Here is a 144,179-nt window from a genome sequence, read left to right as displayed (position 1 = left end):
CAACTATTTCAAGACTCCCAACTGGCTGACAGAGATTATAAAACACTACCGATAATGAGATAAAAATCAATTTTGTGTGTGCCTCTTGTGAGAGAATGTGCATCTTAAAATCAATGAAATACAGATCATATTTTTCTTCCAGCCCACTTCCATCTTCAGGATTTACTCCTTCCAGTTAGAAAAGTTAGTCCATAAAAAGAGAAAACACACAAACAAAAAAATAAATAAAAAGAAAATTGTGTTTTTGCTGTGCTTGGTCAGAGAATATATTTGAATAAATTACAGGAACATCAATTGCTAATAATGATGCTATCAAGATAGCAACATAAGTCATTCAGACTTCAGTCCCCCTCATAAGAAGACCAACTATCCTTAGACAAATAACCAGTGTGAAAATGCCAGAACCTGGGGGCTGAGGCTGAAGTATACCCCTGGACTATAGAGATCAAGAAGGGCCACATTAGAAGGGTAAAAGAGTGGCTACACACTGAGCACATCGCCCCTCCACTAGGTCAACACAGAGTGTCACAGAGAGGGACCCCTTGGTCTTATGGTTTCTCCAGGGGGAAAAGAGAGCCTAACTAAGACATACAGCTCCTCCAGTGTTGCAGGACGCTTCCTGGGAGACCCACTCAGGTCTTTCCTTATGGCAATCACTGGGGGAATCTGTGGGGCTTGACCACTGTGGATCAGCAAGAGACAGAGAGGGTGTGGGGCTTACAGCAACCAGTGCTCAGACATTGGTAGATAGTGTACCTGCTTGCAGTGTTACACAAGCAGAGATTCCAGCCAGCAGCTGGGCCCATTTCCAGAGCTGAACTGGTGGCCCTGTCTGGCCAGGGAGCTCTTTTGGCAGTTCTATCTGATTTGGGGCTCTAGTCAATGGACTATACCAGCTGGAGCCCATTCTACCTGGACAGGGCAGCAAATTTTCAGCCCTGGCAAACTGCTGAGCATAGCTTTTACTTCCACTCGTTCAGGAAGCTTGGCCAGAGGACCTGGGCCACTTCAGAGCCCCTCCTATAGCCTCACTCAGGCAGGGAGCCAAACCAGCAGACTTTCCCAACTGTAAAGCACTGGCTGTGGTCACACATAACCACTGAGCCTGAACAATGACTCTGGGCAGACTTGAAGCCCTCCCTATAGCTCTGCCCAGCCACACAGCCCAGCCTACTATGTTACCCAGCAGTGAAGCCCCATGTACAAACTTGGCTGATTGCTGAACACAGCCTGTGGCCTCATCCAAGAGGAATCCCAGCAAGTGACCTTAACTAATCATAGAGCAGTCTCTATACCCACCCAAATGCAGTATATAATTAGAGACCATTCCCAACCAGAGAGCCTGGCCAGCAACCTTGCATAATAACAGAGGAAAGCCAGCGACCTTTCTGATTACAAAGCCCTGCTTGCACTCCAACTTCCAACTTCAAGATAGAACTTCTAGCCCCATCTGAACATGGAGTCCAGGTAGTGACACCAGTTGGTAATGGAGCACCTGAGACCCATATAACCAGGAGCAATGTCAGAGCCAAGCTTTATCCCTCCCCAACAGTAGATTTGGCAACAACCACTGGCACCACCCTGCCAGGGAAGATAGGCCGCAGCCTTGACTGACCAGAGGTGATTGCACAGTCCAACTAGTGGCCCCACCAGAATGTGGAGTACAGACAGCAGCCCAGCCTGACCAGAGATCTCACTCAGTAATCCCATTTGAAAGTGGATTCCATCCACCGGGTCTACCTAGTAGTGTAGCCCAGCTACTGGCACATACCCTGAACTCAGAGCATGGGCCATGGCCTCAACCAGCTTGAGACCCCATTCCCAACCAGTTGGTAATGGGGCACCTGAGACCTTGAATGGCAAGCCACACTTGGCCACAGACACTACCAGCTGACCTGTTCAGTATCCCAAGCTGAACTGACTGGTGGGTGTCTTTCCCTGATGAAGCATACCTGTAAAGTTCAGAAGAAGAGACCACTTAAGCAAATGAAGCACTTAAGCAAATAAATCAATGCAAGGAATCAATGCAAGGAATCAAGGGTTATGAAAAACAAGATAAACATTACACAACCCAAGGAAACTAATAAAGGTCCAACAACTGACTCTAAACATATGGAGATCTGTGAACTGACTGCCAAAGAATTTAGAAGAATCCTCTTAAAGAAGTTCAGAATACACATAAAACTAAACAAAATTAAGAAAATAATGCATGAAAAAGTGAGAATTTCAACAAAGAAATAGAAACCTTCAAAAAAAAATAAAAGGCAAAATTTAAGGGCTTAAGAGTATGATGACTAAACTGAAGAATTCAGTAGAGAGCTTCAGTATCAGACTCCACAAGACAGAAGAAAGAATCAATGATCTAGGAGGTAGGATATTTGAAATTATTCAAACAGAGGAGCAAAAAGGAAAAAAATGAAAAAGAAGAAACCTATGGGACTATGGTGCACTAGCAAAAGAAACAATGTATTATTTTGAGATTCAAAGGAAGGAAACAGAAAAAGAAAGAAAGTCTATGTAACGTAATAATGGCTGAAAATGTTCCAACCTGGGAAGAGATATGGGCATCCAGATTCATGAGACCCAAAGAATCCCAAAGAGGTTGAGCAAAATGAAAGATTAAAAAGAACTGAGGATTTGTTCTTTGAAAAAATACACACAATTAAGCCTTTAGCTAGATTAGCCAGGGCAAAAAGAGAGAAGGCCAAAAAAATAAAATTACAAATGAAAAGGGAGACTATATAAGAAAGGAGACCACAGAAATACAAAGAATAATAAGAGACTACTATGAAAAAATATATGCCAACAAATTTGACAATCTGAAAAACAATCTGGAATAAATAGACCAATTTCCAGAAACATGTAATTTACCAACATTGACTCATGAAGAAATAGAAATCTGAGCAGATCAACAATGAATAAGGAGACTGAAACAGTAATTGCAAACCTGTCAACAAAGAAAAGCCCAGGACTAAATAGTTTCACTGGTGATTTCTATAAAAGAAAAAAATCTAAAGAAGAATGCTAATCCTTTTATATCTCTTCCAAATAATGGAAGAGGAGAAAACACTTCCAAAGTTGTTTTACAAGGCCATCATTACTCAGATATCAAAGCCAGAAAAGGACACGAGAAAAGAAAACTACAGGCCAATATCCCTGATGAATATAGAAGCAAAAATTGTCGGCAAAATACTAGAAAACCAAATTCAATAGAGCAAAACCAGTTTAAACAAATTAAAAGGATCATACACAATCATCAGGTATGATTTTTTTCTTCACATGCAAGGATGGTTCATCTAATACAATCAGTAATTGTGATAAACCTCATTCATAGAATGGAGGAAAAAATACATGATCATCTCAATGGATGCAGAAAAAAAAATTGACAAAATTCACCTTCCATTCATGGTAAAACTTTTAACAAATTGGGTATAAAAGGAGCATACCTCCTCATATAAAAGGCCATATATGACAAGCCCAGAGCTAAGATTATACTAAATGGTGAAAGGTTGAAAACTGTTTTTCTAAGATCAGAAACAAGATGAGTACTATTCTCACCACTCCTATTCAGGATGGTACTAGGAGTCCTAGCCAGAGCAATCAGGCAAGAAGAAGAATTAAAGGGCACCTAGACAGGGAAAGAAGAAATAAAATTGTCTCTGTTTGAGATTACATGATTTTATATATAGAAAATCCTACAGGTGCACCAAAAATTGGTTAGAACAAGAAAACAAATTAAGTAAAGTTTCAGGATACAAATGCAGTATGTAATAATCAGTTGCATTTCTATACACTAACAACAAATTGTCTGAAGAGGAAATATGGAAGATGATCTCATTTACAATAGCTTCAAAAACAATAAAATAATTAGCAATATATCTAACCAAAAAGGTGAAAAATCTGTACACTGAAAACTTTATGATATTGATGAAAGAAATTGAAGAAGACAAAAATAAATGGAAAGATATTCAATGCTCATGGATTGGAAGAATTAATATTAATATATAATTTCTATGCTACCCAAAGCCATCTGTAGATTCAGTGCAATCTCTATTAAGATACCAATGACATTTTTTATAGAAGTAGAAAAAAATCTTAAAATTTATATGGAATTGCAAAAGACCTTGAATAGCCAAAGCAATCCTGGGACAGAAGAACTAAACTGGAGGCATCACACTTCCTTACTTCAACCATTATTGCAAAGCTATAGTAATCAAAATAATATGGTACTACAATAACTACACACATAGTCATGGAACAGAACAGATAGCCTAGAAGTAAACCCATGCATATATGGTCAACTAATATTAGACAAGGGAACCAAGAGTAATCAGTGGCGAAAAGATAGTCTCTTCAATGAATGTTGCTGGAAAAGTTGAATATTCAATGCAACGGAATGAATCTAGACCCTTTATACCACTCACAAAGATTAACTCAAAATGGGTTAAAGACAAATATAAGACATGGAACCATAGAAGTTCTAGAAGAAAACAGAGTAAAGCCTCCTTGACACTGGTTTTGACAGTGATTTTTTTTTAATTGACACCAAAGGCACCAGCAACAAATTAAGCCGGCCTACGTCAAACTAAAAAGCTTCTACACAGCAAAAGGATGAATAAGCAATATGAAAAAGCAATATACGGAAATGGTTGTACTGGGAGAATATATTTGCAAATCACATATCCGACAATGGGTTAGCATCCAAAATATATATGGAAGTCATCCAATTCAATAGCAGTAAAACAATCCAGTTTAAAAAATAAGCAAAATAATTGAAAAGACATTTTTTCCAAAGTTGCCATTCAGATGGCCAACAGATACATGAAAATGTGCTCAACATCACACTTCATCAGGGAAGTGCAATTCAAAACCACAATGAATTGCAAAAGAGCCATTCTCTTGTCTTATCAGAAAGACAAGAGAATGGCTCTTTTCAGAAAGACAAGAGATAACAAGTGCTAAGGTTGTAGAGAAAAGGGAACTCATACACTATTGGTGGGAATATAAATGGGTACAGCCACTGTGGAAAACAGTGTGGAGATTCCTTAAAAAATTAAAAATAGAAGGACCACATGATAAAATAATCCCATTTCTGGATATATATCCAGTGGAAATTAAAACAGGATCTCAAAGATATATCTGCATATCTGCATTTCCATTTTCACTGCAGCATTATTCACAATAGTCAAGCCATGGAAACAACCTAAGTGTCTATCCACAGATGAATGGATAAATAGAAAGTGATATGTATATATATGTAATACATGTAAAAATGTGGTATGTAATGTTATACACATATATATATATATATATATATATATATATATATAATTCAGCCATTAAAAAAGGCAATCTCCCATTTATGATAACATAGATGTACCCTGAGGGCATTATGCTAATTGAACTAAGTCAGACAGAGAAAGACAAATACTGTATGATCTCACTTACATGTGGAATCTAAAAAAACAAATTCAGAAGGAGAGTAGTGGATTGGTAGTTGCCAGGGTGAGGATGGAGGTGGGGGGCTGTGGGGAGAATGGGTGAAGGGGTCAAAGGGTACAAATTTCCAGTTATAAGGTAAGTGATTTCTGGGTATGTAACATCCTGCATGGTTACTGTATTTAGCAATACTGTATTGTATATTTGAAAGTTGCTAAGAGAGTAGATTCAAAACATTCTCAACACACACACACACACACACACACACACACACAATTTTAACCATGTGAGGGGATGGACCTGTTAACTAACCTTATTGTGGTAATCTTTTTGCTATATATGTGTGTGTGTGTGTGTGTGTGTGTGTGTGTGTGTATATATATATATATATATATGTCTATTATATCACAATGAGTGATAAAAAAATAAAATACAGGAATGTCTAAATTCAACTATTTCTTGACATGTAATTGCAATTTATTTCCTATTTTTCCCATGGCTCCCAGGCCCTGGTTGTTGTCTTTACTATTTGTATTTGATAGATGGAAAATTTGGTCATGGATTGTCAAGCTGCAGTGCATTTCCCTCTACCTTTCTGTATAGTTGAAGAGCTATGAAGGGTTTTTACATGCTTACATTTTTTAACAGTTGAAAAAAGGCAAAATAAGAAATATATTTTTGATATATAAATTTTACAAAATTCAAATTTTAGTATCCATAAAAAGTTTTATCGGAACAAAGCCTCATACATTTGTTTACTTACTGTCTGTGAATGTTTTGGCATTGAGTTGAGTTGAGTTGAGTTGCTCTGATGCAGAGCATATGGCCTTGAAATCTTAAACTAATCCTTTTTAGAAAAATGTTTGTAGACATCTGCTGTCTGTTAATTTCTTATGACCTTTTAGATTTGGTCCAAATAATACTGTATCTGGATGATTGTTTGGATTTTTTTTAATTTACTGATTTCAAAGTAGAGAAAGTACCCCTTCCCCTTTAAATTTTTACTTGTATTCAAGTTATTCATTTCAGTATAGTGAAATATGCTAAAGTGCTTTTCCACCTCTTTCTTGGAACACATACTTGTACTTTTCTAAATAGACTAAAATTACCATAATCACTTCCTCTTTGACCCAAGAGATATTTAGAAGAGCTTTTATCTTTCTGGTTACTTCAGATGGTTTGATTTTTTTTTGTTTTGTTTTGGTTCTTTTGTTCTTTTGTTATTAATCTGACATATTTTGCACTGAATTCAGAAAATGTGTGGATAATTTGTAACCCTGCAAAAAAAAAATATGATCTTTTTTTGAAAACAACTGAGGAATTTGAAAAGAATTTTCATTTTCAGTATGAATTTTCAGTGATGTATAAAGTTAGATTTATATATTCATTATATGTATTATATTCCTTTTATCCTTACTTAAATTTTGCTTAATTCATCTCTCAAAGGTAGATGACATTGTCTTAATTTTCTGAGTAAACTTATTTTAATAACAGAGGTCTACATACATAAATCATTTTAAAAATCCATTCACCGTATGTTTCAGGAGGCCCTAAACTCTACCTGATAAAAAAAAGAGAGAGTCCCTGCTCTCATGAAACCCTCATGATGGGAAATATTTTATGGAAGCCTAAACAATGTAAAACAAAAGCAAAAAAATGATTTCAATTCCGCTGAATTAGTACTAAAAAGGATAATATACTACAGATATGCATTAAGGGAATTTTATTCTATCTGAAAAGCCAGGACCTCTTCCCCTTGCGTTTCTATTTTAGATGTTATTTAATATATGGTTTCCTAGTGAGTGTGTGTTCTGGGGAGGAAGTGGTAGCAGAATGAGAATTACAGGCAGGGGAAAAGCAAATGTGTGAAGGTGTTGAGTAAGCAAGGAGCAGGAAGCTGCAAGTGAAAGGAAATAACTAGGGTTGGAGTGAAGAGAAGAGAGAGACATGAGGAACACAAGGCTGGTCCTCTGTCTGGAGGACAGAGTACTGAAGATTCTGAGTTATTTCCTAAGAGCAAAGGAAGGATTTTAAGCAAGGAACACCATGATACTATTTAAATTATTTTCGATTTCAAATACATCTGTTTTCTTCAGCGGGAAGGATGGTTTGGAGAGGTTGGGCAAGATTGGATATAGGAAGAAAATTTAGGATACTAAACTCTACCACTATTTACAAATGGGAGGTTTTTACTATTTCTGTTTGTCAACTTGAAATCCACCCATTTTAAAGAAAATGTTATGATCACTTTTGTTTGTTTTTTCTGTGTATCCCTAGTGAGTTATCCCTGAATTTTCTGTGCATTTTGTCTGTATCTCCAGATTCACCATGATTTCTTTAAAAAGTGTATTGCTTGTGGGTGTACATTTTTATTTTATGTACATAGCATCATGTTACTTATTGCATTGTGTTTTGCTGCTTCTAACTGCTGCCTAACTCTACATGATGTACATCCAGCTCATTTTACATCTTCACTCTCCTAATCATGTACAACCAGGGTATTTAAAACTCCCCAAAATCACAAATAATGCCACAGTTATCATAGACATGTATTTCCTTTAATGGATATATGTGAGCTTTTCTTTTTGATATATAGCCAGGGTGAATTTCAGGGACATAGTATATATGCCCATCCCCAGATTGTCTGCCCTGACCTACCTTCCGTGAAATGTAAATGAGGATATTTATTTTGTCACAGCTCACCAACACTTCACATTATTCAGTTTCTATTTTTTTTAAATATTTGGTATAAATGATAACCAAAAAAATCATTATAAGAATTTCAAACATACCTAAAAATATAGAAGAGTAAAATGGACCCTCTTAAATTAATAGTTATTTACATTTGCTTTAATTGTTTTTTAATCATTTTGCTGATATATTGAATTCAAATCATAGTATGGTGATTTCCATTTGGTGCTGTAACAAATTACCAGAAATTTAGAGGCTTGAAATAGCACAGATTTATAACCTTATAGTTCTGGAGGTCAGAAGTCCAAACTGAGTCTCACTGAGATAAAATCAAGGTATTGGCAGAATGCTATACACTTCTGAATGCTCTAGAGAGATTTTATTTTATTGCTTTTTCCTGTTTCTATAAGCTGCTCCCATTCCTTGGCTTCTGGTCCCATTCCATTTTCAAAGCCAGATATGACTTCTGGATCTTTCTCACATCACATCACTGAAACTGAATGTTCTACTGCTATCTTTTACATTTAAAGCAACCTTGTGATTATGTTGGGCCCATCCAAACAATACAGGAAAAGTCCCTTATTTTAAGGTCACCTACTTATCAACTTTAATTTTATCTACTACCTTAATTCCTCTTTTGTAGTATAACATACTATATTACAGGTTCCAAGGTTTATGGTGTGGACATCTTTGAGGGGCCATTATTCTACCCACCACACTTAGAAATCATCCATCAATGATTCATTTCTAAAGACTAAGAACATTTTGTTATATAACCACAATACCAGAATCATGCCCAACAAGTGTTGCTGTTTCTTTCTTTCTTTTTTTACAATCAGGATCCAATCAAGGTCTGCTCACTGCATTTGGTTGTTCTAATGTCACTTAAGCATTCATTACACTGACTTTTTTTTTTCAAGAAATTGATTTGTTAAAAAGTTTTGAGTCCACCTTCCTGCAGAAAATCACACTTTATGGGTTTGTTCTAATGTTTCATGATTTTGAGGTAGTCATTGTAGTTCCTTTAAACCTCAAGCTAGATTTAAAGGCCAAAAGAGATTCAAGTTCAACATATTTGGTGAAAATATCTGTCAGTATTTTCTATATATTTCACATTGTATCATGTTAGAAGGCTCATAATAGCTCCCTGCTTTGTTGTACTAAAATGAGGTTTGAACATTCATTCTTAAGGTTGAAATTTGCTTATTGCCAACAGCTATGGAATTTCATCGCCTCCACTCTGACACTGTTGGAAATCTTGGTGGATTTTTAAAGCATTATCCACCTAGTTATTATCAATGGGGTACACAATTTTTCAACCACATTCAGTGTTGCCATGATTCAATTAGGCCATTCTGTCTTTCTTTTAATTTGGTCTCATTCGCACTATATTTTTATAAGGCTTGTCTACAGTTTTTGGTTGGTGGATGGTGCCCTTTCCTGTTTCTCAGTGCTGTTACAGAATCCTCTATTTATTTATATACTGCTTTTGACATTTCAATGGGAATTTTTGAGGGCGGAAGACTAGGTTGGATACCTATGTCATTTTTTTTTCAAAGATTTTATCTGTAGAGACACAGATGACATATTTCTGATAACAGTGTCTACTGATTAATAGAAAATATAGAAAAAAAATGACAGTATGCTTTTAGTAACTAAAATATGTGTGAAATATAATCAAAATAGAGAATTTATATGCATTTTAAAATAGCAATTCAAATATGTAATACATACATATTGTTAATGTTCTGATAATGTCTAATACATGCATGGATTCATGAATTCCTTGCAATTTATGACTCTCCCCAGGAGACTATGGACTTTAGAGTAGAAACCATGACTTAAGGAATATGATTTCCAATTTGGAATTTCAATGGGACTTATCATCTGAATTAATTCTTAATCCCTGGTCTATGGAAGTGCAATTGAAAACTAGCACTTTAATGCTTAAATGATTCATAGAATGAATTACCTTTTCAGCAGCTAAATGTTACCCTAGGGGTGTAAAATATGGACCATAGTTTCCTAAATTATCCATTTTTTTGGTCCATAAATCGCTTTGTATTCATTTCATTATTCAATAAGTATTTATTTTTTGTCTATATATCTTTTTGTTGTTATATGTTGGGGATATAGCAGTAAGAAAAATAGATACTATTATGTTTTTCTTGCATATAGAGTTTGTAGTCAGTTCTGAGAAGATGAATCTGATTTTCTTCCCATTAACCTGGATAAGATAGGGATAATTTTAGTATTGAGGGCAGTTCTATTCTTTAGGACAAGTGAAGAGAGAGACTGTATATTTGTTCTGATTAATTTATCTGTTAATAATAGAAAACACTAAATGAACAGTGGTTTAACTAAAAACAAAAAAAGTATTTTTTTTGTCACCTGGAGGTAAGGATTCCAATTGCTGGTATGACTCTTTTCCACTTTAGGGACTTTACTGATCAGGGTTCAATCAGGGAAGAGGAAACACTAGCAGTTTTTATCAAGGGATATATAATAGAAATTAGATATTGAATAATTTTGGAAAGAGCTGGGAAGCAAAAGTCCAGGAGAGTGTTGAGGGATGATAAAATTTATCTCTGACCAACCAATCTGAGAAGCCAGGCATGTTGAGTGGCTAAAATGGTACTGCAGAGAAACAGCTCATGGGGTGGTCTATGGAAAATCCCATTTCTGTGTGTTACTTTCTCTGTGGGTCCACTGCCAAGCTTCTTCTGGAAGGCCCGGAGCTGCTGTTGGCTGACAGGATCAGCATCTGGGAAGGTCTGGACACAGAGTAGAGGAGAGCTGGGGCTGGAACCTACTGGCACCTCTGCATCTGCCTGTCACAGTGTCTGACCTTGGTGCCCATCAGAGAATAATGGCTTCTGCCTGAGTGCCATCCTCCAAATGTCCTGCAAATTCTTCTTTTGGAAAACTCTATCCCAGAAACTTCCAGAGAATGTGATTCTGGGAAACTAAACTAAACCAAGTCAACATAGCTCAAATATCAAAGGTACAAAAGCCCAGCCAGGTACACAAAAACAAAGCAAGTAGGCAGAGGATTCACTTGGATGATAAGGAGTCACTTAAACAGGTGGTTCATGTGGGTACAATATTGTGAGAGAACTTTAAGAAGTAAGATTAAGAAGGTAAAGTGGTAAAAATTGTGTGAGATATTACCAAAAAGGAGGGGGTATCAAATATATTTTAAAGGTAAAGTGCAGATATAGAAAATATTAAGCATTAGGATAACATTGTAAATTATAATATTTAGTGATTTCTGGTTCGCTTTTCCCTTTTCATCTTTATTTTACATTATTGAAAAAAAAACAACGACCTGAATTCAGGACTATTTTGCCTTTTTTCAGACAAGTATGCTATCTCGATGAGCTTAGTGAATGAGCACTGAAGTACATATTGGACAGTGATGGAGTGTGTGTTCCTAATGTGTTTGGCAAATGCTCTGAGGGAAATTACTTTGTTCTTATTCAGACAGACACCATCCTGTTCTCCCTAAATAAAATGCCTATAGTTAGTCATTTCTGTGTGAGGACGAGGGATGGTGGGTATTGAATAAGAAGCAAACATTGCTGAGATTTATTAAGATGAGAGTTAAGCAGTGAAGAGACACACTTGGTACAGTTTTTTTTCCTGGTAGCTCAGCTGAATTTTGCACTCAGACACCCAATTGGCTGTATTCATATCTATCCAAGGATGCCACATCATTAGGAAAATGCCTACAGCTCCTAGGTAAGGAGGATGGGAGCTAGCAATCAAAGAACTAGGGTTCTAAAAAAAAAAAAAAAAAACTGTTCTCATAGGAAATTCCATTAAAGGAAAATACCCTCCAGTAAAGCTGCATTCCTTCCCACAACTATCTCGCAGTGTTCCACATTGTGCTTTCTGAAGAATATCCTACAGGGTAGGGAGGAATAAAGTAGACACAGCTCCTACCTGTGAATGTTAGGGAAAATATATAGTTGAAACACTAAACACTAAATTTTCCTCCAGAGACTTCTGGACCTCACAATATCTTCTCTCCTTCTGTGGAAAAAGAACCCCAGATTTGACAGCTGGGTACATGTCTGCCTGAAGATTACATTTTCCAGCCTCCCTTCGAGCTGGATGTGGTAATGAAACTAAGTTCTGCTAAGGAAATGAAAACAGAAGTAGTGAGAGTAATTTTCAGTATTTGCCTCCAAAGGGGGGTGGTTTATTCTTTTCCCTTTTCATTTCACCTTCTGGTTAAGTGCAAATGCAGGTTATCTTAGATCAAGAGATTATGTTAGGAATGGACACCAATCCTTCAGATAATCATAAGTTTAAAAGAATCTTGGTTCCTGTAATAAAGGCCTCAAATACATTTTCACTTCTCCCATCAATAGCTGGAGTCTATTTCTCATCTCCTAGAGTGTAGATGGGCCCTATAGCTGCCCATAAGCAAGACAGTATGCTAGAAGGGACTCTCTCATGTCTAATACCAAGGTCTAAAAGAATCACAAGTTTCAGCTTTTGCACTTTTTTGAAGCTCCCTTTTGGAAGCTAGTTGTCATATAAGAAATCTTATTACCCTGAAAACATCATTCTTTTAGACAGCTCCAAATAGCCATGTTAGAGGCTACTGGGTACAGAGAAATGCCCAGCCAACTCCTAGCTGTTTGAGTTACCCCAGGTGAGAAACAAAAGCATGTGAGTGAGGAAGAACACTAGGGACCTTCTATCCCTGACGTACACCACAAGAAACAGAAGAGCTACCCAGCTGAGTACAGTTCAGATTAAAGAATTATGAGGACTTATGAAAAATAATAAAATGGTTGTTGCTTTAAGTTAGTAGATGTTGGAATATTGGTGTAATTTGTTATGCAGCATAGATCACTGAAACCCCCTTTTTTTTTTTTTTTTTTTTTAGTGATCCCACCAACATCTCACTCAGGGGCCACCAGGGACTGATGCTATAAGGACAGACATTGTGGAGCAGGATGTTTACCTCCTCCCCAGCCTTATCCCCTCCATACAGGCTGGCAAAATCCATATTTTGAAACCTAATAGAAGCCCAATAAGAGGCTGGGCTCTAGAGCCTTAGCCTTGCTATTCTTTTTTTTTTTAATTGAAGTAACATTGGTTTATACTATTATATAAGATTCATGTGTACACCATTATATTTCTACTTCTGTGTACACTACAGCATCCTCACCACCAAAACTTTAGTTTTAATTTTACTCATCTGATACAATCACACTGCTTCCTCTTTGAAAATTGCTCAGAGAAGCTCTGCCTGAACCACAAAGTTTGAGTATCAGGGTTTAAGCTATGGAGTTGACAGGACCTGTTTCACCACAGCTGATGACTGGAAATCCTTTCTTTCTCCCTCCTGACCTCAGATCTCAGGTCTCTTATTCTCAACTAACTTTTATTGATTCAAGAATCTATATAAGAGCTTCCCTGGTGGCGCAGTGGTTGAGAGTCCGCCTGCCGATGCAGGGGACACAGGTTCGTGCCCTGGTATGGGAGGATCCCACATGCCCGGAGCGGCTGGGCCCGTGAGCCATGGTCGCTGGGCCTGCGCATCCGGAGCCTGTGCTCTGCAATGGGAGAGGCCACAGCAGTGAGAGGCTCGCATACTGCAAAAAAAAAAAACAAAAAAACTATATAAGTTATGTCCTAATTCAGATATATGACAACCAATGATTTTTTACAAAATCATAAATGATTTTACTGCTGAACTTTGCAGCTTATAATTTTTAAATTTAATTTGAACATATTTAAAAGATTGTACTGGGAATTTTAAACAGATGTTTTTACTGTTAATGACTTCACAGTTTTTATTGACTATATTCCAGTCTATTTAATTGCTGAGAAGCAAATATATTGAACTTGTTAAGCTTTCTGGTTCTGATATGTGCTATAGAAATGGCCAAAATATTACAATGTTATCTAGTATTTTATATATCTCAAAGCTTTAAAATTATCTGTTTTATCTTAACATATTGGATGACTGAAATTACCACAGTATTATTATTGCTATGGCAGTTGTTATTTTTGTCTTTGGTATTGCATTCTTTTTTTTCCATATTATAAATTTATTATTATGCTTCTTTGAATTTTCTGGTATCTGCCTCATTGTAAGTGCAATATCGCCATTCATGGAACTTTTCTATCCACCCTATAGAGAAGCAAGTATATTAAGGCATGGACAGTGATTTCCTCATTAGTGCTAAAGGAGGTATGAAATATCACATAAAGAGAAAAAAACATATATCAAGTTTATGCTCAACTTTCACATTGAAATGCAACCAGTATCTTCAAGGAAAGAATATCTACACTTTAAAAATGGAATTCATAATACAACATTTAATGGTCCCAAACTTTTGAAAAATCTATCCCTCTGATTCTAAATGCCCTCCTACTTCTTCATTGAAATTAAAAAAAAATCTTCCAAAACATTTATTCAAATGACATTTAAGATTCAGCTGCTATGTGAAATATTTACTGTATAACATTACTGAATAATTTTCCTTTGTGTAGTCATAAGAGTATAGCATTTAAAAGTTGCCAGGGACTGTACAGACACACTGTCTTATTCAAACCTCTCAATTTGTAAGCCAAAATACATGAGTAGCCTGCTACAAATGGTGGTCTTTCATATAAACACACACACACAGAAATCTACTCAACCACTACAGGAGCCCCGATTCTCATTACCTAATTTTTGAAATGTTCTATTGCAATGAATTGCCTTATAACTGCATCTCCTTAGTACCACATTTGTTATATCATATGTACATGCATAACTTCTCGAATATCCTCTCAAAACCCTCTTTCTGTTATATTACTCTCCATTCTCAAATGAATTCCCCAGTGCCAAGATGATCAAGGTCACAAGTTCTAGTCTAATATTAAAGATGATGCAATAACTGTTCCTGTTTTGAAACTGTTCCTGTTTTGAAACATTATGTTTCCACTAGTTTGAAAAGGAAGTTTCTAATCCAGAATGGTCAAAATGCCTTGCGTGGGCTTCTCTGGTGGTGCAGTGGTTGATAGTCCACCTGCCGATGCGGGGGATGCTGGTTCGTGCCCCAGTCCGGGAAGATCCCACGTGCCGCGGAGCGGCTGGGCTCGTGAGACATGACCGCTGAGCCTGCGTGTCTGGAGCCTGTGCTCCGCAACGGGAGAGGTCATAACAGTGAAAGGCCTGCATACCGCAAAAAAAAAAAAAAAAAGCCTTGTGTATTCACACCATTTTTAACTTTTTAAATACCTTGAAAAGCCTAGATTATCCTCATCTTCATTTATAAAAATGTCTAATATATGTATTGATTATAAAATACTGCTCTCTTTATACCAATGCAAATGCCCACCCTGTTTTGAGACTCAATTAATAATAGACCCTTCATCATAAAGCTCTCATTGCTCATAATAACTCCATTGATTTTCCCTTCTCTCAACATTTAGAGCTTTTGTTATTTGCTAGTCACTTGGAATTTACTCCATATTGCTTGGATCTGTTATTTTCTCTCATTTATTTAAGCTTATGTCCTCAACTAGACTTCAAACTTTTTGTTTTGGAGAGGTATTACTAACCCACATTTCTCTTTATTTTCCATCACAGGGTCTAGAAAAGTTTTCATAAGCACTCTCAAATAAATTAGTAAAAAAATAAAGAGTTCAAGTAAAAGAAAAAACAGCTTACCCTGTAGACAAAATGAGTTTGAATTAAAAACACTGATGTATTTATTGAGCACATACTATGAACTGAGTTTTTTGCATAGTACTACATGTGAACTTTCTCATTCAGCTAATTAAATAGAGTTTGGCTTGAAATAAAATGTTTGCATTTAAAATAGCTTGGAACATAGGTAAATTTAGAATTTATGAAACAGACTCTAAATGCTCAGAAGCTTTTGTCTTCTGGAAAGGAATTACTTGTTTATTTATCTGAAAATAATTTCTTAAAGAAGTGTTTCTTTGGGAGGATGTCAGAGAATGTACTGAAGCAAAAAAGGAAGACACAAGGAAAGGTAGATAGCCAAATGACACAATAATTATGCTTCTCAGATTATGATGTCAGACATGCCAACCTGCTCCTTGAATTCCATTTGCTGGTTGTGTTCTAACACCAAGTGATAATTGAATTTTTATTTAATTTGTTTCCCTCCCAGAGCCAACTTATCTCTGAATCTTGCCAAGAAGCACTTATTTGCAAGTAATGGTGCCCTCATCTTCCTTGTTTCTTGGCTTCCATGTCTCCTGGTTACATTCTTTTTTTTTTTTAACATCTTTATTGGAGTATAATTTCTTTACAATGGTGTGTTAGTTTCTGCTTTATAACAAAGTGAATCAGCTATACATATACATATATCCCCATATCCCCTCCCTCTTGCATCTCCCTCCCATCCTCCCTATCCCACCCCTCTAGGTGGTCACAAAGCACTGAGTTGAGCTCCCTGTGCTATGCAGCTGCTTCCTATTAGCTATCTATTTTACATTTGGTAGTATGTATATGTCAGTGTTACTCTCTCACTTCATCCCAGCTTAACCTTTCCCCTCCCCGAATCCTCAAGTCCCTTCTCTACGTCTACGTCTTTATACCTGTACTGCTCCTAGGTTCTTCAGAACCTTTTTTTTTTTTTTTAGATTCCATATATACGTGTTAGCATATGGCATTTGTTTTTTTCTTTCTGACTTACTTCACTCTGTATGACAGTCTCTAGGTCCATCCACCTCACTACAAATAACTAAATTTCATTTCTTTTTATGGCTGAGTAATATTCCATTGTATATATGTGCCACATCTTCTTTATCCATTCATCTGTCGATGGACACTTAGGTTGCTTCCATGTCCTGGCTATTGTAAATAGAGCTGCAATGAACATTGTGGTACATGATTCTTTTTGAATTATGGTTTTCTCAAGGTAACTTTACATCATGCTATGTGCTTCCTTTAAATCCACTTTGGTTCCTCAATAGTCAGCACTTCTGCATCCTCAGGCAATATATTTTCCTAAAAGAGCACAATAGCTAACATTTTCTAACCCTTTGTGAGTTCCGTAAGACTATAAATTCATTATAATGGAGTAAGCGAACTCCTGCAACTTGTGTCCATATATATCTCACCAAAACATAGATGTGCTGATTAACACATAATACAAATGCTTTATGTTCCAAATACCCTCCCAGAGGAAAGAATGTGTGTTTGAGATTATTTCTCAGCATTATGTAAGATGAAAGGGGCATGTGTGTATAATTAAAAAGCTGCAAATGTCACTGACTCTGTGGTCAGGAGGCTAGCTTAAAAAACTTCAGGCAATTGTGTATTTTGTGACCTTGTCTACTTGCCAAAGTAGAGAGGATTCAAAATAAAACTGCTGAGCTGAGAACAGAGAAACAAATTTCAGGCACAATGATTTCTCTCTGGCACAGAAAGATCAATGCAGGGCAATTTTAGGGTGTGGAATGGCCACTATTCCAATTTTGTCTATCTATCTGTTGATGTACTAGTTTCAGAGAGGACTTTCAGTTAAGAAGAGTGAAAATCTGAGGTCTGGCTCCTTTTGACAGTGATATGTTTTAGTGTAATAGCCCAGAGTACAGGCATAGGACACATTCTGTGTGGGTTCAAATCTCAGCTCCATCACTTTCTAGCTGTATAAAATTGGGAAGATATTTAAATTCTCTGTACCTCATTTTCCTCATGTTTAATCTAGAGTCGATAATGGCCCCCCCCAGGATTGTTGTCAGGATGAAATGAGTTAATATATGTAAAGGGCTTAGAAAGGTATCAGGCATATAGTAAACCCTTGTGTATTAGTTATTATTATTCAGTGTGGACCCAGCCCATCCTGGCAATTTCTGTCCCTCAGATATTCAGATTCATCTCTTGCTCTCTTCCTTTCCTCATGAAAACTTTCTCTAACGTCCTTCTGCACATCAAAGCGAGAAAACCAGGTGAAGAATTAGTACTTTTCAGCACCATAAGTGGCAGGCCCTTATAATAGGTCAATGATAATTACTTTCAAAAGTAATTACTATAATACTTTCATACATATGGATGATGTCATACCCTTCACAGGTGAGGAAACTGAGCTTTAGAGAGGGAAAGTTGCTTGGACAAGATTACACGACCAGCATGCAGCAGAATCCAGCATTTAGGGCAAGTCTGTTTAAATGCAAAGCCCCCAGTCTTTTCAAAATAGCAGGCTATGCTTTACTTTTCCCTCTAAAAGCATGTGTAATTCAACCTATAATTTATAAAATGTTTTTATAAAATTGTCTTAGTTGATTCCTGCAAGAAATCTAAGTGATCTATAGTACAATATGTCACTTTACAAATGACAAAAGTAAGGTTAATGGAGAATGCAAGTTTACTCACCTTATACAGACAGTACATGGCAGAAAAAATAGGTTATCTTAATATTTTTCCTGATGGTTTCCACCCAAGTGATTTATAGTGACAGGCAACATTCAAGTACAAATTTTTTCTGGAAGAATTGTGCATTTTTAGCAAGTAGCTAATGGTCATGGTATAAAAACCCAAAAGAGAAGTTTCAAGCAGCAGTCAGTGGGAGCTACTATGTGTGAAAGAGAATCCTGGAATCACACCTATTAGGTCACACAGCCTACTTCCTGCCTCACCTCTGTGCTCACTAGCCCTATGTGTCACATTTAGGATGGCTCACCTTTGACAAGAATAAAAACTGCTTCTGCTGATACTGGAATAGAGAAATTATAGAGTTAAAAAACTAGGAATTCCAAGTCAACTCTGAAATTCTAGATAGAGAACTACAGAACACTGGGACACAGGTGGTATTTTTACTTCTTTTTGTTTCAAGTTTTAATATTTTCCACTTAGATCTCTAAGTATGATGATAGAAATTGTTTTCCTCTATTACATGGATGAGGGACTCAGAAGTGCCATGAGTCTTTCTGTTCCAAAAGAAAGACCTTGTTTTGCCTATGTCTTTATGATATAATCCAACAAAGGCAGTATTTATGTGGAAGCATTTTAAAAGTCAGCTGGCATCCTAGGCACGCTTCTCTAAAATGGAATACAACATCCACATAGAAACTAGACTTGTGGTAGTGAAAGAACTCCACTATTTTGGAAATCCCATTTGTCAGAGCATCCCGGCTAACACTGTTGGCAAATTCATCTCTCAGAATAAGAGAATAGGGAGATTGCTAGTTTGGATCTAATTTATATTAATGAGAATAAATACCAGGAATGGTGAAAGATTATTATGCCAATGTTATGGACTTAATACGTGTGCCCCTCTCCCAAGTTGATATACTGAAGCCCAAATCCCTATCCCTAATGTAATGGTATTGGAGGGGGGGCCTTTTGGAGGAAATTGGCTCATGAAGGCAGAGCTCCCACGAATGGGATTAGTGCCCTTATGAGAAGAGACAGGAGAGAGTTGATTGCTCTCTGCTCTTTACCACATGAGGACACAAGAGAAGACAGTCATCTGCAAACCAGGAAACATGCTTTTACCAGACACTGGATTAGCTGGAACCTTGATCTTGGACTTTCCACCCTCTAGAACTGTGAGAAAAAGTTTCTGTTGTTTAAACCACTCAGTCTAGTTTGTTATAGCAGCCTGAACTGACTAAGATAGCCACTTTGAAGTTCTCAGCAGCAAAATACAGAATAACATAGTAATAAAAATAAACAGAGATAATTAAAACATAGTTCACATGTGCTTTATTATTAAAAATTAAAATCATAAAATATATAATCTCATGGATACATCATGTTGTTTATCGAACATCTAGTTTGTACAAGATATTTTTAAAATACTAGTGTAAACAAAAACACTAAAAATCACAGGATGTAAGTTTTTTTCATCATTTTGTAGTTCAAGAATATAAAATTCACAAAGATTGTGGGGAATGTCCAGGTTTACATACATCAGAGCTGGGAATTGGACACAGATCCATATTGAAAACCCTGATATTTGTATTGTGACAGTGAATGAGGCTCTCATGTGGAAGATTGACTAAGAGATATTAAAAACATTAAAGAAAGAAGTTTGAACCATATAGTAGCAAATTATCCCAGGAAAAAATTGGCCAAAGCACACATCAAACACCCAGCATCCCTGAAAATTATGAGATGGATTTTATTCATGGAAGGAGGTGTAGATAAAGAAAACCAGAGCCTGGATTAAAACCAGAGCCAGAATGAAAAGAAGTTTATAAAATATTACAAACATAATTCATAGAAGTTTTATTTGTTTGTCTGCTTTTGTTTGTTTTGTTTTGATTAATAAAAAGTGGGAGGGATAGGTCTGTTGTATGGAAAAAAATTCAGCAATACAGCATAAATAGAATAAAATGAGAAGATAGAATGAGTGAACTCAAACCCTGTTTTAATCTTCTCTTGCAAGAATATACTGAAAGTTCAAAATGGTAGAAAAATATGATAAATAGTACATTTAAATTCTAGGTAATTTGAATATTATAGGAAAATTCCAACTTGATTTTTGTACAGCGATTCAGGCAAAAGTTCACAGATTGCTAAATTAATTTAAAGATGGGAAGCTGAGAATACTATTTCTATTTAGAGGTGATGGAGAAAAAAAGTCAAATATGACAACATATTTTATTTCTAAGTTTATAGAAATAGAAAGCAGTCAAAAACAGGGTACTTATTTTGGAGAAGAGAAGATAAAGAGGTGACAAAAATAATTTCTTACAAATACCTGAAGGACAGTTATGTGGAAGACACGATGCCTTTAAAATTATTTTTCTCAGATAGGAGAAAAAAGGGGAATAGATGGAAATTTTAGGAAAGAATATTTTGCAAAGGCTTTACTCATGAGAAAACTTGGGAGCACTTACTCACTAATACAGTCATTCCTTATAAAAGGAAACTCTGTGTGTTTGGTGTAGACTTTTACTCTTTTTTACTTTCTGTACCTCCAAGTTGTTTCTACTTTTCCTCTATAAACAAAACTTGGGGATGTTGGCTTTTTGAAAAAAATAATCAGGAATGACCTGATTGATAAGTAGCACTTAATTAGTTATTTGATGCAGTGCAGCAGCATGAAAGGGGAGAACTAGAATTGTGGAGAAAGTTATTTCTAGGCAAAACAAAGAGCATGTGTAAAGACCTTCATATTGGAGGGGGTTTGCCTTGTTAAAGAATAAGGTGAAGACTAGAGTGTAGTGACTGAGGGAAAGTGTGAAACAATGGGGAGAGGCAGTAACAGAAGGCTATGCCATGATGGGAAGGCATTGGCTTTCACTTTGACTGGGGTCAGAAGCCATTTACAATACTTGAAAAGAGAAGTAGCTTGAACCAAGAGATTGTTTTCCCCCAGCTTTACTGAAGTATAACTGATAAATTAAAATTGTATATATTTAAGGTATATAACTTGATTTATATATATATATATATATATATATGTACATTGTGAAATAATAAACACAATCACTTCACTCAGGTTGCTATATTGAGAGTAGAAAGAAGTTAAAAACAAAGAATCCATTTAGTAGACTACCATGGTTGTCTGGGTGAGAGACTATGATTACTTGGACCAGGAAGAAAACACTGGATGTATGAAAAGTGGTACCAATTTGAATATTTCACTAATAACCAACAAGATTTACTAAACAAATGGATGAAGGTTGTAAGATAAAGAGAAGGATAAAAGGTGACTGCAAGATATTTGGTTTAAACAATGGGAAAGTTGGAGGGACAGAATAATTACAGGGCAAAAAGACTTGAGAAAGTCCAGCAATGCATCATAAGTCAAGGACATAATAACGAGGCTCAAATTGGAGAGGGCTATTAAAATACAGGTAATTTTGGCAATTGATAATTTAGTTCATGAATTCAAGAAGATCTAGGAAGGAAGGGTGTGCCATTTGGGAAGTACTGGAGAGTATATGACTTTTAAATCAATGGAGCTAGATGAAATCACATGGGAGTGAGCAGAGTTAGAGAAGAGGTTTAAAGGCAGAGTTCTGCACATGCCAAATTATAGAGATTGGGAGGTAAGGAAAGTAACAATTGAGGAAGTAGGAAAATCAGGAGAGTGTGATGTCCTTAAGAAGCTACCTGAAAACAGCGTTTCAGGATAGTGAGAATGATCACTGCTGATAAGTCAAACCAGATGAAAGACTTGAGAATTGACTAGTAGATGTGGAAACAGAGTTGTCAGCAGTGATCTTGGCAAAGTACACTTTAGTAGAGTGATTAAAGCAACAGTATTATCGGGGAGAGTTTAATAGAAGATAAGAATCTAACATCCAGGGTCAGTGAGGATAGACAAATCATGAGAAGCAAATCATTTTGCTACAGTGAAGAGAGATGGGATAGTAAATAGAAAGAGACAGGGAGTCCAAAGAGCTTTTATTTTAGTTGTTTGCTCTTTATTACTTAATTTATTTAATTAAATATTTATTTAGGATGGAGAAATTACACAAAGTTTGCCTGCTGATGGGTGTGATCCAGTGGAAAGGAAAATGAGGGTAATTGGGACAATGTCCTTGTTAGGTGAGTGGGGAGAGGGTGTCATGAACAGATGGAGAAGTTAACCCTTGAAAGTATCCATAGTTCAAGACTGGAAGATGTAGTTACAGGTAAAGAAGTCAGTGGATAAATGTGCTCATGGTAAGGAGGTAGCAGCCTTCTAAAGGTCCCTTTTTTGTCCATGAAACTCAAGGAGGATCATTTTAAATGATATTTTGTCTTCTCATTTCTGCTGCCAGATTCATCACATGCTCAAGTATTAACCAAGTCACCTTTCTAAACTACCCTAACTCCAAACCAGGGCAAGGGCCTTTGGCATTCATTTTATTTTACATGAGGATTTTCTGACCACTACAGCACAACAAATAAATGGGTATATCAAAAAGCAATATGTTCTTACAGTGATTCAAATAATGAGGGCTTATCATGGAATTATTCAAGAAGATAATTGGCACAGAATTCACAGTCTACAACAAGACCAAGAACATGTAAAAAAATTTAGTATGTGATGAAGGTAGGCCTTCAAATTGTTGGGAAAAGAATGTGATGGTTTTAAAATGGAGTTTATGTGACTAACATACTCTTTGGAACCGAAAAGACAAAGTTAGATCCTTAAGCTATTAATTTTATCCTAAAATAAAATCCAGATTGATTAAAAGTATAAATGAACAGCAAAGAGAGAGAAATTAATTCATTGAAAAAATAGCCTATTTATATGACAGTGTAGAAAATGCTTTAAACAATTTTATTTTATCAAATTAATATCATATATATTTAAAATATGATCTAAAATGAAAATTAGCAGACCACTATGTGTAGCTGTTTCTTCTGGTTTGTACCTGCATGTTTATAAATATTATAGTACACATATGTTGCTATTCCTTGTTTTATCAAATACGGACACTTACTTATTTGCTTTCTTTTATAGTAGAAGAGACTTATCTCTTATATCTACCTCTATAAACCACAGTTTCCCTCCCATCCACATAGTACATTTTGATTTTTTTCCTCTAACATGTGATATTTTGTCTTAAAAACAGTTTTGGGAGAGCCAAATGTTTAAGCAGACCTTATTGATTGTGGACATCCTGTGGAAAGCCCGTGTTAAAAATAGCTTGCATTAAAGAGCCCTTAAATACTTGTATTACAAAATCTCTTTCTGGAGCAATTTAATCTTCCACAGAAGAATCTCCCAGTCTCCTTTCTAAGGGTTTGTGTGGTTGCCTAATTCTAAAAGCAGACAATGGGAAGAAGCCTGGTCAGCTTTCAGACTCTCCTGTACCCACGACATGCTTCTAGCTTTCAGGCTCATCTTTGTTCATTGCTGGGCTGAGACACCTGAGTTCAGAGCATTTCCAGTTCGGATTCCCTTGAGAATAAACTTATTTTTTCCTCCTGCCTCATTTTTGGGAGTTAAGGCTCAGAGTATATTTTTGTTTGAGGCCATGTATATCAGGTCTGCAGTACCTAATTCTTTTGTCCTCAAGTCTTCAGGTTTTCTCCATCTCCTAGAATTTTAGTATGAAGTTTCCTCTACCGTACTAAGTCAATTGTTCTAATTTAGCTGATTTCAGTCTTCCAAAAATCACTTAAATGACTGTTTGCTGAAATTTCCCTTTTGGTTCTCTTTTTATTAATTCACGTAGAGCATTTTTAGTAGTGTTTGAGGAGAGGGAGAAGATAAAAGTTTGTGGAACATCCACAACTGTAAACCAAACTGATTACAAAAATTCTACAAACTAAAAGGAAAATTCTGTAAAGTAAAATTCTATACTAAAGGAAATTTCTATCAAGTAAAAGATTCATGTAATCTTTCCCCCATTCCAAACTCTGCAAATTTGTCACTTTTGATAGAACCCGCACTTGCATCAGCCCACTTCTCATGACTCAGAAAGTTAACTTCCCCCACCACTTCTTGAAATACAAATGTGCATTTCAAATGTTTGTTGGCATGTACATTTTTTTCTAGAAAAGTATAATTTTCTTGAAATTAGAGTCTATGTTTATTCATCATTATATTAAAAAAAATTAACACAATATCAGGTAAAAAGCAGGTCTTTGGAAATGTTAGCACATTTAATAGAATATAATTAAATGATTATTTAGTGTCCCATATGAATAGAGCCATTAGCTCAAATTTATATCTTTATTTCCACAGATATACATTGTACTTTTTTCCAGCTTATTAGCTTATGTTTTCATTTTCTTCCCTGCAAATAAAAGAATCTCATTTGGGAATTTAATATGATCCACTAGAAAAATTTCAACTGAATGGTATATTAAATCCTCAGAAATCTGAGTATATAAAATATAACAATTTTTGGTACTAACACTTGTGTTCCATTAGCCAACTTTAAGTAGCATGCTGGAACTATTTCTGATCATTTCTCTTTTTTTTTGTGGTACGCGGGCCTCTCACTGTTGTGGCCTCTCCCGTTGTGGAGCACGGGCTCCAGACGCGCAGACTCAGTGGCCATGGCTCACGGGCCTAGCCGCTCTGTGGCATGTGGAATCCTCCCGGACCAGGGCACGAACCCGTGTTCCCTGCATCGGCAGGCAGACTCTCAACCACTGTGCCACCAGGGAAGCCCTCTGATCATTTCTTTTTACTGAGTAATAGAGTCTCTTAAAATGCTTCAGATTATATCTGAAATCAAATGTGAGATATTAAATACAGTCCTTCTGGGAGATGAAAGCATTTTACTTAATTTCTGTGCTTATCATGCTAAGAAAACTGTTAACACATGGCAGAAGGAGATACATCCACAGAATATACTAAGGAATGGATACATTTTTTATTACAGGCAGTATGAAAAATACACACAAAGTCAGGCCAAGTTAGAACGCATAGCAGTGTAGATGGAGAGCCAGTAAGTTCTGCCTGGATAAGCACACCCTACCTCCAAAATAGAAGGTGATAAGAAAGGATTCTTTCCAAGTACCAGTAGTGAAAACAGTGAATAAACTAATTGCCTTCCAATTAAAAGATGAAGGGAGATGCAAGATTTTTTTTTTCTTTAAGAAGAAATTTAGCTTTCCTAGCAGTGATTTGCTTGCACTTAAAGATTTCAGGATGTTGAGATCATTCATCTGCAGTTCTTCAAAAGCAGATAGATTAAAATGAGACAGTTCTAACTGGCTGAAACATGGGACATGGCATCAAATCCTGTCTTGAATAAATCTTCTCTAGATCTTAATGCAAAGGAGAAATTATTTCCTCCCTAAAGTTCTGATAGGGTTATCCTGAATTGGTAAAAACAAACAAATTAAAATTGGTTTCAAACATTAGAATTTACGCATAAGCAATTTTTCTCATTACTAAACAGCAGACAGAAAAAAGTGTCTAAAAGTTGACCATATTCTAGTCAGCTATTTTTATTTTTTCCTCATTTAAATATCTATTCTTTTCTGTAGCAATTATCACCTAGTAGATTGTTTAATAATTATGGTGGTTTATATTATATCTTTCATATCTCTCTACAGATACTGTGAAGTTCTTGAGTATAGGTATAATAATTGCTCAGCTATACTAGAGATAAATTATAGATATTTTATGAGCATTGAGATGTGCATGTGGAGACTCTGCCTGGGCCAATAGATGTGGCAAGGAAATGGATAACAGATTAAGATAAGTCTCAATATACCTATAGACAGTTCTTTTTCTTTCTTTCTTTTTTTTTTTTTTTGCGGTACGCGGGCCTCTCACTGTTGTGGCCTCTTCCATTGCAGAGCACAGGCTCCGGACGCGCAGGCTCAGCAGCCATGGCTCACGGGCCCAGCAGCTCCGTGGCATGTGGCATTCTTCCGGACCGGGGCACGAACTCGTGTCCCCTGCATTGGCAGGCAGACTCTCAACCACTGCGCCACCAGGGAAGCCCGTTGGCAAACATTTTTAAAGGTCACAGAATAATCATAGTTTTTCCCATTGATTAAGATCACTTTACACAATTTCAGTTGTGTGTGTATTTTATTATCTGGCACTGCCAGAGAAGTGAGAACTGCCTGTGTATATAGTTACCATCATAACTGTTTAAGGCTTCCCTGATGGCTCAGTGGTTAAGAGTCCACCTGCCAATGCAGGGGACACAGTTTTGAACCTTGGTGTAGGAAGATCCCACATGCCTGGCGTGGAGCAACTAACCCATGAGCCATAACTACTGGGCCTGCACTCTAGAGCCCACGAGCCACAACTACTGAAGCCTGTGTGCCTAGAGCCTGTGCTCTGCAACAAGAGAAGCCACTTCAATGAGAAGCCCATGCACCACAACAAAGAGTAGCCCCCGCTCACCGCAACTAGAGGAAGCCCGCGTGCAGCAACAAGACCTAACGCAGCCAAAAATAAATAAATAAATTAATTAAATTAAATTAAAAAAACTCTTTCAGTGTCATACATGACTCCTTATTCTTTAAAAAAAAACTCGAAGGACAGCTCACGTCCCAAGCCCTCACAAGCATGAATGATAAATAAATATGAGATGAACCCCCAAAGCTTCTTTTCTGTGTACAAAAACTTTATGCTATAGCATAAAAATTAAACAGAGGGTATCAATAGTCTTCTCAATGAACCACTAGTAATTATTTTAATTTTTATAAGATTAGAAGAATACAGAATTTTATACTTTGAAGTGATATCTGTGGTCATAGGTGACAACTACAAATCAGCGGGAAATTCCTTGGATAGCATTTCAGAGGAAAATATAATTGTATTTGTTTATGTTTACTCTATTGCTAAATTGAATTGAGAAAACTATCACTGTAATTTTGTTGTTTTAAATTTCCATTATGAGCTAGCTTTGTCAATCAGACATCTTCTAGTAGACACGTGGTAAAAATGGTTTGAAATGTACAGATCCTTCTTGATCTCTCTATCTCTTCCTATCACATTACAATTGCCCTTTGCCTCCATCATTCTCCCCGCCTCCTCCACAACCACCATCTTGTAGGTCAGATCCATGTTCACCAGACAGATTGAGATCTAAGCTTCTTACAACAGTTGTGTTGTATGACTCCCAAAGCAGCAGTTCTGTAGATAATGGCTTCAAAGGCATCAAATTACACAAGCCTCCTGCTGCACACTCATCCATTTAATATTTTATCAACAATGAATATGTGTGTTTATGCGTATGTCTGTGTGTGCATGTATGCTTGAGAAGAGTGAAATGTAGAGATTATGGGATGGTCATAATTGGGCTCTTCATTGAATATAACAACAACACTACCAATGATAATGAAAAGATAAGCAGTGATAACAACAAATAACATCTACTGAGAATTTACCATGTTCTTGACAATATTCTTAACAAGTAGGTGGCTTATTTCATGTTGCCAGTGACTGTATGAGGTAAGAACTATTAGTAACCCAGTTTTAAAATCAGAAAATAAAGAGAAAGTTTAAGTAAATTCCCCAAGAACACACAGGTAGACAATATTGCAGCCAAGATCAGGAATCAAGCCTTTTTCTCTCCAGAACACATATCCAATAACCACTACACTACACTTTACATAAAGATTCAGAAATGGGGCCAAATGCATGGTCTACTTTAGCTACGGCTTTCTTCCAAATAGGCATAAGAAAGGCAGCAGTGGGAAATGAGTTGCTAAATGGGTGGGAAGCAGTAGAGTAAAATAAATGAACATTTAGGATTCAAAAGTTGAGTGTTTGCACAGTAGCTGCAGGCTTCACTCCATTTGCCTGAGAATTTTAGGACGGAGTTGTCACCTCACTCAGTCAGAATGGCCACCATCAAAAAGTCTACAAATAACAAATGCTTGAAAGGATATGGAGAAAAGTGAACCCTCTTAGACTATTGGTGGGAATGTAAATGGGTGCAGCCACTATGGAGAACAGTATGGAGGTTCCTTAAAAAACTAAAAATAGAGTTACCATATGATCCTGCAATCTCACTCCTGGGCATATATTGGGAGAAATCTTTCCTTTGAACAGATACATGCACCCCAATGTTCATTGTAGCACTATCTACAATAGTTAAGACAAGGGAGCCACCTAAATTTCCATGTCCATCGATAAATGGATGCATAAAGGAGATGTAATACACACATACACACACACATACACACATACACTGGAATATTACTCAACCATAAAAAGAGAATGAAATGATTCCATTTGCAGCAATGTAGATGGACCTAGATATTATCATACTAAGTAAAGTAAGCCAGACAGAGAGAGACAGATATCATATGATATTGCTTATATGTGGAATCTGAAAAAAATAAAAAAGATACAAATGAACTTGTTTATAAAACAGAAATAGACCCACAGACATAGAAAACAAACTTATGGTTTCCAATGGGGAAGGGCAGGAGGGATAAATTTGGAGGATGAGATTAACATATACACACTACTGTATGTAAAATAGGTAACTAACAAGGACCTGCTGTTAGGGAACTATACCCAATATTTTGTAATAACCTATAAGGGAAAAGAATTTGAAAAAGAAGATATATATATAGAGTGAGATATACAGATATAGATATAACTGAATCACTGTACTGTACACCTGAAACTAATATGACATTGTGTGTTAGTCAACTGTACTTCAATAAAAAGACAGTATTTGCAGAATTCAACATGCAAAGGCAAGTCAGTCAACTTAAGTCATCGTTACAGACTGAAAAGTTATACAGGTTCCAGTAGAGTTTCAGTCATATTTTTTTTTTTTTTTTTTTTCGGTATGTGGGCCCCTCACTGTTGTGGCCTCTCCCATTGCAGAGCAACAGGCTCTGGACGCGCAGGCTCAGCGGCCATGGCTCACGGGCCCAGCCGCTCCGCGGCATGTGGGATCTTCCCCGACCGGGGCATGAACCCGTGTCCCCTGCATCGGCAGGCAGACTCTCAACCACTGCGCCACCAGGGAAGCCCCATCAGTCATATTTTCAATGATAGATATATGAGAGTTTAACATTTTAAAAAATCTGGATAATCCATGATCTTGCTCTAGTTCTTTGAGTTTAATATCTGGGTAAACAAAGCCAATAGAGATCATACAGTATATTGCATACGGCATTTTGTTCCATCTCAGTCTACTCAAGCATACAAATGATTCAGTTGTAGAGTACCAAAATGCCTGCTTGAATTTTGCTCCGAGTTTCTCTAAAAAAAGTGCTACACTGCTCAGCGAGCTTGAATTCATTGATTAACAATCTTTTCATAGATTCCATCTCATAGAATCATAAAATTATGTAATTTCACAATAGGAAGTACTTGGGAGTGAAGAGTTTTTTCTGCTTTCAAACTCTGCTTTCTTTAATACTTGATTAAAAGACCAAAATGTAGACAAGTTGATTTGCTAAATACATGGGCAATCTTGATTTCATTTTGAAAAGAATCCAGCAAATTATTGACACTTGCATTGTTTGGAAATGATCACAGTTAATCTGCCCAGAAACTTAATAAAATGTCTTATTCATGGGTAAATTGAATGAGAATATACAAAAGTAGTTTTCGTGTTAAGTAAACGTGAAGGTTAATGGATAAATGGCCACTGAGGGGAAAAAAAGGTATTTTGTTTCTTCCTGTGTCTTTGCTATAAAAAAGCCTTTGCATCTATCAAAGTTAGTTGATTCTGAAGCTTGAAATTGAGAGGAAACTGCAATTTAAGAAACTGTAAAAGAACATTCTGTACTCTCCTTGAACTTCTATGCCCCAGTCTCTACATGTGTTTTCATTTTGTCCTTAGTCTTTTGAGATTGCTTTTGAGGAATAATATGGGCTCCCTCTGGTGACTAATTTCACACCTAAACATTCCCATGGCAGTTAATTAAGAAGCTGCCATCTCCAAATCATGTGCTTGTCTTATGCAGAAAAGTATGTGAGGTTATAGGCCTATAGGGAAGGTTAAATAAAAAAAAAAAAAAAAAAAAATCCAGAGTTTAGCACTGGCTCTCTACTGAATGCACAGAGTAACTAACTTCATCGCATTAAATTCCCCAATTGGTGCTAGCTTTTATTTTATTTTATTTTTCTTTTTATTGTAGCTGTCATTAGAGTGAGAATATCTTGACACTTTCAGGCAAAATACTTCTTAAATAAAGGCAAAATTAAATTATTTTAAAACAATATAATTTTTTTTCAACGTGTTGGTGCACACAGCAAATGGAGCAAGGCTAGTGGAAATAAGAAATCAATGCCAGACATGAAGGATTTATCCAAGTCTAATCTCTTCAAGCTGGACAACTCTTCATCAGCTTAAAAGAGCCTGGGTAAGGCTCCCTCCCAGTATTATGTAGCAAATGTCAGGCTCTTTATTCAGCCTATTCTTCTGTTTCTTTTTTTCTATATTTTTTCTCTCTTTCTTTCATTCTAAGAAATAAAATGTATTCTAAGAGATATAATTAAAGCATTGAACCATGTTCTGGTCCCATACTCATTCTTTATTCAGAAATAACCATCATCTTGAAGTTGCTATGTATGCTTTCCATTTAGCAGTTATATTTTCAAAACACATATGTCTACATAAACAATCTTGAAATTGGATATCATTTTGTGTCTGTTTATAATTTACCTAGGTTACTATCATTGTGTGTGTGCCTTCCTGCAACTGGTGTCTTAATCCACCTGAGATTTTAGATTCATTCATGTTGATGTGTGTAGATATAGTTTATTTTCTTTACCTGCTATCAACTATAATACTATAACATCTTTATTTATTCAGACCATTTATAATTCCCATTTAGGTTGTTTTCATTTTTCTGTCAACCTGAAGATTCTGAGCATCTCACGGCCTTTTCCTCTTCCACATATATGAGGGTTTCTCAGGAGCGCAGTCTGTGAAGTTGGATTGATGGATCTCGGTGAATGCACATGTTTAACTCTATTAACTAATACAAAATTGCTCTTCAAAGCGATTGTTTCTGCTTACTTTCCCACCACTTCTTATTTACTCTATGAGAACATTTTGCCCAGTGAGTAAACAAATGTTCTCAGTTTAATTCCTACCATTCTCTGTAACACTTTTAAAAGTGATTTCCAAAAATAGCTTCACTTATGAACAACTGACCATTTTCACACCTTTTCCCTAGTCACTCTCTTTTTCTACATGACTCTATAAATCTAAACACTTTCTTGCTCCTATGGATTCTGATATAGTAGGGAAGGGAGAGATATTAACATTCACGCTACTAATGTAACAAGGAAGAGCTAAATCAGACTCCATATTGGATCTGTTTCTTTGACTTTAACCTTTGCTTTTCATTGCTTTTGTTATTATAATCATACATAATGGCCTGTCTCAGGGAACCCAGCCCCTCTCCTGTTCAGCTCTCAGGGAGGCAACCTGACCCTGCCCACCTGTGAATTGCTGCAAGAAAGAAGAAATTAACACATCCCCTCAACCAAGGATGGTCATTACTGGAGACGTTTTGCAAGACTGATGGCCCTTTTACTTTACTTCCTCATCGCCTCTCCCTCTCGGATTCTGTAAAAGAAACCGGCATCCAGACCCCCATAAGATGGTTTTTCAGAGACACTACTCTGCCATCTTCCTGGTCTGTCGGCTTTCCGAATAAAGCCGTATTCCTTGCCTCGACACCTCGTCTCCGACTCATTGGCCTGTCGGGTGGCGAGCAGAGCGAGCTTGGAGTCGGTAACACTACTCCTTCAGAAAAAATACTCCAGTGCCATACTTTAATGTCGCTTTTCCTTTTGAACATAACACCAGCTGGTTAAACTACTCACTTCTCTTTTCTTTCAACATCATCTAACTTCAAGTCATTTCCCTTTGTTTTTTAAGATATTTTACAAGGGCCTTTCAGTTTTCTTCTAGATGTTTTCTCTGTCAGCTCCCTTGGCAGCAAATAGTAATAAGGTCCATGTGAATGGCTTTTATACTTCAGTGACCTTCAGCACAGTATTTCAGGAATCCTCATATATCCCAAACACATTTGAATTTTTTAACTGTAAATAGATTTAACCCAGAAAGACATCTTCTTTTATTTACACAACTCCAGAACCACTTCCTCTAAATGCAGTTGGAAAAAAAGAAAAAATAGCCATAGCAAACATCATTTTAAGTTTTTAAGTATTAATTTCAAATGAGCTTTATTGCTGCCCAGAAAGCTACTCCTTCTCCCTAGTTTTTTTTCCTGTATCAGAAGCAAAAATTTCCACTCTTCTCAAACTATCAAGTCTACTCTCCAAATTCTCACTCTTTATTGATATCCGTACTTCTCGTTTCACTGAACAAGCAGTCGCAAACCAAAAATAACTTCTATGCACCCCCAAAGCCACATCTACCGTTTTAGCTGGAACCCTGCCTTACTTGACCTTCTCTTCTGCTATGGTGGTGAAACGATCCATACAGCTTTCTTAGGCAAGCTTCTCTACTTATATTCTGAATCCCATCTATTCAAAGATGTGACCCCTGCAATGGACCCATTTCAACACTACATTATCAGCATGTCCAGCTCAGCTGGATTATCACCATCATCATCATCGTACCCCGATGCGACAATATCTCCCATACTAAAAACTCATCAAATCTTTTGGGACATCAAATCCCCTCTGAAGAAACCACCTGGTTTCCCTGTTTCTCTTTGTAAAAAAAAATGCTGTTTTCGTTTCCCCCTCCTCCCATTTTCTCCTGAATTTACCACAGTCATATTTTATTTTCTCAACCTTAATAAAACAGCTAGTAACCCATTGAGACAGCAACGACCCTCATGTTGCTACAACCAGTGTTACTTTTTCTGGCCTCACTTTACTCAACTTGTTTCATTTGACGTGACTAATCATGCCCTCTCTCTTGAAACACTTCCTTTCCTCCCACTCTCTTTCCCCTACTTTACTAAACATTGGTTGATGAACCTTCCCAATATCTAAATTTGGAGAACCTTCAGACTCATTCAGTGAAACTCTCATCTTATCTCTCTTAATGATTGCATCCAGAACTATGAGTTTAAATGGCATTTGTATTCGGATGCCAGGTATATGAATTTTCCTATCTGACATCTGCATGTGAAAGTCTAGATGTCAACAAATCAAAGCCACTACGCTGAAATTTAAACCCTCATCTTCTTCTCAAGTCTTCTTTTCCCTTTTCTTATTTCTTGTTAACCCACTAGACGGTAACTCTATCATCCCTATTGCCAAGGCTAAAAACCTTTGAGATATTATAGACATATCTCTTTATCTCATATTCCTCATCTATTGATACATATTAGCAAATTCTGTTGTTTTTTTTCTTTAAAACATATGCACAGTCCAACCACCTCTTCCTAATGTATCTCTATCTTAAACTACCTGTCTTGCAAGCCTTTTATTATCTAGCACCTGAGAGGTCTCCCTGATTCTACCCTTGTACTCAACAGTATAGTTTTCTACACACTGAACAGAATGGTATCATTAAAGCTATGCCAAATTTCATATCACTTATTCTCTAAAGTCCTGGCAATTTTTCCATGTATCTTTTAAAAAATCCAAAATTATTGCCACATCTACATTAATTTGGCCCTGGCAACCTCTCTCATTTCATATACTACCTCTTTTCCCATTGCTCACTTCATTCCAGCCATTTGGTTTTTGTGGTATTCCTCAAGCACACCAAGCATCTCCTGTGTTACGGGCCTTGTATACAGTGTTTCATTTTTTCTGGAATCTTCTTCCTCAGACCTTTGCATAACTTCCCAGCTTGCATCAGTCATTTACCCTCTTAGGGAATTCTCAGACCACTCTTTCTAATACAGAATCTACCATTGTCTAGCCAAGACTGTATTTACTTATTTTCACAGAATATATGATCACTTAACACTTTTTGCATTTATTTGTTTATTGTTTATTAACTATTTAGTCTGATGGAATTAACCACAATGAATGCAGGGGCTCTTTGTTTTCCACTGTATCCCTGGCACCATAAAGCAGACATTTAATAAATATTTGTTGAATATTTATTCAACAATAATACTGAATAATATTGAATTTCCTAGGCACAACTTTCTGTGCACTCACCTCTACTAATATTCAAGTCATGAAAGATGATTTTTCTTTTCAACATTAGCTGTGCTGCTTAAGACAATTTTTACGTTCACTATCAGCTTCTTCCTCACTCGGATTTTTGCCTCATATAATCTGAATTTAATTCTTTCCCATTTCAACTGCCTCCATGAGCACTGGAGATTCTAACCCTCTTCTTATATTTCCTTTACGAATTTAAGTAAAGAAAATGCAATCACTAGTTTTCCAGTCCTATTCCTTACATAAATAATAATTTTCATTAAAATAATAAAAGTATGTTTATTGTATTAAACTTTGATGTAGAGATATTTGGAAATCAAGTTGTAATTTGTTACAAGCAGTGATTTCTTCTAATAACCCTTGATAATAACTCTACTTTTTGTCTAAGGGTACTGAAGAGGTATCATTTTGTAAAATGTTATTTTGTATATGAAAACTGTATTTGTTGTGTAAGTTAGGACTGAAATACAGCCTCCTTCAGTAGTAGGAGACAACACTAATACTAAGTTTAAAAATATTTTGTAAAAGAGGGAATCTAGTATAAAATAAAATGGGTGGGGAGACCACAAAGACAGAGGTGATATGATAGGTTTCTCAACCTGGTCAAGTGACCTGTGGTTTGAGAACAGACATCAGCTTTCTGAGATCTCTTCGTGCTTCAGATCATACAAAACTGAGAGATTAAACTTTGAGTTAATCTTTCAAATATCCAAATATGGAACAACTTCATTGATTATTTTCCACATTGACATTCTGAGCAGATCATCTCTTACTTAATTTCTCTTCTGCTTGTAAGATTCAAACAGCCCTTCAGACTTGTCATATGACATATCTTGGAACCAAGAACAATAAAAAGAAAATAAAAGAGTTTTTGTCTCTTTTTCTTTCTTTCCTATATTATTATTTTTTGTTTACTGTTGTTTTTACTCTGGGTAAATAAAGGAATGGACAACCATTTACAAAGAGCACTGAGTCTGCATTATGATCCTGGTTCCTCAGTAGCCTCTGGGAAACTCATCTGTTGCAAAGAAAATATTTAAGAATGTTTATTAGGGATTTTGTAATTCAAACTAAAAATGCTTGCCTGTAATCTAAGCTCTAGGCCAATCTTTTTCATTCATCCTTAGTTATGCTAATTCTTGTTTTTAATTATTTTTCCCCAAGCAACTCTTCAAAACGTCTTTTTTTCCCCTTAGATCTTAAATTCACTTTCACCTTTAACCAAGGATTTGCCTTTTGCATCCTTGAGAAAATTGAGTTACTCTTGAATGGAATCCCTTAATTCTGCCATTATCCACCCCAAATTATAGAAAAATTAACACATATATCATTATGTTCTCATGACACAAAGTAATATAGAATTTATCCTATTCTTACCAGTATAGTAAAATAAACATATCAGTGTATAAAGGTATAACAAACTCATCAAACATATTTCTCTGGAGATCAAATAGAAGCAGAGTCAATACAAGAGAAAACAAAGTATCTTTTCTATTAGACTCAATGCAGTTCTTTGAGGACTATTTTGGGACTCTCAAATAAATACTTTAAGTTTTATTTTAATATATATGGAGTATTTTTTAATTTAAATATGAAAATTAAAAATAAATATGAACTTTGGATCTCAAACTCTCTCTCTTATTAACTCGTTCTCTAATCTAAGACTATAGTATTCTAAGAAGATATCAGGTTTCAACAGTATAGTTTTTTTTTCCCCCCCTTTGGAAACTTGAGTTTCTACTTTAAAATTCAAGGAATGAACTTAATTCCCCAGTGTTTTCTTGCGGAAAAAATTTTAACTATTTAGATCTAATTGATTTTAGCAATTTTCAAATCTTTATCACTTGTTTCTAGTTGCCATAACTCATACATTTCTCCCAGTATTTTCTCTAGGGAAAAAATTTCTGCATTATTCAGTATCTAATTTCAACTAACAGAAGTGGGAAAAATAATTTGGCAAGACACAGGAGAAACATTAATCATGGCAGTACTATGTCATTATATTACACCCCACCTTGAACTTAATTTTGATTGGAACTTAAAATATTATCTTTGCTACTGATAACCATTCTAACCAAGTTTTCTTGTTATAAATACTTTTCCTGTATATAAGTTTTTTTGTGGAGACTCTAAATTAATGTTTTAGGGACACTAAGATCTGCTATAAGATGGTGGAGAAATTAATTAATGTTAGGAATCTTTACTGTCTGTAAGAAATGCAAAGGTATAATTTTAATGGTATCGTCTTAGGGAAAAATAATCTGTTCTAATGTGTCAGTTACAATAAAAAGGAAGAGACTGCATTTACATTTCTAAGGATAAGCTTAGATTTAGCTTTTTCAACTCTGCCAAAAGCAATAGATTGAAGCCCCAAATCAATCAAACACCCATTATTGGTACTGTCTACTGCTCAGAATTCAGCATGATCGCATCCTCTGAGTTGAGTTGACTTTACAGATAACTTTGACTATGATGATGATATTAACCAAGTAATTTGTTTTCACATATTGTCTGCTTTTTTCACAGATCTTTTTTTTTTTCTTTTCTTTCTTTTTTTTCTTTTTTTTCTTTTTTTTTGTGGTATGCGGGTCTCTCACTGCTGTGGCCTCTTCCGTTGCGGAGCACAGGCTCTGGACGCGCAGGCTCAGCGGCCATGGCTCACGGGCCCAGCCGCTCCGCAGCATGTGGGGTCCTCCCGGACCGGGGCACGAACCCGCGTCCCCTGCATCGGCAGGCGGACTCTCAACCACTGCGCCACCAGGGAAGCCCTTTTCACAGATCTTTGATTATCAAGTTTTAGATTTTAAATAGTAACACTTCAAACATTTCTCAGCTCCTACTACCAACCACAATAAATGAAGTGAATATGAATGAATGCATTTTAAATAGTTTCTGAATTTGTTTACATATGTATTGAAGCAGCCTAATAGAGTATCAAAGACTGGTAATTCTCCATCTCCCAAATATGAGAGACACAATGGTCCTCCAATCATTTTACAATGAGCATGTATCTAGAAATTGCTCTTTTAAAGTAAGAAGAAACATGTTCTTTCAAAGCAGAGTAATTTAAACAATGTGTTCAGCAATACCAATTTAATGTAGTCACCAAATAACTCAACGGTTACTATTTTAGATTGGAAAAAATAGCTTTTTATCTTTTAAATAAATGAAGAGATAGTACATGTTCATGAATTGGAAGACCCAATATTGCTAAGGTAACAATTATTCCCAACTTGATCTATAGATTCAATGCAACCCCAGTCAAAATCCCAGAAAGCTATCTGTAAATATTGATAAATTGATTCTAAAATTTTTGGAGAAAGACCTGTTATAGCTAACCCAATACTGAATAAGTGAAACAAAGTTGGATGATGCACAGTAACCAATCTGAACACATTATAAAACTACAGTATTCGAGGCAATGGAGTGTTGGTGAGAGAGCTCACAAATTGACTCACACAAATACAGTGAACAGATCTTTGACAGAGAAGAAGACAAATTAATGGAGTAAGCATAGTCTTGTCCACAAATTTGTGTTGGCAAAATTGGACCTCCATATGCAAAATATGAACCTATATACAGAATTTATATCTTCACAGACATTAGATTAAAATGGAATATAGAAATTAACAGTATAATGCAAATCTATAAGACATTGAAAACACTTGTGGTAAAATTGACATGAAATTGGATTTTGTGATGAAATTTTAAGTAAAACACCACTAGCATGACTCATAAAAGAAAAAAAATGATAACTTGGATGTTATTAAAATTAAAAACTACTCTATGAAAGATACCAATAAGACAATTAAAAAGAAACAAAAAACATATGTCTGATAAGGAACTTGTATCCAAAATATACAATACTTGGTTCTTAAAAACAACACTTAAAATTAAAATTCAAGAATGAAAAATGAACAGGGCAATTGAAAATGGTAAAACAGATGAATGGCAAATAATCATATGAATATATTATCAACATCTTTTGCCACTGGGTAATTGGAAATTAAAACAACAATGAGATACCACTACATACCTATCAAAATGACTAAAATTTAAAACACTGACAATTATTGAATGCTGAAATGGATGTGGAGCTAAAGGATTTATTCATTTATTGTTGGGATGCAAAATGGTGCAGTGACTTTGGAAGATTGTTTGGCAATTGCTTACAAAGCTAAATGTAGTTTTATCATATAATTCACCTGTCAGGCTCCTAGGTGTTTACCTAATTGAATTAAAAAGTTATGCCCATACAAAAACCTGTGCATTAATGTCTGTAGTGACTTCATTCATACTTGCTATAGCTGAAAGCAACCAAGATGTCCTTCAATGGGTGAATGGACACAAGCTGTAGTATATTCTTACAATGAAGTATTACTCAGTAATAAAAAGATGTGAGCTAGTAAGCCACAAAAAGATATGGAGGAACTTAAACGCATATTGCTAAGTGAAAGAAACCAGTATGAAAACCTCCATATGTTTCCAACCATATGACATTCTGGAAAAGGCAAAATCATAGAGTAAATAAATCAGTGGCTAACAGGTTTGGCAGAGGTTGGAGGAGGTGGAGGGTTGGATAAGTATATCACAGGGGATTTACAAGCATACCTCAGATATTGTGGGTTTGGTTCCAGACCAACATAGTAAAGCAAATATCTTAGTAAATTGAGTCACACAATTTTTTTTCAGTTTTCCTGTTCATATAAAAGTTACGTTTACTCTATACTGTAATCTACTCAGTGTTTAATAGTATTTTGTCTAAAAAAATAACATATCTTAATTTAAAATATAATATGTTTTTGCTAAAAATGTTAACCATAATCTGAGGCTTCAGCAAGTTGTAATCTTTTTGCTGGTGGAGGCTCTTGCCTCCATGTTGATTAGGTTGCTGGGGCAGATGTGGCAATTTCTTTAAATAAGACAACAACACAGTTTGCACCGTCAATTGACTCTTTCTTTCATGAATGAGCATGCAATAATGTTTGCTAACATTTTACCCACAGTAGAATATCTTTCAGTTAGAGTCAAATCTTTCAAACCCTACCACTGCTCTATCAACTAAGCAATATTCTAAATTCTGTGTTGACATTTTAGCAATCTTCATAGCATCTTCACCAGAAGTAGGTTCCGTCTCAAAAAATCAGTTTAATTGCTCATCCGTAAGAAGTAACTCCTCTTTATTTAAAAATTTTATCATGAAATTGCAGGGATTCAGTCACATCTTCAGACCCCACTTCTAATTCTCTTGCTATGTCCACCACATATTAATTACTTCCTCCACTGAAGTCTTGAACACCTCAAAGTCATCATTAGGGTTGGAATCAACTTCTTCTAAACTACTATTAATGTTTATATTGTGATCTCTTCTCATGAATCATAAATGTTCTTCATGACATCTGGAATGGTGAATCTTTTCCAGAAGATTTTCAATTGACTTTTCACAGATCAGTCAGAGGAATCACTATCTATGGCAGCTATAGTCTTAGAAATGTATTTCTTAAATAACAGCACTTGAAAGTCAAAATTACTCTTTGGTCCATGGGCTACAAAGTGGATGTTGTATTAACAGGCATGAAGACAACATCAATCTCATTGTACATCTTCAGAGCTCTTGGGTTAACAGGTGCATTGTCACTAAGCAGTGATATTTTGAAAGGAATCTTTTTTTTTTTTTTCTCCTGAGCAGTAGGTCTCAACAGTGGGCTTAAAATGTTTAGTAAACAATGCTGTAAAGAGATGTGCTGTCATCCAGGCTTTGTTGTTCCATTTATAGAGCACAGGCAGAGTAGATTTAGCATAACTGTTAATGGACCTAGGATTTTTGGAATGGTAAATGAGAATTGGCTTCAACTTAAAGTCACCAACTGCATTAGGCCCTAACACGAGTGTCTGCCTTTTGAAGCTTTGAAGCCAGACATTGATTTCTCCTCTCTAGCTATGAAAGTTCTAGATGACATCTTATTCCAGTAGAAAGCTACTTTGTCTGCAGTGAAAATATATTTGGTGTAGCCACCTTCAATAATTATCTTCGCTAGATCTTCTGGATAATTTGCTACAGTTTCTACATCATTACTTGCTGCTTCACCTTGCACTTTTATGTTATGGAGATGGATTACTTCCTGAAACCTCATGAACCAACCTCTACTAGCTTCAAACTTTTCTTCTGCAGCTTCCTCACTTCTCTCAGCCTTCAAATAATTGAAGGGATTTAGGGCTTTGCTCTGGATCAAGCTTTGACTTAAGGGAATGCTGTGGCTGGTTTGATCTTCTATCCAGACTAAAACTTACTCCATATCAGTTTTCTCCATAACAGCAATAAGGCTGTTTTTCTTTCTTATCATTCATGTGTTCACTGGAGTATTACTTTTCCTTTGTATTCATAACTTGACTAACTGGTGCAAAAGACCTTGCATTCAGCCTATCTTATCTTGGCTTTCAACATGCCTTCCTCACTGAGATTAATCATTTCTAGCTTTTGCTTTAAAGCAAGAGACATGCAACTGTTCCTTTTATTTGAACATTTAGAGACCATTGTAGGGTTATTAATTGACCTAATTACAATATTGTTGTTTCTCAGGGACTAGGGAAGTCTGAGGAGATGGAGAGAGATGGGAGAACAGCTGGTTGGTGGAGCAGTAAGAACACACATAGCATTTATCCATTATATTCGCTATCTTGCATGGGTGTGATTTGTGGAGCCCCCAAAAAATTAAAATAATACCATCAAAGATCACTGATCACAGATCACCATAACAATTTAATAATAATGAAAAAGTTTGAAATATTGTGAGAATTACCAAAATGTGACAGAGACATAAAGTGAGGAAATCAGTCAAAACCAGTAGAAGTTTACAACACAAACTAAAAATATTTTACAGGTCGGCAGTCCCACCACGAAATGCAGAATGTGAAAAATAATCTAAATATTACTGCAAATGTGTGTGACAATGTGAAGGGGACAATGTGATAATGTGATGACTTAAGTAACTTTGGAAATGAGTGGGTTCTGCAAGACAAAAGACAAACAGAATTGTACAAAGCACTGCCCTCTAGTTAAAAAGGTTGTTCTTCTCTGCTCCGTGGGACTAACAGGTGGACAATTCTGAAACTATTACACCTGTGTATTGGAATTGAGCAATTAAGCAAGTGAATATCAAGTGGTAGAAGTCAGTTACCACACTTATGGAATGGAAGGCTACAGAGAAGCAGGATAGAGTGATCCATATAGTAATGGATTAGAGTAGGAGACTTCAGTATGCATTCATTTTTAATTTAATAGATGTGAAGATGGTTACAAATAGAAATATATATGTGTGTTAGTACCTTGGTAATATTACACATAAATATCTCCTTGATCTGTTAGCTGGGAGTGCCTAGAAGCAATGATGCTCCAGTAGCAATGAGCACATCTAGTGTCATGATATTTGGTTTTTAATTTTTTAAAAAAATTGTATACAATTTTTAAAGGTTACTTTCCATTTGCAGTTATTACAAATATTGGCTCTATTCCCCATGTTGTACAACACATCCTTGAAACTGTTTTATGCCCAATAGTTTCTACCTCCTGCTCCCCCATTGCTCTACTGTTCCACTCCCCCTACACTGGTAACCACTAGTCTGTTCTCTATATCTGTGAGTCTGCCTCTTTTTTGTTATATTCACTACTTTGTTGTATTTTTTTAGATTCCACGTCTAAGTGATATCATACAGTATTTGTCTTTCTTGGTCTGACTTATTTCACTTAGCATAATGCCCTCCAAGTCCATCCATGGTGATGCAAATGGCAAAATTTCATTCTTTTTTAATGGCTGAGTAGTGTTCCACTGTAAATACATACCACATTTTATTGGTTTTAAATACTATTCTCCAATAGAAAACAGGATTCCTTAGAGAAATAGCTTATTCTAGGACTTGGGAAATAAATATATAAGAGCCTAAAGCATCTTGTAATGCCAAAAAACAAGAAAGTGCTAAAAACAAACAATCAAGCTAATAAACCAAACAGAAGAGACACAATGATGTTTGTATGTCAAATGGATATGAGGGACAACCAAAAGAGCTCCACTGGCAAACACAGGGATAATTTGAGCAAAAAATGTAAAGTTGTATTGGATTTTAACCTAAAGTATAAAACAAATATCTGTAAGTATATAATGGCATAAATAACACATTTAATAAATAATAAATGGGGGAATATAGGCAAATATCTCTTGCAGAACTCCGAATATTTTTTTTAGATACTTTACCTTTCAAAGTGGTGGAGCATAAGTCCCCATTCTTTAACTGTGGGCTGGGCACACTGACTTTCTTCCAAAGAATACAGTGTGGAAGAAAGGGGGAATGAGTAATTTTATGGTATAGAAACTGGAGAAATACAATCTTAAGTCAGGTGATCAAGATTAACATCAACAGTAATAAGTCTTACTGATTATGTATCCTTGATATGATGCAATAAGAATGGCACTTCACCACTGAGATCTTTCTCCCAAAAACATATTCCACAGTTTAGCCATAAGAAAAACATCAGACAAATCTCAATTAAGTGACATTGTATAAAATACTGGAACAGAATTCCTCAAAATTCTCAAGGTCATCGAAAAACAAGGGAAGTCTAAGAAACCATCATAGTCTAGAGAAGCTTGAGGAGGCATGATGATTAAATATAATGCAATATCCTGGATAGGATCCTGAAGTTAAAAAGAAAAAGAAAAAAAAAAGACAATAGGGATAAACTAAGAAAATCCAGATGAAGTATGGACTTGTTTAACAAGAATGTATCAGTCGTTGGTCATTAACTGTGACATATATACTATTTAAGATGCTAATAATAAGAGTGTGGTATGTGGTATATGAGAATTTTATGTATTATCTTTGAAATTATTCTAAAACTACTTTAAAATAAAAAGTTTATTAGTATCTATTAGCTAATGATGTGTTTCTAAGTGATAATTCTGCCATGTGAGTTCCCCTAATTCCCGAGTCTTAAGGATAGAGAAGGTCAGAGGAAAGTGCCAGTGTAATTTATTGCATTATAAAATTAATATTTGTTACTTAAGTAATTTAAACATTCTAGATTCTCCATTCAATATATGCTTTATGTTAAAAACATTTCATCAGCTATGAAGAGAAAAACTTTCAAGATAGATTTTATTTTTTTACATTAATGGAAAGCTTGGCCAACAGTACAGTCTTCAAATAAATGAAAAATTGGGACAAAATGAGCCACTCCTCCATAAATAACTGCTTTTGTTTAATTGACTATTTTAATTTTTTCATTTACTTTAAAAAGTAAATATTTCTGTAACTTAAGAATTGGCCATTTATCTTTTCCCATTTTTCCTTTTTTTGCTGTCCCCCATATCCTTAAGAAATAGTGAAATAAAAATACACAGTTTTTTTTAACACTAAAATGGTCAATTCAGATATTCACTTGAGGTAATGTAGAAAGGAGTCTATGATGTGTCATGTAGTTCATTTAAGTCTACTGTGCAGAACAATGGTGCTCACTAACTCCAGAGGGGTAATAGTGAATATGAGTCAGGTAAGGTAATATGTTCCCTGTTGATATAAGTTTAGATTGTAACAACCTCCAGAATAAATGTCTAACCCTGGAATAAGTTTAACATGTTTGATTCAATATTTTTAACAAGAAAGAAACTTGCCTGCAACTTAACGTAATGAGAATATTACAGAGGAGCCCTTGAGAACTGTCATTCTGCATTTTCTCTCTATTCTCCTACTCTAGGTCCCCAACATGATTCTTTGAAACTTGTGAAGTAATAAAGAAAATTGACCATCTTGCCAAAGACCTGAAGTGCCATCTAGAGAGAGTAATTGAGACATGAGAACATTTAGAGAAAGGGACAGAAGGAGGAGGAGAAGAGACTCAGAGAGCAATAGTCCTGTTTGAAATAGAAACGGATATTATTCAAATGTGAATGAAAGTCAGAGACACTTGAAGAAGAGTTTTGAGGTTTTTGAGGACTGGGCCATAAATATTAAGCTAGGAAATGGGTACCCTACATGAGAGAGAATGCTGAGGCAAGGTAAAGTCCTTCAGAGATATTACTTTGGACTCTCATTTCACAAGATTTTTCCAGAGTTGTTATTCCACATTTTATGCAGTCCCAATTCCTCAAAAATATCTTTGTGCTTATTTGCAAATTCTGGTGTGATAGTTCTTGAGAGGCTGAAGAAAAACAGGGTTTAAGCAAAATCAAAGTTTTCTCCACTGTCTCCTTATGAGAGCATATAAAGAAGAAGCATCAATCTTCCTAAACAATAGTCTTGAGTTTTAGGTGGTAGAGGGTACTGTAGTGAACTCAAGAGAAACTTAAAGCTCAGCTTTCTGATTACATTCATCCTAATATAATTGAGAGGAAGACAGCCAATTAAAGGACAGTGGAGGATGAAATTTGTGTTCTATCTACACTGTTTGAATCTTCATGAGTGTTTTAACTATCTGTCAAAGCAAAACACAGTAAGCAAAACATAGTGGCTTTAAGTAACATTATTATAAATCTGTGGGTGGTTCTGCTCCACATTTTTCTCTGAAGTCACTCAAGCAGCTTTATTCAAATGTGACCTCGATTGGTGCTGGAATTTCCAAGATGGTCTCTCAGCCTTCAAGGTCTCCCTCATTCTGTGTCATCTCTCATTATTTAGTAATTTTGTCTGAGTTTCTTTACAGAATGGTGGCTGGCTTCCAGGAGAGGGGGTTCTAAGATGACAAGCCCCGATGTGCAATTACTCTTCAAGCCTCTTCTTTCATTGCCTTGCTAATGTCCCAACCATCAAAGCAAACTATGTGGCCAAGCCCAGAGTAAATGTAGGAAAGAATTACATAAGTACCTGAGTATAAGAAGGCATGGTTTAGTGGGGGCTACCAATTTAAAAGCCTCTCATAATTAGAATTTCAAAATAAACATCGGATTCCAACAAACTGAATTTAAATTATTTTGCCTTAGGTAATGGAGAAGTTACATGGGAAATAGGGGTTAGGCAATGTTCCAGAATTTTTTTAAACAAAAATATTGGGTTTAGCAACTATCTTCTGGGGCCCAATTACCACTTGAATACACCAAATCAATAACTTCATTTGAATTTTTTCCCTGATGTATTAACAACTGAATTTTGCAGAACTAATTTGTTTTCTGTGTAAAGTCTCTGCTAATATGAATATTTCCAGACACTAAACCATTTCTCTTCTCCCCACACCCTAATCTTGCTCAACACAATAAACACACACACACACCTGAAATTAAATTTTAAAAACAACATAAAAGCCCACTAGAATTGATTACATTTTTTATAGAACTGCTCCCAGAATTTTATTTTCCTCATTTCATCATCATTTTAAAAACTACGGCATTTGAAAAGAGTTGAGGGTTTCTCTGATGGCACAGTGGTTGAGAGTGTGCCTGCTGATGTAGGGGACACGGGTTCGTGCCCCGGTCTGGGAGGATCCCACATGCCGCGAAGCGGCCGGGCCCGTGAGCCATGGCCGCTGAGCCTGCGCGTCCGTGTGCCTGTGTTCCACAGCAGGAGAGGCCACAACAGTGAGAGGCCCGCGTACCTCAAAAAAAAAAAAAAGAGTTGAATGGCTTTCATATATCAGCACTGTGTTTGGCACTGAGGGGATATGAAAGAAGATATAGACATCATTCTTTAATTTGAATATTACATTTTAATTTAGACATCTCTGTATTTGTTAGGATTTTGTTGAAATTTCAACCATATTAAGAAGTTTCACAAGCGCTATTATATTCATGTTATAGATGATGAAACTGAGGCTTAGAAAAAGGCAGTGAAAGTCCACAGTGGGCAATTGGAAGGGAATCGTGTTCAGACTAGCATTATGATTTTTTGAGTAGAATTCTAGTGCTTCTTTACAATAGAGTAAATGTGAGTTGTAGGGGTTTATAGATCTGTGTTTAAATTTTAATATCGACACAGGCAAATTATATAAACCTGTGAAAATGCAGATTCTGTGTTTAAATATTATAATTGTTGTGTTTACCTTATACAATTAGTATGGTTATATTAAATGCCACATCAGGTTACCTCTTTGAGGACACAACTGTTGCCCCTAAAGCCTTGCAGGCTACTTAAGTAGTAAGGTATGATCATGTAAACCAACAGCATTACATATACAAAAGTGTTGAAAAAAAGAACAAATAATAAAAAAAATGGTTAAATGTTAAATTGTGTAGCAGTGAAAGAAGCAATATATAAGCTCATTGAAGAGAAAGAGCAGTGAGGGCTGATGGAGTCAGAGAGGACTTGATAGAAAAGGTGACACTTGAACTCGGCCTTAAATCGACTATACTGGTAGCTTTTGTCCTTTGCCTGTAGCCTCAGCAGAGTTCACATTCATGTTCACAGATATGAAGACCATTATCAATCACATCACAACCATGAAGGTTTGACCCTTTTGCCACATTGATTAGGCATCACATTGATCTGCCCTGCATTATTTCAGTTCACCCTCCTACCCTCCTTCCTCCCTCTCTATTGTACAAGTGCCTGCACTCTGCCCTTCCAAGGTCTAAGTACCCATTTCCATCTTATCTTGCCTGGATTCCTTGTACTGAAAAGCACCAGGTTCTATATGATAAGCATTTACATTGGAGAAAATGTGCTCTCCAAAAATGTAAGTGCTACTACTCTAACTACCTGAGGTGAAAGAACAATAGTGAAATTTAATAAAGAAGAAGTGAAATGTTCAGTTGGAGACCAAAATTGTTTTACAGCAGGACAATAAAATAAAACACAAGCCAGTTGCCCTCAGCACCAGACTATTATTCACGCACAGCAAAACAGGAAGTAGCCCTCAGGGTTGCTTGAGCAGAAACAGATGAGTGATGAGAGTTTTATTTCTTTCCTTTTAACCTCTGAGGAGCTATGGAGGAAGAATAGAAAGACACATTAAAGCAAAAGGTAAAAATACTTTCTGTCCTCTTCCTCTACCATCTTTCTCGTATTTGATTCTGACAAACTGGTACTAGATTGCATAGAATATATACCTTCTTTGTTCTCTTAGATAAGGCAACCAGTGAGAGGTAGAAATTTACATTTTCCCACAGAAATGACACAAATTATTTCCCATCAGTTTTGGGATAAGATAATAATTCTAGACCCCTGAAAAAACTGACAAGTGGCCAAATTGAATTGTTTACTTGAAAATCCTGCTTGGTACCTAGTGCAATGCCTGGCTTACCATAGCACCCAAGATCATTTGTTGAATAAACAGACAGAAGATATTTATGTAAAGAGAGATGACAGTCTGAGTAGCAGATGAAGAGGAACGAACTGTGGAGGGTTTTTCTTAAAGCTTTCTGTTCAGGGAAGCATGCTAATTTTACTCAGATAGTGTGTTTATTTGGAGTGGCTTAAGAAGAAAGCTGATAGAAATTCAGTCTGCCTTTCTTCTGTCTGTTCTACTTGTTGACTATTTCTTCAAAATCAACATGCTGTTTTCTCACCTTAGACCTGTTCTTTGACTGTTTTTGTTTTGCTAGAAAGGCAAAAGAGAGGACGTTGATAGAAAAATAAATGATCTCTAATTGACTCATTATGACTTATCTTTATTAACAGCAAAAGTCTTCTGTGCTCTCTCAATGAATCACACATATTTGCCCATCATCATTCTGTTCCTACATGCATGAAAGGTCAAACTTGAACAGAATGTTTACAGGCCTTATCAATTTTATCTTCTTTTGCATTTTTTACTTTCATCTTTCTCAGCCTCTAATCAGATCTCGTGGTCTGTTAAGATCACGTAATAGTTCTATATTGTGCATTCCCACTTTGCCTAAGCTCCTATGCTAGTATTTTAAAAATAATCTACAGAAAAATGACCAAATTTAGGTCAGAGGTAGCCAATATCCCTAAGTCTTTATAAGATATGTATATATGGACAATATACAGACCCTCAGAGATTGGACTGATGCTACATAGAAGCCATTTTGGGAAAGACGGAAAATGGAGTTGAGAAGGCCACCATTCTGCAATGTTCCTTGAATTCCTTTTTGATGTGTATACCATATTACATGGGTTTAAAATGAAGAAAAGTGTAGATTAAACAGAAACTGAAAACTACTGCTTTCTACTAAATTGGTAGGTAAGAAAACACAAGAGGATTATTCCCATAAAGACACTCATTTTAATAGTAACATGAGTCATTTGCAGGCAATGGCTCCATTATTCTCCAGCTTGACCATTTGTCATTGGCCCAGTGGAGATCTGGAGAGTAATGAAGAGGAAAACATACAATGGAAAGCCAATCAGGAGAATATTTTGAGGCAGGATCAAAAGCATCAAACCAACAGCATCATCAAGAGAGACCTAGTCATATACAAGCATACCTCCTTTTATTGTGCTTTGCTTTTTATTGTGCTTCACAGATATTGTGATTTTTCTTTTTTTTAACAAATTGAAAGTTTGCGGAAACCCTGTGTTGAGCAAATCTATTGACACCATTTTTCCAACAGCATTTGCTCACATCTGTGTTGCTATCTCACGTTTTGGTAATTCTTGCAATATTTTAAACTTTTTTCATTATTATTATATCTGTTATGGTGATCTGTGATCAGTGATCTGTGCTGTTACTATTGCAAAAAATTATAACTCACTGGAGGCTCAGTTAGCATTTTTTGGTAATAAAGTATTTTTAAATTAAGATATGAACATTTTTTTAAACATAATGCTGTTGCATACTTAATAAACTATAGTATAGTGTAAACATAACTTTTATATAGACCGGGAAACCAAAACCTTTGGGTGAATCACTTTATTGTGATATTCACATTATTGCAGTGCTCTAGAAGCAATCCTGCCATATCTCTAAGTTATGTTTATATGAATCATATTATTGCACACTAGGGAAGAGTCACCACCTAAAATATCCATCCTGCACCTGGCACCTGGAGCAGAGAGGAGAGCAAATCTTTCCCCAGTCCTTTTTCTAGCCCCATCCCACTCCTGCCTTTAAGGAAACATAAGAGTCAAACCTTGCAAATAACCAGACTCATCTGTTCCAAAGCACTTTGCTATTTTTTGCGCTTAAATTTAGTTTAGTTCCTTCCTGTTAGTCTGATCTTCAAGTAATTTTAAACCTTTTTGCTTCTTTTCAATATCAGTTGATGCCTTCCTAAGAGTGTCAATGAACCAGCCTGATACCTGTGGGCTTCTGGGCTTCCTCAATTCTCTCTGCAGCTGAAAAGTTTCTTTCACTGTCCTGTTGAAAGCCAGCCAGTATCTCAAAAGTTTCTGTTAACATTTCTATTAATCTTCTAAATTGCATTTCTCCAAATATTGGTCTTTTCCTCAGTCTTTCAGACTTGATCACTATCTCAATTTATTGTTACAAAAGCAAGCACCTTAGTTTCTCTACATGAAGAGGAGTTTAAGTTATTTATGAAGCAAGTTTAAGATGATCATACCTGTGCTTTCTCCCATTTAACCAGGGAGGTCTGACATGTTGCTTTTCACTAGTGGCAGCGTTTCCAGCCCTGTTCTTAGTACTAGCTTAGAGCTAGAAAGTTCACTGCAGGCAGAAATGTTAGCTCTTCCTCTAAGATAGATGGAAAGAAAAAGAGAGGAAGGAAGGATATTGACAATGGGAAAGGGAGTGATGGTAAAGATATAACATAATAATAATTTGAAAGAATAAGTGTGAGAAAATAGAAGAGAAAGAAAGGTACAGTAAGGGATGTAAGGCAGTAATTTTTTTTTAAAGGCTATGCAAGTTAAGAAAGTAGGAAACAGCATTTATTTAGGACATTTATCTGTTAAATATAAAACTGGACACTATATTTGAAACCAGAATGATACCTTTTTTTCTTCTCATTTGACAAGTATAATTAATCAAACAAAAAGAAAGAAGCAAACACAAAGCAACAAAAATTAAAGGGCCCTGAAGCTTAGAAAGGTTGTGGACCAATTAAGAAATGAGAGCACAAGAAAGTATCAAAACCAGAATTCCAGACTCCTTTATCAGATTCTAACACAGAGAATTTTCCAAAAGATAAGATGGAAAAGAAAGGATGTCCATTAAAAAGGAAAGGGTGAATTTATCAGCAGAGTGACTTTTTAAATTGTCTCACACTCTAAGGCTAACATTTCACTAACATTTTACCAAGATAATATTAATGTTTCATTATCAATTAACAGCTTCCTAATTAAAGCAAGAATTGGCCTTTTTTTCAAGTTTTTTTTTTAAGATACTTAAACTACTCTCTTTTTTAAAAAGAAAATATTTAAGAGTTGACTCATATGAATGGATCTGAGGGATGCCAAAATTCCTAATCCCCCAAAATTAGGCTTCCTTATATAGTAGATAAACTTGAATTCCTGTCTTAAATTGATCTCAACTAAGAAGATGATTCATAAAACTCAGAGTGAAAAGAAAAACAAAATCTCTGGTTTAAATCAAAGGAAACATGAATACAAGCTTTTCCAGTTCAACCTCTTTAACATATAAATAGTGCTAATAGGATAGGAAAGGAAGTGAGCTATTATCAGTAAACATAGTAATTTATCCATCCTTTTAAATGGGGCTGAATTGGGTGTGTTGAGGGATGGAAGAGTAGAGTCTAGATCATAGAGCATGTCCTATGAATGTAAGCTAATGGAAGTGGATCACTTGTACCCTGGAGAAATATGGAAAAGAGATGTTAAGAGGTAGACATGAAGTTGGCTGTGGAAGAACAGGACAAATTTTGAGTTTGCAAAGGCTAAAAATAGACTTTATGTCTGGAATGGGACAGTCATTGGAAAATGAATATAGCTTCAAATACTAGAGGGTTACCTCATAAGACTGTCAGACCATAAGGTACATTGGAGAATCACTCACACTGAGTAAGAAAATCTTGATACCGAATGCCGGTTCATTCACATTAAGTCCTTACATAACTCTGACCTCAGATCCCAAACCTGAACACTGCTGAATTGCAGGAAAGGAGTCTGTGAGCCCTGAACACTAGGCAGGGCCAGAGTATGGTTGCTGAAGAAGTCCTTGACCTTGTCCACAGTCTCACCTACAGTGGATCCTGCCTAATGATTAAACACAAAATCTTCTCAGTATCAAAGACACTTCTAATCCAATTAAACTGCCAGCAAAGTCAGGGCATTCACTCTGCAGTCTTTGTCTCCAGTTGTAGTTTCTGGAAACAGAAGAATAAAGGTATTTCTCCCGTTAAAAATAAAGAAAGAATAAAGCAGGCAAAATGTCATGCATGACTATGACAATAAAGAGACTTTATTATTTGTGTGTTTCTAATACCTCTGGAAACACCCTCAGAGATAAAAGGTCCTTAAGTCTTTTATTCTTACTTAGAAAAAATTAAAAGTTTTCATTCACTCAGAAAAAGAAAAAAAAAAATCTGTGCTCCTATTAATGTTAGCTTAACTCATGACCAAATATTAATTATCATAATTTTGCTACTAAGAATTCAAAGGCTGAACTCCATATAAAACATCCTCTGGGTACTAACAGGTTTTGATTTTTAAATCTCCTTTACATTCTGTAACTCAGGAGAATAATTTCTCATATTATGTATTGCTAGTATTATAGCATTATGACTCAGGTCAGTATTACTTGACAACTTATAAGTGATCCCTCCTGATTTTATTTTTTATGAAAATGTCATATATTAAAGTTCTATTTTACAAAATAAGTAAATAAAGAGGTGGTAAATTGCATTATAAAATGAGTCTTCACTTTACAAAGGTCTCACCTGGGATTCATCATGTAATGATTTCCTTCACTGTTACTGTTTATTTACACACAGATAAATAAAAGAGCTGCAGTGAAGGGCTGAGAGGCTAAGATAATTACATCTAAGCTATAATGATATATAATCCATCCAAAATGAAGATGGGGCATTCTGAACAGAAATTTTATATCTGGTAAAATAGTACAGCTGAACAACTACTTGATTTATATAAAACCCTATTTTTCCTGGAATATATCTGACTGCTGAAATAAAATCTACTTGCCAATGACATGAATACCACTTCACAGTGTGACCATAAACATTCTATCTAAATATCTAGGGAATCCTTAACTGACCCTCTGGCTCCCTGACCCCTTGCCGATATATCCCTTACTTGAATTAAGGCATGAAGATTATGGTATTCACAAAGATTTTTCATTTGGAGTATTAGAAACTCAACTCAGAAGCTCGAGCTTATCTCTTAGTTTCCTCACTCTGTTAGAATGTGAGCCTAATATCGGTAGGGACATTTCCCATATTTTCTCTAATGCACTAGCATCACTGTGAGCAATCCCTGGCTATATACTACATGTTATTGTATATTACTTGATATATTTTATTTGCTGAAGGTAGAATGAGTGACCTACCTTAAGACAAGTTTAAATGATGCTAATATGCATTATGGATCCAGGGTCCCAAAAAATGCCATAGAGATTCTTCCTGGCCCCTTTAGTATCTTGGCTCTGCTTGGTCTTGCAATTTACTCTTGTTTACTCACATCACTTTTAATGATGGCTTAGTCCACCATACAGAAGGGAAGATGATCTCTGGCAACCCAAGGCCTTTTCCTTTTATTTGTGATTTAGTGAATGATTATTCAGTATAATGGAAGGACTCTAAATAGCCCCTTTGTATTCCATACCGATGCCTATTGCCAGGAAACAGATGAGGCCACATGATTGGCAGTGCCACCACATGCCATGAGAAAGGGCAACTTTCCAGGGGTAAGAAGGGTGCAGGGCAGAGAAAAAATATGTCCCCTAATCCTTTATTTCTAGTTAGTATCCCAAAGATAAATCAAAGCAAGAGTTACCTTCTTGTCTTGAGAACGCAATTTACATTTTGATGTCTAGATCCCCATTCAGGGTGATAACAGGCTCAATCAATCTGGAGTCTTATTTCCCACATGGAATACTTCTCTTTGGGCCTTTCCTCTTGTCTTCAGTCTCTGACATTTCAGGGCGAGGAAAATCCCTTCATTAATTTCTCACTTTGAAGTAAAGTCTCAGCTAAAAGGGCACTCAGAATTTTGACTGTAAGAATGAGGACAAACTTCCTTCTCTTGACATTAATGTCCTCTCTCTGAAGGCTGTCTACTGTAGTACTAGGAAGAGCCAGTGTTGTAGATGAAGTTGAAAGCAGTGTGCTGGAGAATTCCCTCCTGCTTGGGTGAGGGGAGAGAAGGGGGTCTTTTTGTTCTATTCAGGGTTTCAGTTGATTGTGTGAGACCCATCCACATTATGGAGGGCATCTGCTTTACTCAAATGCAACCAATTTAAATGTTAATCTCATCCAAAACACCCTCACAGAAACATCCAGAATAGTGTTTGACCAAATATCTGGGTACCATGTGACCCAGACATGTGAGCACTCATACACATCTCCTTAAACCATACTTGATCTACAACTAAAAACAATAACAAAATAAAACAAGGACATACTTCTACCTAACATGATAAAACTATTCTGTGTACAACCAAAAACCTACCAATATTTTCCACAGAAGAGGATACTAAGTCCTTGAGTGGTCTTTGCTCTTCTCTTTGATATCCAATAACTTAAATGTCATGATACAAAATCAATACTTCTTATGTTACTTGATAAGGGATAAGAGAAGGAAGAGAACAAAGATATTCTATACACACACATTTATACACAAACATATAATAAAATAAGGAGGAAACACATATGATGGTGATGATTACAGTCTGCAATTCTACTGGTCATGAGGTATAGCTGGTATTTATAACTACTTTTTTTCACTATCCTTTCTATATTCCCTTTGATTTCATCAAGAATCTCAGTTGTTTGTGGTTCTTTATGTTGTGGGGTTATCCAATCCTTTATTTATGAAGGGTCTAGGCCACTAGTAGTTCTGCCTGCACTTGGTTGTTAAGTAGTTTATCATTGACTTCAATCAAAAGACAATACTGAGATGCTTTAAGGGATCTCTTTATTATAGACATCCTCTTCCTTAATTCCACTGTGAAATAGTAGTTGGATTTCTCCTTGGTAGTCAGGATCACTCACCCCAACCAGCATAGTAACTCTCTTATTTGTTAATTCAGAGACGTTAGGAGCCCTAAGTTCTGGGTGACAGTCTTAACTTTCAGTTCAGTGGATTCACTGTTGTGCCTTCTGATGGAAGCATCCCTTCCTTTGGAATTAAGATGGGCTAGGCCATCAGAGAATAAAGTCATGGGGACAGGAAGATAAGCTTTCGCTAATGGTTCACTAGGGATAATAGTGAATGTCACCACTCTCATTTTTACCTCTTGATACCTGGACCTGTAAATCCTGGCTATGGGACAAATTGCATCATATATTAGACACTGAGTCAGTGTCACCCAGCTGGCAATTTAATTGAGTATTCAAAAGGCCATTCCACCATTCTGTCAAGCCAGCTGCTTCAGGATGATGGGGAACTTGATAAGACCAGTGGATACCATGAGAATGTGACTATTGCTGTCCTGCCTTTGCTGTGAAGTGAGTTTCTTGATCAGAAGCAATGCCCTGTGGAATATCATGATGGTAGATAAGGCATTGTGGAAATCCATGGATGGACATTTTGGCCTGGAGGGACTGTACTTTTTATGCAGAGTAAATGTCTATTCATAAGAACAAAATTCTGCTCCTTCCATAACGGAAGCAATTCAATGTAGTCTACCTGCCCCCAGGTAGCTGGGTGATCACCCTGAGGAGTGGTGATACTGAGGATGCAGTGTTGATCTCTATTGCTGGCAGACTGTACCTTAAGCAGCAGCTATTACCAGGTCAGCCTTGGTGAGTTGAAATGCATGTTGTCCAGCCCAGGCAAAACCTGCCTTCCTGCCACAACCTACGTTCCTGCCACCATGGGCACTTTGTTTATAATCCCATTCACCGAGGACAGTGGTGACCAGGAAAAGAGGCTGACTTGTACTCACAGAATGGGTCAACCTATGCAATTGATAATTAAAATACTCCTCTGCTAAGGTCACACTTTGATGGGTATTCACATGAAATACAAATATTCTCATGTTATTTTCCTAGTTAGAGGGGTCAATTCTTATAGCTCTTCACAAAACTTCCTTGTCACCAATTTCCCAATCATGTTCCTTCCAAGTCCCTGACTAACCAGCCAAACTATTGATCACACACAGTCCATGAGTTTGTATATGATCACACATCTGGTCATTTCTCCCTCCAAGAAAAATGAAAAACCAGGTACACTCATTGAAGTTCTGTCCATTGATAGGATTTCCTTCACTACTGTCCTTCAGGGATGTCCCAGAAATGGACTATAGTGCTGCACCTATCCACTTTGTGGTGGTGCCTGCATCTATAGGAATATCTACAAACTGGACTCAAGTTTTCTCTTCCTTTGTCAACTGACCATAGGGAACTCCCTATGGGCTGGAATAACACACTCAAATGAGGAATATGTTACCTCCAAAATCCAAAGGGGTCCAACAGACATTGTGTCTCTTTTTTGGTTGTAGGAGGGGCCATATGCAACAATTTATCCTTCACCTTAGAAGAGATATCTTGACTTATCCCACACCAGAACCCTAGAAACTTCACTGAGGTAAAAGGCTACTGAATTTTTGTCAGATTTATTTCCCATCCTCTGATACTTAAATGTCTTTAAAACATCAACATAGTTGCTGTTTCTTGCTTACTAGGTCCAATCAGCATATCATCAATGTAATGGACCAGTGTGAAATCTTGTGTAAGGGAAATACAAAAGATCCCTGCTGACTAAATTATGACATAGAGCTGGAGAGTTGATATACCCCTAAGGTAAGACAGTGAAGGTGTCATTCTGGTCTTGCCAGATGAAAACTAACTGCTTCTGTTGTACCTTACTGACAGGTATAGAAGAAAGTAGTTTTCCAGATCAGTGGCTGCATGTCAGGTTCTAAGGCATGTGTTAATTTGCCGAAGCATTAAAACCACATCTGGTATAGCAACTGTGATTGGAGTTACCACCTCGTTAAACTTGTGATAATCCACTGTCATTATCCAAAATCCAACTGTCTTCTGCACAGGACAAATAGGTGAGTTGCATGGGGGCATGGTAGGAATCACCACCCCTGCATCACTCAAGTCCTTGATGGTGATACTACTAATTTTGCAATCACTTGAAGAACTTTCTATTGCATTTGGTTTACTATTTTCCTAGGTAAATGCATTTCTAGTGGTTTCCGCTTGACTTTTTCCATCCTTTTAGCCTTCACTGCACAGATCAGTTAACTAATGTGAGGATTCTGCCAGCTGTTGAGAATATCTATTCTAATCATGCATTTTGGAACTGGGGAAATAACCACAGTATGGGATTGGGAATCCAGTGGGCCCATTTTGACAGGGATCTAAGCTAAAACTTGATTGATCACCTGGCCTCCATAAGCTTCTATTCTGACTTGTGGACCCTAGTGACATTTTGAGTCTCCTGAGATAGTGACAGTTCAGACCTGTGTCCAATAGTTCCCAAAAGTTCTATTTATTTTTCCCTAATACACAATTACCTTCATAAAAGGTCATAAGTCTCTGGAGAAGGCTGGGAGAAAGATCTTGGCTGAATAAATTAGACTGAGCAAACTTCGTCTCAAAGGCCCCCAAATTATCCAAATTGTGCAAAATTATCCATGCATCATTTTTCACCATTACTTGAAGACCTCATAGCTTTTTGTCCTCTGAGCTTCTCTTCAATCACTAAAACTGATATTAGAGTTTATTTAAATTAGTTTCAACTCACTTTAATATCTTAAATAGTACTGTATAGTTGAAAAAGTGCTTTTACATTATTTGTTCCAGTTAATCAACACAATATTTTGGTAAAGGGAATTCACTAGATATTAACATTAGCTTGAAGCAAATGACCTGAAGCTCTTATGTGACATCAGTATTATTCGATCAAAAGAATGTGAAGAGATAATATCTACTGAGGACACTAATATCATTGTTTACTTAGATTAGTACCTCATTGCTCACCATTTCTAAATTAGACTACAGTGAGAAAATTATAAGCAGTGTAATAATGAGAATGTCACATATAAAATTAATATTTGTTGATTTCAAAGAAAATAAAACCTTATGGAATATGTTGGATTAGTTTTCATTAATTTTCATAGAGTCAAAGTTTAAAATTTCCTTTGTGTTATTTAGAATTTTTTAATGAGATGAATGACTTTTTAAAAAAATAATAGATAATTACAAAAGAAGATCATTGTTACTGATAAATTACTTTACATAGCCCCCTGGGAAGAAAGCAATATTTGTACAGAGGCTGATTATGACATTGTGATATTCTTATTAGTACAAAGAAGAAAGTTATGTGAATATGATAGGCTCTATTAGCACACTCTTCTCTTTACATTTCTCATTCAAATATGTTGTAAACAAATGGAATGTGCTGTTTCCATGTTTTCGCTGTCTTGAAATAATAAATGTACAAAAAAAGAGAGCTGCTTCAGTACGGTTTAACCTAATAGAAAAATTCATTCTAAACAATGCAGAAACAATTCACACATTTAGATTTAATCAAATAAAATATAAAAACCCAGAGAATTTGGGCTTCCCTGGTGGCACAGTGGTTGAGGGTCCACCTGCCAATGCAGGGGACTCAGGTTCGTGCCCCCGTCCAGGAAGATCCCACATGCCGCGGAGCGGCTGGGCCTGTGAGCCATGGCCGCTGAGCCTGCGTGTCTGGAACCTGTGCTCCGCAACGGGAGAGGCCACAACAGTGAGAGGTCTGCATACCGCAAAAACAAAACAAAACAAAACAAAACCCAGAGAATTTTATTAGGGTAGTTCACTGAAATCAAAGAATAAAAGAACTGGTTGAAATTTCAAGATCATTTAGTCCATCCCCTCTTATTTTACAAATAAGGTAATAATCTCTAAAGGCGAGCAGCATGCTCAAAGTCACAGAATAACTAAATAGCAAAGTCAAATTCTCAGGTCCTTTCAATGGAAAACTTAAATTTCACAATGTCTTGTTAAATTACATGTTCTTGGTCTTCTCATTGTAAATTTTATCTGAAAGAACATATAGTTTAGCTTGTATCCAGCTCACAGAAAGGCTGGTATATATAACCACAAATTCAAAATTTCAAAATAAGTATACAACAACAACCAAAACAACAGCTATGTTCTCTGGGATACCAAAACATGTCTGTTTGGAACAGACGTGATTAATGGAATCATTAATAAAATGGTCAACCAAGGAAATAAAGTATATATTCACCAAATTATTACATGAAAGATATAAAGAATTAACTTCATATTTGTTGATCTATTATATATCTAGTACTGCACATATAGCTTAAGCCTTACAATAAAATTTTATCTTCATTTTACAAATTACCAACAATTGTTTACATTTGTTTAAAACAATTAAGATTTATATATGTTATGCTACTTGCTCGAACATCTAGTAAATAATAGGGGATTCAAACGTGGCTTTGTCTGATTAGAAGTTTGATCTTAAATTGTTATAGTTGTTGAAGTTGGAGAGAAAATAACATGAATTAAGAAAAGAGGATATTTTATATATTTTAATGAAATCTATGGGTTTTTAACTGATAACAAATAGGCAGTTATCATGAATATTGAAAAACAAAATATCTTCATGCTTGACCCATATAAAATTTTAGCTTAGCTTTATTATTATTATTATTATTTCAATACAGATGCCATACTAAGCAAAATAATAATTTAAAAAACTATAATAAGAGGTGAAAATAAAATCACTCAAATTCTTCAATGAGCATTTTGATTGTTTTAGTCGTTTGTTTCTTCTTTTATATATTTTCATTTCTAGTTAGCTTCTAGATATACATTACTGCTTATCAACTTAATTTTCTAAAGAGGTTTCAATTACCATAATAGAGAGTGACTTATTCTTCCAGAGAATGGCTGCTAAAATTGACTTCTTTAAGATTTTTTTCCACTATATGCACTTTTCACTTTATATCACTATGTAAATAATCTCACGCCTATATATGACAAACTATCAATACCTCCAATATACAAGTGTCTCGTAGTTCTCTTTAGGTAGATATTCATACTGCTCACTAATATTTTCAATTATCTTGACATTTCAGGCCGAAAAGACAATAATACTTCCTGCCTTATTTAAATTAGGATTGTCCTTTTCTTCTGCTTAACTTCATGAAATGTAATACACATCAATTCCAAGTGGAAAAAATTAAGAGCGAGTGAAGAGTTCTCTGTGTTCTTTTCTGCCTGAAGGGCCTTATTGAGGTAATGGGGTCATACACTGGTGGACTGTCAGCCAGTGTTCATGTCTTTAGTGAGCAGAGCCTTCTTGCCAAACCATATTGACCATGCTTCTAAAGTCTGAGAGTGGCTTGTTACTGCAACATAAAGTAACTTGCTTGAAAAGACAACTTTATAAAATACTCTACAGAGAACTTACTGTTGTATCTATATTTTTGTTTTTCTTGTACTTCTTCTACCTTACTTAGTTTTTAGCTCCAAATGACTTTGTTTATTTATTTATTTATTTACAACTTAATTGGAGTATAATTGCTTTACAATGGTGTGTTAGTTTCTGCTTTATAAAAAGGGAATCAGCTATACATATAGATGTATCCCCATATCTCTTCCCTCTTGCATCTCCCTCCCTCCCACCCTCGCTATCACACCCCTCTAGGTGGTCAAAAAGCACCGAGCTGATTTCCCTGTGTTATGCAGCTGCTTCCCACTAGCTATCTGTTTTACATTAGGTAGTGTATATATGTCCATGCCACTCTCTCACTTTGTCCCAGACTACCCTTCCCCCTTCCCAGGTCCTCAAGTTCATTCTCTAGTAGGTCTGCATCTTTATTCCCATCCTACCCCTAGGTTCTTCATGACCTTTTTTTTTTTTTTTTTAAGATTCCATATATATGTGTTAGCATACAGTATTTGTTTTTCTCTTTCTGACTTACTTCATTCTGTATGACAGACTCTAGGTCCATCCACCTCACTACAAACAACTCAATTTCGTGTCTTTTTATGACTGAGTAATATTCCATTGTATATATGGGTCACATCTTCTTTATCCATTCATCTGTTGATGAACACTTAAGTGGCTTCATGTCCTGGCTATTGTAAATAGAGCTGCAATAAACATTATGGTACATGACTCTTTTTGAATTATGGTTTTCTCAGGGTATATGTCCAGTAGTGGGATTGCTGGGACATATGGTAGTTCTAATTTTAGTTTTTTAAGGAACCTCCATACTGTTCTCCATAGTGGCTGTATCAATTTACATTCCCACCAACAGTACAAGAGGGTTCCTTTTCTCCACATCTGCTCCAGCATTTATTTTTTGCAGATTTTTGGATAATCGCCATTCTGACTGATGTGAGATGATATCTCATTGTAGTTTTAATTAGCATTTCTCTAATGATTAATGATGTTGAGCATTCTTTTATGTGTCTGTGACAATCTGTATATCTTCTTTGGAGAAATGTCTATTTAAGTCTTCTGCCCATTCTTGGATTGGGTTGTTTGTTTTTTGATATTGAGCTGCATGAGCTGCTTGTAAATTTTGGAGGTTAATCCTTTGTCAGTTGCTTCATTTGAAAATATTTTCTCCTATTCTTAGGGTTGTCTTTTCACCTTGTTTATGGTTTCCTTTACTGTGCAAAAGCTTTTAAGTTTCATTAGGTCCCATTTGTTTATTTTTGTTTTTATTTCCATTTCTCTAGGAGGTGGCTCAAAAGGGGTCTTGCTGTGATTTATGTCATAGAGTGTTCTGCCTATGTTTTCCTTTAAGAGATTTATAGTGCCTGTCCTTACATTTAGATCTTTAATCCATTTTGAGTTTTTTTTGTGTGTGTGTATGGTGTTAGGCAGTGTTCTAATTTCATTCTTTCACATGTAGCTGTCCAGTTTTCCCAGCACCACTTATTGAAGAGGCTGTCTTTTCTCCATTGTATATTCTTGCCTACTTTATCAAAAATAAGGTGAGCATATGTGTGTGGGTTTATCTCTGTGCTTTCTATCCTGTTCCATTGATCTAATTTTCTGTTTTTGTGCCGGTACCATACTGTCTTGATTACTGTAGCTTTGTAGTATAGTCTGAAGTCAGGGAGCCTAATTCCTCCAGCTGTTTTTCTTTCTCAAGATTGCTTTGGCTATGCAGGGTCTTTTGTGTTTCCATACAAATTGTGAATTTTTTTGTCCTAGTTCTGTGAAAAACGCCAGTGGTACCTTGATAGGGATTGCACTGAATCTGTTGATTACTTTGTGTAGTATATTCATTTTCACAATGTTGATTTTTCCAATTAAAGAACATGGTATATCCCTCCATCTATTTGTATCATCTTTAATTTCTTTCATCAGTGTCTTAAACTTTTCTTCATACAGGTCTTTTGTCTCCTTAAGTAGGTTTATTCCTAGGTATTTTATTCTTTTTGTTGCAGTGGTAAATGGGAGTGTTTCCTTAATATCACTTTCAGATTTTTCATCATTAGTGTATAGGTATGCAAGAAATTTCTGTACTTTAATTTTGAATCCTGCTACTCTACCAAATTCATTGATTAGCTCTAGTAGTTTTCTGGTAGCATCTTTAGTATTCTCTATGTATAGTATCATGTTGTCTGCAAACAATGACAGCTTTGCTTCTTTTCCCATTTGGATTCCATTTATTTCTTTTGTTCCTCTGATTGCTCTGGCTAAAACTTCCAAAACAATGTTGAATAATAGTGGTGAGAGTGGGCAACCTTGCCTTGTTCCTGATCTTAGTGGAAATGGTTTCAATTATTCAGCATTGAGGATGATGTTGACTGTGGGTTTGTCATATATGGTCTTTATTATGTTGAGGTAAGTTCCCTCTATGCCTACTTTCTGCAGGGTTTTTATCATAAATGGGTGTTAAATTTTGTTGAAAGCTTTTTCACCATTTACTGAGATAGTCATATGGTTTTTACTCTTCAGTTTGGTAATATGGTGTATCACATTGGTTGATTTGTGTATATTGAGGAATCCTTGCATTCCTGGGATAAAACCCACTTGGTCATGGTGTATGAGCCTTTTAATATGCTGTTTGATTCTGTTTGTTAGTATTTTGTTGAGGATTTTTGCATCTATATTCAGCAGTGATATTGGCCTGTAGTTTTCTTTCTTTGTGACATCTTTGTCCCATTTTGGTGTTAGGATGATGGTGGGCTTGTAGAATGAGTTTAGGAGTGTGCTCCCTCTGCCATATTTTGGAAGAGTTGGAGAAGGATAGGCATTAGCTCTACTCTAAATGTTTCATAGAATTCACCTGTGAAGTCATCTGGTCCTGGCCTTTTGTTTGTTAGATTTTGAATCACAAGTTCAATTTCAGTGCTTCTGAATGGTCTGTTTATATTTTCTATTTCTTCTTGGTTCAGTCTTAGAAGGTTGTGCTTTTCTAAGAATTTGTCCATTTCTTCCAGGTTGCCCACTTTAATGGCATATAGTTGCTTGTAGCAATCTCTCATGATCCTTTGTATTTCTGCAGTGTCAGTTGTTACTTCTGCTTTTTCATTTCTAATTCTATTGATTTGAGTCTTCTCCCTTTTTTTCTTGATGAGCCTGGCCAATGGTTTATCAATTTTATTTATCTTCTCAAAGAACCAGCTTTTAATTTTAGTTTAGTGATCTTTTCTATTGTTTCCTTCATTTTTTTCATTTATTTCTGATCTGATCTTTATGATTTCTTTCCTTCTGCTAACTTTGAGGTTTTTTTGTTCTTCTTTCTCTAATTGCTTTGGGTGTAAGGTTAGGTTGTTTGCTTGAGATGTTTCTTGTTTTTTAAGGTAGGATTGTAATGTTATAAACTTCCTTCTTAGAACTGTTTTTGCTGAATCCCATAGATTGTGGGTCATAGTGTTTTCATTGTCATTTGTTTCTAGGTAATTTTTGATTTATTCAGTGATCTCTTGGTTATTATGTAGTGTATAGTTTAGCTTCCATGTGCTTGTATTTTTTACAGATTTTTTTCCTGTAATTGATATTTAGTCTCATAGCATTGTGGTCAGAAACATACTTGATATGATTTCAATTTTCTTAAATTTACCAAGGCTTGATTTGTGACCCAACATATGATCTATCCTGGAGAATGTCCCATGAGCGCTTGAGAAGAATGTGTATTCTGTTGTTTTCGGATGGAATGTCCTATAAATATCAATTAAGTCCATCTGTTTAATGTGTCATTTAAAGCTTGTGTTTCCTCATTTATTTTCATTATGGATGATCTGTCCATTGGTGAAAGTGGGGTGTCAAAGTCCCCTACTATGACTGTGTTACTGTCGATTTCCCATAAAATGGCTGTTAGCATTTGCCTTATGTATTGAGGTGCTCCTATACTGGGTGCATTAATATTTACAATTGATATATCTTCTTAGACTGATCCCTTGATCATTATGTAGTGTCCTTCTTTATCTCTTGTAATAATCTTTGTTTTAAAGTCTATTTTGTCTGATATGAGAACTGCTACTCCAAGTATCTTTTGATTTCCATTTGCATGGAATATCTGTTTCCGTACCCTTACTTTCAGTCTGTATGTGTGCCAAGGTCTGCAGTGGGTCTCCTGTAGACAACATATATATGGGTCTTGTTTTTGTGTCCATTCAGCAAGTCTATGTCTTTTGGTTGGAGCATTTAATCCATTTACATTTAAGGTAACTATCGATATGTATGTTCCTATGATCATTTTCTTAATTGTTTTGAGTTTATTATTGTAGGTCTTTTTCTTCTCTTTTGTTTCTTGCCTAGAGAAGATCCTTTAGCATTTGTTTTAAAGCTGGTTTGGTTGTGCTGAATTCTCTTAGCTTTTGTTTGTCTGTAAAGGTTTTAATTTCTCCGTCGAATCTGAATGACATCCTTGCTGGTTAGACTAATCTTGGTTGTAGGTTTTTCCCTGTCATCACTGTAAATATGTCCTGCCAATCCCTTCTGGCTTGCAGAGTTTCTGCTGAAAGATCAGCTGTTAACCTTATGGGGATTCCCTTGTATGTTATTTGTTGTTTTCCCTTGTTGCTTTTAATATTTTTTCTGTGTATTTAATTTTTGAATTTGATTAATATGTGTCTTGGCATGTTTCTCCTTGGTTTTATCCTGTATGGGACTCTCTGCACTTCCTGGACTTGATTAACTATTTCCTTTCCCATATTAGGGAAATTTTCAAGTATAATCTCTTCAAATATTTTCTCCAGTCCCTTTCTTTCTCTTCTTCTGTGACCCATATAATTTGAATGTTGGTGCATTTAATGTTGTCCTAGAGGTCTCAGAAACTCCTCAATTCTTTTCATTCTTTTTTCTTTATTCTGCTCTGCAGTAGTTATTTCCACTATTTTATCTTCCAGGTCACTTATCTTTTCTTCTGCCTCAGTTATTCTGCTATTGATTCCTTCTAGAGAATTTTTAATTTCATTTATTGTGTTCATCCTTGTTTGCTCTTTAGTTCTTCTAGGTCTTTGTTAAACATTTCTTGTATTTTCTCCATTTCATTTCCATGATGTTGGATCATCTTTACTATCATTATTCTGAATTCTTTTTCAGGTTCACTTTCTATTTCTTCTTCATTTTTTGGTCTGGTGGGTTTTTACCTTGCTCCTTCATCTGCTATGTGTTTCTCTGTCTTCTTATTTTGCTTAACTTACTGTGTTTTGGGTCTCCTTTTCACAGGCTGCAGGTTCTTAGTTTCCGTTGTTTCTGCTGTCTGTCCCCAGTGGCTAAGTTTGGTTCAGTGGGTTGTGTAGGCTTCCTGGTGGAGAGGACTAGGGCCTATGGTCTGGTGGATGAGGCTGGATCTTGTTTTTCTGGTGAGCAGGTCCACATAGGTTGTGTGTTTTGAGGTGTCTGTGACCTTATTATTATTTTAGGTAGCCTCTCTGCTACCTAAACACAGAGGTTGTGTTCCTGTCTTGCTAGTTGTTTGGCATAGGGTGTCCAGCACTGGAGCTTGCTGGTCATTGAGTGGAGCTGGGTCTTGGCGTTGAGATGGAGATCTGTGGGAGATTTTTGTCATTTGCTATTACATGGAGCTGGCAGTTCTCTGGTGGACCAATGTCCTGAACTCAGCTCTCCCACCTCAGAGGCACAGGTCTGACACCCGGCCGGAGTGCCAAGACCCTGTCATCCACATGGCTCAGAATAAAAGGGAGAAAAAAAGAAATAAAAAATAAAATGAAGTAAAATAGTTATTAAAATAAAAAAAATTAAAAAAAATTAAAAATTAAAAAAATTTAAAAGTAATTAAAAAAAGAAAGAATGAAAGAAAGAAGGGAGCAACCAAACCAAAAATCAAATCCGCCAATGATAACAAGTGCAAAAAGTATACTAAAAAACAAAACAAAACAAAACAAAATGGACAGACAGAACCCTAGGACAAATGGTTAAAGCAAAGGTATACAGACAAAATCACACACAGAAGCATACACATACACACTCACAAAATGATAAAAAGGGGAAAAAAATATATATATCATTACTTCCAAAGTCCACCTCCTCAATTTGGGATGATTCATTGTCTATTCAGGTATTCCACAGATGCAGGGTGCATCAAGTTGATTGTAGAGATTTAATCCGCTGCTCCTGAGGCTGCTGGAAGAGATTTCTCTTTCTCTTCTTTGTTCGCACAGTTCCTGGGATTCAGCTTTGGATTTGGCCTTGTCTCCGCATGTAGGATGCCTGAGGGAGTCTGTTCCTTCTCAGACAGGATGGGGTTAAAGTAGCAGCTGATTAGGGAGCTCTGGTTCACTCAAGCCAGGACAGGGAGGGCTACGGGATGCGGGGCACCCTGTGGTGGCAGTGACGGGCATGACGTTTCCCCAGCCTGAGGCATGCCATGTGTTCTCCCAGGGAAGTTGTCCCTGGATCATGGGACCCAGGCAGTGTAGGGCTGCACAGGCTCCCTGGAGGGGAGGTGTGGATAGTGACCTGTGCTTGCACACAGGCTTCTTGGTGGCTGCAGCAGCAGCCTTAGCTTCTCATGCCCGTCTCTGAGGTCTGTGCTGATAGCCGCAGCTCATGCCCGTCTCTGGACCTCGTTTAGGTGGTGCTCTGAATCTCCTCTCCTCGTACACCATGAAACAAACAGGCAAGAAAAAGTCTCTTGCCTTTTTGGCAGCTCCAGACCTTTTCCCAGACACATTCCTAGCTAGCTGTGGTGCACTAATCCCCTTCAGGCTGTGTTCACGCAGCCAACCCCAGTCCTCTCCCTGGGATCTGACCTCCGAAGCTGGAGCCTCAGGCACATGAAAAGATGCTCAACATCACTAATTATTAGGGAAATGCAAATCAAAACTATAATCAGGTATCACTTCATACTGGTCAGAATGGCCATCATCAAAAAATCTACAAACACTGAATGCTGGAGAGGTTGTGGAGAGAAGGGAACCCTATTATACAGTTTGTGGGAATGTAATGGAGAAAAATATGGAGGTTCCCTTAAAAACTAAAAATAGAGCTACATATGACCCAGCAATCCCACTCCTAGGCATATACCTGGAGAAAACCATAATTCAAAATGATACATTTACCCCAATGTTCATTGCAGCACTATTTACGATAGCCAGGACATGGAAACAACGTAAATATCCATCAACAGAAGAATGGATAAAAATGTTTTGGTACATCTATACAATGGAATATTAGCCATAAAAAGGAACAAAATTGTGCAATTTGCAGAGAGGTGGATGGACCTAGAGACTGTCATACAGAGTGAAGTAACTCAGAAAGAGAAAAACAAATATCGTGTAATATCACTTATATGTGGAATCTAGAAAAATGATACAGATGAACTTATCTGCAAAGCAGAAGTAGAGACACAGATTTAGAGAAAGGACGTATGGATACTGGGTGAAAGTGGGGAGTGGGATGAATTGGGAGATTGGATTGATATATATACACTACTATGTATAAAATAAGTAACTAATGGGAATTTACTGTACTGCACAGGGAACTCTACTCAGTACTCTGTGGTGATCTAAATGGGAAGGAAATCCAAAAAAGAGGGGACATATTTATATGTATGGCTGATTCACTTTGCTGACAGCAGAAATTAACTCAACAGTGTAAAGCAACTATACTCCAGTAAAAATTAACTTTAAAAAATAAAAATTTAAAAAAAGAAAGAAGTGTCATACTTAGACACATGAATAGATGGATGGATGAATGGATGGATGGATAGATTGTAGAGAGATAGGTAGATAGATAGATAGATAGATAAATTGTGGAATGGAAAAGTCAAAGAACTACAGGTCTTGATGATAACATTACCACTTGTAATAGAAGCAACAGATCAAGAAATCAGAATAGAAATTTAGGATATTATAGTTGGAGGTGTAAATTTAGAATTTCAGCAGTAAAACACTTTGCTCACCAAGATCTAAGTTGTGACCACAAGTCCTAGTGGCCAAATTAAAATGGAGATGTGTATCATGAGTCCATTGAGGGTTCAGGGATCTGGATATGTAGCCATATGACTGGTGAATTCAGATAGGATAATGGTGAAACATGAAGTGGAGGGAAGGATTTATCCAGGTACAAAGAATGCTCGTTATGACTAGATGACAGATTGATAACATAAAACTTAGGAAGAGCCTTTATTCAATGATTATCAACTTCAGTGGGATAGGGTTTTTACCTAAAGGTGAAAGATTGAAGTATTAAAGAAATGGAGTACAGAAAAAAACAACTTTACTGCCAGAAAGAGGTCAGAGGTACATGTGGTATGGAGAATAAGTATAATCTTTTCGAGAAGGTTGCAGAGGAAGAAGTATCCTTGCAGGAAAAGTATCTAGGCATGTATGGGTCTATCTATCTATCTATCTACCTATCTATCTATCTATCTATCTGTGTTTTCCCTTTTATTTTATTTCATTTTTCAGCTTATTGAGTTATAATTGACAAATAAGTTTGTAAGATTTTTAAAATGTACAATGTGATGATTTCATATACTTTATACATCATGAAAAGACTTCCCCCCTCGAGTTAATTAACACATCCATCTCCTCACATATTTACATTTTGGTGGGGGGGCGTGAGAACATTTAAGTTCTACTCTCTTAGTAAATCTCAGTTATAGGAAACTGCTATCAACCATAGTCACCATGTTATATATTAGATCCAAAGTATTTATTCATCTTATAACTGAAAGTCTTTACCCTTTAAATAATCTCTCTTTATTTTCTGCTCCCCCCAAGTCCCTGGTAACCATTTTTCTGCTCTCTGTTTCTATGAGTTTGACCATTTTTTCTTAGTATTTGCCTTTATTGCACTTAGCTTAATGCCCTCCAGGTTTATCCATTTTGGCACAAATAAGATGATTTCCTTCTTTATAAACTCTGAATAATATTCCATTTTGTGTGTGTGTGTATACATATATCACATTTTCTTTATCAATTCATCCATTGTTGTTATCATGGGACACTTAGGTTGTTTCCATACCTTGGCTCTTGTGAATGCTATAAACAACGGAGTACAGATATTTCTTTGAGATAATGATTTTGTATCCTTTGGATATATACCTAGAAGTGGAATTGTGGGAATATATTGTAGTTCTATTCTTAATTTTTTAAGGAACCACCATATTGTTTTCCATAATGTGCTGTACCCATAATGGCTATACTCATTTTACATTCCCACCAACAGTGTATACATTTTCCCTTTTCTTCACATCCTGACAAACATTTGTTATCTCTTGTCTTTTTGATAACAGCCAACCAAACAGATGTGAGGTGATATCTCACTGTGATTTTGATTTGAATATCCCTGATAATTAGTGATACTGAGCACCTTTTCATAAACTGTTGGCCATTTGAATGTCTTCTTTGGAAAAATGTCTATTCAGGTCCATTGTCCATTTTTCAATTATATTTTTTCTATTGAGTTGTTGAGTTCTTTTTGCATTTTAGATATTAACCCCATATCAGGTACGTAGTTTGCAAATACTTTCTCTCATTCCACAGTTTGCCTTTTCATTTTGTTTTTGTTTGTTTGTTTTCTTTATTAATAAATTTTACTTTTAAAAAAGCTTTAAATTTACAGAAAATTGAGCAGATTGTAAAGGGACTTCCCATATACTCTGCCCACTCAATCTCTGCAGACAGTTATTATACATATCTTACATTAGAATGCTATATTTGTCACAATTAATAAACCAAAGATACATTATTATTAACTAAATTCCATACTTTATTCAGATTTCCTTAATTTTTACCTGTCTCTTTTCTGTTCCAGGATCCCATCTCAGATACACATTACATTTAGTCTTCTGTCTCCTTAAGCTCCTCTAGGCTGGGACAGTTTTTCAGATTTTCTTTGTTTTGATAATATTGGCAGTTTGAGGAGTACTCATCAGGTATTTTGTACACTGTCCCCCCATTGGTCCTTTTATGATACTTTTTTCATAATTATACTGAAGCACATGAAAAGATACTTAACACCACTAATTATTAGAGAAATGAAAATAAAAACTACAATGAGGTATCACCTCACACTGGTCAGAATCGCCATCAACAAAAAATCTACAAACAGTAAATGCCAGAAAGGGTGTAGAGAAAAGAGAACCTGCCTTTTCGTTTTGTTGATGGTACTCTTTGCTGTGCAGAAGCTTTTAAGTTTGATGCAGTCCCACTTTATTTCTGAGTTTGTGGCTTTCACTTTTGGATTCAAATACAAAAAAATCATTGCAAAGGCCAATGTCAAGGAATTTACCCTCTCTATTTTCCTTCTAGGAGTTTTATGAGTTCAGGTCTTATATTTAGTGCATGGTGTAAGATAAGTGTATAGTTTCATTCTTTTGCATGTGTTTCCCCAATACCTTTTATTAAAGGAATTATTCTTTCTCCAATGTTTATTCTTATCTCCTTTGTTGGAAATTCATTGACTATATATGCATGGATTTATTTCTGAGCTCTCAATTCTGTTTCATTGATCTATGGGTCTGTATTATGCCAATAGCGTGGAATTTTGATTACTATAACTTGGTAGTTTGAAATCAGAGAGCATGATGCCTCTAGCTTTGTTCTCTTTCTCTAGATTTCTTTGGATATTCATGGTCATTTGTGGATTATTTTTCTATTTCTGTGAAAAGTACCATTTGGATTTTGATAAGAATTGCATTGAATCTGTTAGATTGCTTTGGGTAGTATACACATTTTAACAATATTATTTTTTAATTTTTCCAATACATGAATATGGAGTGTATTTCCATTTATTTGTGTCTTCTTCAATTTATTTAATCAATATCTTATGGTTTTCAGTGTACTTTTTCACCTCCTTTGTTAAAGTTATTGCTAAACTATTTCTAAATATTCTATTCATTTTGATGCTATGGTAAATGGGGTTGTTTTCAAATTGTTGGTGTATAGAAATCCAACTGATTTTTTGTACATTGATTTTGTAACTTTAAACTTCACTGAAATTAAGTAAGTTCTAACGTTTTTTTGGTGGAGTTTTTAGGGTTTTCTATATATAATATCATCATTTGAAAATGGAGATAATTTTATTTCTTCTTCTCATATTTAGATACCTTTTTTTTTTCTTTTTCCCTAATTCCTTTGCCTAGGACTTCCAGTATTATGTTGAATAAAAGGTGAATACAAGTGGATCTCCCAACTGATCTAATTCCTGATTTTAGAGGAAAAGCTTTCAGCTTTCATCACTGAGCATGATATTAGCTGTGGACCTATGATATATGGCCTTTATTATTTTGAGGTACGTTCCCTCTATACCTAGTCTGTTGAGAGTTTTTATTATGAATGGATGTTGAATTTTGTCTAGTGCTTTTTTGGCATGTATCAAGGTAATTGTATTATTTTTATATTTTATTTTGTTAATGGATGTATCATATTGATTGGTTTGTGAATGCGGAACCATCCTTGAGTCCCTGTAATAAAATCCCACTTGATTATGATGTATGATCCTTTTATTTATTGTTGAAATCAGTTTTCTATTATTTTATTGAGGACTTTTGCATATATGCAGGCATATTGCTCTGAATTTTCTTTTCTTGTAAAGTCTTCATCTGGCACAGGTATCAGGGTAATACTATCCTCATAAAATGAGTTTGGAAGTATTCCCTTCTCTTTTAGTTTTGGAAGAGTTTAATAATGTGTGGTATTAATTCTTTAAATGTTTGACAGAATTCATCAGTGAAGCTACTTGGTCCTGGACTTTTATTTTTAGGGAGGTTTTCGATTACTGATTCAACCTCCTTACTAGTAATTGTTCTGTTCAGATTTTCTATTTATTATATTTGTTTTGATAGGTTCTATGTTTCTAGGAATTTGTTTCTTCTAGGTTTGTGCAATTTGTTGGTGGATAATTACTCATAGTAGTCTCATAATTCTTTGTAATTTTGTGATATCAGTTTTATTATCTCCTCTTTCATTTATAATTTTATTCATTTTATTTCTCTCTCTTTTGTTCTTTGTTAAGTGTAGCTAAAAGTTTGTTGACTTTGTTTATCTTTTTTTTTTTTTTTTTGCAGTACGCGGGCCTCTCCCTGTTGTGGCCTCTCCCCTCTCCCGTTGCGGAGCACAGGCTCTGGACGCACAGGCTCAGTGGCCATGGCTCACGGGCCTAGCCACTCCGCGGCATGTGAGATCTTCCCGGACCGGGGCATGAACCCATGTCCCCTGCATCGGCAGGCAGACTCTCAACCACTGCACCACCAGGGAACCCCAACATTTTATATTTTTAACAGTCTATTTTAATCTGATAATAACTAATATTTATATGCATACAAAAACTTCCCCAACACATTTTATTTTTTTGGTGTCACAATTTACATCATTTTACATTATGAATCCAGTAGTAAATTATTATACTAGTAGTTATCTTAATACTTTTATTCTGCATACTGGAGTGATGTAACTACCACCATTACAACATTAGTGTATTCTGAATAAACTGTATATGTACTCTTACCAGTGAGTTTTATACTTTTATATGTTTTCCTGTTACTAGTTAGTGTTCTTTCATTTCAGCTTGAAGAATTCCCTTTAACATTTCTCATAAGGCCAGTCTAGAGATAATACAATCCTTTAGCTTTTGTCTGGAAAACTCTTTATCTCTCCTTCAATTCTGAGTAGGAGAATTTTGGTTAGCAGTCTTTTTTTTTCCTTTTTTTTTTTTTCCTTTTCCTTTCTTTCAGCATTTTAACATATCATCCCACTCTTTATTTTTAGGCCTGCAAATTTTCTGCAGAAGATCTGCTCATAGTCTTATGGGGGTTCCCTTGTATGTAACAAGTTGTTTTTCTCTTGCTGCCTTCAACATTCCCTTTCTTTACCTTTTGACAGCTTAATTATGATGTGTTACTGTGTGGGTCTCTTTGGATTCCATTTTTTAGTAATCTCTCTGGACTTCCTGCATCTGGATGTCTATTCTCCCCTGTTAGGGAAGTTTTCAGCCATTGTTTCTTTGAATAGTTTTCTGCCCCTTTCTTTCTCTCTCCTCCTTCTGAGACCGCTATAATGTGAACTTTAGTCTGCTTAATGGTGTTCTATAAGTCCCTTATGCTATCTTCACTCTTTTAATTCTTTATAATATTTGCTCCTCTTACTAGATGAATTACACTGCCCTGAATTTGTTTGCTGATCCTTTCTTTCACTTGATACTCTGATATCAAACTACTGTATTGAATTTTTAGTTCAGGTACTTATTACCCCCTCTGTAATTTCTGTTTGATTCTTTTTTTAGATATGTTTTCTATCTCTCTGTTGAATTTCTCACTTTGTTCCTGCATTACTTTCCTGACCTTGAATAAGCATATTTAGGACTGTGATTTTAAACTTTCTATCAGGTAAATCATTTTTCTCTGCTTCATCAAGATCTGCATCTGGAGATTTTTCTTGCTGTTTTGTTTGGAAAATATTCCTCTGTTTCTTTATTTTTTTTAATTCTATGTTTTGCTTTTTACACATTAGATAAAACAGCCACATTTCCCAGTCTTGACAAAATGGCCTTGTGTATGAGATGAATCTCATCAATTAGCTTAGCCCAAACTCTTGGTTGTCTCTCAAGCTTTTGTTATTGTCCAAGGCTTCTTTGTCCTTAGTGGCTCCCAGTAGCTGAAGGTATGCCAAGACTCTTGGGAGTCCCAAACCGCAGGATCACAATAAGCACCTTGGTGCAGCCTGATTTGAAGCTGGATCCTTTGGCAAAAGGTTAAAAAGTATGTAGCTAAGCCCATTCTAAGGAGAAACAGGTGTTTTTGCCTGCTCCCTCTGTGCTAGGTCTAGTTACATAGGTGCAGGGAGATGCTCCTGCACTTGTTAAGAACTGCTTCTTTGTTTGTTTTAGCCCTGTGGTACCGGTGAACGCAAGCCTCATTGGCTATCAGAGATAGTCAATGTGTGCGCCTGTCCCTTTTGTGACAACTGCAAGAGCTGGGGCATGAGATGTGTGCATAGGCCCTTACCAGGAAGATACTGGTGACTTAGTTTTATTATTGCAGCAAGTTGGAGGAAAAAGGTAGGAGAGGTGTCCTCTGGCTTCCTCAGTCTCTGTATAAGGCTGCAGCCCGCCCATAAGATACCTGGTAAAACAGAAGCCTGGCCCTTAGGCAGTAGCTTTTAAAGTATGCAGATACACTCCTTTCAGGGAAAGACTGGAAATGTGAAAATTTGCCCATTCCCACTGAGCTGAATCCTGGGAATATGGTCACACAAGTGCTCTGTGAGCCCAATATGAACAGCTTCTTTGTTTGCTGTAAATAGTCTTGTGGGTCTCTTGGACACAAGCCCTGTTGCCTTTTGGAACTAGGTGTTTTGGGGCCAACCCTTGGGTGGGGGTCTTAAAATCTGTGGCACTAGATGTGGGTCCAAACCCATTACTCCCCATGGAGAAGCTGGGAATTGAGGTGCTCACTGATTTTAATGGCACTGTGCCAGGGGTGGGATTTATGGTAAGAGAGTCTCTCAGCCTTTCCTATGTTTCAGCCTTTCCTATCTGTTTCAGTGTGAATATGTTCTCATTTGTCCAATGTGTAAGTGTCACTCAGCTAGTTTCTGGATCTCTTTCATAGGGAACTACTTCATATGTATCTGTATATTTAGTGCATCTATGGAAGAGAGGCATTCAGGATCCACTTACATCATCATCTTGCTTGATTGCCCAAAGAAAAATAATTAAGATTAAAGTAAGATTTAATATTTAGTGAACTACCTGAGGGTACAAATGAGTTGTTAACTAACTTGTATAATTTACCTTAATTTATAAAATGGAGTCTTTAAAAGAGGAAATTACACTGTGTGAATTCTTGCTGTTATTGATATTGTCCATTTTCTTTTCATTACATTTTATTATTTTAACCACAATTAAATAACCACAATTAAGAGTTCCTTGGGATATATTTGAAAGTTTTACGGAAGATTGAGTTGAAGCAAGTTATAGACACAGTAGTTATTCTACAAAGATGAGGAGAGAATAGATGGCTAGCCACAGGAATTTATTTTATTGTGACTTAGAATGATAATACTACATGATATGTTGAGGGTGGCTGAAAAAAAATCTCTTAAGTCTCTTGGGGTTGATGAAGGATAGGATCTCTCTTGAACAAGACAACTGCAGCCTGTATTGATTGTGAATTGGAAAGTTCTAGACACCAGCAAGAAGAGTGGTTTCCTGGAAACCCACTACAAGCTGGAACTCTTCAGATATAGGTAAATGGAGTTATCCAGGACTCCCAGGAAACAGTAGTCAAAAATTGCTTTGGACCTCCCTCTTCACTTCCTGCTTATTTTGTTTGCCTTACTCATTGAGGTGACTTATTTTCTTGGAGGAATTTTTTTATAACAAGAAACAAAGTTTTGGGGCTTCCCTGGTGGTGCAGTGGTTAAGAATCCTCCTGCCAACGGAGGGGACACGGGTTCAACCCCGGTCCGGGAAGATCCCACATGCCGTGGAGCAACAAAGCCCGTGTGCCACAACTACTGAGCCTGCGTGTCACAACTACTGAAGCCTGCATGCCTAGAGCCTGTACTCCGTAACAAGAGAAGCCACTGTAATGAGAAGCCCGACACCACAACAAAAGGTCTCGCTACAACTAGAGAAAGCCCGTGTGCAGCAACGAAGACCCAATGCAGCCAAAAAAAAAAAAAGAGAGAGAGAACTGATGTTTTAAAAAAAAGAAACAAAGTTTTAATTAAATTCTTGTGAATTGCCACATAGTCAGTAGCAGGTGGAAAGCAGCAAATAGCAAAGTCATGTTTAGATGTAGATGCCATTTTTGTAGTATTGTTCCAGTGAGCCAAATTCAGTGGAGGTTATGAGGATGCCTTTTTTCCTTGTTCCCCATTATAAAGAAGGTATTTTTAATAATTTCCCCCCAAATAAAACAGATTGCTTCAAGTAGTATCAAGTATGCAACATGTTACAGAAGTCACTGAAATTCTTGATAGGTGGTGGGGGGCACTAGGTTTGCTACAAATTCTGAAATTTTTGGAATATTTTCTGCTAAGATTTCTCTTCCTGGGTGTGAATACTTTGTGAATACTATTGTTTGAACATTTGTTTGGTAAGGGAACTCAAGAGCAGGGGTTATGAATAATCTGCTCACAGGGTTCTGCTCACAGAGACAAGACAATTAAGGAGTTGGAAAAACAATACAAGCCATGACTTTTTCACAGAGAATTCCCAGGTCTGAGAATCATTTCCTTACTGCCACCATTCAGCTGCTGGGCCCAAGAATATAGAATTTGTAGAGTATTCAGGGTAGAAATTAAATGAACTTAGAAACCTTTTCTCAGTCCTAATCCTTGAAAAGAGGCTTATCAATCTCTTATTTGTTTTCTTTCCATCTTCCCTTCCTCCCTTCTTCCCTCACCTTACCTCCCCCTCCTTTCCTCTCTCCCTCCCTCCCTCCTTTTTTTCTTTCTTTTCTTTTCTTTCCTTCTTTCTTTCTTTCTTTCAGTTCACTGTATTCTTTTTTTAAGTTTTATTGGAGTATAGTTGCTTTACAATGTTGTATTAGTTTCTACTGTACAGCAAAGTGAATCAGCTATACGTATACATGTATCCACTCTTTTTTGGATTTCCTTCCCATTTAGGTCACCACAGAGCACTGAGTAGATTTCCTTGTGCTATACAGTATGTTCTCATTAGTTATCTATTATATATATAGTATCAATAGTGTATATATGTCAATCCCAATATCCAAATTCATCCCACCCCCACTTTTGCCCTTGTTATCCATACGTTTGTTCTCTATGCCTGTGTCCCTATTTCTCCTTTGTAAATAAGATCGTCTATACCATTTTTTCCCACATTCTACATATATGCATTAATATATGATATTTGTTTTTCTCTTTCTGACTTACTTTACTGTGTATGACAGTCTCTAGGTCCAGCCACGTCTCTACAAATGACCCAGTTTCGTTCCTTTTTATGGCTGAGTAATAGTCCATTGTGTATATACACCACATCTTCTTTATCCATTCCTCTGTTGATTGACCTTTGGGTTGTTTCCATGTCCTGGCTATTGTAAATAGTGCTGCAATCTTTCTTTCTGCCTTTTTAGCTTTCTTTATTTCTTCTTTTGTGTTTCTTTCATAATAGACCATGAACATTTACTCATAGCAAGCAACGTTCTAGACAACATTAGATATATAGCAATAAACTATGAATATTATATCATAGGAGAGAGACATATATATACATTAAATAATAAAAATATACAAACATATGGTGAGAATAAATGTTGATCTGTGCTTTTGTGACAAATTAAATTTGGAAAACCTTACATTACAGAGTAAATTGGATTCTTCATAAATATCTAATGGAAAAATTTTTTAATGGGATACATTTTGACATAATGGAGTTAAAACCAATTTGCCAAATAATTTAGACAAAATAATTCACTCTGCAGAAAAAAATCATAGGTCACCCTAAATGACCTGAATTGTCTGGGTACAATGATCAGAATAATTAAATTTTAAATGAAGCATTAGAGCTTTGGTTTATTTTAACCCAGATCACCAGAAATATGCTGTAAATTGGAACTAATTTTTTTTTTAAATCGGAACTAACTTTAACTCTGATCTCAAATATTCTTTGTACTCTTCATTATATAGTTCAAATAAATCACTTTTCACTGTGTATAGTTCAAATAAATCAATGAGTGAAAAAGTAATGCAATCTTAAAATTCATATATACACTCAGGAGCTTCCTGGAAAAAGTATTATGAGCAAGAAAGTGTTCCTATTTTTAATTATCTTGGTCCACTGAATGATAATACTGATTTTAGACACCAATATTAAAACTTTGCAAAGTTGTTCATTTAACTATATCTTATGAAATTTGTAACATTAAGATATCCCTAGGGGCTTCCCTGGTGGCACAGTGGTTGGGAGCCGATGCAGGGGACGTGGGTTTGTGCCCTGGTCCGGGAAGATCCCACATGCCGCGGAGCGGCTGGGCCCATGAGCCATGGCCGCTGAGCCTGCGCATCTGGAGCCTGTGCTCCGCAACGGGAGAGGCCACAGCAGTGAGAGGCCTGCGCACTGGGAAAAAAAAAAAAAAGATAGCCCTAATGGAAAAGGTAAATAAAAACTTACTTGAGGTATTCCAGGCTGGGAAATTCTTGTGCAGAACTGGAACTTATTCCATACCACATGAGAGTTTATGACATTAAACAAGGAGTAGAAAAATTATTTATTCAATTTAATTTTTTCAGAGCTTGCTCCAAGCAGGACTTCTCAAACTTATTTCTTCTGGTGTTACCTTAGAGAAAAAGAAGTATTTAAAGAACACATCTGATTCCATGCTTCTACAGTAACAAAATATCAATCACCATGACAGAATTTACTTTCCTTTTCAAAATAAAAAAATGTGAGATTTAAAACAGAAGCCAAATTAACCAACCAGTATTATACCTCAATAATTGTATACCTTTCCTAGTAGATGGTAGATTTTATTAGGTCAGATCTTTATCCCATGTGCTTACTCCTATCTTTGGAACATAAGGTGTTCAATATGTCTTTTTTGAAATAAATAAGTTTTGATGGAGAAAACTAGGTAGGCAAGAGCTTATGTTAACCATGACATTCTTAGAGGGAAAGAAAAAGAGAAGCATTTGATCTGCCAAAACACAATGGATCAGGACACTAGAGGTGGCACCCACAGCTTTTCTTTATTTACAATTTTTCTCAAGGCCTGACTGTTTTATGGACTTGAAAATCGTAGTAGAAAGGAAGAACATTGGTGTACGCTAAATGCAGCTTAACCAGATGGAAAAACACCTTGTCTTTAACACAGTCTCTTCATTAACTAGTGATAGACTTGGACAAACATCTGTTTTGTTTTGTTTTATTAATCAATAAACCTTTTGCAAACTTACAAAAATATATATCAGGCTACATACACTCCAACATTTTTGCTATAGCCATAGAATAGTTTGGAAGATGAGTAAAACAAGACTCCTTTATAGTCTTCATAAACTCACAGGATATAAGGGTGGGAGACAAATGAGGGAAGTACCTGAAACTGTTCATGAGTTTATATCTTGCAGAGAAATTGGATTTTATTTTGAAAGCACTGTGGAAGTCATTACAAGGAAATTAAAATAAGTTCCAAAGCTTGAATGCTGCCTTGATTTCTATACTACTTTCTCCAAGTAATGGAATTTGGCATAAGGAAAAAAAATGGTTTTATGGTATACTTTTTTTTTGGAATATGTAGTAATTGTTGTCTATTAGGAAGATCAGGAGCAGTAATGTAAATGAAACATCAAGGGCATATTCATAAAAAAGTGTTTGTACATTGATGAAGAGATTTGGGGAAAAGGCCCAATAAAAATCCAGATCATGACTGGAAAATATCTAGCATAAGAATGGGCAAAAGCAGATATTACCCTTTTAACTACCTTTTATCACTTGAATCTCCTTTACTTTGGCTTTAGTTGAAAGCACATAAAAAGAGTCTCTGTGTATCTCTCTTGATATTTCTATAAGTATTAATGATCAATTTTAATTAAGCCATGTTAATATTTATAGTTGGCTTGCTTTTACCCTTTTAATGTCTGAATAATAATAACAGTGCACATTAATTAGTCAATATGTTTGAACAATATAGTTTTTCTTCACCCAATTTTATCTTGTCTACTTAAAGAAATTACTTTCATTGGGATGAACACACACACACACACACACACACACACACATACACTACTATATATAAGATAGATAGCCAACAGGGACCTGTTGTATAGCACAGGGAACTCTATTCAATATACTGTGATACCCTATATGAGAAAAGAATCTAAAAAAGAATGAATATATGTATAACTGAATCATTTTGCCATACACCTGAAACTAACACAACATTGTAAATCAACTATATTCCAATAAAATTAAAATATTTTTAAAATATATAAAATAAATTAAAATTCTCTCTCCCTCTCTCCTTCGTATTCTCTTTCTCCACTACTTGTCATACACACATGCATACATATCACCTACGCAGCTTAATCTTGCCCAAGTCCCAGGTAGAGTTTAGAGATTCAGAATATTATTCTTTGTTTAAGAAAGTTTATGAATAGAGTTTTAAAACCTATTCAGCTACACATGGCACCAAAAAACCTCTGAAATCATGACCATTTATGTTTAAATACAATAGATTTTTTCTATCATAGCTTCTGTTATCTATTTATTAATGGAAGTTTTAGCCAGTCGTCCCTCAAACACATAGGTATGATCCATGTGGATTAAACTGGAAAGCAAGTTTTTACATGGCATCTCAGAGGACAAATTCTGATGAGTAATGAAGGCACTTTCAGGTGGCAATTCAAAAGTATATCACAGAGTGGATATATGTATATGTATAACAGATTCACTGTGCTGTACACCTGAAACTAACACAACATTGTGAATCAACTATACCCCAATAATTTTTTTAAAAACGGTATATACAAAAGTGAAGTTTGTGACAGAGGTTAGAATTTGAACTGTTGTTTTAATTCAATGCATTTTGCCTTTATTTCAGCATCACCACCGCACCAAACTCTTCTTTGTTTCTCTTACGTTTCAGATTGGAAGACCATAATCTCCCAAACTCTCCCACAGAAAGAGAGGGCTGAGGTCTGGGCCAAGATTTGCCATCCTTAAAGCCTATTAGATACAGTAGTTTAGCCATGTTTGCAGCACTGAAAGCCAAAATGAGCCGCAATATCTCAGGGACATGAAGTATCTTAAGTGCAGCCAAGCTCTCAGTGAATTTTCAGTCCAAACATAGTGAAAAGAGAAAGCAACCTAATCATATAGCTAAGAGACCAACTTGGGAAACCACAAAAGACAAAAATCTTGAAGCTGGAGTAGAAATTGGATTGCATATCTGTCCATCATCTTTTGAGGAGCCAAGTCCCCCTTATTCATAAGTTAGAATATCCTGATGGGTCTGGTCCTTCCTTCTTATTACAGGTATAAGTAGATAAGTGACCCAGACTAACCTGAGCATTTAACTCTCTTGGCTATAGACACTGACATAGGATTGTTATGTGATCCACAGAGATCCAAGCAGAGTCCTATCTCTCTACATTTTCTGCTAACAACAACAGGGAACATGGCCCCTTCTTTCTGTTGCTAATATGCTAGAAGTATATTTAACTAAGAAGAAATAAGTAAGGGACAGGAGGGAATTGCTGCCAATGCACAAAGAGAAATAAAGCTAAGATAGAGGAACAAAATCATATAAGACACAGAGGGAGTGTTTTCTGGAGTCAGACATACTGAAATTCTTTCAGTTATTTGTGCCATTTTGTAGACTAGATTTGAACTCACTTTTTTTTTTTTTTTTTGCGGTACGCGGGCCTCTCACTGTTGTGGCCTCTCCTGTTGCGGAGCACAGGCTCCGGACGCACAGGCTCAGCGGCCATGGCTCACGGGCCCAGCCACTCTGCGGCACGTGGGATCTTCCCGGACCGGGGCACGAACCCGTGTCCCCTGCATTGACAGGCGGACTCTCAACCGCTGCGCCACCAGGGAAGCCCTGAACTCACTTTTGTACCATGTCCGTGGATGTATGCATTTTTCATCTTCTGAGCACTCTAGATAAACTAAATACCATGTGAAATTTAGAATTCAACATATGCATTTCATAAGACAATTTTGGAGATTTGGGCACAAGAGGAAACCCATGGCTGCCTAGATTAGAACCTACTGCAGTGTCAGCTCATGGATGTACATTAGAAAACAGCTACACTGCCACAAAAGTGAGAGAGTGTTGTAGTGCTTCTATACCAAAGTAAATAGATAAAACTGTAAGGTCATCTTTTGGAAATTAGAGATTTCAGAGCCCTAGAAGATATGCTCCATAAAGGTCAGCTTAAAACTAATTTAAGATAATAAAAATATGGAAGCATTTCTAATCCTAGCAAGGTGATAAAGTGATAGCTGCTGTTGTTTATATGGAGGGCCTGAAAGAAACCATCCCTTTTCCAACCTCTTCTGAGTTTGCTCAGTTTTTCAGTCATATTAACTGTTTCTTTGCTGATTTTCTAGCTATCTCTAGCACTTTCTCCATTGTTTTTCTATCATCTGCTCACTGACCAGTCCCTAGCCAATATCACATCTTTCCTTTGCTTTGCTTTCCTTTCCTTTCCTCTTCTTCTCTTCTCTTCTCTTTCCTTTCTTTTCTTTTCTTTATTTAAGGGATAAAAAACATTTTTCAATGTTGAAACTGAACAGTTTATAAAAGTGCGTAAAACATATATGTACAGTTTAACAAATCATCCAGATTAAGAAAGAGGACATTGCTAGTACAATACTTGAGAATCTTTCAGTATGTTCATTTGTGGTCACAGCTCCCTTCCTTCCTCTTAATGGTAACAATTATGTTGATGATTGGTTGTTGTTTTTTTTTTTTAATAATTTTACTACCTACCATAAGAGCAATCATGTCACAATTATTCTTGTACGGGGGCCACAATTACATATGCACCCATTTCTATAGGATAAATAACTAGGAACGACATTGTTGGGTCACAGGATGTGAACATCTTTGCCTTTACTGAGTATTATCACACTATTTTCCAAGTGGTTCTACCTATTTTCATGCCCAGTAGTGTATGCAAGTTTCTGTTGTTTCACATCAGAATTTGTTAGAGAAGCACTGTTTCTCTGGGTATCAGAGATAACTATATCATCCTTTGGTGCATAGCAAAGTGCCCAAAACATAGAATTTTACAACAACCATTATTTACCAGATTACAACATATTGAATTGGTAACGGGTGATTTTTAACACAGGTCTCTTCTGAGCTCATTCATGAGCTTGAAGTTCATAGGCAGGTGAGCAAGGGCTGGATAGTCTAGAATAATCTGGTGGAGTGTGTTTTCCAAAAACGGACACACTAATATACATTCCATCTCTTATGTTTTCCTTACCATGCAACACTGACACTCCTTCATTGAACTGAAGTCCATAGTTCCTCCCCTTGAATCTGGATGGGCCTGTCCCTGATGCATTATTTCCAAGGCTGGGTTAAAAAAAGTCTATACAGTTTGTACCTAGGTCTGTTTCTTGATATGCCTGTTCTTCAACCAACCAAACATGCTGAGAAGAAGTCCAAAATGAACCATACAGAGAAAGCACTCTAAGAGTCTTCTGTGCAGAGGAATTGACACACCCAATCTGCATTAAGCATCAACCACCAGGGAAGTGTAAGTCTTCAGATGGCTTTAGCCTGCAGCCTTTAAACTGCCCCAGCTGACAAGCAAAGCATAGTTGAGCTATCCTTGCCAAGCCAGGCTCAAACACCATATTCTGGAAAAAAGTAAATGTTGTTTTAAGCCACTTTTGGGGTGTTTTTTAACGCAACCTGAAATGACCAAAACAGATGGCCTCACTCATATATCTTGCAGTTTGCAGGCTGTTGACAGGAAAGCTTCAGTTCTACTCAAAGTGGTATCACAGAGTAAAGGCTCATTCACATTTTGGTTTTCCATTTCTAAGCACAGAGAAAGAGAGCAAGTGTTCAATGCATAGGCGTTTTGTAAGTCACAGCCTGTATCACACCTACTAATGTCCTATTGACCAAAGCAACCTACCTCCACGTCTATACCTTGGCGGAGTGCCTTGGCCATGGGCTCTGAAAGGTACAGTATGCATTCTGAAGGCATATGACTTCTGACACCAAGTCAGACGTGACACAGTTAACTGCATATGCACTTTCCTTTCTGTATAATTACCATAGATTTCCTGAGATAGACCTAGAAGTAGCTGTGAATTTGGAAATTTCTAGAGGATCTAATCAGTACAGGCAGCTTAAATGTGATATGAATAAAAATCAGAGATATTCAGGAGATAATCAGATTATAAGTGGCCATATAAAATAGGTCTAAGGAGTCTTATGGAAAGCACAAGTTCTTGACATTTTTCATACTCACAAAGCTTATTGAGAATGTATACTAGAGTAGGACATTATGAACGCCAGTCTAAGCCTTGAGCTATGACATAATCTGACACTTCTCTGTTTAATATTGTCTTGACTGGGAGGCAAGAAAGCTGCTATAAATTTATACAAGGGACTTGGAAAACTCCTTCTGGAAGCCAAAAATTCAGGTATGAATGAAGATGTTATTCCACAGTTTCCTCCAAGGTGTAAGGAACTTCACAGAGAGCCAGGCATTTGTGAAGTTAAAAAGTCTTTCAACTATAAAGGCACAGTCACCCAACCTGGCTTACAAAAGCCTAGGCTGTTCTCCTCGGGGCATTCAAAAAATGAGATTTTGAAATAGATATTTACAACTGTGAGGTAAGTCTAATTCAGCTGAGGCTGAGAGCTGTGCTTCACAGAGGTGAAATCAGGGTGTTTTTCTATTCCCCAAGAGAGATCAGATGAGGTAGCATTCTATTAGAGGAGGATGAGGAAGGTACAATAAATTTGAGAAAAAAGTAGGGGAAATAAAAGCTCTGGAACGTAGGATGAGCATAGATGGGGAATTTTATAAAGCATCACAGTGATATGTTCTGAGCATTCAGAGTATAATCAGAGGAAAATATTCTGTCAGACCACACAAAATTACCATTTTTGTAGAATAAAAATTTTTAAACATTCTGTGTGTTTAATCTTAAAAATTAAGGGCAGGGCTTTCCTGGTGGCACAGTGGTTGAGAGCCCGCCTGCCGATGCAGGGTACTCGGGTTCATGCCCCGGTCCGGGAAGATCCCACGTGCCGCAGAGTGGCTGGGCCCGTGAGCCATGGCCGCTGAGCCTGCGCGTCCGGAGCGTGTGCTCCGCAACGGGAGAGGCCACAACAGTGAGAGGCCTGCGTACCCCCAAAAAAAAAAAAAAAAAAAATAAGGGCAAAAGGAGGTACTGATATAAAGCGTTTCCTCCATGTCAGTTTTATGAAAAACAGTAATCCCCAACATCTGTGGAGATGCACTATTCTCTTTTTAATGTTTCTGCTGTGTCCATTTGGTTTGCAAGGCAGATCCTTAGGTGTCTACCTGTAATATGTACTTACATAATGATAAGTCCTTAGCCAAACCAAGTTTGCATTACCCATCTATTACAAATGAATGTAAAATATTAGTGATTAATTAAACAAATAAAGATCTTGACAGCTGCCAAATGTTCTAGAAATATTCCTACTGTAGGAACTTGTACTGCAGAGTATGCTAAGCAGATCTTAGCATTACATAAATTGTCACTGCATGGGACAGAAAAAGTCATCATAACAGGTATGGGAAAAAGAAATTTGGTGGTAATGGAAGACAGATTCATAATAAGCAGCAAAGAAGTTTTGACGAGAAATCCATTCCATCTCTGCATGACGCACATACATACGCTTATATATACCTATAACATTGGAATATAAATAAATGCATTGTGTTCAGGATCAATCTGATTGCTACCAACCCACAAGCTCTTGGAACTTATATGAACATAATTGATAGAGGCTGTTCAACACTGAAGCTTTTGACATCTTATGGGAAATTCAAGGGCCTATCAACAGAGGAGATAAAAGAAAAAATATAGTTGCTCTTCTAGAATTTATATAGGAATATAAAGAAGCCTCAGATGGTTAGTTTCTCATATAATCACATGGAAACAAATATAAATATGTTTGGATAACAATTATTTTTGAAAGTAAAAATCAGTTATAATTAAAAAGTGCTGAACTTTATTTTATGAAATCCATTTAGAAATGGGAAATTTCCATATGTAGTTGTCATAGAAACAAGACAACTTCATGCTTTTTCCTATTCTGGATGCTGGTATTAAATAAATGGGCCATATCACAGGTCTTTGATTTTCCTCCAGTCTTGAGTGGTATTTGATCTCATCATCACACATTGTGGGAATGCTATATTAGAAAAAATTACATCCTCTGATGGGATATACTTAAAGAATGGATACATTGTTCTTCATTAATAATAGAACCTCTGAACTACCAGTGGCCCTTCGATCTTTTCAGTAATATGAGACAAAGAAACATAGAACACTGAAGAATATGTTTTTTAAAAAATCATAAAATTTCCAACTCCAGCATCTGAATCTGTTTGGAAAAATGACCATGACAGATCATGTTCGATATCCCTACTACAAATCTCTGGATGGTTCTCAATCTTTCTTATGTTAGATACACTCCATAGACCTTTGATCAACATTTACGGGGAACTCTTGTTCTGTTCTGTGCATGGAGTGCACATTGATGTTACAGAAATGGCCAAAGTACCCATCAGGGCTCTCAATCTAGTGGGGGCACCAAACTCATCTACTACTACAGATCTTCATCAACTTATGATGGAGTTACATCCTAATAAACCCATTGTAAGTTGAAAATGCATTGAATACACTAACATCAAAAATCATAGCTTAGCCTAGCCTCTATTAAATGTGCTCAGAACACTTACATTAGCCTATAGTTGGAAAAATCATCTAACACAAAGCCTATTTTATGATAAAGTGTTCAATATCTCATGTACTTTGTTGAATGCTGTACTGAAAGTGAAAAACAGTATGGTTGTAAGAGTGCAGAATGGTTGTACATGTATCAGTTGTTTATCCTCGTGATTATGTGGCTGACTGGGAGTTGTGGCTAGCTGCCATTGCCCATCATCACTAGAGAGTATCGTTTATCATACAGCTAAGCTGAGAAAAATCAAAATTCAAAATTTGAAATATGGTTTCTACTGAATGCATATTGCTTTTGTGCCCTTGCAAAGTCTAAAAATATTAAGTCAATCCATTGTAAGTCAGGGACCATCTGTGTTGTATAAATACACACTTAGACATACATGTGAACCCTATTGCCCTCTGCCCAATAGAAGTACAGTGTTTTAAATGCAATTTCAGTGGAAAGGAGATTTAAAGCCTCAGTAGTCATGTTCCTGAGTTTCATTTGGGTGGATTAGAAAGCTAGTAGGAAGCAGCTGCATAACACAGGGAGATCAGCTCCATGCTTTGTGACCACCTAGAGGGGTGGGATAGGGAGGGTGGGAGGGAGACACAAGAGGAAGGAGATATAGAGATATATGTATATGTATAGCTGATTCACTTTGTTATAAAGCAGAAACTAACACACCATTGTAAAACAATTATACTCTAATAAAGATGTTAAAAAAATAAGTAAATAAAAACTAAAATAAAAAAAGAAATGAATCCAAGGCATATTAATGCTTTCTAACTATAAAAGCAACTACTTACAAACTGTGTTTTTTTATGGTTTAAATTTGTTTAGGAGAAATGAGTGAAAAAAATAATGGATACATTCTTAAATAGAATAACTTCATCTCTCTTTTCCTGTATGACTCTTCTCACCTTCCCCTTATACAGTTATGACCACTTTGTATTTGTCTGAGTATTTTCCTCTTTCCTCCAATGTACATGCTAACAGAATTTCTAATTTCATTAGAAAAGTTCATTATCAATTAAAATAGGTATGAAGCTCAAAAATATATTTTGTTAACTATGGAGTGAGGTAAAGCAAATGTTCTTTCACATTGTAATGGTTTGATTAAGACATAAATACATAGGTTGAAATTGAAATTTTTAAAAATCCTTGCATTTTAGGTAAACTTATTTCAGTTAAGAAAAACTTGACAAATGAACCAAGAGATCATATTTCAGTAGCAAACAATAAGTTTATTAACACAAATTATCTCACTTTGTTCTGGTTATTGATTTACTGCCTTTGTGCCTCTAATTCATAAATTTTCTCCTGCTCTTTGCAAATGAATCTGAGCCCTTTATATACTTTTCCCTTTGTTTGTCCATAGATGGTGATGGGATCTCATTGCAGGAGGAAGGGTTTTGCTTCTTGGTTCTGGTGCTCTCTCATCAGTCTGCTGCACTGCTCAAAGCTTCCTCAGCACCTGATTCTTTCCCTGCATGGTAGTCAACATCACCCAGTGGCTGGTGGCTTCTGCCAACACTGTCCTTTGGGCAAATTGTAATATAGTGCTTTCAGTGAGACATTGCCCTGGGATCAATGTTCTTAACATACTAGAGGGTGGATTTCCAGCAAACTATACTTCCTTACTCCAACCTCCTGTTGGAATTGATAATTCTTCATAATAAATTTCTTATATTCCTATAATTGTGTAGTTTCCCTCTCTTATTTGGCCCCAGAATGATAAGCTCTCCATGATATAATTGTAGAAACTCTGATTTGGACTGATCAGTTTTTCTTAGAGAAGAGCTGAGTCAGTATCCCCCAAACAAAACCATCCATAATGTTTTTATGTAAAGACCTCAGGTGTTCATTCCATTTTTCAGGTAAGTTCATTCTTTACGCTTCATTGTTGGGTCTGGGCTTTATAACCTATCTGAGTCCATTGCTGGCTTTTGATCCAGAAATAATGGAAACCCAGAATTTCTATGGTATCTTGACTTTCCTTTGCAGGGTCTACTAAGGTAGTTATTGCTGCTCCCATCATTCAGATAAATACCACTATTTTTTTTTTCCTTAAGAAAACTGTTTAAATAATAATAAAAGACAAGAATAATTGATGGGTAAAACACTTTACCCTACATCGTAGCAATTTGGAAAATACCTGCCAAAAGGGAATTACAAAAGTAAATCAAAAGCAAATATATGAGTCACATGAGTCACAGCAGATGAAGTCTTAGAGAAGATTAAACAGCTGGGTTCTGTGCTTTCCAGTCTATAGTCAGCTACCCTGAAAACCAGAACAGTTAGACATTCAGAGAAATACCATACCTTAGGCAATGAAGATTAAGGGAAAGAGTGGGCCACCAAATAATTCTCTCCATTATTATCCTCAAAATCTTATACTTAAGGCTTCTCTCTTGAATTAGTAACTTATATGCATGCCTTCTGTTATCAAAGCCAAGGTAATGCATAACTGAGAATCATTCATTCACAGAACAGAGGAATTCAAGAAATCTAGGATTAGGATTTAGGCAAATGATAAATATGAAACAAACATCTGTAGTCATAGTTAGCCTGTGAGACATAGTGATCAAATTATGCCACAAACAACTATGTAAAACCATGAACCAAGATTTACTTCCCTAAAATGAGAGGAGTCCATGATACCAGAGAGAAGCAACCCAAACAAGCAAGGTGGAACAGCTAATATATCCTTATTCACTGTATTGTTTGGCCTTTTCATGTTTGTTTGATTGTTGATCTGTCAAAGTATGGAATAATGAGACAACATCTCATTTGAATTGTATTTCTTCCAGTTTATATCTGTGGAGTTAAAGTATAAGATATTGGCTAGGGAATTCCGTGGCAGTCCAGTGGTTAAGATTTCATGCTTTTACTGACAAGGGCCCAGGTTCAAATCCCTGGTCAGGGAACTAACATCCCACAAGCCATGTGGCATGGACAAAAAAAAAGAAAAAATATTGTAAACTACAGGGCTTTGAGATGCTACAGGCCTAGGTTTGAATCACAGTTGTGCCATTTATTAGCATTTTGAACGTGTTCAAATCAGGGAAATTAGTTTTATACTTTCTTTATATTTGTAAGATAAAATAACAAAACCTATCTCTAGTTTTTGTTGCATGGATTTAAATCTGATACTTATAAAACCATTAACTTTGTTCAGCACTTTCTATATCATACAAGCACAAAAAATGATTTCTGTTACTGTCAATAGTATTATTAGTTAACATTGCTTCATTTATTTACATGATATTTGTATTACAGACAGAATTGCTCTTGATGTTCTAGAGAATATATGAAATTAATTAAAATCACTTTGGAATGAAAGCTCAGCTATACTTATCCAGATTCTATATTGTGTAATCTATTTGCATAATTATAAACTATAAACACATTTAAAAATGGAATATTAGCATATCCCCTAGTGACTGCCTCTCTAACGTCAATTATTTTACTGAAGTTTTGCATGGAATCAAATAACAGTAAATTCAAGATTGAGCTCTAGATAAATATTTTTAGAATGTGTTTGAATTTTGCAGTGGACTTCATTTCAAAGATATTCTACTGTAAAATTCAAAATATTTCAATTGTCACATAGAAGGATCTGCACAAATATGTGGGAACTATTGGTAATGGTTAGACTTACAGCTACAGTTTTTGGTTAAATCATAGTGCAAGAAAAGTTAAGAAAAATAATTTAACAGAGTTGTACTTAGACACTTGAGGGATACTGACATTCAGAGAATGGGGACAAAAGAGGCAAACATAAGTAACATCAATAAGAGAGTTAACATTATATTATGTTGTGACAACCAGTAGCAATCACTTCAAAGACAGTAGAAGTAAACAGAAGTCAACAGAAAGCTTAATAAGAAAAATTAGGATCAAGAAAATGTTTTTCACAAATGTTAGCGAGGATGTGGAGAAATTGGTCCACTTTTTTTTTACATTCCCACCAACAGTGCCATTTTACATTCAGCACTGTTGGTGGGAATGTAAAATGGTAAAGCCACTGTGGAAGACAGTATAGTGGTTCCTCAAAAATATTAAAAATTAAAATTAGCATATCATCCAGCAGTTCCTCTCCTGGGTATGTACCCAGAAGAATTGAAAGCAGGGTCTAGAAGAGCTATTTTTACAACCATGTTCATAACAGCATTATTCACAAAACCTAAAAGAAGAAAGCAACCCAAGCATCCATTTATGGATGAATAGATAAGCAAAATGTGATAATACACAACGGGTTATTTTCCTACATTTAAAAGGAAGGAAATTCTGAAAGGGGTCCAAGATGGTGGTGTAGGAAGACCCACCTCTCATGGACACACTGAATCTGCACCTACATATACAGCAAGTTTTCCTGAAGAACTGAGGGCTAATTGATAGCTTCTGCACATAGAGGGACCACATAGAAATGGTTAGCAACAGTGAAGACACAGTATTCACGGAAACCCCACCCATGACACAGTGACCTATAGTAAGGAGGAATATCACTGAGGGGCCCATTGCAGGCATGCCTGGCAAGGGACACAGCTGGCAAGGGACACAGCTGTATGTGTGTGTGTGTATATGTATATATATATAGTTTTATATATTATATATATAATATATTTTATATATATATACATATATATATATATATATATATATATATATATATATATATAATCAGTTAAAAGGGTGCCTATACTATAAGGGAAGGAAATCCCTTTGCCTTAGAGCATCTGCCAAGAGGTCAGGTAACTACTGGAACTCTCTCCGGGGTCAGAGGCACTGGTGAGCACCATTGTTTAAGTCCCCTTGGGATCCCATTTCCATCCATATCTGCTCCATCTCTACGCTGCCTGCTAAAACTGCCTGGTGTATGTAGTTTACACTGGGTATCCTCTCACACAAGGCCACTTCTTCAAGATTGGGAGAAGTAGCTGTTTTGTTTCATTCATCAACACAAGCACAGAAAGTCAAACAAAATAAGGAAACAGAGTAATATGTTCCAAATGAAAGAAGAAGATAAAACCCCAGGAAAAAACCCTAATGAAATGGAGATAAGAAATTTACTTGTTGGAGTGTAAAGCAATGGTGGTGAGCTGCTCACCAAACTCAGGAGGAGAATGGATGCACTCAGAGGGAATTTCAACAAAGAGAAAATAAAAGAAGAACTAATTAGACCTGAAGAATACAATACCTGAAATAAACACTACACTAGAGGGAATCAACAGCAGATTAGATGATACAGAAGAACAGATAAGCAAATAGAATGATGACAATCATCCAATCAGAACAGCAAAAAGAAACTGGCAAAAGTTAAAGAGAGATTCTTAAAGGTAGTAATTACAAGAAGAAAATTGGATAAACTACAAACACATGGAAGCTAAATAAGATGCTGCTAAACAACCAATGGGTCAATGAAGAAATCAAAGAGGAAAATTTTTAAAAATACCTTTAGACAAATGAAAGTGGAAAAAAAAACTTTCCAAAATCTGTGGGATGCAGCAAAAGCAGTTCTAAGATATAAGTATATAGCAAAACAGGCCTATGTCAAGAAACAATCAAACAAACAAAAAAAATCTCAAACAATCTAAATTTACATTTAAAGGAACAAGAAAGAGGAGAACAAGTAAAGCCCAGAGTTACTAGGTGAAAAGAAATAGTAAAGAGACAAAAATAAATGAAATAGAGACTTAGAAAACAATGAAAAGGATCAATGAAACTAATAGCTGGTTCTTTGATAAGATAAACAAACCTTTAGCCAGACTCATCAAGAAAAAAGAGAGAGACTCCAAATAAATAAAGTCAAAAATGAAACAGGAGAAATTGCAAAAAATACCACAAGAAATACAAAGGATCATAAGAGAACACTATGAAAAATTATATACCAACAAATTAGAACACCTGAAAGAAATGGATAAATTCCTTGAAATATATAAGCTCCTAAGACTGAATTATGAAGAAATAGAAACCCTGAATAGAACAATTACTAATAACAAAATTGAATCAGTAAACAAAACTCACAAAAAGCAAAAATTCAGCTTCAAATGACTTCATAGGTAAATTCTACCAAACATTTAAAGAAGAACTAATACCTATCCTTCTCAGATTATTCAAAAAAAAAAAAAAATGAAGAGAAAGGAACCCTTTCAAACTCATTCTATGAGGCCAGCATTACCCTCATACCAAAATCAGACAAGGCAGCAAATACACACAAAATTTACAGGTCAATATCCCTGATAAACATAGATCCCCAAATCCTCAACACCTTAACAAAATATTAGCAAACCAACTTAAGCAGTACATTAAAAGAATCATACACCATGATCAAGTGGGATTCATTCCAGAGATACATGGGAGTTTTAACATCTGCAAATCAATCAATATAACATATCACATTTGCAAAATGAAGAATCAAAGTCACATGACCATCTCAATAGAGGCAGAAAAAGCATTTGACAAAATTCAACAACGATTTATGATAAAATCTCTCAACAAAGTGAGTATACAGGAAGCCTACCTCAATCTAATAAAGTCAATATATGACAAACCCACCGCTAACTTCACACTTAATGGTGAAAAGCTGAAAACTTTTCCTATAGAATCAAGAAGAAGATAAGGTTGTCCACTCTCACCACTTTTATTCAACATAGTATTGTAAGTCCTGGCCCCAGCAAATAGGTAAGAAAAAATTGCAAATTGAAAAAGAAGTAAAGCTGTCACTGTTTGCAGATGACATGATACTTTATAGAGAATATCCCAAAGATGCCACCAAAAACCTACCAGAACTAATAAATAATTTGGTAAATTTACAGGATACACAATCAGTGTAAAGAAACCTGTTGCATTTCTATACACTATAATAAGTTATCAGAAAGAGAAATAAAGAAAAAATTCCATATACTTCATTTAATTCAAGTATTTCATTTTTAGCTATTTTGTAATTTTCAAGCTTTACATAGCTGATAGAAATTTAAAATAATTTTATAGACATGCAAATAAATTACTCCAATAGAGGCTCTATTGACTTCCCATTTTTCTAATATGGGAGAATCCAGTTTTGCTTCAATTTATATATTCATTTCAATATTTCTGATCTAAAAATGTGACTTTGTTTGGATTGTTCTTTTAACTGGGTGCAATACCTTACTGGTTTCTTCTTAATAGTGGGTTAAATAAAATCTTTAACATGTTTATTTTGTATCTATGTGCCTCATGATTTTATCTTTTTTGACAATGTCTCTTTAATAAAATAAGACAGTGAGTAATAACAATAAGGAAAAGGGGGATAAATTGGGAGTTTGGGATTGACATATACACACCACTATATTGAAAACAGATAACCAAGAAGGACCAACTGTATAGCACAAGGAACTCTGCTCAACATTCTGTAATAACCTAAATAGGAAAATAATTTGAAAAAGAATAGATATATGTACATGTGTACCTGAATAACTTTGCTGTACACCTGAAACTAACACACCACTGTAAATCAACTAAAGTCCAATATAAAATAAAAATTAAAAAAAAAGAACTTCCCACATGAATGCACTCCCTTGACTGCAAACCAGACCCTTACACCGAATCCCTGTCACCTTGTTAATCTGGTGAACGTTAAATGTTGCAGCCGTCCAAAGCCCTCTTTCCCCATCCTTACCCTTGAAGCCCAAAACCCACCCTAAAAAGCAGTGTTATCTTTCTTTGCACTGAGCCCCCAAACTGGAATATCAATAACTGCCAGAGTTAAAGATGTTTATAAGAATAAAATATATGCAGCCAAAAATTTTAGCATGTAAGAAAGAAAGAACATGGAGATGAAAATAAGACATATATACACACTTTTTGTGATCATCTAATCGAAGTAAACATCCATTGCCCCTGAGCGAGAGCCCAAAAAAGGACTTTATTAATTCCTCTTTGCTAAATAGTCATTGGAAAATTTTGAAGTAAGAGAGGATTGTGTGACACCAGAAAAATATTATTTTGGTTTAAATATTGTAAGATTACTCATCCCATCTATAAATGATCTTGCTTCATTTAAAGGTAGATGTTATAGGACTACCTTCCTATTTTAATTCTCTAAGTTACTTTTGATATGGTCATACATTGTTAGAAAAAATATATAAAGTAGGTTAGAATTAATTACATGATACTTTTTCCTCATTTCATACAGAAGTCTGCATTGTCTTTCTAAGGTAGCATTCATTTATTTTCTAGAAGTTGAAGAAAAATTCAAAATGTTCCATTATTTACTCTGATATGTGAATATGAAATACACTTTTATCTGTCTCACTATTGATTGAATTGAAATCTCAGTGGGGTAAGTACTTTCTAGCACTCTGGGAATGAGAGTGTTCATTAAAGAATTAGGGAAAGATGCTTTATGAATAGAAACTAAAGTCTTCTGGTTATACACAAGGCTCAAAGAAAAAAAAATGTAGGTGTATGCATTGATAATACAATCAAAGTCTTGTTCAATTTAAATTTAATAAATATGAATATAATATTTGCATAGCGCACATTGACAGTCTTCTGTGTCATAAGCTAAGAGTGACAGTGACAAACTAGAGTAATACAGAACTAAAATGGAAGCAATGTTATAATAAGACTTATTGAAATATCATGCATATAACTCTACCAGAAAATTAAAGTTGGAAAAGCAGTGATTCTATCTCCAAGAGAGTTTACTTTTTAATGTAATAAATTCAAACCTTGTTCAGTATTTATTCAAAGGGAGTATTTTAAAGAGGTTCCACACACAGCCTCAAACGCTGATAGAAGGTAGAAGGTTGGTACTTTCCCTTGTGAACATCTGGAATGGCAGGTTCTAAAGGAGAAAATAAAAGAAATACAAACCTGAAATAAGAGAAACACTTGATGTGGTCAGAGACAATTTCAGTAGGAGTGACTGAAGGACAAAACTGAAAGGATACTGGCTGTGATCTGAGACTAGACTGTTTGAATTTAAGAATTCAGGAATGCTTCAGCCTCAATTAATTTCCATTGCCTTCATGAAACCTTTATCAATACCTTGATATAAAACTGAAGTCTTATTGTTGCTGTTATCTGTTGTTTCATTTTGCAAATGTTTTTTTTGAGTTAGCTTATATCTTTATACAATAATATATGTATATATATATATATATATATATATATATATATATATTCTGATATTCTTTTGTGTTTTACCCTTTATTTAGAGGAGGGCTCTGGCTCAAACAGATTTGTGTTCAAATCTGACCTCTACCATTATCTAATTCTGTGGTACATTTTCAGTTACCAAACAGAGCATTTGCATATTTACTGCCTTGAACTAGATGTCCCAAATTGTGTTTTAAATGCCTGTCTAGATGTGGACTAAGCATTTTATTTTATTTTGTTTTTTTTTAAATTTTTATGGGGCTATAGTTGATTTACAATGTTGTGTTAGTTTCAGGTGTACAGCAAAGTAATCAGTTATACATATACACACATCCACTCTTTTTTTTAAGATTCTTTTCCCATATAGGCTATTACAGAGTATTAAGTAGAGTCCCCTGTGCTATACAGCATGTTATTATTAGTTATCTATTTTATATATAGTAGTATATATATGCCAATCCCAATCTCCCAATTTATCCCTCACCCCACTTATCCTCTGGTAACCATAAGTTTGTTTTCTACCTCTGTGACTGTACTTCTGTTTTGTAAATAAGTTCATTTGTACCTTTTTTTTTTTTTTAAGATTCTACATATAAGCACTATCATATGATATTTGTCTTTCTGTGTCTTACTTCACTCAGTGTGACAACCTCTAGGTCCATCCTTGTTGCTGCAAATAGCATTTGGTTGTTCTTTTTAATAGCTGAGTAATATTCCATTGTATATAGGTACCACATCTTTATCCCTTTCTCTGTTGATGGACATTTAGGTGGCTTCCATGCTCTGGCTATTGTAAATAGTGCTGCAGTGAACATTGGGGTGCATGTATCTTTTTGAATTATGGTTTTCTCTGGGATTGCTGTGTCATATGGTAGTTCTAGTTTTAGTTCTTTAAGGAACTTCCATACTGTTCTCCTTAGTGGTTTTACCAATTCACATTCCTACCAACAGTGTAGAAGTGTTCCCTTTTCTCCATACCCACTCCAGCATTTATTGTATGTAGATTTTTTGATGATGGCCATTCTAAGAATTTTAAAAGACTTCTATTTTCTTTGTTTTAACTTTTTAACTTACTTGTCATGACTGCTGTCTGAAAAATATTTAAGAAATATTCTATCTCCAAATTCAATTGAAAAAGCCAGGAAATATTTTATTTTCTTTTTCAAATTAACTTTGGTATTGAAAGTGTTGAGCATGTGTTTATGGAGAAAGTTCATTTTTAGGTTTATTAGAACAATGTTTTCACTGATGCCACATAACATATGTTGCTTTAAAATAAATACTTAAATGTAATCTGAGCGTGATACAATAACTAAAAACAACTGCTTAATAGTATGGGTACAACTGGCAAATCGTGATATATGAAGGTTCTTCTTAAGATTAATTATGAGCAAGTATTTAACACATAATAATTTAAAAATATCCTTTGTATTGTGTTACACGAGAGCTGATTTTTGTGAGTAAATGGCAACAGAGTTCTGCACACCTGGACTCTGTTCCCAGCTCTGTTCCTTCTTGGAATGCAACCTAAATCATTTAACTTCACCTTCCTGAGCCTCAAGTTTCTCATCAAGTTTGTCTTCTGAATCTGACTTTGCAATTAAAAAAATAATTTACATGAAATGTCATTATAAAAATTAAACCACTATTCCTATAAATTCGTGTGTATGGGTTTTTCATTCATGCATAGAAGGTTTTATTTAGGTGTAAACTAAAGTGGTACAGAATAAATGAAGACAAATGAACAATGCTCAGCAGAGAACATTAACATGTTCTCTATAGTGATCTAAAGATCACTATTTTGTTTTCTTTTGATATAAAAGGGCTTCTTTTAGAGCACACTCTTAACTAATGTGAGCTTGTAAATGTGCCAATTACAAATGCTGCATAATTATACTCAGAGTAGGTTAGGTTTGGGGTGTCAATTTCCTTTTTAAGAACAACCACCCCCAGATATTGAGATTACCATTACAACAATATTTTCGATGAAGATATGTTTTTTTAGAAGGACTAAAAAGAACAGATAAATAAAAAAGAAAGATATATCATACTCTTGGATGAATTGCTTTAATAAGGTAGTATTTCAATTTTATGTCAATAAAAAGCTTCATGTGAGCCTTTTAGTAGGGAAATGAGTTAATTTTTAGAAAAAAACAAATACCTTCAAAAATGTAAAAAATAATTCAAAAAGATACATACACCCCTATGTTCATAGCAGCACTATTCACAATAGCCAAAACATGGAAACAACCTAAATGCCCATTGACAGATGAGTGGATAAAGAAGATGTTGTACATATAATATATACAATGGCATACTACTCAGCCATAAAAAAGAATGAAATAATATCATATGCAGCATCATGGATGCAACTAGAAATTATCATACTAAGTGAAGTAAGTCAGAAAGAGAAAGACAAATACCAGATGATGTCACTTATATGTAGAATCTAAGATATGGCACAAATGAACCGATCTACAAAACAGAAGCAGACTCACAGACATAGAGAACAGACTAGTGGTTGCCAAGGAGAAGGGTGGGTGGGGGAGGGATGGCCTGAGACTTTGGAGTTAATAGAAGTAAACTATTATATATAGGATGGCTAAAACAACAAGATCCTACTGTATAGCACAGGGAACTATATTCAGTATACTGGGATAAACCATAATGGAAAAGAATACAAAAAATAATGTCTCTATGTGTATAACTGAGCCACTTTGCTGTACAGCAGAGACTGGCACACCATTGTAAATCAACTATCCTTCAATAAAGAAAATTTTAAAAATGCAAAAAAAATTGTGAGGTGAATATGCTCTACTGGTTAGTAAAATGTTTTAGAGTGATAGTATATGTAAAAAACTGTGTTGCTGGTACAAGAGCAAACACACTAGTGGAACAGATAAAAACAACCAGAACAACAATCTAGCACACATTACAATGAGCAGCATGATGGTGACATTTGAAAACAGTGGGTAAAAGTCTGAATATGACACATGGTGTTGAGACAAATAATTATTTAGATACACGGAAATGTAAATGTTTATATCAGAGCATGGAATAGCATTAGTTACAGGTAAATTAAGGAGTTAAAAATTAAGATAAAATATAAGAAGCAAATATAAAATTAGACAAGTGTAAATTGGCCATTAAATAACAAAAATAAAAGATGAAATTAGTACAGTAAAACACTTTAAATATCTTAAATGGAAACAGTAAATACCATACAATCAAAATAAGACATTTAAAAGAACATAACTAAAACTAAATGTGTTGTCACACATTTGACAACAAATTATCTTCAATAATAAAGAGAGATTTTATTTTTGTGTATTTCTTTGGTAAATTTCAGCAAAAAGGCACAAGTCAATGTAAAACAACATAAAAATATATATTTTTCAAAAAGGGAGAAGGAGGAAAGAAAGACGGAAGAAAGGAAGGCAGATAACTAAAAATTACTAGTAAAATTAAAAATTTATTTTCCCTCATAAATTTAGTGAATATACATTTAAAAATGAGATTCTATTTTTGCCTGTTTAATATGGCCAGTTTTTAAAGATAATTATTGGTGTTGGAATGAAAGACAGCCATGCCTATTGTCATCTTCTGTTTGGGAGACTATTGGTTCAAAGTTTCAGGGGAAGGTGCCATTTGAAAATGTATATGAAAATATTTATAAGAAAGATAACTTTGACCCAGGAATTTTGGTTTAAGAATTTTAACCTAATCGACAAGACATTTATGTTATGTAATGTATGAACATTTATTCAATTTTTATTTCTAACACATAAAAATACAAAACAACCTAAATGTTACATGTAGAAGGACTTGGATAACAGTTGCTGATACATATATGAGAAATGAAATCTTTACATAAGCGAGGAAAGTAATGATGTTGATGGTGAATACTCTAAGCAACGGTATTGAATTAAATTTTTAGAAGTCACAGTAAAACTAACTTGCATTCACAAAGAGTGTGAAGGTAGGAAGATAATTGATACATATGCAGGACTAATAGTGAAACGGCATGAATTAAATTGTTCCTGTGTATTACCCACAAATTAATGAAAAAAGTTAACTGTTTTGGTCTTTATGTAAAATTTAGTCAAGGGGCTTCTTTTTTTTTTTTTTTTGTAAAGGGGCTGTTTAATTGGACATCTAACAATGTTTTGATAAACCTCTTTTTCCCTGATGAATTTTGCCAAATTGATAATTAAAATCTTTACCATAGATAGAATCCCATGATGAGACCTGCATTATGAAAAGAAAAAATATTCTAGGCAAGAGGAAATCAGCTGATAAAAATTCTATATCGGGCTTCCCTGGTGGCGCAGTGGTTGACAGTCCGCCTGTCGACGCAGGGGACATGGGTTCGTGCCCCGGTCCGGGAAGATCCCACATGCCGCGGAGCGGCTGGGCCCGTGAGCCATGACCGCTGAGCCTGCGTGTCCGGAGCCTGTGCTCCGCAACGGGAGAGGCCACAACAGTGAGAGGCCCGCGTACCACAAAAAAAAAAAAAAAATTCTATATCAAATTAATCTATCTGACATGCATTACCATAGCAACAAATGAATCTAACCTGTCTGTTGTTGGCTTTGTAGTCTTAGACATACTTACAATTATGTAATTTTCCTTCATCAAATGGTGCTAATAGGAATCATCATGGCAAATTTCATATGACTCTAGTACTTTATGGACTGCAAAGTGAACACACGAATTATTGATTGTTATTCTCATAAAAACTCCTGTGAAGCAGTCAAGATTGATTTTATAGCCCCACTTTGCATATGAAATAAATGAGGCTCAGAATATTTAATCAACATCCAAGCCACAAAGATAATAAGTGACAGAAATGATCATCCCTCCTCTTTTTATCTAGTTCTGACCCTATTTATCATGTGGCCCTTTTGAAGGTAAGTTTATGAGAATTCAAATTTATGCTTCATGACATAAATGAATGGATAAAAATGGTTGTGCACATGTTTGTGTATGTGTGTGTGTGTGTGTTAGATAGTTGCCATTAAGTAGTTATTAAGTAGCTTAATTCAGTGTTTTGCAAATTTTAATGAGCAGGCAAATCACTAGGGGATTTTGTCAAAATGAGTAATTTGCTCAGAAGTTCTGGAATGGAGTATGAAATTTCACATTTCTAGAAAGCTCTTTGCCTATACATGGGCCACACCTTAAAAAGCAAAGTCTTAGTTCTAATTGTGCTTTTTTTCAAGAATGTCAAAATAAGCAAGGAAAAAAAATCTTCAATCTAACCGTTCATGCTTTTCTCTCACTCACTACAATGAAAGACATTCTTTATATTACAACCAAAACACCTAAAAGGCACATTTAAATATTTAATTTAATTTTTACCTATAAGCAATGCCATATCTCAGGAAAATTATTAAAGTTAGAGAAATCCCTCAGTAAAAAATAGTTACTTAAGATGTAATTACATTTGGATTTTTCACAACATTTGCTATCATAGCTCATATTTGAATTTTTCACCTGTTTGTTTTCACCTAGAAACTTTAGAGTTGATTTTTTTTCCCTCTAACCCATAGGAACAAGGATGACAGTAGTTCTTTAAAACTATTTTGGTACTGGAATTTATGCTTAAGTATGTAGTTCCTGTCTCCAGGAGAAAGAATAGCTTCAATTTTTTCCTTGTCATAGGTGAGCCTAGCTTGGGATCCTTAAGCTTATATTTGGATCATGTGACCTTCAAGCCCTCTTCATAAAATGAAAGTAACATTTTTATGTAGGAAATTTCCTTTGTACTGAAAGGCATTTGTGGTTTACTGCTTGACTTCCTGACAAAATTATTTTTGTTATTTTGTTTTCCTAATATTTTTTTAAAAATTTAGAATAGTTTTAGATTTATGAAAACATTGTGAAGATAAAATAGAAAGTCCTTATATACACCACATTAAGTTTTCTGTACTGACAAGTTACATTAGTATGGTGTATTTGTCACAATTAATGAATCAATATTGATACATCCTTATTAACTAAATTCTGTATTTTATTCAGATTTCCTTAGTTTTGGGTATCTAAAATCCTTTTTTCTATTCCAGCATCCCATTCAGGAAACCACATTACATTGAGTCTTCCTGTCCCCTTAGGCTATCCTTAGCTGTGACACTTTCTCAGACTGTCCTTGTTTTTGATGACCTTGAAAGTTTTGAGAATGACTGATATTTGAAAATAATTACAGGTAGTTATGCCTAATTAGATGAATGAGATTTGTCTGATTTTTTTCTCATATTTAGGCTGAGGTTATAGGTTATCATGGTATGTTTTTATGAACATTATAAAATTACCTTAAAGCAAATTACAGTTGACTTAAATGTGTATTTATATTTTATAATAATGATGTCTCTATATGACTATGACAATTAAATACATAGGAGTGTTGTGATTCTTCAAGTCTCCCACAAAATTGTATTAGATCAAGTCAGTAGTGTAGATCACAATTTACCCCCGGATGTCAGCACCCATAAATCCACCAGATGGTCTCAATCTCCATTACAGTTTGAATGCTACTAATGTTACTAAATTATGTTACATGGGTTAAGCCAGTGAAAGCAGTTTTTGATGTCTATGCTGAAACTTTGAATGAGATGTAATTCCCAACTCTTCCATTGTTCCCTGAGTGTAAAAGCTGCATTCTTTCTTCACAGCTGCTTTTCCTCTTTTATTTTTGTTTTTAGTTTTGTTTTTTGTTTTGTTTTGCTGCTTGCTGTTCCTTGATTAAAGGGTTGGAAGAAGTATGAAAAAATAAGTGAGAAAAAGGTTAATTGATACACTGTGGCATTTGGATATTCTTTTCTTATCAAGGAGTATATATTCCTGTATTTTTATATGGATTATTGGCAGGTTTCAACAGTTCCTGGTGGCTTCTGACTTGTCCGAGAAGGGCTAAGTTTCCATGTATTTGCTAACTTAATTGTTTCTAATCTTTGAGTCAAATAAAGGAAGACTTGATAGTATATTATTGCTAACCATGAATCCAATTATGAATATGTATTGTGTTAGCCAACTGCTCCCACATATGTTATCTAGGACAAGTGATATATGAATCAGTTCATATAGGAATAGGAACTATCAGTTCCTATTCCTATTCATATAGGAATAGGAACCAATAGGAATCGGTTCCTATAGCAGCTGAGCAATTGTACTAGAAAGAGCAGCTTCCACGGGGGCCAGCTAGTTTGCTTCTGTGGAGTCATTCTGAGGTTTGGTCTAGAGTCACCTCCTTTGGCCCTTCGAGTAATCACGTCAGTACCTAATACCTTATAACTTTCAATCAACCTTTGCTGAAATAAGGCTGCATAAAAAGCAACAAAAACTCCTCAGTGACATTCAACAATAGCATTTATTTTCACATTCCTGGGGGTCAGTAGGGATCCTGCTAACTTGGGTTGGGCTTAGCCTGACAGCTGTTCTCCAGGTGAATCACAGTCTGAGTGGCACGGTAGCTGAGGCATGTTTTTCTCATGGTAACAGCAAATGGGTGAGAGACCAATTTTAATCACACAATCGTAATTCTAGCCAATGCTTATGTTACATCTAATAACATCCCACTGGTCAAAACAAGTCACATGCTGAGCCCAACATCAAGGAGTGTGAAATTACTGTAGTTAACATGGCAGAAAGTGAGACTGCATAATCCAGCTGGGAAGCAGGGAGTGAATGGCTGAGAACATATTCCAGTCCGTCATACTATATGAATCTCTTTTTACAAAAATAGAGCAGTTTAAGTCATATGCAATAGAACACTGAATAATAAAGAACACTTTTTTTTGTAAATTCAGTATATATTAAGGTCTTCTCTGTATTAACTCCATTCTCATTAGTTTATGTGTCAGGCAATACACTTTCTCAGTGAGAAAATAAAGAGTGGATTGAACACCAAGATGGGGGGAAATGCATTTTACGTATGGAAAGTATTAGTGAGCCCCTCAATCAGAACCCTTGGGTAAGTAGGTCAGTTTGAGGAGGAACAGACTCAGATGCTAAAGCCCCTTGTTTGATGATTTGAACTATTAACCCCTGACAGTTGGCACCAGAATTTGGGGCTGCAATATTAGTTTTCTCCAGCCCTAATCCTATCTGGGTTTGGCTGTTTCAAACTTGTTTTGCTGAAATGCTCCTAGCATACCATACAATCAGGAATACACTGATTAAGGCAGACTAATTTAGTAGTAAAATGTCAAAGGCCATTTAAATGTCAGTTTTCATGCCTTTTAGAGGTTGAGGACTGCCACTATTGATGCTGTTTCTTGTGTGTCATTGGGTAAGGGGTTGAGAAGGGAGATAGGAGGAATTACTTTGAGGGAAAATGGTATTGTCTTTCCTCTCTAATTGTGCAAAGGAAAATAATGATATAAAAAAATAGTGAGATTGTTTGCATTTTGCTACTGAGAAGTACACAGAGATGACGACCATCATCATTCCTTTTCTATTTTTGTTTCTAAGCTTTTGTCTTTCCAATTTTAAAAAGACATTTTACAGCACGACAAAGGCTGTTAAACATCACAATACATAGATCTCCAAAGGTTAATGTTTTTTGATCTCGGCAGTTACTTTTAGAAAATTATTTCAGTTCTTAGAAGGTGAAGTGAAAGTATTTACCTGAATAGTTATTTACCCAAATTATTGATTAATTTGTCATTTAAGTTTGAGCTTTGTTTTTATTTTTATATATTTTAAATTATTGTTTATCATCTTGAAAGTTTAAAAACATTTTTATGCAGAATCATCTTTTTACTTTTCTGTGTCCTTTTTCCAACTTCTCTTCCATGTGTTCCCAACAAGTAGAAATGAACAACATGTGTCTCTATTTCCTACTTAGCTATAGATTATTATATATATTTTGGAATTGACAGTGTTTGGGGTTCTTTGCCTGTCTTATCTGCAAACCAGTTTTGACAGATCATTTGTAATCATCAATGTATATCCAGGAACTATTTTCACCTTCCAGGTTGCTATATCTTATAAAACTTTGATGCAAAAAATTATATATATATACATATATATATATATATAATTTTTTTAGAAGTATCTAATATTACATCAACTTGTAAACTTTAACAATTAAAGTTTAGAAACCAAATTAAAATTTCGTAGAATTAAAAAATTCAGCAAAAAGCATTCAACCTTAAAACAATTTGGTTTTCTTATTATAAATGGAATTTCAAAGTCCATTACTCTAGTTTGACCCAAACCTAGAAAGTCAGACACATATCAAAATAGTCAGCATCTCTTAAAAAATTTATTTCTATACTTTTACTTATTTTTTTATCAATTCATTTATTATTCTGATATTAATAAAGATATATGGCAGAGCTTGATTTATTAGATGATTACTGTTCTTCATAATTTTTGCATAAAGTTTGTCCTCAGATCACTTAAACCCTTTATTGGAAGTGCATAAATAGTACTGTAAGGAAGTAGCTTTATATTTAAAGAAAGTATTAGAGGTCAATAATCTTGCTGAACTATGTCTTGTGTATCTGTATTTGCCACTTTTTGATAAATTTTCCATTTATCTATTCAGTTCTTTGTACCTTCCATCAAGACTTGTAACGTGGAGACATTGGTAAGTGGTGCTGTGCGTGGCCCTGCCTATCAGTGTCAAAGGCCAAATAAAGGGAATCTGAGAAGATAATCTTAGGTATATGAGTCTCCTCTTTTTGATCACTATTCCTATTCAAAATGAGATCTTGGAATTTTTTCCAGATTTTCTTTCTGAAGAGTTAAGCATTTAGGCAAAACCTAACCGAAGTCTCAAACACTTTGATTCTATGATTCCATTTAAATATAGAATACATATCATGAAAAGTAAGATGAATTACAATGAAAGAGAAGTAGATAATATGAAAATACGTATTAAATAAACAGGTAATAACACTAAAAGCAGCCACCATTTATATACTTCATTCCAAAGCAAACTAGTTTGCAATTCCTCAAGGGTAACCACTGGGCTTCTGCATTTATTCCTAAATCATGACTTTTCTACCATCCTCTGATAGGACTCCCTAACCCCAGTCACTCAGGTTGGGATCCCAACAGGCCAATATATTTTTTGGTATTCATCAGATACATTTATATATTTTTCTATTTTTGTGAGAGAGAGAGAGAGAAGTAAATATTTTTCTTAGAGCAACACGTCAGAAAACAATGTTATTTCTTACCAGGTTTTAATTATCCAGACTTTTTTAAAAGGCAAACCAAGGGAAAGAATTAATAAATGGAAAGATGTTATGATTTGTCTAATTAAAATTCCTCTGTCATGCTAATAAACCTTTACTGAAAATATGTATGGGCATTAGATAACTGTATAAACAATGTACTAACTGAACTAATAAAGTGTATTTTATCTTAACTCAGCTTCGGTGGGACTAGGATATCCTATTTAGACCCTCCCATGATTTAATAAAAATGCCTGTCTTGTTCTCCAAGAACTTAACTAGACAGAGAGTGAACTTTCTTTTCCCCTGCTGGGATCATGGATTGCAAATCAGTTTTCTCTGCCCAAAAGTAATCACCTAAGCCAGTGGTTATGTGAGACTAGGGTAAAATAGAAAAGCCATAAAAATTAATGAGCCTACCTGATGCCCAAGCTTTCAGACCATAATTCTGGGCATGAGAGAATTGAAGTCTTATTTGGTCAGGTAGGGTAGAGTGCAGTGTATGCTAGTGTTTTTGGAACTTTTGTTGTCTGTGGACTACAATTGCAAAGTGCTTCTACCTCTGCCTGCAACTACAAAAACAAAAGTTAAAGACAAAACAAAAGACACCATTAGCAGAGTTAATGATGTGTAAGTGAGAGATCTTTTGGATATAAATACTAGAAAACATTTTCAAACTGGCTCAGGCAATAATGTTGGCTTTAACTTAAAAGTTCAGTTGTAGAAATTATTTTAAGTAAAATTTGATGCAGAGTTGAGGCAAGGTACAAAATGTCACCCTTTCTTTCTCTCCATTGCCTTCCCCCTTTTCCCTCCCTCCTTCCCCACACCTCTCTCCCTCCTTTTTCTGGGTTCTTCTCTCTGACTTCCCTGGTGTTTGCTTTACCAGAAGACTGTCTGGATCGCTTCTGGGAGTTACACAATGACATGCTTTCTCTTTCAAGTCCTTTCTGAATAGTAAGAAAGTTTCTCTTTTCAAAAGACTACATCCATGGGTAGGTCACAGGCTTTGAACCAATCAAGTGGCTATTCCCTTCCCAAGGGGTGAGTTAGGTATGGCCTCGGTCATAATTGATCACATGGAGGTGTGAATTCCCAAGATAAAGCAAATTATTATGATTAAAATGAGAATGGATGCTAAATGTTCAAAAATGGCCAATGTTCTCCAGAAATTGGACGGCAAACTGCTTTTTAAATTACCTGTCAATAAGTGCTATTGTATTTGCATTATTTTCTGCAGTATTTTATAGCTTTGCCATTGCATTAACTGACATCCACTACTTGGCAAATGGCAGAAAACCCCCATTTTTATTTCTCTGAAAATCAAGGGAATAACAGATATTTCATTGAATCTTTACTGTGATATTTCAAGTGATAAAATAAAATTTTAAGTTGATAATTTCTTATGCACATAAAAAGTATTTACTGAGATTGGGAAATGTGTAACTCTTCTCATGGGAACAGCCTCTCATCATCTCTTGCCACAGTGGACATGTTTCCACTGAAGTCAGAACATGCCCCAGATTCCTATTTAACAGAAGATTTTAGTTAGTAGTATCAATCATACAAGCTCAAATGCAAAATGAAATCTATTGATCATATCACTCACATGTGCAATATGGCGATGGCTGTGAAGGACTTACATGTAAACCTTTCGACCATGCCCTTCAAAAACACGTATCTATTTGGGCAGAAAACTTACTATGAATCTGACATAATATTGGGGAAAGAAGACTTGCAGAAGTTACTTATGTTCTTTTGGTAATGCAGCTATATCCAGGACAAAACATGACATGGTTTCAGAAATAAATATAGTAGGCTATCTATACAACTCTGAACACTCTCTTCAAGTGCTGATAGTATGGGTTATGGTCATAGGAAATAAAAATAATAACACTATTATAGCAGACCCACTGTTTATTTACAATTTCATCATCATTCATGTTTTCAAAAGTCCTTCCGCTTCCTTAGATCATTCATTTTGTGTCCTGTTTTGAGTTCCCCTAACCAGAGAGGTACCTAACAAGACAATAAAGCAAGCTCATTTTACATATTTTTATATTAAGATGTTTAATTAATGATAAATACTATATACTTCAACAATCGTTAATTAAGTGGATACATGTGTGTAGGTCTTGAGAGTTCTCCTGATAATGTATTCCCACTCCTCAATTACATAGGAAGATCTTAAGTAATACATGCTTCTGTATTAAGTCTCCTAGTTCCAAGAACTCCACTTCATGCACTGAATCTTAGAAGAGTCTAGAAATTCTTTACTGGGTTTACTTTGATCCAAATTTTATGTTTCCGCTTTTGATCACTCTAGAGTTTCTTGTGTTGTTTTGAAAAACATATGCCATTATTTAATTGACAGTAAGTATGTTGTTTTTCTCCTCTCGGCATCCCCTCTCCCTCATAAAAGGAGTCTAATAAAAACATGAAGGAGCCACGTACACAGTTTTTTAAGCATCATCAAAAAAGAAATTAATATCTCTTGTAAATTGTATTATTTTAATACCGTTTATGTTACTCTGAAATATTCATATTTAACCTATGTGAGAGCAAACTATTTACAGCTATAACTTTCTGTGCATAGCTCTGTTCCTTGTTTATGAACAAAGGTTGCAAGTGCAAGTTTGTCTTTAGAAAGTAATAATTATTTATCATTAGCTCTTTAATTTTTTCTGCCTATATAATTCCTCATGATTCTCTTAATCATCTTATTTTTTGAACCTTATTTTTTCTTCCAGTTTTATTGAGGTATAATTGACAGCACTTTGTAAGTTTAAGGTTTTAACAGAATAATGATTTGACTTGCATACATCATGAAATGCTTATCACAGTAAGTTTAGTGAACATCCATCATCTCAAGATTAAAGAAATAGAAAAAGAATTCCTTGTGATGAGAACTCTTAGGATTTACTCTTTAACTATGTTTAAATATAACATACAGCAGTGCTAATTATATTTATCATGTTGTGTATTACATCCCTAGTGCTTATTTATCTTAAAGCTGGAAGTTTTTACCTCTTGACCACCTCCATCCAATTCCCTGCCCCCCCACCCCTGCCTCTGATAACCACAAATGTGATCTCTTTTTCGATTAGTTTGTTTATTTGTTTGTTTGTTAAGTATAATTGACCTACAACAGAATGCTACTTCCTGATACACAACATATTTGATATTTCTGTACATTTCAAGATGATTATGATCATAAATCTAGTTATGATCTGTCACCATAAAAATATTTTAAAGATTATTGAATATATTAACCACGCTGAACATTTCACACCATTGACTCATTTATTTTGTAACTGGAAGTTTGTACATCTTAATCTTCCTCACCCGTTTCTCTTCTCTCCCACCCCCTTCCCCTCTGGCAACCACCAATTTGTTCTTTGTATCTATGACTCTGTTTCTTGTCTTTCTCCGACTTATTTCACTTAGAATAAGACCCTCTAGGTCCATCTATGTTGTTGCAAATGGCAAGATTTTATATTTATATAATTCATTATTTTTATGGCTGAGTAATAGATACATTTGTTACATCTTCTTTATCCATTCGTCTATTGATGGGCACATAGGTTGTTTCCATACCTTGACTACTATAAATAAAGCTGCAATGAACGTAGGGGTGCATATATCTTTTAGAATTAGTGTTTTTGTTTTCTTCAGATAAATACCCAGGAGTGGAACTGCTGGATCATGTGGTAGTTCTATTTTTAATTTTTTGAGGAATCTCCCTAATGTTTTCCATAGTGACTGCACCTATGTGCATTCCCACCAACAGTGTGCAAGAGATCCCTTTTCTCACGTCCTTACCCACAACTGTTATGTGCTGCCTTTTTGATAATAGTCATACTGACAGGTGGGAGGTGATATCTCCAGGGTGAACAGCAAAATCCTTTGGGTGCTTTTTAAAATATGCAGGTATTCAGCTCTGTTCTTCAGAAATTCTCACTTAGTATGCATGTTGGAAAGAGGCAAAATTATAAAAGCTGCACACAAGTCTGATGAAGAAAAACTATGTGACTCTTTCTGTACATGGAGGGGACTCTCCACATAATTTCTTCTGATTTCTTTTCCTGGTCAGAAGCCATATTCCCAGCATTCTTCTCCTCAGGAAAATGCACGTTACTTTTGGCAATTGGGTCCCAGCATCACTTAATGAGACAAGGCTTTGATTGTGCAAGACTGCTTAAGACAGTGAGAAACCATGATTACAATACACATGTTGACAGTTTTTACGTATCATCTGGCCTTTGATTCAACACGAAAATGAGGAAGAGAAAATAAAACAGCATGAGAGAGCTTAGGAGATACAATTAGTATCAGCCTAAAATATTCACCCAGTTAGAGATTGAGACATTTCTCAGGAGACAGCCTGAGAAAAAGTGGTGCAAATGCAAAAAAGTGGTGTTTTTAGGTCTATACCGCCAACAGTAATCTCATTCTTGATATTGATTTCTGTGCTTTCTTCTTTTCTTTTCCACTGTAGGTACCACTTTATTTTTTCAATTTATTAAAAAACAACTTTGAATTTTTTTCTCTCTGTCTTGTTTGTTCTTACAAAGCTCCACCCACTTCCAAATGTGCCTGCGATTGCTTATTCGCTAGATCCTTTACACAGTGTTTTAAAATTTTACATTGAGTTTGTTTTCATATGTGTGGGAGAGTCAGTCTACTGGCAACTTTATCTGCCACACCAGAGAGGTAACTCACATACATATTTCTGTGTAAATACATTTCACAACTTTCATTAAATTAATTCCTAGACACTTGATAATTTTAATTCAAGAATAGTTTACATAAAGTGAAATACAACACTATCTCCAAGAATGCCAGATTGTCAGTAACCATGGCTTTCATTGTATGCCCTTCAAGAACAGAGTCCCTGTCTTATTTAGAGCTATACATAAAGTGAAGATGTGTTACCTGGCACACATTAAGTACGCTGTAGGTATTTTTGAACTAAAATACATTGTTGATTCTGATGTAATTAATTGGTAATTTTCTCTCATAAATTACCGGTCTTTAGATCCTCAGAAGAATTACTTTGGAGTAGGGCACATAACTCATAGCTACTACTGATCCTTCCTTGCTCTGCTTCAATCATTTTCAACCTTTCCTGCATGACAGAATCACCGTCAAAGATGTTAAATAATACTGATGACAGTCTTCATCCTAGACCATTGACACTGGAAGTGGAATTCAAATACCAATATTTTTGAAAATATTCCCAGATAATTTTAATATGCACTCAGGTTTTGGATATTGGTTCTATTTAAAAGCAACCACACAGGTATCACTTGTTTGAAGATTCTAAGGCTACAAACTATGAGAAAACAGCCAGATGATGAAGATTAAAGCAAACCTGTGCAATTTTCTATTCTCCCAGAATTTCACAGTTTTTATATGCATGGATACTATTTTCTGCCTTCTGACTCATTCCTAAAAATGTAATTTGAAGGCCAATTGGAATTTAACCTAATATTTAAAAATAATAGTGGGATAAGGAACTGTAAATAAAAGAGATCGTGGAGGGCTCCACATCCTAGGTCATATTTTCAGAACAGACTCCTCTGTGAAGTCACTGAAAGTTTCTGATCAGAGTAATTACACACACACACACACACACACAGAGGTTTAGAAAAAGGATAGTTGGCAGTGACTGACCAGGTTTATCAAAGAAAGCCTATAGATAGTGTTAATGGAAACAAATTTGGAACTCCGAGCCATTGGATTTATTAACATGGGTGTAGCTTGTTTTCAAACACTTTTAGACCAAAGCATTCTAAGTTGTCCAGAGTATGAGAGTAAAGCGTGTGCTTCTGGAGTTTTAATATTATTCTGTGTGCTCATTCAGCAGTGTATCAACCTAGATAGCATCTTGACAACACCCTCTCCCCTGAGAGTGGCCTCTGACACCTCTCTTCCTTATTTCAGGAACTGAAAGGCAACCTAATCTCCTGGGGATGAATCTCAAGGTTGGAAACACTATGAAGTAGTTGGAGACTTGTCTGTGTACACTGAAGTCATATTAGAAAACTATTCACCCTGTCTTCTCTTAGTTAAAACATTATCATGCAGGGATTAATAACCTGAATCCTACAGATTTAATAAGAAAATCTGTTCAACAAAATCATGCCTTTGATTATGCCACCAAACACATATCCTATCTTTGGTTAAAGGCATGTGTTGTCAAGAAGTGTTAAACTTTTATCAGCTATTGCTTTAGTTTTTAGATAAGATCCCATCTTGTCAGATCGGATCATGTTGATAGTCTTAAAGTTTTCTGTGGCTCTCAGTACCTTTCAAAAAAAATCAAATCTTTATGGTTAGCACTTAAAATTTTGACTTATTTTTCTTGCCTGAAATCCTGCCAACTGCTCACTCACTCCACATCATCCTCTACCTCCCAGTGCAAGGAGAGCCATCCCATCCCTCTAGGGATAATAGCAGCTATTGAAATTTTATCACTACAAATAAATTAGACATATTTTATAATCAGAGTGTGGATGAGAATTGGAATATCAGAATTATTATAATGAAAATGATTAGACCTTCTATCCTGTTCTTATATTATTGATATCACAAAATGCTGATAGGTTTTACTTTATACTTTACTCTTTTAATATTTAAAAGAGTTTCAGTTAAATTAAAGAAGAATTTTTAATAATAAACTCTTCTCTTACTTGTAAAAAATGTGCTCATTTACTAGAATGTACACTGATTGTCTCTCTTTCATGTTATCATAGGAAGCAATTTTAGTGTCATCTGTCAGTGATATCAATATGGATGATATGAGGCTTCATAAAGTCCATGTGCAAGTGTGAAAGGCTAACAACTTATAATATATCATCACACTTAAGGTACTGAACATACCTATCACCTCCAAAAATGTTCTTGTGTTCCTCTGTGTGTGTGTGTGTGTGTGTGTGTGTGTGTGTGTGTGTTCTCCATAGTGTTAGTCTTGAGATCTGAGACCTGGTCTTTTGTAGTGCTCTCTTGCAGGCAGCCATTGGCTGAGGTCTACGGATACTGGGTGGTGGTGGGGTTAATCTCTTTGGCATTTGGCCAGAGAAAATTCTTCAGAGAAGAGACAGTTGTGAATTATCAACCCACACTCATGGCAGCTGGGGTGGGTGCACAGGCCTGGCCAGTAATGAAAATCAGGGCAAGGTCCAGACAGTTTCCACTAAAACCATATAAGCAAATACTTCCTTCTTTGGTACAGATGATTTGTCCTTGCCTGTCTGACTAACTCTGCTTTGAATTCTATCACTTGGTCTCATGGCAAGGGAAGGAGAGAAAGGATCTAGCAATGCTGGTTAGTGATTGGCACCGAACTGTGATTTCCCATATCTAAACACTTCTGTTAGAAAACTTTACACAATGGTCACAAGATCTCTGTGCTGTAACCATGAAGGCCATACTAAACACTTACACTTCAGGATCTTGTACGCAGGTGGTCAGATGGTTGGAATTAATTAAATTGGATACCTTTAGCTCCTTACTCAGAACTTTTACAGTGCTTACTAGTTTCTCGCTAGCACTCAGAACAGTTCAGTTCATCAGCCAGAAAGGGGTGGTTTTCATTAAAATAAGCTCAACACTATGTTAGTTTGTCATTGTTCCACATGCCAAGAATGCTTTATTTTATGATCAACCATTTAATGCACTTTCATGGTCAATTTCATTGACAGTGATACAATATTGTAAAAAATAACCAAGCAAACCAATCAACTTCCACCCACTTTTCAAAGCTGGTTGAGGGAGGAGTGCACACTAAGAATTTTAGGATAACCACACATAAAATGCAATATGTAAAGGAGTATCTAAATGCTGATTAAAGGTCTGGCCTTCAAAGAATTGCGTCTCACTTCATAATAGTTTTAGCATTGAGGGGAGTTAGGGACAGGAGGGACAGATCAAGTGTCTGAAATTCACATACCAGCAAATATTTTGCTGGTTTGAATACCCTTGAGATTAAAAAAAAAAAAAATCTCTTCACCCTTAGAGTCTAGGGAAGCACACAACATATGGGAAAAATATAAAGCAGACAGTTTCCTCTAAGACTTAAGCCAGAGGGCTATGTGCATGGATCTTACTTTACTTTCTTCAGGAAAACTGTTCACATACTTAAAATACAAGAAGAAGGAGCATTAAACAAACCTTTTACTTATACTCCTTGGGGATGGCCAGAGATTTGGTGCCTCACAACTAAAATCTTCTTACTGCTAATTGCTGCAATTTGCCCCATTAGATAAATATTTTAACTGTGGAGTAACAAAAATAGTATAGGAATGGTACTTTGAGTTCTGGTCCTGATTCTGGATATATTTCATTCTCAAGTGACTTGACAGTCAGATTTCATTAAAGAATGATTTAAATAACCTTAGTGCAAAGCAAGTGGCAGTGAAACAGTATTCCTGAGTAACAAGGGAACCCTCTGTACTTCTTACCGCAAATTGGCAGTACCCTGGTGGATGAGATGATTGATCACACACAGTGGTCTGCAGGACTGTGTCAGTCTTCATCTGGCCCTCAAATATCTCTCTCTTCATTTTTCTATAATAAAAAAATAATAATAGTAATAATAATAATTTTTGAAATATTATATGCAAGGCACTAGCTAAGCACTTTTATAGATATTATCTCACTTAATCAAGAACTTCAGTAGGATAACATTTGCCTCCTTTTACAGATGAGAAAGCACATGTTCAAAGTGGCTAGATGGACTGAACGCAGTCATACAGTGAATGAATGCCAGTGTCATACTTCTGAACTGACTCCACACAACTGAATTTCTATGCTATACATTTCTCCATTCCTGCTTGCTGCCATAGCTTTCTGTCTTGTTTAAAATTCCCTCTTTTGGAGACATTAATTGTGTTATTTCTTGCACTGTGGTTGGCAGTGAACAGTATTCATTTGGTAAAGTAGATGTTTCAATTGAACATCAAGTATTCTACACTTCAGATCCTTTATAAATCATATACATAAAAGCCATGCATCCTTATGTAGAATCTCCTTCAAAAACAGTAACAACTTAGAGCACTCACTGTCATCCCCCCAGTGTCTCCAGACAGCCACAGTGAAATCGTACACATGAACTTGGAGAATAATGGCTTACTCTTCCTCTCCTGTTCACAATGTCACACAAGTTAGTTTGCCAATTAATTAGATGCTTCCCCTTAGGCTTTAAGATAAGGAAAGACAAAGCTGTTTAAATATTGAGTGATAAGTGTTTGTTGGGGGAATGTGGTATTTAACAAGGACCCTATTTGGATATTGCCATGAGGGTCCACAAAGCCAGAACTAGATGGAGCGTCAGTGCACAAGGCGTGATGTGTGATAGAGATCAACTGACACTGACCTCCACTGAGCTGTGAGCACTTACTGTAGGGAATACATGGATATCTTCTTGCTTTAGTTTCTTCTAGAGAGAGCTACTAGTATTGGTTTATTGTACCAACAAATAATGATGCTATCCAATGGAATGGCCCAAGTGTTTGATACAAACACTAGTCAAGCCTCCATGATTTATGGAAGAAAGGAAGGACCCACGGAGCCATGGAAGATCGGTTTGTGCTGTCATTCTTTACCTTAATCTCTGAAGTATGTGGTAACAAGAGTAAGTTCTGCTTTCCATAAGTTTGAAGCATTGATCCATTCATGGGAAATTCCAGAACTAAATGTTTTCACTCCCACTGCAAAGACAATCTATTGATTTAATTGATTATGCATAAATCATTTAAAGACTCTGACAAAAGACCCAGTGACCAATTGAGTGGGTCAGAGGTCAAATGAAAGAATTTCCTGACAATCAGGAAGGCTGTCTGTTAAAATATTTGTTTTATTGTCAGCAGTATGTTAAAACATAGGTCAAACCTAAGTAATACATTTTTTAAATGATTATTATCCTATGTCCATGTCCTGTGAAAAGAGGGAAAAAGAAGGGATAAGAATATATTTGTCCTACATAACCCCACACATAAGTGGATTCCTGTGCAACTTAGCAGTATTTACCTGTTTTTCCAACCTGAAAGTATGCACATTTTATTTTTTATCATATATCATATAGGATTACATATCATATATCAGCTTAGTGCTCATGTCTTCTGTAAAGGTTTTCAAGTCTACATTAGCCCAGAGTGAGCTTTTCACTTCTGTTAAATGCCTAGAACAGCAGTTTTCAACTGTGATATCTCAAAGCATAGACGTGTTTCAATCAGTTCTGAATTTGGACAGAAGTAATTTATAAAATATAAGAATAACGATTTAATGTTTTCAAATTATTTACTTTAATATGGATTAAAAAAGAGTCCTGTAGCTATGATGAACATACAGTTTATCATCCAAACCAGAAAAATATTAGAAGTGAAAAGAGGTACTATCATTAATTAAGTCAGAAAAATAGACTGTAATTCCAAACTGCCCTGGGCCACCCAGAACAATGGGCCTGAATTATGTGAAGCCAGCCAAGCTCCTAGGGTACAATATTAAGGAGGTGTTTGCTCTCAAATTCCTACAAGTACAGGGTCAGCACCTGGGATGTGCTTTCTTAAACCACTCACTTTCCTCAGCCTAGTTCCATAGTCACCTTACCTATAATGATGTCACTCCCAGTCACTTTTATTCCAAAGTCTTCTTTAATAAAATAAACCAACAAAAAAGAGAATGATTGAGGCTACAGCAAGGCCGTCAAGAATCATGCATTCCTCTCAGGCTCTGTTGCTCTCTGTTACAGGCTGTTGGGTCGAGACTTGCTATTCCTAGAATGTCATATGTGTGAATGTCATAGCTAATGGGAAGTGAGAGCCACCATCCTAGAGCAACTACTGTTAGTTTCTCTCAGTTTCCATTTGACATATTCCACCCTTATATTTTTATATATGTTTTTTCATTCATTTATCCTGTCACTCTGATTTTGTCTATACCCTTGTAAACGAAAAATAAAAAAATCTTACTTCGATACATCAAGACGTCTTATCTGGTACATTTCCCCCCCTATAGCTTCTTTTGCTATGGGATGTTGATGAATTGAACTCAGAGAAGGACATGCTTATTGATCATTTCTTGTGTTTCACATGCTATGCTAATTATGGGGCTGCAAAAATAATAAGCTGTGCTTTTTCACCATAATGGAGTTTACATCTAGTGTTGTATCATGGTCCTCTATAACAAAGGCTCCTCCCTTTAGTCTTAAGGTAGGTGATCTATTTTTTCAAAATCCAAACAAAATCCAAATTTATATCAAAATTTAAGATATAAAATATAGATAACTAGGTTATGGATATCATTTTATTTTCCCATTGGTTTTGTTATTCCTTAGTTGGTGAGGCTCACATTGACATCCTGTATATAAATATGTCTTTTTAAATTGGTAGCAACTTAAATTTGAGCACATTCCAAAGCTTTGTCTTTTTACACCCCCTCTCACATTTTGTACTTTTGGTGACACTTTTTATATCCTTTTTTTATTTTATGCATCCCTAATCAGTTATTATAATTTTAGTTATTTGTGCTATTGTCATCTTTTACCTTCATTCATGTTTTATAAGTGATTGACCCAGTACCTCTATTATATATTTACCTACTCCAGTGAATTTTTTACTTTTTTATGTTTTCTTGTTATTAGTTAGTGCCTTTCTTTTCAGCTTAGAGAAGTCCCTTTAATATTACTTGTAAGGTTGTTTTAGTGGTGATTAACTCCTTTAGTTTTTGCTGATCTCTTAATTTCTCCTTTAATTCTGAATAATAACATTGTCTGTAGAGAATTGTGGTTGGAAGTTTGTTTTTGGGTTTTTTGTTTTTTTTTTTTTTTGCTTTGTTTGTTTTCTTTCGGTACTTTAAATGTCACATGCCTCTCTCTGGCCTACAAATTTTCTGCTAAAAAATTGCTGATAGCCTTACAGAGTTTCCCTTGTACATAGCAAGTTGTTTTTCTCTTGCTGATTTTAGGAGTCTTTCTTTATCTTTAAATTTTACTGTTTTAATTATTATGTGTCTTGGTGTGTGTCTGTTTGTGTTCATCTTATTTGTAACTCACTGGTCTTCCTGGACCTGTATGTCTGTTTCCTTCCCCAGATTAGGGAAGCTTTCAGACACTGTTTCTTCAAATAATTTTTCTGGCTCTTTTTCCTCTCTCTTCTCCTTCTGGGACCATCATAAAACCCTTAATTCACTTTTTAAGTTATTGTTTTCATTTTTCTGCTCTCCAAATGAGTTCCACTGTTTTGTCTTTTAGCTCCCTGATTCTTTCTTCTACTTCATCCATCTGCTGTTGAAACCCTCTATTTTATTTTTTCAATTCAACTAAAACTTCTGTTTAGGACTTTCTTATATTTTCTGTCTCTTTGGTGAAGTTCTTACTGTGTTCATCCATTCTTCTCCTGAGAGCACATCTTTATTAGTCTTACTTTGAACTCTTTATCTGGTAGATTGCTAGTTTATTTTTTGTTTAGTTTTTTTTTCTGAAGATTGGTCTTGTTCTTTCAATTGGAACATATTCCTTTTTTGTTGTTGTTTGTATGTATTAGGTATATCTGTTATCTCTCCCAGTTTTGAAGGAGTGGCCTGATTTAGGAGATGTCCTATGGGTCTCAGAAGTGCAACCTCACCTGGACACTAGAGCCAGGCACTCCAGTGGGGTCCCCTGTGGAGGCTGCATGTACCTTCCTCTTGTGGTGGGGCCGCAGCTGCTGTGGGGTGCTGGTAGCAAGGGCTATTGCTCTGCTTGTTATGAGGTCTGGCCTAGGCTCAGGGTGGATGGGCTCTCAGTGGAGCATCCCCATTGGCACTAACAGGTTAAATGGAGAGTTCCAAAATGGTGCCCACCAATGCTGGTATTAACAAGGTAGCCTGAAATTACATAAATGGTTTCCACCAGTTACTCATCCCAACTGGTTCTTGTCTCTCTGACAGATACTTCAAGACTAGTACATGGGTCCTTTTTACTTATGGTCTACAAGCTTTTCAATCTGGTGTTTGTGTGCGGGTTTTCGGGTCTAGTGAGTCTGCATGTGAGCCCTTTAAGAGTGAAGTTTTTTCCCTGCAGTTTTATAGTTTTACTTGATGTTTTCTCAGTTGGTTTTCAAAGCCAGCTGTTTGGGGGTTTGTTTCTCCTATGCAGGGTCTAGGGGTTGGGGGAGCTGATGTGGGGCTCAAATCCCCCACTCAGAGAAAATTCATACCCTTGTGAGTCTTCCCAATTGCAGATCACCCACCCCACGGCTGGGGTGTGGGCTTTTCCTTGCAAAACACCTCCTACCTGTTTTGATGTTATCCTTTCACCCTTTGTTGTGGAGGCTCTGTTCACCCAGTTGTCAGATTTCCTTCCAAAGGAGTTATTCCACATGTAGGTGCACATTTGTTTTGTCCATGAGGGAGGGGGTGAGTTTAGGACCTTCCTACACTGCCATCTTGAATCCTCCTACCCAAACAATTTTAATAAGGCATTTGTGCTAACAGTTTGTTTCTTATTTATTGAAAGGCATCTTTCAAAAGAAAATTGTTAAGCTTTTTTCCTATACATACTAGAATACAAATATTTTCCAATGATCTCTAAATTCTTATATAGTCTGGGCACACTAACCCCTTACCTTTAGCTCCCTCTTGTCCCATAATCCTCCTTTTGCTCTGCGTCAGTTGTGCTTATCTCTCTGTTCCTGAGACAGGCTTGTCCAGCACCCATCTCAGGACCTTTGTGCCTGCTCTTCCTCCTAGCTAGAAGTGTCTCTTTCCTCCTCTTATGCTTCCTCAGGTCTTTCCCCTATTGTCATCTTCCTGGAGAGACTTTCCTTAATCACCACATTTATTATTTCAACTCTTCCAAACAAACCCTAACATTTCAACTCCCCTGTCTTACTTTAGTTTTTCTCTCTAGCCTTTATTAATATTGAATTCACTATATATTTCCTATTTATCCATTACTAAAATATAAGCTCCATGAATATAAGGATTTTGCCTCTATTGTTCATCACTAAATTCCCATTGCTTATAATAGTTCCTGTTATCTGTCATGTAGTAGGCAGTCAACCAATATTATGAACAAAGGAATGCATACAAATAATTGAATTTCTTCTAAAAATATAATGTATACATGCATATCTATATCTGTATCTATATAGATATAAAACTAATCTGTTCTTGTCATACTGAGTGAAGTAAGTCATACAGAGAAAGACAAATATCACGTACCACTTATATGTGGAATCTAAAGAATGGTACAAATGAACTGATTTACAAAGCAAAAGTTGAGTCACAGATGTAGAAAACAAACTTGTGGTTACCAGGGTGTGAGAGATAAATTGGGAGATTGGGATTGACATATACACACTACTATATACAGAATAGATAACTAATAAGAACCCACTGAATAGCACAGGGAACACTATTCAGTATTCTGTAATGACCTATATGGGAATAGAATCTAAAAAAGAGTGGATATATGTGTATGTATAACTGATTCTCTTTGCTGTACAGCAGAAACTAACACAACATTGTAAATCAACTATATTCCAATAAATAATTTAATTAAAAGAAAACTAATTTGTTCTTTCCCCCAGTCTAGTCATGACCTGAACAAGAGAATTTTCTTTGATGATACAAGTACGCTGTACCTGCACTGTCCAGTATAGTTGACACAGGCCACACAGAGCACTTGAACTTGGTTAGTGCCGCTGAGGGACTAAATTTTTTATTTTTCAAAATTTTATTAACTTAAATGTTAACAGCCATATGTGGCTAGTTACCACTTTTGTTGTTATTTGCAACTTCCAAATTAAGGGTTACTGTATGGTTCTACAAACACTGGTATAAAGTTAAATAGCTCTGAAAAACATTTCTAGATGCTTATTAAAATAAAGGCAGAATGGTATTATGCAATGCTGGACTTTAAGAACTAATGTTGTTCCCTACTTAGGCCAAGTTCCATACTTCCTTTAGATTTTATCCTGGCTCTTTCATCTGCCTGGAATGTTCTCCAGCCAGATCTTGATTACTTCTTTCAACATTCATCTCTTTCCTCAATTGTCATTATCTCAAAGAAATCTTTCTTGCCCATACTACCTATTATAGTTTTTCAGGCTCAGGAACATAATTATTATTATCAGACTTGTTTTGTTTTGTTTTTAGCATTTTGTAATACCTGCATTACATTATTTGTTTTATTTGTTTTTTCCTAGCTTGCTTCACTGTAGTGAAAGATCCAAGAAAAAAGGGACCTTATCTTTCATATTGATTGCCATATGCTTAGTATCAAGAATAATGACTAGGGGCTTTCCTGGTGGCACAGTGGTTGAGAGTCCGCTTGCCGATGCAGGGGACACGGGCTCGTGCCCCGGTCCGGGAAGATCCCACATGCCGCGGAGCAGCTGGACCCACGAGCCATGGCTGCTGAGCCTGCGCGTCCGGAGCCTGTGCTCTGCAACGGGAGAGGCCACAACAGTGAGAGGCCCGCGTACCACAAAAAAAGAAAAAAAAAATAGAATAATGACTAGTACATAAAAGGAGCTCGGTATATACAGGAAGAATAAATAAATTATACAGTTCTTTTGCTCTCTCAGTATCTTAGTTGTAACTTTATGTGGGATTGAAGAGATTGATTGTGGCCTCATTTTATAGATCATTCTATTCAAGGCCCTTGAGTGACAGGACAGTTATTCTCTATTCTCCTTTGCAATTTGCTTGAAAACAGTGTGTGTGTGTGTGTGTGTGTGTGTGTGTGTAAATCGCTCTGTAGCACTGGATTGATGGGAGATTTGTTTGCTGTTACCAAACTTGCTGATAATTTCCCATGTGACTAGAGTTCACATTAAATCACCCTCATGGCTTTGAGTCCTTCTTCAGTTAAATGTGATCATGAGATAGAATAATCTTTAAGAACCCTTTCAGTATACATTTTCCGGCTCCTTGGTTATTATCACATTATTCCTCACCAAAACCATGGTCCATTGTGAAAGCAAACTGTAAGAAGCTAAGAAAGACTCCAGGCAGTGCTCAGATTGTTAAAAGGCAAATGAGGTATTTGCTGTGGGAGCAAAACTGAACAGGTATTCCTTATTCAGTAATCAAGATACATAATATTTTAATGTAATATTTTAAAACTTAGAATCAATCACCATGTTGTTCTGAGTCTGAGGAAAAAGAAAAATGTTAGTAAAACTTGTCTTGGGTCTATTTAAAATTGATATTACTTTCATTCTGGATTTTTTTGTATTAATTTTAACTTTTAAAACATAGTGCATTAAAGTTAGAAATGCCATGTTTAGCAAATAAAAACATAGGACAAAGTTAAATTTTAATATATACAGCAAGAAAAAATTTGATATACATTGTATAGGTAGTATTTGAATTTTGGATGTGAAACCGTGTAAAACTCAGATTGGGACTTGAACACATTTGTTGGGACTCGAACCCAGCCAAAACCCTGATTGGGACTTGAACCCAGGCAGCCGGGACTTGAACCCAGCCAAAACCCTGATTGGGACTTGAACCCATGAAGCCAGAACTCAAACCCAGCCAAAACTCATGGTCTTCCAACTGAGATCACACACCTTGTTTCAGGACTTAATGGAGCTCAGGTTTCTGATGTCTCATCACAGAAAGAATTCAGTGAGAGACAAAGTGATAGGTAAGACGTGGATTCATTTAAAGAGAAACACTCTCCACAGACAGAGTGTGGGCCATCTCAGAAGGTAAGAAAGGCACCAGGGAATGGGGTAGTCAAATTTTATAGGGGTGGGTAATTTCATAGGGTAATGAGTGAGAGGAGTGGAAGGAGTATTCCAGCTATTTCAGGAAGGGGCAGGGATTTCCAGGAGGTGGGCCGCCACCCACTTTTTGATCCTTATGGTTGGCCTTGGAACTGTCATGGCACCTGTGGGTTTGTCATTTAGTTTGCTGATGTGTTACAGTGAGCATATACTGAGACTCAAGGTCTAGTGGAAGTCAACTTGCCCACCATCTTGGACCCGTTTGGCTCTAATCAGTTTATGTCATGTCTTCAGTCTATGTCGTTCTTTCAAAAGTTGTGCCCTGTCCCCTTCCCTCCTTCAGATTAACTACTACATGAAGTATACTTAAATTTTTTGAAAAATATTGCTGTTTTTCTATAATTCAAATTTAACTGCTTACCTTGTATTTTTTCTGGCATCCCCAACTAAAATACTATTTGTCTTGAATATAGATTTTTGGCACCTCTTTAATTTTGCAACCCCATAAATTTTGTACCTGAGGCGAGTATTTATTCCCTCCCTGGAAAAGAAAGCATAAAACAGTTACATGTTGGTTAACAAAATAACAACTCCTTGACAGCAAGGAAATACTAAGACTACCTACCTGCTTGTCTGAAGGCAAGTTTTGTTTATTTGACAATACTGAAATAGGCAAGTCAGTCCTGGCTTTAGCTTACTAACCAGAGGTCAAATAAATGTTTTTATCTGAAAAGAAGTATTTTAAGAAACACAAACATACAAAAAAGATTGGAAGTAATTTTTGCTCTGTTTTGAGGATTAAACCAAAATTGTTCTAACTGCATTGTCACACCCAACAGCATTTTGAACAACTCAGATATTAAATAAATCCCTCTTAATTTTTAATAAGCTCTCTTACTACCATCTAATGTATTTTGAGCAGAGTCAGCATAGCAATATGATTGTCAGTTGTTTACATGTGAGATATTTTTAGCAAATGGAGAAGGAAAGCAACAATTAAACATTCCTAGATAATCACTTATAGGGAGGCATAGCTATTTACATATGTTTATTTTTTCTTCCTTTTTTTTTACCCTTGTTCCTGTTATATTAAAAGCTTATGGGTATGAATGCATTAACATGTAGCATGAAGTGACACTTTGCCGGGGAAAAAGCATGCTGTAGAGATGTTAACTGCACAACATTAAGGAGAAACATCTGTAAACAGCTCACAGGAAATACTATTGGCTGATCATTTAACTATAAGCTGTAAGAAAAAGAATCACTATAAATATTCAGTTACTGCTATGGAGGCCATGAAAAAATGAATACAGTAGGTGCAGAGAATGCAGGCGATAGCATTGTTTTCTTAAAGTGACTATAAGCAGGTGCACATAAAAAATGATTGACTTCATAGTATTTAATGGGAAGAATAAACCTTGAGAGAGTCTTATGGTGATTCCAGACACCAAGTTTTAGAGTTAGAAAGGCCTGTTTTGTATGGTTGTGTGCACATGTGTGTGTGTGTGTGTGTGTGTGTGTGTGAAAGAGAGAGAGAGAGAGAGAGAGAGAGGTAGATCATTTTAGGCTTTAGATTTGTTTAAATGGTTTGTGGTAGCCACTATGAAAATTAATACTTTTACCTCTACCAATACAATTACTCTTTTAACTCTATTAATAATGATCTCTCACTTTGTCTGAGTCCTTGGATGAAAGAGTAGTCATCATCCCATATGCAATAAAAAAGAACTTGTATATGGCTGTAGTGAGTTGAATACAGTTCCCTCCCTCTCGCCAAAAATTCATGTCCACCTGGAACCTCAGCAAGTGACCTTATTTGGAAATAGAGCCTTTGCAGATGTAACTAGTTCAGTATCTCGAGATAAAATCATCTTGTATTTAGGGTGTGTCCTAGATCCAATGACTGGTGGCCTTACAAAAAAGGGGAGGACACAGAGAGACATAGAGAAGAACACAATGGGAAGATGAAAGTAAAGATTGGAATGATGTATTTGCAAGTCAAGCAATGTCAAAGATTGCCAACAAACACCAGAAGCTATGAAACAGGCAAGAGACGGTTTCTCTGCCAGTCTCCAGAAAGAACAAACCCTGCAGACAACTTGATTTTTGACTTCTGGCTACCTATATTCTGAGGGAATAAACTTCTGTTGTTTCAACCTACCCAGTTTGTGGTAATTTGTTATAGTAGTCTGAGAAAACTTTTATCACAACTAATAAACTAGCAGTCATTCAGTTAGCGTATACAGAGGGCTGATACATTTTAAGGCAGTGCTTCAAACAATAACGTTTATGTGAATTACCTGGAAATCTTATCATCTGCAGATGCTATTTCACTGGATCACAGAAAGGTCCAGAGATCACACATTCCTAACAAGCTACCAGGTGATGCCTATTAGCTGGTTCTAGAATGACATTTTTAGTACCAAAGCCATAATAAGTCACAACGAAAAACTCTACTCCATGAACTGCATTCATATGGAGCTTGCAGTCTACTTAGAAAGGTAAACCATATTGATGTGAGAAGTTATGAACAATTGAAAAGGTACATGATATATAGCCAATTATCAAATAAAATAATATTAAAACCACTTAAGAAAAGCAAGTTATCAATGTGAGTTGGAGTGATGGAAGATTTTGATAAAAAGGATGACAGGTTTGGGTAAGGCATTTACAACAAAGAGAATGAGTAACAGTAAGATTAGACCAGTTATTGCAAGTTGTGATAGACAACGCCAGAGAAAGTTATGAGATAGTCACAGTGCAGTGTGTTATGGCAATATAATTATTGTTTAACTACCATATTTGTCAGAAGTTTCTAGTGACCAAAAATTAATGAAAATGTGACTATATTTGCAAATATTTATAGGATGCAATACTCTCTTCCAGTTCATAACATGTAACAAATGGTAGAGTATAATGTTCAATAAATAAAATTATTAGTAGTATATAAAAATACCAAGCAGTGTGAGAGAGTTTGGATTTGTCAGGATGGGAGAAATGTATGCAGTTTTTGTTATGTTTCTTTTTTATTTTATTTCTAGTATTATTTTTACTGTTCTCAATTCTGGGACTACTATTTCAATAGCCAGAGCCTTTGGGTCTTGTACTGAAATATAGAATACAGATGCCAATTTCATTCACAGGCTCATGGGAGATTTTCCAAATATTATGATATCTGCCATATGCCTTCAACATACTCCAAGGGATGCATTTTGACCAAAAGGTATATAAGTAACAAAACACATTTCTCAGAGTAATATTTTACAATCCTTTTATAATTTCTTCTTTTAGCAGTAATGCCATATCAAAGAGCGGGAGCATTATCAGGAGAAAGTGAAAAAAAGAGCTTTAAATTTATTTTTGAAGTTTTTGTCTTCTGGTAAATTTTCAGCAGCATATAGTAGACCAACATTATCAATGAGACTTGAAAATATTTGATGGAGCTGAGCACTGCATCCTCCACTATGGTTAGCACCAATAACACCACCCATACATCAAAGGAACAAAGAGCAGTGACAGGTTCTGTATAAAAGTTAAGTGTGAGTTGTAACTATTTTAAAAAAAGATGGCACTCTTTAATAGAGAAATATAGGTTGATAGAGGCCAGCAATAGGGTCTAATCCTGGATAGTTCACATGTATCATATTAACATATTACTCTTGCTATAGGCTGTTTGTGTCCCCCCAGATTCACACTTTGGGGGAGACACAGTCTAATGTGATGGTGTTTGGAGACGGGGCCTTTGGGAGGTGATTAAGTCATAAGGGTGGAACCCTCATAAATGGGATTAGTGCCCCTTATAAAAGAGACCCCAGAGAGCTACCTTGCCCTCTCCACTATGTAAGAATACAGCAAGAAGATGGCAGTTTGTGAATCAGGAAATAGAGCCTCACCAGACACCAAATCTACAGGTACATTGATCTTGTACTTCCCAGGCTTCAGAAATGTGAGAAATAAATGCTTGTGGTTTAAGTCACTCAGTCTATAGAATTTTTGCTGTTACAGACCAAACAGACTAAGTTGACTCTATATCCCCTTCATTCAATAGGGTTCTGCATATACATCCTCCATTTTCAACTGAAGTTTTTCACCTACAGGAGAGATATTATTATTGTTTGTATAACTGAAAATTTGAAACATATTTCAAATGGAGAAAGTTATGCCTAACCAATGCATTTATAAACAAAATAATAAACCACCAATAAAAATATGAGCTTTTAAATCTAGCTACAGATATTTGATTACACAGAATAGTCTTAGAAAGTTTATTAAATGCAAGGCAAATGTATGTAGTCTGGGTATTGATTAGTGCCACTAGGTATCCAAGAGAGTTTGGATATTATCAGCAATTTTAGAATCATTCTAAATTTATGCAAATAGTTGTTTTAAAAATTAGATCCTATCTTTTTATGAGTACACACTACAATATGTATTTGAAATTACATGATTCTTAGTATGCAACATACTTCAAATAATAAAAGCAAAAGAGAGGTAGATGGTGTGTTCTATTATTTCTAATTTTTAGGTATGCTCAAAATTCTTTGTAATAAGAAAAGGAACATATTGCCTACAAAAATCCATCAATTTATTGTCTCCTATTCATACTTCATACTTTGTACTCTTAAGAAAAAACTCAGCACATTTTATTGCTGTTTTCTATCTTTTATGCTAGACTATAGGTTCCATAGAAGAAAGAACCATGTTAATTTTGCTCACCAATGTACCCACAACAATTAGCACAATGACTAGCAAAATTTGGGGGCTTACCAGATATTCATTGTCTGAATACATTTATGAATAAGTCAATATAACCACAACAATTTTTGATGGTGTACTGTGATTTTTTAGATTTGAAAACACTTGTTCACAGCTTGGTGGGATGATGGCCTTTAACATTGTCCTGAGAAACAGCCTCACTTCTCCTCATTATATTAGAAGCCACATCAAATGTGATTGGTTGAAATGAAAATAAACCAACAGTTGTTTCCGTTTGTACTACCCTGGGGAAGCAATTCCAAAATGGCTCTTCTTTCTTGTCAATATTTATTTTATATTATAGCAAGCATTACATCTTTGGACCATAGGGTCCTGCCTCTTTAAACATTAAACATTCTTCATCTTACACAAGCAATAAAACCTGATTAAATAGCCTAAGTTCAGTGCAGAGACCTGTTTTAGCAGATGACTCTTAGAAGGACCAACTCTAGCAACAGGTAGAATAAAGCAGCATTGAGGATTCCAAAATCCTGCTGACACCAAATAAATTAAGATATTAAAAAAAAAAAGGTTTTGCATTGATCTCAATACGTTGGCAGAATTTCCTCCCCACTCTTCCGCATTTTCCTTCCTTTCAGTAAAGTGTCAGGGATCCTTGCCTGATAATAGTAGAAGCTATAATACATTAAAACCTCAATGCTCATGCCTCCTGTGGTATATAACTCAAAGATCTAGGCAGAAGGCCTAGACTTAGTCTCAGCAAGGTGAGGGAATTTATTAGGCAAGTCACTCAATCTTTCTGAGTATCACATTGTTCCTTGATGGGAGAACACTTTTCTCACAATTTTCAAAATTGCAGGCAAGGCAGCACATGAAAAATATGCAATGTAAAGTACAATTAAGGTCAGAGTATGGGGTTCACATATTCCTTCCTCCCTTTCTTTCATACACTGAAGATTGGATTAAATCACACTCTTCCTTCCATGGCACATCATAAGTGCCTGTAGAGCCCCTTTCTTGATTTATCAATTTATTTATTCCTTTTATCTTAATCTCATGCTTCTGTTTCCAACATTCCCCATATATATCCATTAATGGTTTTAATGGGTATTTTTTGTTTGTATGTTTTTGTAAAATGTGTATTGTTGATTTATGTTCGTGCCTTTTATTTTACCTGATAATTGGGTTCTAGGTCTCATGATATTTTTTTCTTTTTTTAACATTGATGTTTCTGTCTTTCAATCACTGTCTATGCACATCTAGACCTTTACTTCTGGCTCTAATATTGTGCTCCATCATCCTCTAAACTCCAAAGTATTTCACAGCACCTCACGTTACCCTTACACACTGTCACAGTGGTGAGTCCCAGATTGCCTCTAATTCCTGGAAACCAGAGATGACACCACAGTGAGCGTCTTCACACAAGTCCACCCATGTATCTGTGTGAACATTTTTTATATGCACTAGGAGAAGTGTTGGTCATAAGGTTTTCCTATACGTGACTAATTTTCTCCAAATTGGTCTCCAGAATAGGTACATTATCTTCTACTCCCATATATATTATTTTTGTTTTTGTTTTTTTACATTTCTGCCCAAATTTGGCATTATCTGGGCTTCAAATATTTGCCAGTATAGTAGTTGTAAAGTGGTACTGCACTGTTGCTTTAATTAGTATTTATCTGATTACTAGTGAATATTATAATCTCTCCATACATTGGTTAGCCTTTGGGGCATCTAGATCTTTCATTATTCTGACTTGACTTTGTCTTTTTTTTCAATTAGGTTTATAATTTTTCTAGGGGAGTTGCAGTCTTTTTTTTTTTTTTTTGGTGGTTTCTCTTTAGATATTAATTCCATATTAGTTTTAAACTTTACAAACACATTCACCCAGTCAGTCTACTGCATGTACATTTTGTTCAGGCCTTCATCTCTGCAATAGAAATCTTCAAATTTATGTAATAAAGCTTACCTTTATCTTGCCATATAGAGCTTGATTAGAAAATTTTATTTAAGGAATCCTTCCACAGTACTAGGTCACTATACATTTAGTAGTCTTAATCCTGTTAAGATCCATTCTTATAGGTGGTTTTAGGCAGATACACAGCTTCATTTATCCACATATATAACCCAGTTCTCATATACAATTTATTAGTCTGCTAAATTACAGAACTCTACTTACTGTATATTACTTCATATAAATAAATATACATATATATATATATATACTGAATTTTTCCAAGAAGAATTGACCTTGTTAAAATACATAGTCATCCATGAAAAATCATGGAGAATACTCCAATTTTTCAGATTATTTTCAATGTCCTTAACTAGAATTTAAATTTTTTTCTCCAAAGAGGTCTTATATTTTCTTATTATTGCACTACTATACACTGTATGCTTCTTGTTGGAAGTCTTATATTTAATTTTATGTTTACTTTGTTGCTGTCAGTTTCAATAAATGCTACTGGATTTTTAAACTTTACCTTTTATGTGACAGCTTGCTGAACCGTTCTTTAGTCCTAATGATTTGTCAGTTGATTCTTTCATGTTTCCTAAGTGGATGATTATTTCATTTTAGGTATTTTCTTCAATTTACCATTTATCTTACAAGAAATAATAAAAGATGATTCACAAATATAAATCACAAATATATACCTCTCCTTTGATCTGCAGACTACTCTTAGGGATCCTTAAAAATTAAATCAAAAGACAGGCAGAAAAACATGGGTGGAAATGGGGAGTGACTGCTAATAAGTATGGGGTTTTTTTGAAGTGATGAAAACGTCCTAAATTGATTGTGGTGATGGCTGCTGCACAACCCTGTGTATATACAAAAAAAAAAAAAAAAAAAATTCAACATTAAATTGACTACTTTAAATGGGTGAATTGTATGTGAACTAAATCTAAATACAGCTGTTTAAAAAAAAAATTGAAAAAAAAATTGGTCTTTGTCTACTGTTCCTTTCTGACTTGTGCAATTCTCAATCCAGTTGCACAAAGCAAAAAATTGAGTCATACTGAATGGCCTTCTTATACTTAACCCTCATATCCCGTACATCATCAAGTCTGGCAATGTTACCTTCTTTGTTTTTAACTTTTAATAATCTGAATCCATGTCACCCTGTTTCTCTTCTTCCTTCTTCATTTTACTACCTCAACTGTCTCCTAATCATTCTCCCTGTATCCACCCTTGTTTATATTCATTAAGGTAGTTAAATAAAGAAATATTTTTGTGGAAAACCAAGTTTATTAAATCAGTGCCTACTTAAAGTCTTTTTACCATATTCCTCTGATTCTTAGGTGAAAGAAAAAGTCTTTATTTATTTACTTGTTTATTTTACTTTTGGCTGCGTGGGGTCTTCGTTGCTGCACGCAGGCTTTCTCTAGTTGCGGCTAGCGGGGGCTACTCTTCATTGTGGTGCGCGGGCTTCTCATTGTGGTGGCTTCTCTTGTTGCAGAGCATGGGCTCTAGGCACGCGGGCTTTAGTAGTTGTGGCTCGTGGGCTCTAGAGCACAGGCTCGGTAGTTGTAGCGCACGGGTTCAGTTGCTCTGCGGCATGTGAGATCTCCCTGGACCAGGGCTCGAACCCGTGTCCCCTGCATTGTCAGGCAGATTCTTAACCACTGTGCCATCAGGGAAGTCCTAAAAAGTCTTTAAAATGGTTTATGAAGTCTGTCAGGACTGATGTTTTCTTCCTTCTCTTATAGCCTAATCGAATACAGTGCAACCCCTGGTTTCTGTTTCTCTACTGTGATTCCTCTTCTTCCCTCATTTCTTACAACATATTGTTAAGTTTTTAATGTTTATATTTATTAATTTTGTCTTAAATGCACACATGGGTTCTTTGTATCAGAGCCAGATTTCATTTTATGCTGACAGCAAAATCAACATACAGAATAGCAATGGTCCCCAAAAGCCCAGCAGCCTCCCAGAATTACACAATGAAAGACATATAGAAAAATACTGTGTGTGAGTGCCAGGTTCACTCCTTGGGCAATAAATAAATAAATATGGATTTCCTCTATTATTAAAGGGGAAATGACTATTTGCTCACTCCCCTTATGAAGGGGTCTACTTGGAGGATCCTTACTCTAGGCCTTTGATACATAAATAAATCTCTACATGGAAAAGATAGAGTGACCCTAGTGAAAAAAAAAATCCCCTAAGACTTAGATTTCAGGCCTACCTTTGAAAATTAAACACATATCTCCCTAGTTAAGAAAACAGAATATAGAATATTTTTACCACCCCCATAAGAAACCCCCTATCAATTTGCACTCTCCATTTACACCCAAACCTCCCAAGCACTAGGCAATCAATAATTTACTTTCCACTTCTATAGATTAGCTTATTCTGGACATTTCATATAAATAAATCATTCAATATGAGGTCTTTGTTGGCTTCTTTCAAGTAGCATGTTTCCAAGGTTTTTCCATGTCAAAGCAGGTATTGGTACCCCCCTCCTTTTTATGGTCAAATATTGTTCCAATGTGTGGGTATACCACATTTTTTTTATCCATTCATCAGATGATGGATATTTGAATCACTTTCACTTTTGGCTACTATTAGTAATGCTGCTGTGAACATTTATGTATATATTTTTGTATAGACATATGTTCTTTTACTTATCTTGGATATATATCTAGGACTGGAATGGCTAGATCATGAGGTAATTCTTAAAGTATGAGGGATGACCAGACTGATTTCTAAAGTAAAACAGTCTACACCATTGCACATTTCACCAGCAATGTATGAGCACTGAAATTTTCCACACCCTTGCCAGCAAAGTTATTTCTGCCTTTTTTATTGTAATCATCCTCATGGTTATGAAGTACTATAAACATTGTAGTTTGATTTACATTTCCCTGATGGCTAAGGATTTGTGGCCTCTTTGAATTGAATTGTCATGGAATCCGCATCAAAAATCAACTGATTGCACATGCGAGGGTTTATTTTTAGAGTCTCAATTTTATTCTGTTTTTCTATAGGTATATCCTTTGGCCAGTATCATGCAGCCTTGATTACTGTAGCACTATAATTAAATTTTGAAATCAGAAAGTGTGACTCTTCTAACTCTGTTCTACTTATTGAAGATTGTTTGGCTATTTTGGATCTCTTGCGTTTCTATAGGAACTTGAGAATCAGTTTGTCAGTTTCTGCAAAGAAGCCAGCTGAAGTTTTGATAGAGATTGCGTTAATCAATAAATCCTTTAGGAAGTATGCCATCTTAATAGTAATTTCTTCTGATCCATGAATATGGATGGACCTTCTGCTTATTTAGGTATTCTTTAATTTATTTATACAATGCTTTATAGTTTTATATTTCTTTTGTTAAATTCATTCTTAAATATTTTACTTTTTTAGGCTACTATAAAGGATTTTTTCCTAATTTCATTTGAGATTGTTTATTACTGGTGAATAGAAAAACATTTATTTTTGTATATCGAACTTTTTTCATACACCACTGCTGAACTTATTAACTAGTTGCCATAGTTATTTTTTAATGGATACCTTGTATTTTCCATGTACAGGAACATGTAATCTGCCAATAGAGATAGTTTTACTCTCTCCAATTTGGATGCCTATTCTTTTCTTTTCTTTTCTTGCCTACTTGTCCTAGAAAGAACCTCTAATATAATGTTCAAAAGAAATGTAAAGAGAAGACATAGCCTTTTCTTGATTTTTGATGGAAGGCATATATCTTTCACCATTAAGGGTGATGTTAGCTGTGGGGTTTTGTAGATGCATCTATCAGTTTGTGAAAAGTTCTCTTCTATTCTTCTCATGTTACCTGTTTTTTTTTTTTTTTCCTTTATCACGAAATGATGTTGAATTTTGACAAAAGTTATTTTTGTGTCTATTGAGCTGGTCATTTAGGCTTTTCTCCTTTATTCTACAAATACTTTTATTTTGTCTATTGGAATGGTCATTTAAGCTTTTCTCCTTTATTCTATTGATATGGTATACTAAATAATTTTTATAAGTTGAACCTACACTAACATTTCTGGGAGAAATCCAACTTGGTCATTGTGTACAATTCTTTTTGTATGCTGCTGGTTTGGGTTTGCTACTGTTTTCTTGTTTGGAAGAATTTGTAACAAGTTTGTGATAATTTGACATTAATTCTTCTTAATGTTTGGTAATATTCATGAATACTCATGAAGCCTAGACTGTCTTTGTTGCAAATGTTTCAATTACAAATTCAATACTTTTACTTTATTTATCTATTCATATTTTATATTTCTTCTTTAATTAGTTTTGGCAATTTTTATCTTTTTAAAAATGTATTTATTTCATTTGAGTTAGCAAATTAATGGCATAGAGTAGTTCCTAACATTCCCTTATAATTGTTTTTATTTCTGTGAAGTCAGTAGTCATATCCTCTCTTTTGTTCCTGAATTTAGTAATTTAAGTATTCTTAATTTTTATTGGTCACTTTAGTTAATTTTTTATCACTTTTGTTTACCTTCTAAGGAATCATCTTTTGGTTTCATTAATATTTTCTACTGTTTTTCTTTATTCTATTTTATTCTTTTTTCTTCTAATCTTTATTAGTTTCTTTCTTCTAGTTACCTTGGGTTTAGTTCCCCTTTTTTTCAGTAGTTTTATTTGACCATCTTAAATAGAGATCTTCCCTCTTTGTTAATTCAGGTGTTACTTCTCTACATTTCATTTTAAATATTATACTTTTCAACTCTACAATTTCCATTGGCTCTTTTTAAATTTTGATCTCTATATTAATATTATCTATTTGATGAGACATTGCCATCATGCCTTCCTTTATTTATTTAATCATAGTTTTCTTTTGTTTTTTAACCATATTTACAATGAATTTTAAAAAATCTTTTAAGTCTAACATCTGAGCTTTCTCACAGACAGTTTTAGTTACCTACTTACTCTCCTGTGTATAGGTCAAACTTTCCTGTTTTAATTCTCATAATTTTGTTGAAAACTGGACATTCTAGATAATATATTATAGCCACTCTACTTATTGTTTCACCTAATCCCCAAGGTGTGTTATTTTATTCTGCTTGATTATTTATGTAGTGACTTGGCTGGATTATTTTAGTGAAATCTATTTCCTTTGCAGTGTGAAGCCTCTCCTGTCACTCCTCAGAGGGTCTAGTCTTGGGCATGCCCACTTGCACCCTGGAATAACAGTGATTTTAGCAAGAATCTTTTTCAGTGTCTCTCTGTTAAGCTGTTTGGATCAGTTGTACCACACCAATTCTAAGGCTCTGTTAACTGCTGCCTGATTGCTTATTGTTTTTGACAATGACCTGGGGCACAAATTACTCCACAGTCTAATCCAACTAAAATTTAAAGGGATAGTTTTAAGGTTTATATTTGAGGTTTATTCTGACATCAGAAACGTTCCTCTAAGCTGTTATTTCCTCTCATCCTCTCTGTAAACTAGCTGCTCTGCCATCTAACTTGTTGCTTTCATGGAGCTTCCAGCATCCTCTTAATTATTTATCATCAAACTCTACTGTGTTTATGTGGGTACTTTATCCTCACAATTTTTCACACTCTTTTCTCAATAAAATCAGTTTCTTTGGATAGAGCTTTTGAGCTTTTTGTTCTTTATGGCCTGCCTCTCCCTTACAAAATTTCTGAGTCACTATTCCAAGGCTAAGCACATGGATATGGTCTGCTTCTTCCAGATTTACATCCTCTAACCCTTAGCAACACCCACCTGGAATTTAGCCTCTGCAGCATAAAGCTGGGGGGATGAGGAATGCTGCTGGTTTGGCCCTCCTGGAGAGATACTGTAGCCCTTGACTAGGACCTGAGACTAGAGGAAGCTGCAACTTCTTGACCCCATCTTCCTAGAGTGGAGCATATGCCAGGCTGGACTGCAGAGAGCAAGAGAGAAGAGGAGCAAGTAGTAGTCAAGAGCCACATACTCTTGCTGTTCTTACTGATATTTTAGTAGATTTTCTCCAATAATTTGGTGTTTCTGTATATATATATATATATATACACACACAGAAAAAATATATATAAATTATATTTATATATATTATATATAAATTATATATATATAAATTATATATATAAATTATATATATTATATATAAATTATATATATTATATATATATAAATAACTATATATATATATATATATTCTTTCACCAGTTATGACTATTTCACTTGAGAACTATTCTACAAAGCACCTCATACCCCGTATTCTGGAACTGAATATCCAATCAGTAATGGGTTACCTTCCAGTGCTTGTTTTAACCTAGGGACCGAATTTCATTAAAAGTAGTTCACAAAGCCCTAACAAAGCCCTAAATATAAGAATAATTTTATATAATCCCATGCTGATTGACTCCCTTTATTGATTAAATTTAAAATCAAGTTACTTTCATCACAGAAGATTTTTTTCTGATTTCCCAGAATGGGTTCAATTGCTAGTACATGTACTTTTAATCATTTATGACAGTGATCATTTTTCACTTTTCTTTGTTGTTATTACATAATATATTTATCCTCCACTAAATTGAAATTTTCATAAAGAAAGGATCTAAGGAGTTTTGGTCCTCTTGGTTTTAGTTTTGCTGTATTTTGTTGGTGGTGGTAGTGGTATCATGCTACCAACTAACACAGAGAACATGTCTAAAAGCGCTTAGTAAATATATATTGAAAGAGTGAATGAAAAAAATGGAGGAAGCAAATCTCTGACACAGTTGTTTAGAACTAGCCATATAAGGTAGTTATTTACCTTCAAAATTTGTTTAACCAGTTCTATAATCCTAACAGCCAAATCCAACCAACATAGAAGCTCTCTCTCTCTCTCTCTCTCTCTCTCTCTCTGTGTCTCTCTTTATGTTTGGTGTTAAAAGAAATGGAAACTGTCCTACTTTTGACATACAAGAACACAAAGTGAATTATGTGAATCAGATCTAAGCTAGAATGTTTTAAAAGATTTAACATTTTCAAATAAGAGAGAGACTTGTTTTCTTTTGACTCACATTTGTAATCTACAGGCTGGGGTGAATAAGAGCTTTACAGTGTGTGTACAACTAGGATGAATGGGGAGCAGAGTGAGTGTCCTGTCAAGGCTTTCTCATACTGTCCAGTTCTGGGTCTCCAATTCCCCATTTAAGGGTTATTGAAATAGTGTGTATATGTGATGTAGCCTGAAGTCTGTTGGGGAGAAAAAAACTGGAAAGAATATGGTTGTGAATTGTCAACCAAGATAATATCAGTCAAGGTACAGTGATGAGAAGCATCACATGTAAGTCATATGTAAATTTGATTGACCAAATATATATTGTGTGAGTATGCTAATTTTTGCCAACCATTTTCAAGATGCCCTACCTAAGTCAGGAAAGAGTTAGCTTGCATTTGTGGATCAAAAGGAATGCTCAGTGTTTGAAGTTTGTTTCAATATTGTTTACATGCTCACAGTGAGATTTGCATTGTTTTCTACTTAAATAGTCATTAACTAAACAGCATTTTTTTTTTGTTTTGCTTTACTTTTCCTCTGTTTTACTTTTAAGTAGTCTTAAACTGTCTTTCCAGGATTTGCTTACTTAATATTTCTTTTAAAAAACAAAAAAAATTTGCTCTATAATCTACATTGAAACATTTTTGATGGAGGAGGAATGATTTATTATTTTATAAGAAGCAGGTTTTATTAATGTAAAAAATGCTAGCTGTTAGTACTTAACTTTGAAAAGAACAGAAAATCAACAGAGATGAGAAATGGGGTGCTGGCCTCTGAATATTTTTGCTGTGATTCTAGGCCTCTCCAATTAAGAAAACCGCATTGAGGAATGGAATAAAAAATAACAAGTAGGTTGTTATTTCTTCATCTGAATTGAAGCCTTTTTTTCCCTTCATTTTCTTAGAGAGCAATTATTGCTACTTCCAACAAATGATCCTTTTGTTAGAAAAAGAAGGGAACTGATTTTTCTTTTATTCCCAATGAAATATAGAAGCATGGAGAAGAAAAGCACAGTAATAATGAGTACAATCCTGAATTCTTTCAGAGTAATTATAATACCCTAAAATTGTTATTAATCAAGGACAAAGTGTGTTGAGATATGTTTCCATGTTAATTTTAGCATCTTAAAATTAGCTAAAAACCCACCATATCAGACCATAGAAATTCCCTAAAGGGACAAATTACAGAGCTGTTGGTTATCTCTATTAAGCTCAGGACCAGAGTTCTGTTAATTTACTACTCATACTCAAGAGAAATGTCTTCACAGCATTCTATGAAGAACATGGTTAAATCTCGTCTGGTTCTGCTAACTTGATAATTTAAACCTAAAGTTTGTTCATTCTCTTCCCTTTTCAGCCATTATCTAATGAAACTAACCTCAGTGGGATATCTTATCACCAAAGCTTAATTGCTTTGAAATTTATAGGGATACATTTAGAAATATCTAGCTCTAAGGAATTACTAAATTCCTGGGAATAGCATAATTACCATTGGCATATTTCTTTTCTTTAAAACCTGCAGCATGTATTGAAAACTACATGTGCAAGTCAAATTTATCAAAATGCAAAATATTATTAACATAATTCAAGTTAGATAATGACGCCATGTTTAGAAACTACATGTGTCAAAAGTTGCAGTTTATCTGCATAGTTTATCTCCTGATCAGAATCACTTGGGTATTTTCTTAAATATTTAGATTTGCAAACTCTGGCTGGAGATAGTGATTCAATAAAATTGTTAATAACCTTCATATTTACACTTCAGAAAGAATTCCACTGGTCACTATTAGTCCAGAGAAGGTGGCATAGACCCATTTCTCCCTGTTCCTTCCCATTAAATACATCTATAAACCCTGAAAATGAGGAAAGTGACAACTGAAGCAGAACCTTGAAATGTGGTTAGAAGGAGAATTAGTTTGGGACCTCGGGACTGGAAGAATAACAGGTATCTTGTATCCACTTCACCAAGTAGAGGATGGCCACTCAGACTCAGCATTTCCTGACTTTGAACCAAACAAAAGAAAACAGCACAGGTACATTCATTCGTGCTATGGATTGAACTGAAATCCCTCTGAAAACATTAGATGAGCCTTACAACAGGTAAGAGGAATAGATTGGGAACCTTACAAAAATAAGCAGATAGGGGAAGCACTTCCAGTCTCTGCCAAGCATGAGATCCCCCTTTTTTCACCAAAATAACTGAGATGGCAGAACTACCAGGAGAGATGCAGTTATAACAAGTGGCTTGGTGCAGGAAGCCTGTGTATACTTATGGGTCTAAGATGCTTCTCCTGGCCTCAGAAAAATCAGGACAAGCAAGAAGAAAAAGGGACTCAATCACAGCAAGCTGGGCAACTAGTAGAATCAGTAAAATGACATCATCACCAAAAGTGGCTCAGTCAGGGTCAGGTAGGAGACAGATGGGCCCCTGGACTGGACAGCTAGTGTTTGTCAAGTGGAGTAAAATTGAAGCTTTGTTTTCCCAGACACACCAAGGCCAAAGTTAGTGTCCAGAGCTGAGCTCTGCTGAAGTAAAGAGATAAGATGACCACTCCTGAGGTCAAGGAAAACTTCCCTGTATGCACATGCACAGGAAGGCTCCCTGGGGGTCAAATAGCTATGGGGCACCACCCCAAAATAAGTGTGGACATACCTCCACAGGCCTCTGTGGTGAAATCCATCTTAGCAAAAAGTTGTGCCCACATGTTGGGGAGGGTCCTAGGACAAGTCAGTTGTGAAAAAAGAAAGGAGATAATTGGCCAAAGGTAAACAAAGACCCGGAAGAACTGCCCTATATAAATGATTTAACTGCCCCTTTACTGTGTTCCTCCTCATTAGTGAGGATGCTCACACCCTTTCTCTCCCGGTGTGGAATTCTGCCTTGCTTCTGTTAAATAAACAAACTGTTTCTCTGTGTGCTTTCCCACTTGTAATGCTGTGTCTCTAATGATAAACTTTGTACCTGTTTTTACGGTTTTTGCCTCCTTGAAACCTTCTTGCTTTCAAACAGGGCAAGAGCCAGGGGAACTTTTCTTTTAACCTCTAGCCCCTGGTGGACTAGCAGCTAGGATTCCTGGTTTTAATCCAGGCTACCCAGGTTCAGTTCCTGACAGGGAACTAAGATCTCACTTCAAGCCACTGCTTACTGCTGTCTCTCCAAGATCATGGGAAGCTCCTGATCATGGGAAGCTAATCTCACTGGCTTAGGCTTTTCTCCCCCACTTAGAGACACTAGGGCAGCCAAAGGGCATTTGTCAGGAGACTGTGCTACACTTCTTCTTCATCAAGAGTCACCTGGCCTTGGAATACTTATGCTATAGGACGCATTCTAATATCACCCATCCTACCTATATCAAGAGAATCACAACTTGAAGGAAATGGCAGTCAACTGATAAGCACTAAGGTGAACCAGATGTTGGAATTATATGACAAGGATTGTAAAGCAACTGTTATAAAAAATCTTCAACAGTTATATACAAATAGTATTTAAAGTAACAAAGAAAATCTCAGCAAATAAATAGAATTTATAAAAAGAAACAAATGAAAATGATAGAACTGGAGAATATAATAATAAAATTTAAAATAAAAACAAAATCTCTCTGGACTGGTTAAATAATAAAGTGGAGATGACAGAGGACAGATTCAGGGAACTTAAGGAAAGAATATAGAATTAACCCAAACTGGAAAACAGAGAAAATAAATTGAAAATAAAATAAAATAAAATTTTGGTTCTACCTGTAAGGAACTTGAGTGTTGCCACTCCATAACAATAAGTAAAAACCTGAATGGACTAAAAAATCAATGACTCTTCTTTGATCCACAAGAGAAGGGAGGACACAGGGCAAACTCATGCCCCCTAGATTGGAGAGATAGATGGGTGAATGCAGAGAGCAATGGCTTTCCAGAGCAGAGAATCAGGAGTAGAAATAGCCCTGGGAACCAGTGCCAGGGAAGGAAAACCTGAACTATAATTGACAAATTTCTGGAGGCTCAAAGTGAAAAACTCTGAGAAATTAAAAACTCCAGGGGGACCCTGTCATCAGGGGGCCCCCAAAATATTTTGAGATTTACTTCCAAGATCTTGATCAGGTTCCCACAGTAAATATCAGCGAAAAATCCCTTCATGCTTCTGAAAGCAGAAAGGAGAAATTTTGAAATATACCAGAGCACTCTTCTTCTTAACAAGCCCTGCCCTTAGGAGAAACTAGTTGACCAGAGCCTAACTTGTCGGAGTATTATCTGAGCATAACTGACCTGGGGGTGAGGGTTATATCCAGCTCCAGTCAGCTCTAGCCTTCCATGTGTGAGGAGGGAAATAGAGAACTCCAGCAAATTCTCGCCATCCTGTCTCACCTAAGGGAACAGAAAGATAGAAATACTTGAGAAGCTCAGAGTCCAGATGCACAGACTCACTAAAAAAGTGAAACTTAGTCATAGGACTACAGAATGCTTTCCCATGCCCACCCCACTGCACATCTCACCACCACATTACTAAAGGCCTATTTACAATAATTTCTTTTACCCAGTACATGTCTGGCTATCAAGAAAAATTACAAGGCATGCTATAAGACAACAAACATAATGTAAAGAGGCAGAGCAAGTATCAGAACCAGACACATCAGGGACATTGGCATTATCAAATCAAGAATTTAAAACTCTGACTAGAGACCTCCCTGGTGATCCAGTGGTTAAGACTCTGCCCTTCCAATGCAGGGGATGCAGGTTCGACCCCTGGTCAGGGAACTAAGATTCCGGAAAAGAAAAAAAAACAAAACAAAAAACCTCTGACTAATATGTTAATGGCTCTTTTATAAAATAGACAACATGCAAGAACAGATAGGCAATGTAAGCAGAGAGATGTAAATTCTAAGAAAGAACGGAAAAGAAATGGTAGAGATCAGAAGCACTGTGACAGAAATGAAGAATACCTTTGATGGGCTGATTAGTAGAATAGACAGGAATGAGGAAAGAATCTCTGAGCTTGAGGATATCTCAGCAAAAACTCCCAAAACTGAAAAAAAAAACAGAAATTTTAAAAAAGATGGGAAAAAAATGAACAGAACAGAATAGCGAAGCATTATAGTGTAACTACAAAAGGTGTGACATATGTGTAATGGGAATACCAAAAGAAGAGAGAAAAGAATAGAAAAAAATATTTGAAATCATAACGACTGAGAATTTCTCCAATTTACTATCAGACATGAAACCACAGATCCAGAAAGCTCAGGGGAACACCAGGAAAATGACAGAAAAACTACCGTTAAGCATGTTAATTTTAAACTCCAGAGTATCAAAGATAAAGAAAAAAATCCTGAAAGAAGCCACAGGGAGAAACACTATATCTATATAGGAATAGATAAGAATTACATCTGACTTCTCCTCAGAAACCATGCAAACAAGAAGATGGTGGAGTGAAATACCTAGTGTTCAGAGAAAAAGAATCACCAACCCATAATTCTGTATGTGAAATTACCCCTCAAAAGTTAAGGAGAAATTAAGACTTTCTCAGATAAGCAAAAATTGAGGAAATTTGTTGCCAGTAGACCTACCTTGCCAAAAAAAAAAAAATAATAATGTTTAAAAAGAGTACTTTAGAGGGAAGGAAGATGAAACTCAGATCTACATGAAGAAAGGAAGAGAATGAAAGAAGACATAAGTGAAGGTAAAATAAAATCTTCACCTTTAAAAAATCCAGAATAAAATCCTAGTTAGAAATCCTCAGTGATCTAAATTTAAGATCCTGTTCTCTCTTATCTTAAATACTGTCCTGCTTCTTCCCTTTTGTCTATGCCCTTGCATTAGTCAGAGTTTTCCAGAGAAACACAATGGAGATTGATAAATAGATGTTTCCTTATATATGTTTTCTATGCATATGTATATATAATGTATATAACATATATATATACATTGGTTATATATTTTATTATATACATATTGGTTATATATTCTATTGGCTATAATAGGATATATATATATTTATATATATATATATATAATTATATATAATACATGACATATATATAATATCCCCTTCTCTCTATCTCTCAGGTAGGATTTAATGATTCATTGTTGAGGCAGAATTTCTCTTCCCTAGGAAAGCTCAGTTTCTGTTTTTGTTTACAGGGTTTCAATTGATTTGATGACACCAATACAATATGGAAGGTAATCTTTATTGAAAAACCTCTGATTGTAAATGTTAACCATCTACAAAGCACCTTCATGTAATACCTAGATTAGTATTTGACCCAATCACTGGGTACTCTAGCTTTGTTAAATATGCTCCCTCTCTCCAAAATTGAATATCTCTCAGAATCTGTGAATGTGACTTTATTTGGAAATAGGGTCTTTACAGATGTCATCAACTTACAATAAAATTATTATGGGTTAGGGTGTGCCCTAAATCCAATATGACTCTTATCCTTGTAAGAAGAGGGAAATTTGGACACAGAGATAGAGCTACACTGAGACATAAAATTTGCCATGTGAAGGAGACAGTGATTAGATTTATGCTTGTTGCCACAAGCCAAGAAATGCCTGGGGCTACCAGAAGCTGCAAGAGGCAATGAAAGATCTTCCACTTCAGGTTTCAGAGGGAGCAAGAATTTGCTGACACCTTGATTTTCAATATTTAACTTCCAGAACTGTGAGATAATACATCTATGTTGTTTCAAACCACACCATTTACATTACTTTGTTACAGCACTGTGAGATAATACATCTATGTTGTTTCAAACCACACCATTTACATTACTTTGTTACAGCAGCCCTGGGAACCTAGTACAATAGAGCAGCCAGGTTGACACATAAGACTGAATATCACAGCGCTATCTAGTTTCTAGTACTTGATTAAATGCAGCTGCCTTATCAAGTTTTCTCTCTAGCCTATTCCTTTTCTTTTCTTTTTTTTTTTTAATTGACCCTGCTCTTTCTTGAGGTATTTTTTTCAAATTCCTTAACATGTTACACCCTATCATGTTCAATCTATATTTATAATTAATACCCTTTCAAATTTATATCATTTAAGGATCATGATTTATTTAAGCTATTTATCTCTAACTGTAGTCATTTAACATCTGTTATTGTTTCTATAAAGGTAGATGATTTGGCTGTGAATTTTCAGTCTTATAGTCCAAAAAGGTGCTATATAATTGAAACTATTATGTAAATTCTGTCTCTTCAGCCACTTAACTTTTTTTCTCTCTCTTGATTGCTTCTTCCTGAAATTCGCAATTTAGTATTTTTTCTGGAATCACAAAGTTACTAAAGCCCTGACCTCTCTGATTATAACTCACCAGTGCAGTCATACATACCCTAACACTGTTCCCTGGTAACTTTGTTCCCAAAACTCTTGAATGAAATAAATGAACTCCTGCTTATCTCTTCTTCCTCTCTTTCTGAAAAGGTAATGATTTATCCTCAAAAGGTTTTAAATGTAAGTGATAAGTTGGTGAGGAAAGTTGTTGTCGGATCCTACCTCCCATGCAAGCTTATATTTTGCCCATGTTCAGCGTCAGCCTTACAACTTTCTTGAAAGTCATTCCATTGAAGGCATTTTAATCTACTGACATAGCTGGTGGTGACAGTGCATTTTAGCTATGGGAAAAAAAAAAAGCAGAGTGTCAATTAAAAACTAATTTTCTAAGGAATTGGTAAGTGTAGGTCATACTTTTAAACCCCAGCTCCATGCTGTAGGCCTGGTCCTACAGCAAAAGACTGACACAAAATTGGTTCCACATGGGCTGTCTTTGACAAGAAATATTTCCTGAGTTAGCACTGTTGGTGTTAGTTGGAATTTTTATGTATTTATTTTATACAATTTTGCATAAGGAGCTAATCAACTTGTTTGAACCGAGTCTTCCCAGGAAAGCAGCATTAATCTGTGGAAACCCAACTTAAATATAGTGCAGTGTTTAGATAAGTAACAGGGTAGAAAATGAGAAGTGGATCCAAAAATATTATAATAAGGATAAATTCAGAGACAGAGACAAGAGCAAGCAATTCGGGTACAGAATAATTGCTGTGGAAAGCATTGAGAAGCCTCACAGTGCACAGTCATTGGTAGTTGTGTG

Source organism: Monodon monoceros, unplaced genomic scaffold (genome assembly GCF_005190385.1).
Source record: "Monodon monoceros isolate NGI ecotype Baffin Bay Population unplaced genomic scaffold, NGI_Narwhal_1 Super_Scaffold_19, whole genome shotgun sequence".
In the NCBI taxonomy this organism is placed as follows: domain Eukaryota; kingdom Metazoa; phylum Chordata; class Mammalia; order Artiodactyla; family Monodontidae; genus Monodon; species Monodon monoceros.
Note: the sequence above shows the minus strand (reverse complement) of the source record.